This window comes from Delphinapterus leucas, chromosome 11 (genome assembly GCF_059928025.1).
Source record: "Delphinapterus leucas isolate spDelLeu-1000000601 "Yukka" chromosome 11, BTC_Dleu_Yukka2, whole genome shotgun sequence".
Taxonomy (NCBI): Eukaryota; Metazoa; Chordata; class Mammalia; order Artiodactyla; family Monodontidae; genus Delphinapterus; species Delphinapterus leucas.
Genome location: NC_143139.1, coordinates 30,306,591 through 30,408,853, shown reverse-complemented (window position 1 = coordinate 30,408,853; position 102,263 = coordinate 30,306,591). Strand labels below are relative to the sequence as shown.

Genomic DNA, 102,263 nt, shown 5'->3' with positions numbered 1-102,263 from the left:
CTAGGTTGTCATACAGAGTTGAAGAAGAGATTAGAGTTTCCCAGACAAGCAAAACCTAAAAGAGTTCATCGCCACTAAACCAGCCTTACAAGAAATGTTAAAGGGACTTCTCTAAGCTGAAACAAAAGGTTATAACTAGAAATAAAAAAATATATGCAAGAAAAAATCCTCAATAGTAAAGGCAAACAAACTAAAGGTAATGGATCAACAAGTTATAAAGCTAGTATGAAGGTCAAAAAACAAAATTAGTTAAATCAACTTTAACTACAATAATTAGTTAAGAAATGCAAAAAATTAAAGTTGTAAAATAAGACAACAGAAACAAAATGTGGAGGAGAAGAGTAAAAATATAGCGCTTTTGAAATGTGTCCTAACTTGACTGTCAAAATAGACTGCTCTCTCTCTCTCTCATATATATATACACACCTCATATACACATATATATATACACATCTCATGGTAACTATAAACCAAAAACCTATAACAGATACACACAAAAAAATAATAGGTAAGAAATCTAAACAAAGCACTAAAGTAAGTCATCAAACCACAAGGGAAGAGAACAAGAGAAGAAAGAAACACAGAAGAGCTACAAAAATAATCAGAAAACAAGGAATAAAATGGCAATAAGTACATACCTAACAACAGTTATTTTCAATGTAAATTGACTAAATGCTCCAATCAAAAGACAAAGCGTAGCTAAATGGATAAAAAAAAAACAAGACCCATATATATGCTGCCTATAAGAGACTCACTACAGATAAAGACACAGAGACTGCAACGGAAAGGATGGAAAAAGATATTCCATGAAAATGGAAACCAAAAAAAGGCTGGGGTAACAGTACTAGGCAAAATGCTAGGCTTATTGGGCAAAATAGGCCTTAAAACAAAAACTCTAACAATGACAGAGAACAGCATAACATAATGATAAAGAATCAGTCCAACAAGAAGAAATAACATTTGCACATATTTATGCACCCAACATAGGAGCGCCTAAATATATATAAAACAGATATTAACACACATAAAGGGAGAAATTCACAGCAATAATAGGGGACTTTAATACTCCATTTACATCAATGGATAGGTCTTCCAGACAAAAAATCAATAAGAAAACACTAGTCTTAAACAACACATTAAGAGCAGATGAATTTAATAGATATATAGAGAACATTCCATCTGAAAGCATAAAAATACACATTTTTTTTCCATGTGCACATTGAACATTATCCAGGATAGATCACATGTTAGGTCATAAAACAAGTCTCAGTAAATTTAAGAACATTGAAATCATAGCAAGCATCTTTCCAACCTTAGTAATATGAAAGTACAAATCAATTACAAGAAGAAAACTTGTAAAACATAAGGAAAAACACAAACACAAAGAGACTAAACAACATGCTACTGAACAACAAATCAGTAACTGAAGAAATCAAATTGAGAATCAAAAATTACCTGGAGACAAATGAAAATGGAAACACAACATTCCAAAGTCTATGGAATGCACCAAAATCAGTTCTAAGAAGGGAGATTATAGCATTACAAGCCCACCTCAAAAGACAATAAAAAATTCAAACAATCTAATCTTAAAGGAACTAGAAAAAGAAGAAAAAACAAAACCCAAAATTAGTAGAAGGAAGGAAATAATAAAGATCTGAGTGGAAATAAATGAAATAGAGACTAAAAACTTAGAAAATATCAATGAAACTAAGAGCTGTTTTTTAAAACAATAAACAAAACTGACAAACATTTAGCCAGACTCAGCAAGAAAAAAGGGAGATGGGCCAAATAAATAAAATTGGAAATAAAAGAGGAGACATTATAACATATCACAGAAATATAAATGATTATAAGAGACTACTATGAACAATTATACACCAACAAATTGGACAACCAGGAAGAAATGGATAAGTTCCTAGAAATATACAATCTTCCAATTCCATGAATCATGATGAAATAGAAAATCTGAATAGACAAATTACTAGTAATGAGATTGAATCAGTAATCAAAAAATTCTCAACAAACATATCTAGGATTAGACAGCCTCACTGGTGAATTCTACCAAATATTCAAAGGAGATTTAATTCCTATCCTTTTCAAACTATTCAAAAAAACAGTAAGAGAGAATGCTTTCAAATTCATTTTACAAAGCCAGCATCACCCTGATACCAAAACCGAAGACACCACACACATTAAAAAAAATTACAGGCCAATATGCCTGATAAGTACAGATGCAAAAATCCTCAACAAAATGTTAGCAAACTGAATGCAACAATGCATTAAAAGGATCATACACCATGAACAAGTAGGATTTATTCCAGGGCTGCAAGGATGGTTCAACATCTGCAAATCAACCAATGTATACACCACATTAACAAAATAAAGGACAAAAATCATATAATTCTTTCAATAGGTGCATAAAAGCATTTGAAAAAGTTTCATATCCATTTATGATAAAAATTCTCAACATAGTGGTATATGCATCAACATAATAAATGCCATTTATGACAAACACACAGCTATCACACTCAATGGTGAAAAGCTGAAAACTTTTCCTCTAAAATCAGGAAAAAGACAAGATGCCCACTCTCACCACTTTCATTCAACACAGGATTTGAAATTCTAACCACATAATCAGAACCATGGTCTTAAAACAAAGGCCTCCACTCCATCTCCTCCCTCAGTCAGAGGACTGCTCACTTCCCCCTCCTACCCCAACCCCAACCCTAGGCACCAAGAGGATAAAGAAGGATCAGATCTGCAAGAACAAGAAAACTCCAAACCAAACAACTATAACAAGCCTGAGTGCTATCTCCCTGTCTGCACACCCTGGGATCAATGATCTCCATGTAACATTGGATTCCCCCACTCCTCCTATGGAATAATGACAACAGATTTTAAGAAAACGTGGATTGTAGTTTTTAAAAATTAACATTTCCATCTTAATCCTATGCAAAGAAACTTGATTAGTGAGTCTGTGCTTTGATGGAGTTCCCAGGACAACACCATGTAATGACGGGTAGAAAGAATATTTTTTACCCTAAAAGGAAAGAGATAGTAAATTTGCTCAAAATGTCACCCAGATTTTTTGAGCCCAGAGAAAATTGCTCTGGTCAGTGACTGTGCCAGACAATTAAAATCTGTATTGCTGGATTCCCTAGCAAGGCTAAAAATAAGGACAAACAGCACCCCAAAAAAACAAACAAACAAACAAAAAGACATATGCTTGCAGCAAAAACAAAAAAGAAGAAAGAAAGAAAAAAGATTCTAGCCACAGCAATTAGGCAAGAAAAAAATAATAAATGGCACCAATTGGAAAGGAAGAAGTAAAATTGTCACTATTTGCAGATGACATGATACTATACATAAGAAACTCTAAAGACTCCATCAAAAAGCTATTAGAACTAATAAATAAATTCAGTAAAGGTAAAAGACAAAATTAACATGTTATTACTTTTCTATACACTAATAATACACTTTCAGAAAGAAAATCTAAGAAAACAATTCCATTTGCAATCACATCAAAAAGAATAAAATACCTAGGAATAAATTTAACTAAGGAGGTGAAAAATTTGTACTATGAAAACTATAAGACATTGATGAAGAAAATTGAAGAAGACACAAATAAATAAAAACATAAATCATGTTCTTGGTTTGGAAAAGTTAATATTTTCAAATGCCTCTACTACCCAAAGAAATCTATGGATTCAATATAACCCTTATCAAAATACCAATGATATTTTTCACAGAACTAAAGAAAATCCTAAAATATATATAGAAACACCAAAGACCCCAAGTAGCCAAAGCAAATTGAGAAATAAGAACAAATCCAGAGGAATAATATTCCCTGATTTCAAAATATACCACAAATATAGTGATCAAAACAGTATGGTACTGGCACAAAAATAGAGATCAATAGAGCAGAATAGAGAGCTCAGAAATAAACCTATTCTTACATGGTCAACTAATCTATGACAAAGGAAGCAAGAATATACAACAGGAAAAAGAGATTTGTTGTCTCTTCAACAATGATGTTGAGAAAAGTGGACAGCTACATGCAAAAGAATAAAGCTGGACAATTATTTTACACCATATAAAAAATTAACTCAAAATGGATTAAAAACTTGAATGTAAGACCTGAGACCATAAATTTCCTCGAAAACATAGGCAGTAACCTCCTTGACATTGATTTGAGTGATATTTTTTTGAATCTGATTCCACAGGCAAAGGCAAAAGTGAAAATTAAAAATGGGATTGTATCAAACTAAGAAGCTTTTACACAGTGAAGAATAAACATCAACAAAATGAAAAGGCTGCCTACTGAATGGGAGAAGATATTTGCAAATCATATATCTGATAAGGGGTAAACATTCAAAGTATATAAGGAACTTATGCAACTCAACATAAAAAAAAATCCAATTAAAAATGGGCAGAGCACTTGAATAGAACTTTGTCAAAAGAAGACATATAAATGGCCAACAGGCACATGAAAAGATGCTCAGCTTCAGTAGTCATCAGGGAAATGAAACCAAAACCATGATGAAATATCTCCTCACACCTGTCAAAATGGCTATTATCAAAAAGATAGTAAGTGTTGGCAAGGATGTGGAGAAAAGGAAACACTTGCAAACTGTTGGTGGGGATGTAAATTCATGCAGCCACTAAGGAAAACAGTATAAAAATTCCTCAAAAAAATTAAAAATAGGGCTTCTCTGGTGGCACAGTGGTTGAGAGTCCGCCTGCCAATGCAGGGAACACAGGTTCGTGCCCTGGTCCAGGAAGATCCCACATGCCACGGAGTGGCTAGGCCCATGAGCCATGGCTGCTGAGCCTGTGCTTCCAGAGCCTGTGCTCTGCAACAGGAGAGGCCACAACAGTGAGAGGCCTGCATACCGCAAAAAAAAAAAAAATCCCAGCAAACAAAAGTCAAGGACCTGATGGCTTCACAGGTGAATTCTATCAAACATTTAAAGAGGTAACACTTAACCTGCTGAAAGTGTTCCAAAAAATTTCAGAGGAAGGAAAACTTCCAAACTCATTCTATGGGGCCACTGTCATCCTGATAAAGAACCAGAAAAAGATACCACTAAAAGAGAAAATTACAGGTCAATATCACTGATGAACATAGATACAAAAATCCTCAACAAAATAGTAGCAATTCGAATCCAACAATACATTAAAAGGATCATACAACATGATCAAGTGGGATTTATCCCAGGGATGCAAGGATTTTTCAATATTGGTAAATCAATCAGAGTGATACACCACATCAACAAATTGAAGAATAAAAACCATATGAACATCTCAATAGATGCATTCCATTTGCAATCACATCAAAAAGAATAAATTTGCAAATTTTGCAGAAAAAAACTTTTGACAAATTCGACACCTATTTATGATAAAAACTTTCCAGAAAGTGGGCATAGAGTGAACCTACCGCAACATAATAAAGGCCATGTTCAACAAACCAACAGCTAGCATTATACTCAACAGTGAAAAGATGAAAGCATTTCGTCTAAGATCAGGAACAAGACAAGGATGCCCATGCTCACCACTTTTATTCAACAAAGTTTTGGAAGTCCTAGCCATGGCAATCAGAGAAGAAAAATAAAAGGAACCCAAATTGGAAAACAAGAAGTAAAACTGTCACTTTTGCAGGTGACATGATACTATACATAGAAGATCCTAAAGACGCTACCAAGAAAACTACTAGAGCTCATCAATGAATTTGGTAAAATTGAAGGATACAAAATTAATACACAGAAATCTGTTGCATTGCTATACACTGACAATGAAAGATCAGAAAGAGAAGTTCAAGAAACAATCCCATTTACCATGGCATCAAAAAGAATAAAATACCTAGGAATAAACCTGCCTAAGGAGACAAAATACCTGTACTCCAAAAAATACAAGGCACTGATGAAAGAAATTGAAGACACAAACAGATGGAAATATATACATGCTCTTGGATTGGAAGAATAAATATTGTCAAAATGACTATACTACCCAAGGCAATCTATAGATTCAATCCAATCCATGTCAAATTACCAATGGCATTTTTCATAGAACTAGAAGAAAAAATCTTAAAATTTGTATGGGAACACCAAAGACCCTGAGTAGCCAAAGCAATCTTGAGAAAGAAAAATGGAGCTGGAGGAATCAGGCTCCCTGACTGTAGACTATACTACAAAGCTATATTCATCAAAACAGTATGGTACTGGCACAAAAATAGAACTATAGATCAATGGAACAGGATAGAAAGCCCAGAAATAAACCCACACACCTATGGTCAGTTAATCTATGACAAAGGAGACAAGACTATACAATGGTGAAAACACAGTCTCTTCAAAAAATGATGCTGGGAAAACTGGACAGCTACATGCAAAAAATGAAATTAGATCATTCTCTAACACCATACACAAAAGCAAGCTAAAAATGGGTTAAAGACCTAAATGTGAGACCAGACACTATAAAACTCCTAGAGGAAAACATAGACAGAACACTCTCTGACATAAATTGCAGCAATATCTTTTCTGATCTGTCTCCCAGAATAATGGAAATAAAAACAAAAATAAACAAATGGGACCTAATTAAACTCAAAAGCTTTCTCACAGCAAAGAAAACCATAAATAGAATGACAAGACCACCTACAGACTGGGAGAAAATATCTGCAAATGATGTGACTGACAAGGGATTAGACTCCAAAATTTACAAACAGCTCATGTGGTTTTAATATCATCAAAATAAACAACCCAATCAAAAAATGGGCAGAAGACCTAAACAGACATTTTTCCAAGGAAGACATATGGATGGCCAATGAAAATGTGTTCAATATCACTAATGATTAGAGAAATGCAGATCAAAACTGCAATGAGATATCACCTCACACCAGTCAAAATGGCTAACAGCAAAAAATCCTCAAAGAATAAATCCTGGAGAGGGTGTGGAGAGAAGGGAACCCTCCTACACTGTTGGTGGGAATGGAAATTGGTACAGTCACTATGGAGAACAGAGGTTCCTTAAAAAACTAAAAATAGAGCTACAATATGACACTGCAATCCCACTCCTGGGCATATATCTGGAGAAAAACATGGTCCAAAAGGGTAAATGCACCGCATTTTTCATTGCATTCATTGTTTACAATAGCCAAGACATGGAAGCAACCTAAATTTCCATCAACAGAGAAATGGATAAAGATGTGGTACATATATACAATGGAATATTACTCAGCCATAAAAAAGAATGAAATTCTGCCACTTGCAGCAACATGAACGGACCTAGAGATTGTCACTGAATGAAGTAAGTCAGACAGATAAAGAGAAATATTGTATGATATCACATATAAGCAGAATCTAAAAAGAAATGATACAAATGAACATATGTTTACAAAACACAATAAATAAATAGGAAAAAAATAAAAACTAAGAACATTTATTGAAATTCCAGGTCTGGCTATCATCTTCTGTCTTTGAAAGGTTTTCTTATTTACAGTGATACATCATCTTCAGTGTATGGGCTATAGAAATATAATTGCCATAACTCATTATTAATAATTAATATTTAGTTACTTTTAAGGCTCAGTGGAATCTGGTCAACACTAATATAAATAACATGGGCACCTAACTGGCAACAAATAATTAAATCATCAAAAAAAGACATATATTAAAATATATCACCTTCATGGGTATTGAACAAATAAATCATTACTCAGAGATCTTATGAAATAGTTTAGGATATGTCACTTATTTTTTTTGTGGGGGTCACTTTCTGTAAAGTCAGATGAACTTATTTTCAAGTAAAAGCAGCTCAGGAAAATAATAACACTTGGATCTGATCTTATGTAAAATGAAGTATTTCCCTATTATCAATTATTAAAGATAGATTAGAATTGACTAATATGAAATGTAATAAAGTTTCAGTATAATTATGTTATGATAGGAAAAGAATATTTTTGGACTCATTGTACTTTGTTTTTTCAAACGTCACTTCTTTTTTTTTTTTTTTTTGCGGTACGCGGGCCTCTCACTGTTGTGGCCTCTACCGTTGCGGAGCACAGGCTCCAGATGCGCAGGCTCAGCGGCCATGGCTCACGGGCCCAGCCGCTCCGCGGCATGTGGGATCTTCCCGGACCAGGGCACAAACACATGTCCCCTGCATTGGCAGGTGGACTCTCAACCACTGCGCCACCAGGGAAGCCCGTCACTTCTTTTTTGATCTACCTTCTTAAATACTCTCAAATTTTATACATTTACCTTCTCTCTGACTCATAACTAACATAACAATAAAAGTCCTTAAAACAACTGATGAGTGGAAAGTACTGTTCACATACATGTTCAGTGACACCAGAAGTATTATTGAGAACCAAATAATTTGTCTGAGAACCAAATGGCCAATAGCAGGTCAAAGAATTAACTATTATGGCAACATGCAAGAGAAAAGAATAGAGTTTTAATATGAGCAAGTGCTTTCACCTTAATAAAAAAAATTTTAAATAAAAATCATTTACTGGCATATCAACAAGACTTAAAATGTCTTAACTCTAAAACTGTAAAATTTAACATCAGAAAGAATTGCTATAACTCTTCTCTATTCATTCTTTTTTTTAAAATTAATTTTATTGGAGTATAGTTGAGTAAAATATTGTATTAGTTTCTGCTGTACATCAAAGTGAATCAGTTATACATATACATATATCCACTCTTTTTTAGATTCTTTTCCCATATAGGTCATTATAGAGTATTGAGTAGAGTTCCCTGTGCTATACAGTAGGTTCTTATTAGTTATCAATTTAATACATAGTAGTGTGTATATGTCAATTACAATCTCCCAATTTATCCCTTCCCCATTTCCCCCTTGGTAACCATAAGTTTGTTTTCTACATCTCTGACTGTATTTCTGTTTTGTAAATAAATCCATTTGTACCATTTTTTTACATTCCACATTTAAGCAATATCATGTGATATTTGTCTTTCTCTGTCTGACTTACTTCACTCAGTATGACAATCTCTAGATCTATCCATGTCACTGCAAATGGCATTATTTCATTCTTTTCTGATGATTGAGTAATAGTCCATTGAACATGACTGAGTAATATTCCATTGAATATATGTACCATATCTTCTTTATTCCTCTGTCGATGGACATTAGGTTGCTATTGGCTATTGTAAATAGTGTGGCAATAAATATTGGGGTGCATGTATCTTTTTGAATTATGGTTTTCACCAGATATATGCCCAGGAGTGGGATTGCTGGATAATATTGTAGCTCTATTTTTAGTTTTTTTGAGGAACCTCCATACTGTTCTCCATAGTGGCTGTACAAATTTCCATTCCCATCAACAGTATAGGAGGGTTCCCTTTTCTCCACACCCTCTGCAGCATTTATTGTTTGCAGATTTTTTGATGATGGCCATTCTGACCAGTGTGAGGTGATACCTCATTGGAGTTTTGATTTGCATTTCTCTAATAATTAGTGATGTTGAGCATCTTTTCATGTACCTCTTGCCCATCTGTATGTCTTCTTCGGAGAAATGTCTATTTAGTTCTTCTGCCCACTTTTTGATAGGGTTTTTTTTTTTTGGTATTGAGCTGCATGGGCTGTTTGTATACTTTGGAGGTAAATCATTTGTCAGTTGCTTCATTTGCAAATAATTTCAACTTTAAGTTTAATCCCATTATTTTATTTTTGTTTTTTTTTTCATTACTCTCGGAGGTGGATCAAAAAAGATCTTGCTGAGATTTATGTCAGAGAATGTTCTTCTTATGTTTTCCTCTAAGGGTTTTATAGTATCCAGTCTTACAATTAGGTCTTGAAGTCTTTTGCATTCCTATACACTAACAACGAAAGATCAGAAAGAGAAATTAAGGAAACAATCCCATTTACCATCACATCAGAAAGAATAAAATACCTAGGAATAAACCTACCTAAGGAGGTCAAAGACCTGTACTCAGAAAACTATAAGATACTGATGAAAGAAATCAAAGATGTCACAAACAGATGGAGAGATATACCATGTGTTTGGATTGGAAGAATAAATATTGTCAAAATGACTATACTACCCAAAGTAATCTACAGATTCAATGCAGTCCTTATCAAATTACCAATGGCATTTTTCACAGAATTAGAGCAAACAGTTTTACAATTTGCATGGAAGCACAAAAGATCCTAAATAGCAAAAGCAATCTTGAGAAAGAAAAAATGGAGCTGGAGGAATCAGACTCCCTGACTTCAGACTATACTACAAAGCTACGGTCATCAGAACAGTATGGTACTGGCACAAAAGCAGATATATAGATCAAAGGAAAAGGATAGAATGTCCAGAGATAAACCCACCCACCGATGTTCACCTAATCTATGACAAATGAGGAAAGAATACACAATGGAGAAAAGACGGTCTCTGCAAAAAGTGCTGCTGAGAAAATTGGATAGCTACGTGTAAAAGAATCAAATTAGAGGGAACCCTCTTGCACTGTTGGTGGGAATGTAAATTGATACAGCCACTATGGAGAACAGTATGGAGGTTCCTTAAAAAACTAAAAATAGAATTTCCATATGACCCAGCAATCCCACTACTGGGCATATACCCTGAGAAAACCAAAATTCAAAAAGAGTCATATACCACAATGTTCATTGCAGCACTATTTGCAATAGCCAGGACATGGAAGCAACCTAAGCGTCCATCAACAGATGAATGGATAAAGCAGATGTGGCAAACATATACAATGGAATATTACTCTGCTATAAAAAGAAATAACATTGAGTTATTTGTAGTGAGGTGGGTGGACCTAGAGTCTGTCATAGAGCGAAGTAAGTCAGAAAGAGAAAAACAAATACTGAATGCTAACAAATATATATGGAATCTAAAAAAATATATAGTTCTGATGAACCTAGGGGCAGGACAGGAATAAAGATGCAGATGTAGAGAATGGACTTGAGGATACGGGGAAGGGGAAGGGGAAGCTGGAGTGAAGTGAGAGAGTAGCATTGACATACATACACTACCAAATGTAAAATAGATAGCTAGTGGGAAGAAGCTGCACAGCACAGGGAGATCAGCTCGGTGCTTTGTGACCACCTAGAGGGTTGGGATAGGGAGGGTGGGAGGAAGATGCAAGAGGTAGGGGATATGGGGATATATGTATACATATAACTGACTCACTTTGTTATAAAGGAGAAACTAATACAATATTGTAAATCAACTACACTCAAAGATGTTTATTTTTGTTTGTTTTTTGTTTTTTTTGCGGTACTTGGGCCTCTCACTGTTGTGGCCACTCCCGTTGCGGAGCACAGGCTCCGGACGCACAGGCTCTGCGGTCATGACCCACGGGCCCAGCAGCTCTGTGGCATGTGCGATCTTCCCGGACCGGGGCACAAACCCGGGTCCCCTGCATCGGCAGACAGACTCTCAACCACTGCACCACCAGGGAAGCCCTCAAAGATGTTTTAAAAAAAAGAATAAAATTAGAATATTGTGTAACACCATACAAAAAAATAAACTCAAAATTGCTTAAAGTCCATCCATCCTTGTAGGTCTTAATTTTTTCAAGCATGGAAAATGCTCAGTAGCTCCAGCGTATGTTAGATACATTTTACTTGAAGACAACACACCGTTATTCTCTGTATTACTGAAGTAAATCTTTTAAATTCTGAATTGTATGTGTATAGTTACATTTTAAAAGTAGAGTCTTTCCATGGACCCCCAAACAAGTCACAGGATATAATGTAGCAACATAAAAATCAAGGGCAAATAAGACATCAGTTCTGGAAAGTGGTGGCTAAATAGCAAATCAAACAAATGTCATGGGTGAAGTTAATAAATAATGCCAAGGTCAACTACAAGAAACCTATGTAAACAACAAAACAAGGTAAAGCACAGTCATAAAGAACAAAGGCTTTCAAGTCAGATAGATCTTTGATTTGAATTCTGTCTCCACTCTTGACTATAGTACCTTGGAAAAATCACCAGTTTTAACTTAAACTTCCTTATTTATAGAATGAAGACAATAATCCTCATAATGCTGTTGCAAGGATTAAAAGGTAGTGTATATATTATTCTTCAGTATTATTCTTTCACACAGTTAAGGTCAATCAACACATGATTACTGCTTGCTACTATGTGCTAGGCACTTTTCTAAGGGATACAGTGGCTCTTCACCTGTAAAACTTACATATAGCTCAATATATTTTAAGAGTTATTGTCAACATCAGGACATGAGGCAAAAGTTAGGTTAAGGAGTCAAAGTAAGGATGAAGTAAAATAGATATTAGAGTTATGAACTAGAGCCAAAATCAGAAAGTAACTAAGGTAAACAAATAAACAAGAACAAAGACTCAAAAGGGAAACATGAAGTGATACAACTATACTGTTAGAATGAAGCTGCTTTAAAGGAGCCAAGTGCATGATGTCTGGGTTGTGCTCCAATCCATTTAAGAACACCAACTGGATTTACTGAGTGGCCATTGTATGAAGAGAACTATTTTGGGTTATATACACTAACCCTGCCGATGCAGGGGACACAGGTTCGTGCCCCGGTCCGGGAAGAGCCCACATGCTGCAGAGCGGCTGGGCCCATGAGCCATGGCCGCTGAGCCTGTGCGTCCGGAGCCTGTGCTCCGCAACAGGAGAGGCCACGACAGTGAGAGGCCCGCGTACTGCAAAAAAAAAAAAAAAAAAATAGTGCAAAACAGTGTTCTCCCTCTCAATAGTAAATGTAACGAGTGAGAATAATATGATGTAAACATGAACTGCTCCAGTAATGTAATGTTGTGTAACAAATCACCTCAAAACTTTTACTGGCTTAAAACAACACATTTGGATCATAAATATCATAAATATTCAATCTGAGCAGGGCTAGCAAGGACAGCTTATTTCTACACATCTTTGTCTGTGGCTTCTTGAAAGCAGGGGTCTAGCTCATTTACTCACAAAATCTGTTGCCTGGGCTGAGAAGACTGGAAAGGCTGGGGCTGGGAAAACTGGACTCCTCGTGCATTTTACTGTATCTCCATATGGTCGTTCCATGTGGTCTCTCCAGCATGGAGGTTTCATGGTAGCCAGACTTCTTAAATGGCAGCTCAGGGCAACTAAGGCATGTGTCCTGAAAGATGGAAAGAGAGAGCACTAGCTGGAAATATCACTTTTTATGACATAGTCTTGGGAGTCCTGCAACATCACTTATGCCTCATTCTATTTGCTGGATGCAAGTCACTAAGGCTCACACATATCAAGGGAAGGGCAATTAGACTCCACTTTTTGTGAAAGGAGAGTCAAAGAAATTGCAAGCATACCTTTGCCTCAAATTATATTCCTTCTGCGTGCAAAATACACTCTCTACTTCCCAAGACAGCACCACCTGTGCAAAAGTCTCATCTATTATGGCATCATGCATAGGTTCAATGTCCAGAATCCCATCCAAGTGTGTATCAAACTGTTCAGATGTTATTTATCAAGTGCAGCTCCTCAGCTATAGCTATTCTCAATCTGTAGACCTGGTGAACTAAAAGGACGAGTTATAGGTGTTCTGCACACCAACATACCACAGTGAAAGAGGCATGAGATAATCATTGTAGACTATTCCATTGAAAGGGGGGTAAAAAACGGCAAGAAGCAGTCACTAGTTCATACACAATTCTGAATACCAGCCAGGGACATACTGATTCCATGCAACAGGCCTGGGAATGCAGCATAACATCTCTATATGTCTAAGTTCTACTCTCTGAGCTTATGGTTCCACCTTCTTAGTCATCCTTTTCCATAAATAAAAAAAAATTCTGAGTTTGCAGATTACGTAGTTTTATTAACTTGCTTCCTGCCAGTGGAAACTTCAAAAGTCCAAAGGCTTCTTTTCATGTTGTACTATCTCTGTCCCTTTTAGTCAAACCTGGTAGTGTTTCTGCAAGTACACTTCTCTTAAAACTTTGTGGATTTCTTTTAAATAGCAGTGCGGTTCATCCCATCAGACAAGAGTCAAACGCACAAAATTCACCATGATAAGACTTTCTATATCCTTGGCTGCTTTAAGGAAAAGAGCTTGGTATTCTTAAAAGCCCTATTGTTGAACAGAAACAATTTGCAATACATGCCTTTTAAACTCCTTAGAGATATTCATCTGTTTTAGATACCACCTCAAATTTTTCTGAGGTCTTTGCAAAGAGTTGTAGTGTAACAACACCCTTGATATCATATTTGTTCCTTATTTTTCTGACTGTGTCTTGGAATGATTTTTGTCCAAAAGTCTTTTCATAATTTCAGCATCATTTGCCATCTGAAGAAACTGAAACGAAAAACAGCTTTATTTTTGATTCCAGGAAGTCCTGGATCCATTATATATAAGAATCTTTCTTTCACTTAACACTCTCATCTTGCATTTTACTTATAGGCAGCTAGAAGAAGCTGGGTGGCATCTTCAACACTCTCCTTTGAAATCTCAATTTTCCACTTCTACTTCATTCTGTTTCCCACATTACTTCAGGTCATAGGGCCACATAATGTACCCATTCTTCCAATTTTCAGTAACATTATCCTCAATTTCCTTTCAGCTCTCACTGACAAGCCACCAGAAGTTTCTTCAAGGGCCATTAGACTTTAATAATATTCTCAAGGTCCTTCCATCTTCAGACTGCCACTCACTACCAAAGCCACATTTTCAGTTTCTATTATGGCAGTACCTCACTTCCAGGTACTAAAATGTGTTTCATTGATCAATTATTCAAAAACAAACACCCCCAAAATAGTGGCTAAAAACATTTATTTTGTTCATGAAGCTGTGGTCTATGCAAAAGCTTGGTATAAGAAATTAAAGAAAACCTAACTAAATGGAGAGCTATAATATATTCACTGATTGTAAAACTCAATATTATGAAGATGTCAATTCCCCCAAATTACCATATTGATTCAACACTCTCTGTATCAAAATCCACCTACAATTTTTTTCATGAAAATTGACAAGCTCAGGCCAAAATTTATACGGAAATACATATAAAGCCAAATTCATTGTTTAAAAAACAAGTAGTAACACTATCTGAGTTTTTCAAAACTTGCTAGAACACTACATTAATCAAGACAATATTATTTATATAAGAAAAGATACATAGATCAATGGAATTAAATAAAGAGTTCAAACCCACACTTCATGGTCAATTTTTTTAACATCGTTATTGGAGTATAATTGTTTAACAATGGTGTGTTAGTTTCTGCTGTATAACAAAGTGAATCAGCTATACATATACTTACATCCCCATATCTCCTCCCTCTTGCGTCTCCCTCCAACCCTCCGTATCTCACCCCTCTAGGTGGAAACAAAGCACCAAGCTGATCTCCCTGTGCTATGCAGCTGCTTCCCACGAGCTATCTATTTTACATTTGGTAAAGTATATATGTCCATGCCACTCTCTCACTTCGTCCAAGCTGACCCTTCCCTTCCCCGTGTCCTCAAGTCCATTCTCAATGTCTGCATCTTTATTCCTGTCCTGCCCCTAGGTTTCTCAGAACCTTTTTTTTTTTTTTTAGATTCTATATATATGTGTTAGCATACGGTATTTGTCTTTCTCATTCTGACTTACTTCACTCTGTATGACAGTCTCTAGGTCCATCCACCTCGCTACAAAAAACTCAATTTCCTTTCTTTTTATGGCTAATATTCCATTGTATATATGTACCACATCTTCTTAACCATTCATCCATCGATGGACACTTAGGTTGCTTCCATGTCCTGGCTATTGTAAATAGAGCTGCAATGAACATTGTGGTACACGACTCTTTTTGAATGATGGTTTTCTAAGGGTATATACCCAGTAGTGGGATTGCTGGGTCATATGGTAGTTCTATTTGTAGTTTTTTAAGGAAATTCCATACTGTTCTCCAGAGTGACTGTATCAATTTACATTCCCACCAACAGTGCAAGAGGGTTCCCTTTTCTCCACACCCTCTCCAGCATTTATTGTTTGTAGATTTTTTGATGATGGCCATTCTGACTGGTGTGATATCTCATTGTAGTTTTGATTTGCAATTCTCTAATGATTAGTGATGTTGAGCATTCTTTCATGTGTTTGTTGGCAATCTGTATATCTTCTTTGGAGAAATGTCTATTTAGGGCTCTGCCCAATTTTGGAATGGGTTGTTTTTTTGATATTGAGCTGCATGAGCTGCTTGTATATTTTGGAGATTAATCCTTTGTCAGTTGCTTCATTTGCAAGTATTTTCTCCCATTCTGAGGGTTGTCTTTTCATCTTGTATATGGTTTCCTTTGCTATGCAAAAGCTTATAAGTTTCATTAGGTCCCATTTGTTTATTTTTGTTTTTATTTCCATTTCTTTAGGAGGTGGATCAAAAAGGATCTTGCTGTAATTTATGTCATGGAGTGTTCTGCCTATGTTTTCCTCTACGAGTTTTATAGTGTCTGGTCTTACATTTAGGTCTTTAGTCTATTTTGAGTTTATTTTTGTGTATGGTGTTAGGGAGTGTTCTAATTTCATTCTTTTACATGTACCTGTCCAGTTTTCCCAGCACCACTTATTGAAGAGGCTGTCTTTTCTCTATTCTTGCCTCCTTTATCAAAGATAATGTGACCATATGTGCGTGGGTTTATCTCTGGGCTTTATATCCTGTTCCATTGATCTATATTTCTGTTTCTTTGCCAGAAGCATACTGTCTTGATTACTGTAGCTTTATAGTATAATCTGAAGTCAGGGAGCCTGATTCCTCTGGCTCCATTTTTCTTTGTCAAGATTGCTTTGGCTATTCGGGGTTTTTTGGGTTTCCATACAAGTTGTGAATTTTTTTGTTTTAGTTCTGTGAAAAATGCCATTAGTAGTTTCATAGGGATTGTATTGAATCTGTAGTTTGCTTTGGGTAGTATAGTCATTTTCACAATGTTGCTTATTCCAATCCAAGAACATAGTATATCTCTCCATCTGTTTGTATCATCTTTAATTTCTTTCTTCAGTGTCTTATAGTTTTCTGTATACAGGTCTTTTGTCTCCTTAGGTAGGATTATTCCTTGGTATGTTATTCTTTTTGTTGCAATGGTAAATTGGAGTGTTTCCTTAATTTCTCTTTCAGATTTTTCATCATTAGTGTATAGGAATGCAAGAGATTTCTGTGCATTCATTTTGTATCTTGCTACTTTACCAAATTCATTGATTAGCTCTAGTATTTTTCTGGTATCATCTATAGGATTCTCTATGTATAGTATCATGTCATCTGCAAACAGTGACAACTTTACTCTTCTTCATTTCCTATTTGGATTCCTTTTTTTTTTTTTTTGCAGTATGCAGGCCTCTCACTGTTGTGGCCTCTCCAGTTTCGGAGCACAGGCTCCGGATGCGCAGGCTCAGCGGGTATGGATCACAGGCCCAGCTGCTCCGCAGCATGTGGGATCTTCCCAGACCAGGGCACAAACCTGTGTCCCCTGCATCGGCAGGCAGACTCTCAACCACTGCCCCACCAGGGAAGCCCTGGATTACTTTTATTTCTTTTTCATCTTTGATTTCTGTGGCTAAAACTTCCTAAACAATGTTGAGTAATAGTGGTGAGAGTGGGCAAACTTTTCTTGTTCCTGATGTTAGTGGAAATGGTTTCAGTTTTTCACCATTGAGGATGATGTGGGCTGTGGCTTTGTCATATATGTTCTTTATTATGTTGAGGTAAGTTCCCTCTATGCGCTTTCTGGAGGTTGTTATCATAAATGGGTGTTGAACTTTGTCAAAAGCTTTTTCTGCATCTATTGAGATGATCATATGGTTTTTATTCTTCAGTTTGTTAATGTGGTGTATCACATTGATTGATTTGTGTATACTGAAGAATTCTTGCATTCCTGGGATAAACCCCACTTGATTATGTTGTATGATCCTTTTAATGTGCTGTTAGATTCTGTTTGTTAGTATTTTGTTGAGGATTTTTGCATGTATGTTCATCAGTGATATTGTCCTGTAGTTTTCTTTCTTTCTGACGTCTTTGCCTGGTTTTGGTATCAGGGTGATGGTGGTCTCATAGAATGAGTTTGGGAGTGTTCCTCCCTCTGCTATATTTTGGAAGAGTTTGAGAAGGATAGGTGTTAGCTCTTCTCTAAATGTTTGATAGAATTCGCCTGTGATGCCATCTGGTCCTGGGTTTTGGTTTGTTGGAAGATTTTTAATCGCAGTTTCAATTACAGTGCTTGTGATTGGTCTGTTCATATTTTCTGTTTCTTCATGGTTCAGTCTTGGAAGGTTGTGCTTTTCTAAGAATTTGTCCATTTCTTCCAGGTTGTCCATTTTATTGGCATGTAGTTGCTTGCAGTAATCTCTCATTATCCTTTTTATTTCTTCATGGTCAGTTGTTACTTCTCTGTTTCATTTCCAATTCTGTTGATTTGAGTCTTATCCCTCTTTTTCTTGATGAGTCTGGCTAATGGTTTATCAATTTTGTTTATCTTCTCAAAGAACCTGCTTTTAGTTTTATTGATCCTTGCTATCATTTCCTTCATTTCCTCTTCATTTAGTTCTGATCTGATTTTTATGAATTCTTTCTTTCTGCTAACTTCGGAGTTTTTTTTGTTCTTTCTGTAATTGCTTTAGGTGTAATGTTAGGTTGTTTAGTTGAGATGTTTCTTGTGTCTTGAGGTAGGATTGCATTGCTATAAACTTCTGTCTTAGAACTGCTTTTGTTGCATCCCATAGGTTTGGGGTCACTGTGTTTTCATTGTCATTTGTTTCTAGGTTTTTTTTTTATTTCCACTATGATTTCTTCAGTGATCTCTTGGTTATTAAGTATTGTATTGTGTAGCCTCCATGTGTTTATATTTTTTACAGATTTTTTCCTGTAATTGTTATCTAGCTCCATAGAGTTGTGGTTGGAAAATATACTTGATATGATTTCAATATTCTTAAATTTACCAAAGTTTGGTTTGTGACCAAGATATGTTCTATCCTGGAGAGTGTTCCACGGGCACTTGAGAAGAAAGGGTGATCTGCTGGTTTTGGATGGAATGTCCTATAAATATCACTTAAGTCCATCTTGTTTAATGTATCATGTAAAGCTTGTGTTTCCTTATTTATTTTTATTTTGGGTGATCTGTCCATTGGTGAAAGTGGGGTGTTAAAGTCCCCTACTATGATTGTGTTACTGTCGATCTCCCCTTTTATGGCTGTTAGCACTTGCCTTATGTATTGAGGTGCTCCTATGTTGGGTGCATAAATATTTACAATTGTTATAACTTCTTCTGGGCTTGATCTCTTGATCATTATGTAATGTCCTTCTTTGTCTCTTATAATAGTCTTTATTTTAAAGTCTATTTTGTCTGTTATGAGAATTGCTACTCCAGCTTTCTTTTGATTTCCATTTGCATGGAATATCTTTTTCCATCCCCTCCCTTTCAATCTGTAGGTGTCCCTAGGTCTGAAGTGGGTCTCTTGTAGACAGCATATATACAGGTCTTGTTTTTGTATCCATTCAGGCAGTTTATGTCTTTTCTTGGAGCATTTAATCCATTTACATTTAAGGTAGTTACTGATATGTATGTTCCTATTACCATTTTCTGAATTGTTTTGAGTTTGTTATTGTAAGTCTTTTCCTTCACTTATGCTTCCTGCATAGAGAAGTTCCTTTAGGAGTTGTTGTAGAGCTGGTGGTGGTGCGGAATTCTCTTAGCTTTTGCTTATCTGTAAATGTTTTAATTTCTCCATCGAATCTGAATGAGATCCTTGCTGGTTACAGTAATCTTGGTTGTAGGTTTTTCCCTTTCATTACTTTAAATATGTCCTGCCACTCCTTTCTTGCTTGCAGAATTTCTGCTGAAAGATCACCTGTTAACCTTATGGGGACTCCTTTGTATGTTATTTGTTGCTTTTCCCTTGCTGCTTCTTAATTTTTTTTCTTTGTATTTAATTTTTGATAGTTTGATTAATATGTTTCTTGGAGTGTTTCTCCTTGGATTTATCCTGTATGGGACTCATTGCTTTCCTGGACTTATTATTTCCTTACCCATATTAGGGAAGTTTTCAAGTATAATCTCTTCAAATATTTTCTCAGTTCTGGTTTTTTTCCTCTTCTTCTCTGCGACCCCTATAATTTGAATGTTGGTGTGTTTAATGTGGTCCCAGAGGTCTCTGAGACTGTCCTCAATTCTTTTCATTCTTTTTTCTTTATTCTGCTCTGTGGTAGTTATTTCCACTATTTTATCTTCCAGGTCACTTATCTGTTCTTCCATCTCAGTTATTCTGCTATTGATTCCATCTAGAGAATTTTTATTTCATTTATTGTGTTGTTCGTCATTGTTTGCTTGCTCTTTAGTTCTTCTAGGTGCTTGTTAAACGTTTCTTGTATTTTCTTCATTGTATTTCCAAAATTTGTAGCATCTTTTCTATCATTACTTTAAATTCTTTTTCAGGTAGACTGCCTATTTCCTCTTCATTTGTTTGGTCTGCTGGGTTTTTACCTTGCTCCTTTATCTGCTGCATATTTCTTTGTCTTCTCATGTTGCTTAACTTACTGTGTTTGGGGTCTCCATTTTCCTGGCTGCAGGTTTGTAATTCCCATTGTTTTTCGTGTCTGCTCCAGTGGGTAAGGTTGGTTGCGTGGCTTGTGTAGGCTTCCTGGTGGAAGGGACTAGTGCCTGTGTTCTGGTAGATGAGGCTGGATCTTGTCTTTCTGGTGGGCCTGACCACATCCAGTGGTGAGTTTGGGGGTGTCTGTGAACTTACTATGATTTTAGGCAGCCTCTCTGCTAATGGGTGGGTTTGTGTTCCTGTCTTGCTAGTTGTTTGCCATAGGGTATCCAGCACTGTAGCTTGTGGTCATTGAGTGGAGCTGGGTCTTAGTGTTGAGATGGAGATCGCTGGGAGAGCTTTTGCTGTTTGATATTACATGGGGCCAGGAGGTCTCCAGTGGACCAATGTGCTGAACTCTGCTCTCCTACCTCAGCTGCTCAGGCCTGACACCTGGCCAGAGCACCAAGACCCTGTCAGCCAAGCAGCTCAGAAGAAAAGGGAGAAAAAGAAAGAAAAAAAAAATAAAATAAAGTTATTAAAATTGAAAAAAATTACTAAAAATAAAAAAGTAATAAAGAAACAGAAGAATGAAAGAAGAGAGCAACCAAACCAAGAAACAAATCCTCCAATGATAACAAGCACTAAAAACTATAATAAAAAACAAAAACAAAAAACAGACAGTCAGAACCATAGGACAAATGGGAAAGGAAAAGCTATATAGACAAAATCACACAAAGAAGCACACACATACACACTCACAAAAAGAGAAAAAGGAGAAAATAGAAAAAATATATACATATAAAATAAAAAAAGGAAGAGAGCAACCAGATCAATAAACAAATCTACCAATGATAAGAAGCTCTAAATACTATAGTATGATAAACATAAAACCAGAAACAAATTAGATGCAGGAAGCAAACCCCAAGTCTACAGTTGCTCTCAAAGTCCACTGCCTCAATTTTGGGAGGATTCATTGTCTATTCAGGTATTTCAGAGATGCAGCGTACATCAAGTTGATTGTGGAGATTTAATCCACTGCTCCTGAGGCTGCTGGGAGAAATTTCCCTTTCTCTTCTTTGTTCACACAGCTCCTGGGGTTCAGCTTTGGATTTGGCCCTGCCTCTGTGTGTATGTCGCCTGAGGGCGTCTGTTCCACCCCAGACAGGATGGGGTTAATGTAACAGCTTATTAAGGGTCTCTGGGTCACTCAAGCTGGGGGGAGGGAGGGGTACGGAATGCAGGGTGAGGCTACAGGCAGCAAAGGCCGGTGTGATGTTGAAACAGCCTTAGGTGCGCTGTGTGTTCTCCTGGGGAAGTTGTCCCTGGATCACGGGATCCTGGCAGTGGCGGGCTGCACAGGCTCCAGGTAGGGGCGGTGTGGATAATGACCTGTGCTTGTACACAGGCTTCTTCGTGGCTGCAACAGCAGCCTTAGTGTTTCATGCCTGTCTCTGGTGTCTGCGCTGATAGCCGCAGCTCGCGCCTGTCTCTGGAGCTCATTTAGGCAGTGCTCTGAATCCCCTCTCGTCTCACACCCCGAATTATGGTCTGTTGCCTCTTAGGCAGGTCCAGACTTTTTCCTGGACTCCCTCCCAGCTAGCTGTGGTGCACTAGCCCCCTTCAGGCTGTGTTCATGCAGCCAACCCCAGTCCTCGCCCTGAGATCTGACCTCCGAAGCCTGAGCCTCAGTTCCCAGCCCCAACCCACACCGGCAGGTGAGCAGATAAGCGTCTCAGGCTGGTGAGTGCTGGTTGGCACTGATCCTCTGTGCAGGAATCTGTCCACTTTGCCCTCTGCACCCCTGTTGATGTGCTCTCCAACGTGGGTCCAAAGCTTTCCCCCCGCCCACCCCCCATTTCCACTAGTGAAGGGGCTTCCTAGTGTGTGGAAAATTTTCCTCCTTCACAGCTCCCTCCCCGAGGTGCAGTCCCATCCCTATTCTTTTGTCCCTGTTTTTACTTTTTTCTTTTGCCCTACCCAGGTACGTGGGGAGTTTCTTGCCTTTTGAGAAGTCTGAGGTCTTCTGCCAGCATTCAGTAGGTGTTTTGTAGAGTTGTTCCACATGTAGATGTATTTTTGATGTATTTGTGGGGAGGAACGTGATCTCCACGTTTTACTCTTCCACCATATTGAAGGTGCCCCCTCAAGGTGATTTCGGTCAATTAATTTTTGTTTAATTTATTTTAATTTTATTTTAATTTTTGGCTGCATTGGGTCTTTGTTGCTGTATGCGGGCTTTCTCTGGTTGCGGCAAGCTGTGCCTACTCTTTGTTGCAGTGCACAGGCTTCTCATTGCAGTGGCTTCTCTTGTTGTGGAGCACAGGCTCTAGGCATGCAGGCTTACTAGTTGTGGCACACGTGCTCTAGAGCGCAGGCTCAATAGTTGTGGTGCACATGCTCTGTTGCTCCGTGTCATGTGGGATCTTTCCAGGCCAGGGCTCGAACCCACGTCCCCTGCATTTGTAGGAAGATTCTTACACACTGTGCCACCAGGGAAGCCTCTTGGTCAAGTAATTTTTGACAAGGTTGTAAAGTCAATTCAACAGGGGAAAATTGTCTTTTGAAAAAATGCTACTGGAGCAATTGAATGTCTATCTATATACAAACAACAACAAAACTCTTACAACATTACCTTATATCAAAAAATTTAGCTGGCAATGAATTATAAATGTAAATGTAAGAAATTAAAATATAAAACTTCTAGAAATAAACACGGAAGAGAATTTGTGACCATGATTTTTCGAAAAAGATAAATTAGATTTTATTAAAACTTAAAACGTTTGTTTTTCAAAAGACACCATTAAGAAAATAAAAAGACCCTTCTGTCTGGGGGAAAATAGAGTCGGTTTTACTACAATTGTTTTGAGAAGGCAAATTTGTTCCCATATGATATATTAGGGGACAATTTGAGAATGACATAAATTTCTTTTTTTTTTCTTCCGGTTTTATGGAGATATAACTGACATAGAGCACTACATACGTTTAAGGAGTACAGCATATGATATGATTTACAGACCTCATGAAATGATTAACACAATAAGTTTAGTGAACATCCATCATCTCATACAGATACAAAATTAAAGAAATAGAAAAAAATTTCCATGTGATGAAAGGTCTTTGGATTTACTCTCTTAACTTCCATATGTAACATACAACAGTGTTAATTATATTTATCATGTTGTATGTTACATCCCTGGTACGTTTTTTTATCTTATAATTGGAGGTTTGTACCTTTTAACTGCCTTCATCCAAGTCTGCCTCCCCGCAACCCCAGTCTCTGGTAGCCATAAAGCTGATCTCTTTTCTATGAGTTTGTTTCCTGTTACATAACATAATGATTTAATATTTCTATATATTTCAAGATGATCATCATGATAAGTCAAATTACAATAGGTCACCATACAAAGATATTACATACTTATTGAATCTTCCCCATCTGTATATTTCATACATGTGACTCATATTTTGCACCTGGAATTTTCTACCTGTTAATCTCCATCACTTGTTTCTCTCCTCCCTGCACCCACTTCCCTTCTGGCAATCATGTGTTTCTTCTCTGTTGTTTTGTTACATTTGTTTTTTAGATTCCACATACAAATGAAATCATACATTATTTGTCTTTCTCTGTCTGACTTATTTCCCTTAGCATAATATGCTCCAGGTCCATCTATGTTGTCACAAGTGGTGAGATTTCATTCTTTTTTATGGCTGGTAATATTCCATTGTATGTATATATCACGTCTTCTATATAGATCCATCTATAGATGGGCGCTAAGTTTGCTTTCATATTTTGGCTATTGTAAGTAATGCTGCAAAGAACATAGGTGTACATACATCTTTTCTAATTAGTGTTCTCATTTTCTTCAGCTAAATACCCAGGAGTGAAATGACTAGATTGTATGGTAGCTCTATTTTTAATTTTTTTGAGGAATCTCAATACTATTTTCCAGAGTGGCTGCACAATTTACAGTCCCATTTACAGTGTGCAAGTGTTCCATTTTTTCCCCACATTTTCCCAATGCTTGCTGTTTGTTATCTACTTTATAATAGCCATTATGGCATGTTTGAGGAGATAACATGTGGTTTTGATTTGCATTTCCAGGATGATTAGTGATGTCAATCATCTTTTTAAAAAATTTATTTTATTGAAGTATAGTTGATTTACAATGTGTTAATTTCTACTGTGCATCAAAGTGATTCAGTTATATATACATATATGTATATATATATGTATATATATATTCTTTTTCATATTCTTTTCCATTATAATTTATCACAGGATACTGAATTCCCTGTGCTATACAGTAGCACCTTGTTGTTCATCCATTCTTTATATAGTAGCTTGCATCTGTTAATCCCAAACTCCCAATCCACCCCTTCTTCACCCTCCCACCCCTTTGGCAACCAGAAATCTGTTCTCTATGTCTGTGAGCCTGTTTCCTTTTCATAGATAAGTTTATTAGTGTCATATTTTAGGTGCTACATATAAGTGATATCATATGGCATTTGTCTTTCTCTTGACTTACTTCACTTAGTATGATAATCTCTAGGTCCATTTATGTTGCTGCAAATGGCATTATTTCATTCTTTTTTATGACTGAGTAGTATTCCATTGTATATATGTATCACATCTTCTTTATCCATTCATCTCTCTATGGATATTTAGGTTGTTTCCATGTCTTGGCTGTTGTAAATAGTGCTGCAATGAACATTGGGAGGCATGTGTATTTTTGAATTATAGTTTTATAGTTTTCTTGGGGTATATGCTGAGGAGTGGGATTGCTGGATCGTATGGCAACTATATTTTTAGTTTTTTGAGGAACCTCCATACTGTTTTCCATAGTGGCTACACCAATTTACACTCCCAGCATCTGTGTAGGAGGGTTCCCTTTTCTCCACACCCTCTCCAGCATTTATTGTTTGCAGATTTTTTGATGACAGCCATTCTGGATGTCAAGGATCTTTTAATGTGTTGGCCATCTGTATGTTTCCCTTGAAAAAAATGTCTTCAGGTGCTTTGCCCATTTTTAAATTATTTTTTTCAAATAACTGTTAGGCAAATGACAGTTTAAATTTTATTTTTTTAATTGAGGCATAGGTGATTTATAATATTTTGTTAGTTTCAAGAGTATAACATAGTGATTCAAAATTTTTATAGATTACACTCCATTCATAGTTTATATATTATAAAATATTGGCTACATTCCCTGTACTATACAATGTATCCTTGTAGTTTATTTATTAAACTACGTGGTAGTTTATACCTCTTAATCCCCTGTCCCATCTTGCCCTTCCCTCTCCCTACTAGCAACCACTAGTTTGCTCTCTATATCTGAGAGTCTGTTTCTTTTTTGTTATATTCATTAGTTTTATTTTTTAGATTCCACATATAAAATATATACAGTATTTGTCTTTTTCTGACTTATTTCAGTAAGCATAATACCCTCCAGTTCCATCCATGTTGTTGCAAATGGCAAATTTTCATTCTTTCTTATGGCTGAGTAGTATTCCATTGTATTGGGGTGTATATCTATATCTATCTATCTATCTATCTCTATCTATCTATCTGTCTATCTATCTATCTCACATCTTCTTTACCCATTCACCTGTTGATGGATACTTAGGTTGCATCTATTTCTTGGCTGTTGTAAATAATGCTTCTATGAACATTGGGGTGCATATATCTTTTCAAATTAGTGTTTTCATTTTCTTCAGATATATACCCAGGGGTGAAATTGCTGGATCATACGGTAGTTCTAAGTTTTTTGAGGAACTCCCCTACTATTTTTCCACAGTGGCTGCACCAAATTTACATTCCCACCAACAGTGTATAAGGGTTCCCTTTTCTCCACATCCTCTCCAACATTTGTTATTTGTAGACTTTCTGATGATAGCCATTCTGACAGATGTGAGGTGACATCTCATTGTGATTTTGATTTGCAATGTTGAGCATCTCTTCACATGCCTGTTGGATATCTGTATGTCTTCTTTGCAGAAATGTCTATTCAGGTCTCCTTCCCATTTTTTTGATAGTGTTGTTTGTTTTTTCGATATTGAGTTGTATAAGTTATTTTTATATTTTGGATATAATGCCTTGTCAGTCACAACATCTGCAAATATTTACTCCCACTCCATAGGTTGTCTTTTTGTTTTGTTGATAGTTTCCTTTGCTGTTCAAAAGCTTTTAAGTTTGATTAGGTCCCATTTGTTTGTTTTTGCTTTTATTTCTTTTGCCGTGGGAGCCCAATCTAAGAAAATACTGCTACGATTTATGTCAGAGAATATTTTGCCTACGTTCCCTTCTAGAAATTTTATGGTGTCATGTCTCGTATTTAGGTCTTGAAGCCACATTTAGTTTTTTTATGCATATTGTGTGAAGTTTTCTAATTTCATTGATTGACATGTAGCTTTCCAGTTTTCTGAGAACAACTTGTTAAAGAGACTGTCTTATCCATTGTATATTCTTGCCTACTTTGTTGTAGATTAATTTAACTCTGGGCTCTGTATTCTGCTTCATTGATCCATATGTCTGTCTTTGTGCCAATACCATGCTGCTTTGATTACTGAAGCTTTGTAGTATTGTCTGAAGTCTGGGAGGGTTATGCCTCCAGCTTTGTTCTTTTTCTCAGGATTGCTTTGGCAATTCTGGGTCTTTTGTGGTTCCATATAAATTTTAGGATTATTTGTCCTAGTTCTGTGAAAAATTCATAGGGATGACATTAAATCTGTAGGTTGCTTTGGGTAGTATGGCCATTTTAACAATATTCATTCTTCCAATCCAAGAGAACATGATATCTTTCTATTTCTTTTAATTATCTTCAGTTTCCTTTAACAATGTTATATAGTGCTTAGTGTATAGGACTTTCACCTCTGTGGTTAAGTTACTCCTAGGTATTTTATTTTTTTGACGGGATTTTAAATGGAATTATTCTTTACTTTCTCTTTTTAACATTTTATTGTTAGTGAAAATGATGAATTGATTTATTCGTTTTTGTGTGGAGACTTTAGAGTTCTCTATATAGAGTACCATGTCAACTGCAAAGAGTTACAGTTTTACCCCTTCCCTTCCAATTTAGGATATCTTTTATTTCTTTTTCTTGTTAGGCTGCTGTGGATAGGACTTCCAATACTATGTTGAATAGAAATGGTGGATATCTTATTCTTGCTACTGAATTTAGTAGGAAGGCTATCAGCTTTTCATCATTAAGTATTATGTTTGCTGTGGTTTGCTGTAGATGGCTTTTATTATGTTGAGATATGTCCCCTCTATACCCACTTTGGTGAGAATTTTTTATCATAAATGGATGTTGAATTTTGTCAATTTTTTTCTGAGTCTATTGAGATGATCATGTTTTTGTTAATGTGGTGTATCACATTGATTTTTTTTTTATGTAAAACCATTCTTGTGACCCTGGAATGAATCCAAATTAGTCATGGTGTATGATCTTTTTTTAAGTATTCTTGGATTTGGTTTGCTAATATTTTGTTAAGAAGTTTTCATCTATATTCATCAAAGATATTGGCCTATAAGTTTTTTTGGCGGTGTCTTTTTCTGGTTTTAGTATCAGGGTGATGGTGGCTTCATAAAATGAATTTGGGATTGTCCTCTCCTCTTCGATTTTTTGGAATTGTTTGAGCAAAATAGGCATAAGTTATTTGTATGCTTGGTATTCCTCAGCTCTTAGCTTCATTTATCTTTTCTATTTTTTAGTCTCTATTTTATTTATTTCTGCTCTGATATTTATGATTTCTTTCCTTCTACTAACTTTAGGTTTCACTTGTCTTCTTTTCCTAGTTCCTTTGGGTATAAAGTTAGGTTTTCTATTTGAGATTTTTTTGTTTCTTGAGGTAGGCTTTTATCACTATAAATTTCCCCCTTAGAACCACCTTTGCTGTGTCCCATAGATTTTGGACCATTGTGTTTTCATTTTCATATGTCTCCCATATTCTTTTATTTCTTCTTTCATTTCTTCAGTGATCCATTGGTTTAGTAGCTTATTGTTTAGCCTCCACATGTTTGTATTTTTTGCAGATTTTTTTCTTGTAGTTGATTTCTAGTCTCATAGTATTGTGGTTAGAAAAGTTGCTTGATATTGTCTCAGTTTTCTTAAATTTACTGAGACTGATTTTGTGGTCTAGCATGTGATATATCCTGGAGAATTTTCAACGTGGACATGAAAAGAATGTGTAATCTGCTGCTTTTGGATGGAATGTTCTATCTATAATCTACCTATCTATCATCTATTAAATTCATCTGGTCTTAATGGGTCATTTAAGGCAGTGCTTCCTTGTTGATTTTCTGTCTAGATGATCTGTCCGTTGATGTAAGTGGGCTGTTAAAAGTCCCTTACTATTATTGTGTTACTGTCAATTTCTCCCTTTATGTCTGTTAATATTTGCTTTATGTATTTAGGTAGTCCTGTGTTGGGTGCATATATATTTGCAATTGTTATATCTTCTTCTTGGATCGATCCCTTTATCGTTATGCAATGTCCTTCTTTCTCTTGTTACAGTCTTTGTTTTAAAGTCTATTTTGTCGATATAAATACTGATGCACCAGCTTTCTTTTGATTTCCATTTTCCTGGAATATCTTTTTCCATCCTTTCAACTTTTAGTCTGTGTGTAACTTTAGATCTAAAGTCAGTCTCTTATAAGCAGCATATATATGGGTCTTGTTTTTGTATCCATTTGGCCAGTCTATATCTTGGGGTTTGAGCATATTGTTCATATAAATTTATAGTAATTATTGATATGTATGTACTGATTGCCATTTTGTTAATTGCTTTGGGGTTGCTTTTGTAGTTATTTTTTGTTCTTTTGTTCTTTTGCTCTCTTCTTTCATGATTAGATGACAATCTTTAGTGTTATGTTTGGATTCCTTTCTATTTTGTGTGTATTTATCATTATAGATTTTTGGTTTGTAATTGTCATGAGGTATACATTATTTTAAGTTGCTGACCTCTCAAGTTCAAATGAATTTTAACAACACTGTATTTTTATCCTCCCACAACATTTGTTTTGACCTCATATTTTACATCTTTTTCTTTTGTGTATACCTTAACTAGTTATTGTGGATATATATTTGATTTGACTACATTTGTCTTTTAACCTTCTTACTAGCTTGTATGTGGTTGATTTACTGCCTTTACTATACATTGCCTTTACCAATGAGATTTTTTCTTTTGTAATTTTCCTGTTTCTAGTTGTGGCCTTTTGTTTTTCACTTAGAGAAGTCCCTTTAACATTTGTTGTAAAACTGGTTTGGTGGTGCCGAACTCTTTTAGCTTTTGCTTGTCCATGAAACTCTTTATCTATCAAATCTGAATGAAAGCCTTGCTGTGTGTGTATTCTTGGTTGTAGCTTTTTGCCTTTCATCTCATTAAATATATTGTACCAGTCCCTTCTCACCTGAAGAATTTCTGCTTAAAAGTCAGCAGATAGATTTATGAGTTTCCTTTTATGTAACTTGCTGCTTTTTAATACTACCTCTTTAATTTCTAACACTTTAACTGCAATGTGTCTTGGTCTGGTACTCTTTTGCTTGATCCTGTATGGGACACTCTGTGCTTTCTTAACCTGGATGTTTGTTTTCTCTTCCAGCTTAGGGACATTTTCATCTTTTATGTCTTCAAATATGTCCTCTGCCCCTACTCTCTCTCTTCTCCTTCTGAGACTGCCCTATAATGTGAATGGTAGTAAACTGTCCTCATTTCTTTTTATTCTCTTTTCAGTTCAACTTCAGTCATTTCCACTATTCTGTCTTCCAGCTCACTGATCTATTCCTCTGTATCATCTAATCTACTATCCCTTCCAGTGTATTTTGAAATTTCAGTTATTATTTTCTTCACGTCTGTTTGGTTCTTCTTTGTATTTTCTCTTTGTTGAAGATTTCTAACTTCTTATTCTGTTCATCCAATGTTATCCTGAGTTTTTGCACATCTTTAGAGTCATTCCCTTGAACCCTTTATTGGGTAGATTGCTTATCTCCACTTCACTTAGTTTCTCTTCTGGGTTTTACCTTGTTCCTTTTTTTTCTTGGAACTTACTCCTGTCACCTCATTTTGCCTAATTTGCTGTATTTATGTCAGTGTATTTGGTAGGTTGGTTACACTTTCCAATCTTGGAGAAGGGACCTTTTGTAGATGTTCTATGCTTCCCAGCAGTGCACTCCCATCTGGTTACCAGAGCTATATGCTCTGGGGTGCCCCCTATGTAGGCTGCATGTGTCCTTCTGTGGTGGTGGACTGACTACTATGGACTATCTAGCAGTTGTGGTTGGTTTCTGGTCCATTTTGGGGCCAGAACCTGTCTTGTGAAGAGGCTTCTGGCCACTGGTGAGTGGGGCCAGGTCATGAGATGGCTGGCTGTGGAGCCTCAGGGAGTTCCAGGGCTAGTGTTGGCCTATTGGTAGGTGGAGTCAAGTTATGGGGTGGGTGGTTGTGAAGCTGGGGTTCCTGGATTTAGTATCAAACTGCTGGTAGGGGGGACTGGTTCCTGACATGGCTGGCTTCACAGTCCAGGGTATCCTAAAGCTGGTGTCGGCTTACTTGTGATTGGGGCTGGATCCTGGTGTGCAATGCTGAGGGTTCCAAGGTGTCTTGGAGCTGGTGTCAACCTGCTGGTAGGCAGGCCAGGGCCCAGGATGTCCTGGGAGTAGTGCTGGCCCATGGGTGGGTGGACCCAGGACACTAGGTGAATGCACAAAACTGCACCCATTTGAACTGAACCATATAGGTATATACAAAATGAACACACATCCATTAAAAACTTAGCAGTTACCTTAATTCACTGTTATCGTTTAAGTTTTCATATTTGTGGATATCTATATAAACAGATAGATATAGATATCAACATTCAAAACAGATCTAAATATCTTGATTCAAAAAGGCCAAGCAGTGCATGTAAAAGTAAAGCTTTAAGTATTAAAGAGAAGTTTGAAATAATAAAGTAATTTTAAAGGAATGAGAGAACATGTGGTAGCTCCTCAGCAACAGGCATAAAGGAATATATATTGTAGACCATCAGAGAAAACACTGAAAAGATAAATGAAGTCCATCGCTGGAACAACTTCAAGTGTTGCAAAGTCAATAAGAAGAGGGCCTAAAAAAATAGAAGCAGTGGAAAAATTGTGCATATGGGTTAAAAACCAAACAGTAAAAAATTAGAAACTTTTTCCACAAAGAGAAATCAGTACCTGTATTCAAAAAGCTTAAATATAAATTGCTGTAGCCTACAAAATTGGGTCCTTCATGCTAGTATTGGCTAGTATGGTGGTGTCAAATAGTGCTAGATCTGTAGGGCTGGAAACACAATTCTAGAGTGACTTGTTATTTTTCTATCAGGATTTGGATGGTATTTTTACAGTCTTTTGGCATTCATTATTGCTTTTAAAAATAACCTAACAGTGTTGTTGTCCTTCTAGGAAGGTCATTTTCTCTCCAGTTCCTTTCAACATCTTGTCTTTGAGGTTTGCCATTTCACTATGCTGGGTTTAGACATGGATGTCACATTATTTATACTACTTGGAATCTGTTGGCCTCCTTGAATTGTGGATTAATGTGACTGATGAATTCTGGAAAATTCTCAGCCATTATCTCTTCAAAATCCTATTTCTCTCCTCTGCTATTGATACTTCAATTAAACGTATGTTGGAGTTTCTCATTATATCCTTGTTACTGTTTAATTCACTCTCTTTCATATTTTCTATTTCTTTTTCTCTCCTGCATCTGGATAATTTATTATGATGAATATTTCATTTCACTAATTCTCTCTTCACTTGTGTCTATATGCTTCTAGTCCCATTTACTGAGTTTTCAGCAGGTGGCAGAAATAGAAAACTGGTACAAGAGAATTGTAAAACCAGAAAATTATTTATGTTAACATTTGAGTGACACCAATAAAGACAATTCATTCAGCTATTTGTCATGGTCCCTAACTTGTCAGTACGGATTACCTCAGAAGCAAATCATAAGCCAAGAATTTAAGTGCATGTAGTATGTTTGGGGTGTGATCTCAAGAAACACTGGTAAGGAATTGAAGAAGTGAGATAGGAAAAGAAGGAAGCTAACAAAGGGCTTACTATCAAGCAAGTTACCATTGAAAGCAACTGAAGCATAATACTTCTGAGGAACTCTGGAAGAATAGTGTTTCTCCAACTTTAGAATGTATAAACATCACCTATCTAAGCACAGATTCTTTGGCCCCACTCCAAGAGATTTTGATACAGTAATTTTGGAGTGGATTCTAAGAATTTGCATTTCTAACCAACTCTCAAGCAATGGTGATGTTGATGTTACAAGTCAGTGGATCACACTTTAAGCAGTGGTGTAGAACACACTTCTGAGGACATTATCCTGCTCAAAAGGCAAGGGAACTGGGGTGTTTATTCACCATCTACCATCAGTCATTGCTCTAAAAAGACCGCTTTCAGACAGTATTAATACCCTGGTACTACGTTCCTGCCTGCACATAGGCCAAACAGGTATCTGCAGCAAGGAGAAACCCCTCAGGGAATGAGTCAAATGTGCTGGCAGTTAGAAATCAGGTTGGCATGTATTGAAATGGAAAGTGCCAAGGTAATGTGAACAGAGTACTGACATTTGCCATACTGCCATATATGGTGTCATGGGGAAAATAAACATGAAACAAGAAATTACACAAATAACTTACAATTATCATGTGCTGTAAAAGTAAATTACATGAGACTACCCCTAAATATAGCTTCATATTATTTCAGGTGGCAACTTTTCACAAACTGTTAAACACAAACTCCAGATCGATATTATATACAATAGCCATTATTGGATGTACAGTATTTTATTTGAAGTCACTGTGATTGACAGTTTATATTACAAATGTGTGCAGAATCATTAAGTTTTCCATTTTGTTTCATTTGGATAAAACTTAGCTAGGGCTTTGTTCTATAAACCTTAAATTGCAAATATGGAAGAAGGCTATGTTTACCTCAGTTAATTTTTTTCATTAAATTGTTTCACCAAGAGAAACTCTAAACTAGTATTTTGAGAAGTATGTTATAATCTATTCTGTTATATATGTCCTCTTTATTTTGTAAATCTGTACTCACTTTCCTATCCAAATATATTTATTTCCCTAAAGAGTTAGCAACTACAATGTTAGGGAACAGTCCATAAAAATTCAGGGGTTCCAAGAGCACCTTCAGATTTGATAATTTGTTGGAAGGACTCAGAACTCACTGAAAGCTGTTATATTCACAGTTACAGTTTATTACAAGGAAAGGAGACATTAAAATCAGCCCAGGTAAGAGGCACTTCGTACAGAGTCTAAGAAAGTAATACAGAGCTTCCAGTCTTCTACAAGTAACGGACAGTGTTATTTTCCTGGTGTCAATGTGTGCCAACACACAGTACTGCCAACCAGGGAAGCTCACCTGAGCCTTGGTGTCCAGAGCCTTTACTCTGGCTCTATCACAGTGGCATGACTGACAGCCCATATGGCTGATTTCAGTTTCTAGCCCCTTAGGAAGTTGAGCTGATATTGCTTGACTCAGAGTCCCATCCTAAATCACACTGTTAACTATCTGGCTTGGCCCAAGGTCCCAAGGCAAACAAAGACACTTCTATCAGCCATGACACTCCAAGAGCTTAGAGATTACCTCACAAAAGCCAAGGGTAAAAAACCAGATCTCTTTTGGGGCAAATTTAAATTCTTTACTACACTGAACCTTACCCTGCTATCATTGTGTGCAGTCATTACACTAAATAGCCCCTATATTTTTCTTTACCTTACTAATCTTAACTGCCACATTATGATATTGATAAAAATGTAACTAGGTGTGAACTTTTGTAATGAATGTGCTTTTAATAGCTGCTAGACTTTGATTTGTATTTGGGGAAAAAATCAGTTTACATGATATTTGAAACAACCCAAGATTCAAAGCTCAATCTTATTCTAGTATCACCAGTATCGTCTTCTTTTCCATATATAGGTCTTCATTACTACAATACGTCATATTTTACAAAACAATGCTCAGGATAATCAATCCACTATGAAATACTTTTTATTGAATACCAGGATGAAAATCTGGCCTTTTGAAAAACTACCAGTGTACATCAGATAATTATATTACCCTTTCATGAGATTATTACCCTACTTTAAGAAAATTATTTTAGAGTTCATTGTGCTCTCTCTGAGGCAGCAAAGAGAGCTTCCTAAAACTAGCTAAAAACCTAAAGATTGCTACTGTTTAAATATTAGCTATTAGTGTTTCTAAATTGTTACGTTTCAGATCACCTCTGTAAAACAAACTATTGAGTGATACGTGTACATGTAAAAATGCAGCATCTAATCATCCTTTAACAGAAAGTCCTAACAATTTTATTTTTGTTACAGTTAGATATCAGAATGCCCCCTGCTGGTCACTTTGTAATATACCTATACAAATGTCCATTTTCTAAAATGACTAGTGTGAACATTTAAAATCTTGACCAAAAACAAAAATTGTTATGTTGGAAACAAAGCCCATATTTTACAAATGAGAAATTCTGATGCATTATTTATGAAAATCTTATGTAATGTTAAAATTAGTAAACATAAATTATTTTCCAAAGTTGATCAATTCTTTTACAAAAGCATTAAAACATTTTTTTAAACTTGAAGAGAAAAACCATTCCTCTGAATTAATATAAGCAAAAACAAAAAATGTTCTCCAAATTAGAAAAAAATACTTTATCTAAAAATTAATGCCAGAATTTTTAATGATGGTATAGTAGTTAAGAGAAGTAGCTAAGAAAATTCTTATAATTAAGTTATAAAACATATTTAGTATTATTTAGTATTATTTTCTGTCTTAAGCTCTTGGGAGAGAACATTTTTGCCAAAAGATGCAACAGCACTAAATTTTAACATAAATGCAACAAAGAAGGAAGTAATTAAACATATTTTTAATCCATAAACAACAGCATATCATAATGTAATTAATAATTACCATAAGAAAGATAGTAAATTTACATATATATTATTTTCTAAAAAACTTTGACATACTAAAGCTATTAAAAATACCTATGGGAATACTTCCACCTAGTTGCTTAGCTACAAAAATATTCTCATTCTTTATTATGTTAATAAAACTCTAAACGTTAAACCAAATACAAAATCTCAGGCTGAGGTTTTAGAATATTAGTTGTTTTTAAGGATTTCCTGCCCTCCAGTGGTATCTGCCTTAATATTTTCATTGCACCTTTCAACGTTACAAAAAGAAGACACATCTTTTCTACACTTACATTTTGAAATTATATCACATTGTATGGCAGCATCTAATTTTTCTTCAATTACAGTTTCACTCTCCGTTTGTATCCATGCATCACACCTTGCAACCTGTAGAATGCAGTTATTATTGGTTACGTTTTGAAATATATGTGCTGAATTACACTGAGACTGTGGAAACTGATCTATATTACTATTCATTGAGAAATGGTTAAAATCCTCATTTTGTTTATGAAATTTGGCATTGTTTTTAATAATCCTATCACATGGAAGTTTCTCCATGCTTTCTTAATAAAAATTATTAGTTGTTTCTTTGGTTTGATGGATCTCCTATTTGAACCTTCAATTTGATCTTCATCTTCAGATGGCTAAAAGAAATTTAGTAATTTTGCTCTTAATGATGCTTAAATTAAAAAAAAAATCAATCACTTCAAAGTAGACATTCTTTTTTTCGGTACGCGGGCCTCTCACTGTTGTGGCCTCTCCCATTGCGGAGCACAGGCTCCGGATGCACAGGCTCAGCGGCCATGGCTCACGGGCCCAGCCGCTCGGTGGCATGTGGGATCTTCCCGGACCGGGGCACAAATCTGTGTCTCCTGCATCGGCCACTGCGCCACCAGGGAAGCCCGAAAGTAGACATTCTTAAAATTCACATTATAGAAAATTTCAAAAAAAGAAGAGACTTTGGCAGGAGGCAAATCAACCTAGATTTAGAATTTTTTTTTAATCAAGGTTATGGATTTTAAAATAGCATGAAACAATAATAATCCTTATATTAAAGATGCAAAAGCACAAAAAAAGAGAAGATTTTTGTCCATTATTAGTCTTCATACTCATAGGTGACATCACCCTACTACCTTTTCGCAGAGAGGAAATGAAATACAACATATACTCTTCAACTACTTAAGAAGAGTGAAGTAGAAGTATAACTTTGAAAGAAAAAGCTAACACATACAATTTGTTTTAATATTCACTCATTGAGTCATTAAGTCAAAAAATATCTATATTGTATCTTTCACAAGCTCAGTCTCAAAAAAGACTCATTAAGAATGGTATCAGCTAACAGGAAATCAAATAGACAAAAGAAAGGTTAAACAGCAATAAATATCAAAACTGTTATATAAAAAAATCAAATTTTAAGAACTTTTAATAGGTCTAGATTTCAATTTAGTAGCTTGAATTTTTCAACTTCAAGAAAAATTTATCTTTTAATTACTGAACTAACCAAAATACTGTTTTAATAAAAATCTTATATAAAAGTATTGATTATTCTAGCTAAAAATAAAAAGCAAAGTTAACATAAAAAAACCTAAAATGAGATATAGACCTCAGCTGATTGGCACTAAAATAGGAAAAGTAAGCCCAAGAAACAGCACTAAAACTGGCTGGGCATAAATTAGAGAAAATAGGATCAGTACATTTATTTATTCAAGAAATAAATACTCAGCACCTGCAATGTGAGTGGAGCAGACATATTTGCTGCTCTCTACAGCACACACTCTTATGTGTGGAAATGACGTTAATCAAATAATTACACACAAGTATATGTAATTACAAGTTGAAAAAAGCATTATGAAGAGCAAGCATGAAGCACTTCAAGAGCATAACTAAGGAGCCTAATTTAGATTGAAAAGCCAAGGAGGGGCTTTCAAAAGAAGTGACATATTTAAGCTGCGACCTAAAGGATGAATAACAGTAATGTAAGAAACAGAATATATAAATGTGCTGAAGCAGAAAAGTGACTTAATAAGCTAAGGAAGTGGAATGTCAGTATGCGTAAAGTGTGGTGAGAGAGGAATACTAGAAGTTGGAGATGTAGCCAGGGGCTAGATCACACATGGCCTGTCACTAATGAAAGCAGTTTAGATTCTAAAGTAAAACAGGAATCCATTGAATAAACACAGAAGTAACATCATTCAGTTTAAGTTTTCAAAAGACCATGATGACTGTTAACTAGAGGAAAAGTGGGGCAAGAGTGGAAGTAGAGAGATCTCTTGGGCAACAACCATAACAGTTCAAGAACAAGATGATGGTACCTTAGATTAGGGATTAGTACCCTAGGTGAGAAGTAGATAAATATGCAATTTATTTTGGAGGTAGAATTGATTGGATCAAGTGATGAAATGAATATGGTTAAGGAAGGCAGATGAGACAGAAATGCCAAACTAAAGTTTCTGGCATGAACAACTGAGTGGATAGAAAAGGGATCCACTAATATGGGAACTATCAGAAAAACTGATATGGGGAGATCAGAAGTGTTCAGTTTTTTGTGAAATATCCAAGAAGATATCCAATAAGAAATTGGACACCTAATTAAGGATCTAAGCTAAAGTCATAAAGTTGAGAATTGTCATCAACCAGGTAATAGTATAAAAAATCAATGGAGTATGTAACATCATCTAGAGTTTGGAGTGTAGGTTAAAAGAAGAATAGGCTCCTGAAGCAAACCCTAAACATTACAACATTTATATACAGGGAAAGGTGGAAGAGAAGTGGGCAAAGGCATAAAGTAGCATTCAGAGAGGTATGCAGGGAACTAAGATAGTGTGTATCACAAAAGCAAAGAGAAAAAAATGTTTCAAGAAAAGAAAATAATAATTTCTATTAATATTGTTAGAAATTCTTATAAAATAACTGAAAATTGTCCAATGAATTTGGCATCGTTAGAGGTCATTGGTGTCCTTCCTCAGCAAGAGCAGTTTGGACAGCAAGCTAGAGACAAAAGGTAGGTGAAACGAAGATGGAAGAATTAATGGAGAATTCCATTTAAACATGTGATTTGTGAGAAGCTCACTCAGAATATAATGCCATTCCAATTATTCAGATTACAGTTCCCACTCAGCATTAAACATGTCACTCCAATTATTCAGATTATAGTATTTTATAGTTTTCTTCACATAAGTCTTGAGACTTTCTTTTTGTGTGTATTATTGGTTGTTTTACGTTTTCAATTATTGTGACTGGGTTCTTTTAAAAACGCTTTTAAAAGAAGAATGCATTTATCATATACACACACAGACATCTCAGTAAGAGTGGGTTTTGTAAATAACAATGAACACATTCATCATCTCATAAGCATGAATGAATGATGCTCAACTACATTTTAATTTACATTCTTCTTACATTTTTAATATTTTCACATTTTTGTTTACATTTATTTTCACTATTATCTCAACTGTTTTTTTCAGAATGAAAAAGTAAACGATGAGAAATACAAATCACTCTAAATTAGTATAGCATATATTAACAAGCAAAAAAAAAAAAGAGCATAACTTACCATCTCTGAACTAGAACTGAAACAACTATCTGCTGGCCTTGGGGAGCAACTGGTAGACTGACTACTCCGTGAAGAATCAAGATCTGAAAATAAAAATTTAATTTGTGAAGAATGGTACCTATTAATATGTACATAGGCAGAAGATAGCTGCTGGTAAATAAGTTTAGCTAACATACTATAGAGCATTTTAAAAGTTAAAATTTTGGATATGTGGCAGGTTGCATTTTTGACAGGGTATTATGGATTTATTCTACATGTAAAAGATGTGTATCTACAAGTAAAATGAGGGTACCTAACGTAAGGGAAGAAAGGAGAACAGAGGAAATTGAATTGATTTTTTCCAATACAATGAACCATTTTTTATGAGCAAATAATTTAAAGTGTCAATCTGTAGGAAGGAGAAATAAGCCAAGTTAAGGTACCAGATATTTGCTAATTGAGTAAATGAAGTTTTATCACACAATCAAAACTTCATTTAACCTTTAATATGATTTCATAACTATAGAATTTTAAAGCCATTTATGAATTCAAAATAATATAAAAAGATATATAATCTATTGAAATTTGATGGTGACTGTGACACTGTTAAATTTATTTTTTAAAAAGCTGTACGTAAAAAAACTCAAAGCATCCAGTATGTTATTCTTTCATTATCTGTCTAATGTGTTCTCTTATGATTACAAGTGAAGTTTAAAAATGGGCTTGAAAAGTAGGTCATGACTCCCTAGCATGCATAAATACTATAGATCAACAGTAGCTTCAACCATTCCTCTTCTTGTTTGTGAAAATGAATTTGCTATCCAAAAAGAAAAAGGTAATGGAATGTGGTGCAACAACACATGTTAAATCACATGTCCTCCCATACACAACAGACCATGACTACTATTCATACCTCAGATCAGATCTGATACCTTCTGTAACAGAATCTAACCGTCAGTCAGCTGAGAGGTAGAGAGAACTTAGGTAAATTCAGTTACCCTTAGTTCATCATACTAGAAGGAATTTATACCCTCCCAAAGCAGGTTCTCCTCAACAGTGGAAAGCAGAGAAAAGAAAAGTAGGATTTTACTAACAACATGATCTAAGGGCATTCCCCCACAACAAGGTTCATTCAGTTCATAAGTAGAGTAAACCCATAGTTATTAGTAGAGAAGACAAATGTCCGTTAAATGAATGTCTTACCTCTAACAGTGTAAGAAAGGATATGTAGATTAAAATGTAAATTATACACTTATTGAGTAATTACCTTAAGTAAGTCACTTAGTAGTTTTTAGGAATATGTGGCCATAATGCTCAAAGTATTCAGACTCTTGAGATGGAGAAAAAGACATACATTTATTTTTTTTAAATAGTCACAAAATTAGACCCAACAATAGAAGTCATAGAAGGTACAAAAGTGGTAGAGACCTAAGTGTGATGAGCTCTAGGGAAAAAAGGTTTAGTGAAGAGTAATAGAGAAAGCACAAGATAAAGAATGGGCTTTGGAAGATGAATAAACAATTTCCCAAAAGACAAGATGAAAAATAGCATATGGGATGGGGGAAAAGAAAGTATAGAGGTGCACTTTAATACAAAATTAATTTTAGACTGTCTACCAAAGCATCTAATTGGGGATTAATTAAAGAAGGGTTAAACTATATGAAAGCAGACTGTTAGGAGATTAACTCAATAATCAAGTTATGAAGTGATGAGGATCTGCAATAAAACAGTGGGACTGCATTGAAGAGGCAAGTGATTCAAATTTCAAGAAAGCTTTCAAATAGCCTCAATTAAAAAAAAAATTTTTGTCAATCTGACATAACACTAATTCCAAAATCTGAGAAAGATTACACATGCACATACACACACACATACATATTATACATAGGCCAATCTCACTTATAGGATCAATGCAAAAATTGTATATAAATATTAAAACTTTTAAATTTAAAATTAAAGAAAAAAATTTAAAAATTAAATAGAATAGCAAACTTAATCATAATTCATCATGATTTGGTGGGATTTATTTTAGGAATGCTAGAATGGTCCATATCACAAAATCCATTAGCAAAATTCAGCACTTTAAAAGATCTACACCACAGTGAGATATCACCTCACACCCATTAAGATGGTTACTTATTGAGAAAAAAAAAACAGAAAATAATGTGTTGGCACTGATTTGGAGGAGTTGGAACCCTGGTGCACTATTCGTGGGAATGTAGAATGGTGTAGCTGATATGGAAAACAGTATGAATTATTCTTCAAAAATTTAAAAACAGAACTTCCATATGATCCAGTAATCCCATTTCTAGGGATATATCCAAAAGAATTGAAAACAGAATCTTGAAGAGATATTTGCACACCCATGTTCATTGCAGAATTATAATAGCCGAGAGGTGGAAGCAACCTAAATGTCTATTGACAAAAGAATGGATACAGAAAATGTGGTTTACACATAATATGGAATATTATTCAGCATTATAAAAGAAGGAAATCCTGTTGTATGCTACAACATGGATGAACCTTGAAGACATTATGCTAAGTGAAATGTCACAAAAAGATAAATATTGTATGATTACATACAATATTTGTATATTGTATGATTACACTTATATTCAAACTCATAGAAACAGAATAGTGGTTGTCAGAGGCTGGGGGGAAGGAGAGGTATACTGTACCCTTTGAAATTGTTGGAAGGGTGAATTTTATGTGTTTTGGGGTACAAAAAAAGATATATGAGGGAAAGATAATAATCATTTCTACAGATGCCAATAATCACTCTTCCCCAAATTACTGATAGCCTCAAAATCACCTCTAAAAAAACTCTCAATAAAACAGTCAACACACACGTGCCTAAGTCCAAAATCCAGACTCTTACTTAATGTAGAAACATGGGGTGTACATTCACACTAAAGTAGCAACAAAAACAATGAAAAGTACCTACAGCTAAATCTAATAAAGGACATGCAGAATCTGCTTGAGGAAAACGTTAAAGTGCATAAAGGCATTTTAAACAACTATTAAAGATATAAAATTAGACTGAATAAAAAGGCATCCTTATTCTTATATAGGGCTACTCAACATCATTAGGATGACAATTCACACTTAATTAATGTATACATTTAGTACTTTCCCAATAAAAATTGAAACATTTCCTTGGCGGGACTTCCCCAGTGGTCCAGTGGTTAAGACTCTGTGTTTCCATTGCAGGGGGCACAGGTTTGATCCCTGGTCGGGGAACTAAGATCCCACATGCCAAGCAGTGTGCCCCCCCCCCACCAAAAGAAACATTTCCTTGAAGTTACACAAGTTGAAATTAAAGTTTACATGTAAAATTAATCAAAAATAGCCAGAAAAATTCTTTAAAAAGTGCAAAGGGAGGTGTAACTCTTAGAAATTAAACATAGTATAAAGTAATCATAATAAAAATAATGTGATATTAGCACATGAAGATTAGGAAAGATCAATGGAATGGTAAAGAAAGCCCCAGAACAGATTGAAGTATATATGGAAAGTTGATACATAAAAAGGTAGTATTACAAATACCTAGGGAAAAGATGCATTTTTAAAAACTTGAATCAGGATAAACTCCTAAAACAAGATGAACTCTAAGTGCAAAAATATAAAATCATACTAATACTAGAAGAAAATATAAGTGAATTCATTTGCAACCAGGGAGTGTAAACAGTCTTCCTAGTTAAATCCAAAGGTATAAAAGAAAAGGTTGATAATATTAGCTACATAAAAAATGTTAAGCCTTTTGCAAAGCAGGAGACACCATAAACAAAGTAAAAACAGATAAAACAAATCAAAAATTAATAAACTAGCAGAAAATATTTGTGACACATTACAAAGACCTAAACCTCTTTAATATTAATATATAAAGAGCTCTTAAATATCAAGAAAAAGATGTAAAACCTCAATGGGCCTAAGGACATGAATGGAGAGTTCACAGAAAAAAAATCACAGATAGCCATTACACATTTTTAAACGATGCTCGACTGCACTCATATAAAAAGAAGTGCAAACTGAAACTTCTGTCTATATATCTTTATAAGATTCACAAAAATTCCTAAGTTTGACCACAATCCCTGTTGGTGAGGCTGTGGAATCAAAAGCACATTTCTGGTAGGATTACAAAATGATGCAATGGGGAATTTGGAAATTTCTATCAAAATCAAATTTTGGCAATAACTATCAAAAAAAAACCCCCACAGTGTATCTCCTCTTTGATTCAGCAATCCCACTTCTAGAAATTACCCTGAAAATGTACCTCCACAATTAAGAAATATGTGCTCAAAGTTGTTCACTGCACATTGTTTGTAAGAAAGATACTTGAAACAACCTAAATATCCACCAACAGGGCACTGACTAAGTAAACTATAGATCATCCACATAATGGATTACTAAATGGGCATAAATAAAGGATGAATAAATGTCCAGTACTAATACGAGGAAATCTACAGAAAATTTATTAAATAAATCCATTTAATTCATCTATAAAATATATTGTATTAAATAAAATATCCTATTTAGAGTGCAAAGAACAGGGAACTAAGACACACAAATATGTGCATTTATACACATCAGGCTTTATTTAGAAAAAAGTCCACTGGAATGATAAACAGTAAGCCAACAAAAAATAGCTACTCATATGAGGCAGAAGGAAATAGGGCAGACAGGAGAGGGATAGAAACCAAATTAATGTTTTACATATTAAAAAAATTAAATTAAGTAAAAAAGGAAAAAGTCCATAAAGATTTCTAGGTATCCCAACAGACTAGATATGCTGAAGAATCATTCAACCGCAAAATGTCTAAAAAGTGCCAGAAAGTGTTGTCAACAAAAAGACAATATAGAATAAAAAGACCACTCAAATATGAAATATCTGCTACTCAAATATGAAATATCTGCTACACAGGGGTCTACAAGCAATCTGAATCTAGGATATATAAAAGGTATAAAGGACATAGATATACAAAAGACACATCCCATAAAGAAAGCCAAACTTCCTAAAAGAAACATGGACAATAGACATGAAAGACATTTCACAGATGAAATATGGGTGGCCAATGAGCCTAATCAACAATGGGAAATATAAATTGAAATTGCAGTGAGATATCACATTGCCAACAATGATAAAAAGCTGATCCAGTGTTAGTGAGAATAAGTAACAGCTAAGATTCTTTACCTATTGCTAGTGTTTAAACCAGGAGTTTAAACCAGGAGTTTAAACAGGCACATCTACTTTGGAGAACAATTTTGCATTACCTAGAAGAGTGCATATCATATGAACTAGCCAATTCTACTTCTAGAATTATATCCTAGAAGAAACATTTATACATGTGTGCCAGGAGAAATGTCAAAATTTGTCAAAGTAGCATTGTTTATCATAGCAAAATATTAAAAACAACTCAAATAATCTTTGTCAGAAGATGCATACATAGATTGTGCTACATTCACACAATAGAAGGCTATATAGGAGAAAACAAATGATGAACTGTATTAGAGTCACAAGTGTCAGGGTGATTGAACCTCAAAACATATTACTGGGTGAACAAAAAGTAAGTTTCAGAAAAATGTATAGAGTTTGCCTCAATTTGCTGCAGAAAGCTCAAAAGCAAGCAATTGGAAAAGTCTATATGTGCTATCACAAAAAACAAATTCAGGAAAAGAGTTACCACTAGGGGGCAGGATAGGAAATGCAATTGAGAAGATATTCAAAAGTACTGATTATGTATTATTTCTTAAACTACTATACAAACTAAGTACAAAGGTATCTGTTTATTATTCAGTAAGTTGTACATATATATTATATATCCTCATCATGTATAACATTTTATAGAAGACAAAATTAATTTTAAAGACCCAATTGCACTATTAATATATTCTAAGATACTTATAAAATATATTTGCTGGCAAAACTCTAAAAAAACCTTAAAATTTAACTAATTTCTGTTAAAATGTTGTTTTTTTAAAGAATAAAATTCATTTATAGTTATACTGACAGGTTTTCTTAGTAGATGTTATCCCGCCTTTTAAAGAACACATTCCTCCTTCGTCCATCAGAATCTAGAAGAAAAACAAAATTTTAACAACTCCAAAGAATATAAAATAATACCTACTTATAGTTCCTTTTAACCACACCAACTCATCTTATAGCATTCTTCTTTCATATTACTTTAATTCAACTCAGATGATTTTAAAATCACAAAGAAAAATTTGCCTGTGATGAACAATAAAATGAAATATAAATTGGTTTAGAAACAGCAAGCAACAGAATAGACATTTACCAAGAAATAAATTATTGACAAAAAGGAAAGGCTTCAGGTAACCTTAGCAAATGTAGTTGAAAAAAGACAAAGATATTAAAGCAATTTGAAGATCTATTCTGTTATTCCCTTTCTAATTTCTTAAGTTGGATATCAGTTCATTTACTTTCAGATTTTCTAAATAATAAAAGCTCTTAGAGGTAAAAATTTTCTGTATAACACACCACTGGCTTTGATTTTCATCAATTTCTATGTAATTTGCATTTTCTTTTGATTTTTTTCTTTTTTTTCTTTTTCATTGTTAAACCCACAGTGTTTCTTAATTTCCAAGAAGGTAAGGGAGGTTAAACACCTTTTGTTGTTGCTGTTGATTACTACTTTAATGATTTTTTACTAGAGAATGTGGCTATGAATCTCTCCATAGATAAATATCTTAGAGTTTCTTTATGGCTTATTATTATATATGAATTATGTTTATAAATGTACCATGGATTCATAGAAACTAAATATTCTCTGTTGGTGGGATACAGTTTTTTAGATAGATAGGTAGTATAAAAGAGAAACTGTCTGGCTGCTCAATCAAACCTGTTTCCCCTTCCTCTTAGGCATACAGCTAAACTACATTTCCTAGCATCCCTTGCAGTTGGTTTGAACAAGTGATTTAAGTTCTGATCATTGGCAAATATGGTGCAGAACACTACCAGTCTTGGTCTATAAAAATTTTCTCCATAATCTTCCACTTCCTTTTCCCTCTGATACCAACATACAGTGCAAACAAGGAAAACTACCAGTTAAAAGACAGCAGAGTCCCTAGCAGCCAGGGGTCCTAAATAATTTTATAGAGCAGAACCTCTTCTCTAACCCCATTATTCAACCATTTAAAAAGTATTGTATGTTCAGAGGGCAGACAGCAGAAGCAAGAAGAACTACAGTCCTGCAGCCTGTGGAACAAAAACCACATTCACAGAAAGATAGACAAGATGAAAAGGCAGAGGGCTATGTACCAGATGAAGGAACAAGATAAAACCCCAGAAAAACAACTAAATGAAGTGGAGATAGGCAACCTTACAGAAAAAGAATTCAGAATAATGATAGTGAAGATGATCCATGAGCTCGGAAAAAGAATGAAGGCAAAGATCGAGAAGATGCAAGAAATGTTTAACAAAGATCTAGAAGAATTAAAGAACAAACAGAGATGAACAATACAATAACTGAAATGAAAAATACACTAGAAGGAATCAATAGCAGAATAACTGAGGCAGAAGAAAAGATAAGTGACTTGGAAGATAGAATGGTGGAATTCACTGCTGAGGAACAGAATAAAGAAAAAAGAATGAAAAGAAATGAAGACAGCCTAAGAGAACTCTGGGACAACATTAAACTCAACAACATTCACATTATAGGGGTCCCAGAAGGAGAAGAGAGAGAGAAAGGACCCGAGAAAATATTTGAAGAGATTATAGTCAAAAACTTCCCTAACATGGGAAAGGAAATAGCCAGTCAAGTCCAGGAAGTGCAGAGAGTCCCATACAGGAAAAACCCAAGGAGAAACACACCAAGACACATAGTAATCAAATTGGCAAAAATTAAAGACAATGAAAAAGTACTGAAAGCAGCAAGGGAAAAAGGACAAATAATATACAAGGGAGCTCCCATAAGGTTAACAGCTGATTTCTCAACAGAAACTCTACAAGCCAGAAGGGAGTGGCATCATATACTTAAAGTGATGAAAGGAAAGAACCTACAACCAAGATTACTCTAACCAGCAAGGACCTCATTCAGATTCGATGGAGAAATCAAAAGCTTTACAGACAAGCAAAAGCTAAGAGAATTCAGCAACATGAAACCAGCTCTACAACAAATGCTAAAGGAACTTCTCTAAGTGGAAAACACAAGAGAAGAAAAGGACCTACAAAAAGAAATCCAAAACAATTAAGAAAATGGTCATAGGAACATACATATTGATAATTACCTTAAACGTGAATGGATTAAATGCTCCAACCAAAAAACACAGGCTCACTGAATGGATACAAATACAAGAACCTCAAAACAGGTTTTGAGGTTTAGATATGCGGTCTAAAAGAGACCCACTTCAGACCTAGGGACACATTCAGACTGAAACTGAGAGGATGGAAAAAGGTATTCCTTGCAAATGGAAATCAAAAGAAAGCGGGAGTAGCAATACTCATATCAGACAAAATAGACTTTAAAGAATATTACAAGAGACAAGGAAGTCACTACATAAAGATCAAGGGATCCATCCAAGAAGAAGACATAACAATTATAAATATATAGGCACCCATCATGGGACCACCTCAATACATAAGGCAACTGCTAACAGCTATGAAAGATGAAATTGACAGTAACACAGTAATAGTGGGGGACTTTAACACCACACTTACACCAATGGACAGATCATCCAAAGAGAGAATTAAAAAGGAAACACAAGCTTTACATGAACAATAGACCAGATGGATTTAATTGATATTTCTAGGACATTCCATCCCCAAACAGCAGATTACACTTTCTTCTCAAGTGTGCACAGAACATTCTCCAGGATAGATCACATCTTGGGTCACAAATCAAGCCTCAGTAAATTTAAGAAAATTGAAAGCATATCAAGTATCTTTTCTGACCACAATGCTATGAGATTAGAAATCAATTACAGGGAAAAAACCATAAAAAACACAAACACATGGAGGCTAAACAACACATTACTAAATAACCAAGAGATCACTGAAGAAGTCAAAGAGGAAATCAAAAAATACCTAGAGACAAATGACAATGAAAACACAACGACCCAAAACCCATGGGATGCAGTAAAAGCAGTTCTAAGGGGGAAGTTTATAGCTATACAAGCCTACCTCAAGAAACAACTCAAATAAACAATCTAACCTTACACCTAAAGGAACTAGAGAAAGAACAATCAAAACCCAAAGTTAGCAGAAGGAAAGAAGTCATAAAGATCAGAGCAGAAATAAATAAAATAGAAACAAAGAAAACAATAGCAAAGATCAATAAAACTAAAATGTGGTTCTTTGAGAAGATAAATTTGATAAACCATTAGCCAGACTCATCAAGAAAAAGGGGGAGAGGACTCAAATCAATAAAATTAGAAATGAAAAAGGAGAAGTTAGAACAGACACTGCAGAAATACAAAACATCCTAAGAGACTACTAGAAGCAACCCTACACCAATAAAATGGACAACCTGGAAGAAATGGACAAATTCTTAGAAAGGTATAACCTTCCAAGACTGAACCAAGAAATAGAAAATATGAACAGACCAATCACAAGTAATGAAATTGAAATGGTGATTAAAAATCTTCCAATAAACAAAAGCCCAGGAGTAGATGGCTTCACAGGTGAATTCTATCAAACATTTAGAGAAGAGCTAACACACAGCCATCTCAAACTCTTCCAAAAAATTGCAGAGGAAGGAACAGTCCCGAACTCATTCTATGAGGCCACCATCACCCTGATACCAAAACCAGAGAAAGATACTACAAAAAAAGAAAATTACAGACCAATATCATTGGTGAATATAGACGCAAAAATCTTCAAAAAATACAAGCAAACAGAATCCAACAACACATTAAAAGGATCATGCACCATGATCAAGTGGGATTTATCCCAGGGCTGCAAGAATTCTTCAATATATGCAAATCAATCAATGTGATATACCATATTAACAAATTGAAGAATAAAAACCATATGATCATCTCAGTAGATGCAGAAAAAGCTTTTGACAAAATTCAATACCCATTTATGATAAAAACTCTCCAGAAAGTGGGCCTAGAGGGAACTTACCTCAACATAATAAAGGCCATATATGACAAACTCACAGCCAACATTGTTCTCAATGGTGAAAAACTGAAACCATTTCTTCTAAGATCAGGAAAAAGACAAGGTTGCCCAATCTCACCACTATTATTCAACATAGTTTTGGAAGTTTTAGCCACAGCAATCAGAGAAGAAAAGGAATCCAAATCAGAAAACAAACCCACAGCAAACATCATTCTCAACTGTGAAAAACTGAAAGCATTTCCTCTAAGATCAGGAACAAGACAAGGATGTCCACTCTCACCACTATTCAATATAGTTTTGGAAGTCCTAGGCACGGCAATCAGAGAAGAAAAAGAAATTAAAAGGAATACAAATTGGAAAAGAAGTAAAGCTGCCACTGTTTGCAGATGACATGATTCTATACATAAAGAATCCAAAAGATGCCACCAGAAAACTCCTAGAGCTAATCAATGAATTTGGTAAAGTTGCAGGATACAAAATTAATGCACAGAAATCTCCTGCATTCCTATACACTAATGATGAAAAACCTGAAAGAGAAATTAAGGAAGCACTCCCATTTACCATTGCAACAAAAAGAATAAAATACCTAGGAATAAACCTACCTAGGGAGACAAAAGACCTGTATGCAGAATACTATAAGACATTGTTGAAAGAAATTAAAGAAATTAAAGATAATACCAATAGATGGAGAGATATACCATGTTCTTGGATTGGAAGAATCAATACCCAAAGCAATCTACAGATTCAATGCAATCCTTATCAAATTACCAATGGCATTTTTTACAGAACTAGAACAAAAAATCTTAAAATTTGTATGGAGACATAAAAGACCCCGAAGAGCCAAAGAGGTCTTGAGGGAAAAAAAAGGAGCTGGAAGAATCAGACTCCCTGACTTCAGACTATACTACAAACCTACAGTAATCAAGACAACATGGTACTGACACAAAAACAGAAATACAGATCAATGGAACAGGATAGAAAGCCCAGAGATAAACCCACCCACCTATGGTCAATTAATCTATGACAAAGGAGGCAAGGATATACAATGAAGAAAAGACAGTCTCTTCAATAAGTGGTGCTGGGAAAACTGGACAGCTACATGTAAAAGAATGAAATTAGAACACTCCCTAACACCATACACAAAAATAAACTCAAAATGGATGAGACCTAAATGTAAGACCCGACAGTATAAAACTCTTAGAGGAAAACAGGAAGAACACTCTTTGACATAAATCACAGCAAGATCTTGATCCACCTCCTAGAGTAATAGAAATAAAAACAAAAATAAACAAATGGGACCTAATGAAACTTCAAAGCTTTTGCAATGCAAAGGAAACTAAAAACAAGACGAAAAGACAACCATCAGAATGGGAGAAAATATTTGCAAATGAATCAACGGACAAAGGATTAATCTCCAAAATATACAAACAGCTCATGCAGCTCAATATTAAAAAAACACACAACCCAATCCAAAAATGGGCAGAAGACATAAATAGACATTTATCCAAAGAAGACATACAGATGGCCAAGAAGCACATGAAAAGCTGCTCAACATCACTAATTATTAGAGAAATGCAAATCAAAGCTACAGTGAGGTATCACCTCACACCAGTTAGAATGGGCATCATCAGAAAATCTACAAACAACAAATTCTGGAGAGGGTGTGGAGAAAAGGGAACCATCTTGCACTGTTGTTGGGAATGTAAATTGATATAGCCACTATGGAGGACAGTATGGAGGTTCCTTATGAAACTAAAAAGAGAACTACCATATCACCCAGCAATCTTACTACTGGGCATATACCCTGAGAAAACCATCACTCAAAAAGACACATGCACCCCAGTGTTCACTGCAGCACTATTTACAATAGCCAGGTCATGGAAGCAACCTAAATGCCCATCAACAGACGAATGGATAAAGAAGTAGTGGTACATATATAAAATGGAATATTACTCAGTCATAAAAAGTAATGAAATTGGGTCATTTGTAGAGATGTGGATGAATCTAGAGACTGTCATACAGAGTGAAGTAAGTCAGAAAGAGAAAAACAAATATTGTATATTAATGTGGAACCTAGAAAAATGGTACAGGTGAACCGGTTTGCAGGACAGAAATTTAGACACAGATGTAGAGAACAAACGTATGGACACCAAGAGGGGAAAGTGGGGGTGGTGGTGGTGGTGGTGTGATGAATTGGGAGATTGGAATTGACATGTATACAATGATGTGTATAAAATAGATGACTAATAAGAACCTGCTGTACAAAAAAAAAAGTATTGTAGGCTCAATCCTTAAAACATTCAAGTCTCAAACTTGTACCAGGAACCCACAAGCTGAGAAAGCTACATAGACCCCAAGGTAGACATATACTGCAATGCCAACTTCGTATCTTTTGATAGAGAAAAACAGAAAAAGAGCAGCCCAAATAGAAAAAAATAAAACTGAATTATTCAAGGAATTTCCCCCATTCTCTAGGTTCAGCAAGCCTTCACAATGCCTGCTCAGCAGGATTTCATAATTGGTATGGATCAATAACTTTTATATCCTCTTCTTCTCTTCTCTAATGGGCATTTATTGCATTTATACTGTCCCTAATACTATATATTTTCTTTATATACATATCTTTTGCTATCTTTTTATTTTCAACCTTTATTATTATGTTCTCCATGTTTCTTGAAAAATATGTAGAGATATTAGTCTCCTCAATTTGATATTCCTCTAATCTTGATAAGAAACACCAGCCCTCTAATAAAATTTAATATATTGCTAAGCAGGATTCATTCCTTACATTTTACATTTATTGTTTACGTAGAAGTGTTCTCATTTTTTCCCACCTTGATCAGGTTTCCTAGTGTGACATCCCCACCGTTTTGCATTCTGAAGCCTCCATTTTTCTAGTGATTTTCCTCCCATTTTAAACAATATTTAAACTGTATTCCTCTACTATTTTAAAATTAAATAAGTTGCAGTTAAAGATGGCAATGTAGAGGGATCCTAAATTCACCTTCTCCCATGGACACACTGAATCTACAGCTACACACAGAACAATTTCTTCTAAAAGAACCTCCCCTCCCCCCAAAAAACCCCAACTAGCCAAGAGCCTCCCACACATTGGCCAAATTAGAAAAAACCTACATTGAAGCAGGTAGGACAGGCTGAGACTCAATCTCAGATTACGCTGAGACACCATAAACCCCACTCCAGGTGCAGCAACCCACAATCAGGAAGGAACTTACTACAAGTTTCTCCATGAAGAACTAATGGTTGGAACCTTATATTTGATTCCTGAACTTCTAAGACCTGCAACTGAGAGATGAGCCTCCCAAACATCAAGATTTGAAAGCCAGTGAAGCCTTTGTCTATGAGATCCGCAAGACTATAGCAAACTGAGAAACAGTTCTCAAAGTGTTTGCACAAGCTCCACAAGACTACTACCCAGGGCCTAGAGCAGAGGTAGCCCACTGACATACCCAATCTTTCTGTGAAAGAAGCCTATTAGTTTATCTTCATAGATGTGACCTGAACAGAAGGCTTCTAATTAAACTCATATCTAAGAGCAGACTGTAATCCTCTCCAGAGACCTCAGAGTCTAGGCACTATCTTCATGCGCTCCCTCTGCCTTGCTCCCAGAGATGAGCCTGTACACACATCTGTGCCCCAGTTTTTGCGGTTTCCACCCCTTGTCTGCCTTGCTCTGGCAGCCAATGGGTCTTAATTCATAGGTCCTATAGCACTATAACAAATGGAGAAAGAATTCTTAACCAGTTATTCCCCCTGGGCACAGCACAGATCCAGATCCAAGAAGACAATAAAGTTCCAAATAAGATGAATCCAAATAGACTCTCACCAGGACACATTATAATTAACTTATCAAAAGTTAAAAACAAGGAGACAGTCTTAAAAGCAACAAGAGAAAAACAACTTGTTAAGTATAAGGGAACCCTCATAAGACTATCAGCAGGTTTTTCAGCATAAGCTTTGCAGTCCAGAAAGGAGTGGCACAATATATTCAAATTGCAGGAAGCAAAAAAAAACTACCAACCAACAATACTCTACCTGGCAAATTTGTTCTTCAGATTAGAAGAAGAGATAAAGAGTTTTCCAGAAAGGCAAAAACTAAAGGAGTTTTTCACCACTAGACTGGCCTTAAAAGAAATGTTAAAAGAACTTCTTTAAGACAAAACAAAATAACAGTAATTAGCAACAGGAAAATATGTGAAGGTATAAATCTCACTGGTAAAGGTAAATATGTAAAATTTAGAATAATCTAATGTTGTAAGGGTGGTTAATCACTTATAAAACTAGTATGAAAGTTAAAGGATAAAAGTAGTAAAAATAACAACTACAGTAACTTGTTGATAGATACACAAGATAAGAAGAAGTAAGATGTGACATCAAAAACAAAATGGGGGAGGGAAATAAAAACGTAGAGCTTTTATCTTGGGCTCAAGATGGTGAAGTAGAAGAATGTGGACTCATCCTTTCTTACAGAAACACCAAAATCACAACTAATTGCTGAACAACCATGGACAGAAAAACGCTAGAACCTACCAAAAAAGATACCCTACAGCCTAAGACAAAGAAGAAGCCACAATGAGATGTTAGGAGGGGCACAATCACGATAAGATCAAACACCATACCAGCCAGGTGGGTGACCCATGGACTGGAGAGCAATTGTGCCACAGAGGCCCTCTTGCAGGAGTGAAAGTCCTGAGCTCCATGTCCATCTTCCCAGCCTGGGGGTCCAGCAATGGGAGGAGGAGCCCCCAGGGAATCTGGGGGGTTTGATCACAGAAAATCCATGGGACTGGAGGAAACAGAGACTCCACTCTTGAAGGGGGAACAGAAGGTTTTGTGTGGAACAGAACCCAGGGGAAAAAAAGCAGTGACCTCATAAAAGACAGGGCCAGACCTACCTGCTAATATTGGAGGGTATCCTGCAGAGGTGGGGAGTGGCTGTGGCTCACTGTGGGGACAAAGACACTGGCAGTGGCAGTTCTAGGGAGTATTCATTTAGTGTAAGCCCTCCCAGAGGCTGCCATTAGCCCCACCCAAAAGTTTTGGGTGCCCCAGGCCAAACAACAAACAGGGCAGGAACACAGCCCCACCCATCAGCAGACAGGCTGCTTAAAGTTTTCTTGAGCATGGCCCTGCCCACCAGAGGGGCAAGACCAAGCTCCACTCACCAGTGGAGTCCCTTTATCAGGAAACTTGCACAACCTCTTACACACCCTTAACCACCAGAGGACAGACAGAAGCAAGAACTACAATCCTGCAGCCTGTGGAACAGAAACCACAATCACAGAAAGTTAGACAAAATGAGAAGGCAGAGGAATACCTCCCAGATGAAGGAACAAGATAAAACCCCAGAAGAACAACTAAGAGAAGTGGAGATAGGCAATCTGCTGGAAAAAGAATTCAGAATACTGATAGTGAAGATGATCCAAGATGCTGGAAAAAGGATGGAGGCAAGGATTGAGAAGGTTCAAGAAATGTTTAACAAAGACTTGGAAGAATTAAGAACAAACAAACAGAGATGAACAATACAATAACTGAAGTGAAAAATAGACTAGAAGGAATCAATAGCAGAATAACTGAGGCAGAAGAACGTATAAGTGACTTGGAAGACAGAATGGTGGAAATCACTGCTGCAGAACAGAATAAAGAAAAAAGAATGAGAAGAAATGAAGACTGCCAAAGAGATCTCTGGGACAACATTAAATGCACCAACATTTGCATTACAGGGGTCCCAGAAGGAGAAGAGAGAGAGAAAGGACCCGAGAAAATATTTGAAGAGATTATAGTTGAAAACTTCATTAACGTGGGAAAGGAAATAGCCACCCAAGTCCAGGAAGCACAGAGAGTCCTGGGCAGGATAAACCCAAGGAGAAACACGCCGAGACACACAGTAATCAAATTGACAAAAATTAAAGATAAAGAAAAAATACTAAAGGCAACAAGGGAAAAGCAACACATAGAAGGGAACTCCCATAAGGTTAACAGCTGATTTCTCAGCAGAAATTCTGCAGGCGAGAAGGGAGTGGCACAATATATTAAAGTGATGAAAGGGAAAAACCTACAACCAAGAATACTCTACTGAGCAAGGCTTTAATTCAGATTCAATGGAGAAATCAAAAGCTTTACAGAGAAGCAAAAGCTAAGAGAATTCAGCACCACCAGATGAGCTTTGCAACAAATGCTAAAGGAACTTCTCTAAGCAGAAAAGAAAAAGCCACAACTAAAAATGGGAAAATTACTAATGGAAAAGCTCACTGGTAAAGGCAAACAAACAGTAAATGTAGGAAATCATCCGTACAAAATATGGTATCAAAACCAGCAATTGTGAGAAGAGGAGAGCACAAATGCAGGATATTGGAAAGGCATTTGAAATGAAAAGACAAGCAACTTAAAACAATCTTGCTTATATATAGACTGCTATATCAAAACCCCATGGTAACTGCAAACTGAAAATCTACAATAGATACACACATAAAGCAGAATAAGCAATGCAAACACAACACTAAAGTTAGCCATCAAATCACAAGAGAAGAGAATGAAAGAGGAAGGGAAGAAAAAAGACCAATAAAAACAAACACAAAACAATTAACAAAATGGCAATACATATATATCAATAATTACTTTAAATGTAAACAGATTAATTGCTCCATCCAAAAGACAGAGACTGGCTGAACGGATACGAAAACAAGACCCATATATCTTCTGTCTACAAGAGACCCATTTCAGATCTAGGGACACATACAGACTGAAAATTAGGGGATGGAAAAAGTGTTCCATGCAAATGAAAATCGAAAGAAAGCTGGAGTCACAATACTCATATCAGACAAAATACACTTTAAAATAAAGACTTTACAAGAGACAAAGAAAGACATTACATAATGATCAAGGGAACAATCCAAGAAGAAGATATAACAATTATAAATATATATGCACCCAAATAAAAGCACCTCAATATATAAGACAAATATTAACAGTCATAAAGGGAGAAATCAACAGGAACACAATATTAGTGGGGGACTTTAACACCCCAATTTCATCAGTGAACAGATCATTCAGACAGAAAATCAATAAGGAAACACAGGCCTTAAATGACACATTAGACCAGGTGGACTTAAGTGATATTTACAGAGCATCCCATCCAAAAGCAGAAGAATACACATTCCTCTCAAGTGCACATGAAACATTCTCCAGAACTGATCACTGGGCCACAAAGTGAGTCTCAGGAAATTTAAGAAAATTGAAATCATATCAAGCATCTTTTCTGACCACAGCACTATGAGATTAGAAATCAACTAAAAGAAAAAAAACTGTAAAAAAACACAAACACATAGAGGCTAAACAATATCCTACTAAACAACCAATGGAAAGAGGAAATCAGAAAAATACCTAGAGGCAGTTTAAAGGGTCTGGAGGAAAAAGAAGTTTGGCGGTCACAGAGAGGGGGTCTGGAAAGCTCCTGGCAAGTGGTTCTCCAGATTAAAGAACTTGACTGAAGTTAAGGAACTTCTGGACAGAGAGGCTTAAAATTTGGATGCATATCATTCCTCTAAAAGGATCTTGGTTCACTAGTCAGGGGTTGGGCTGAAGCTCCTGTGATGGGAGCTCTGAGTCCAAACCACTGGACTAACAGAGAACCTCAGACCCCAGGGAATATTCATTGGAGTGAGGTCTCCCAGAGGTCCTCATCTCTGCACCAAGACTTAGCTCTACTCAACAGCCTACACACTCCACTGTTGGAAGCCTCAGGCCAAACAACCACTAAGATAGGAACACAATCCCACCCATAAAGAAAAAAAAAAATGAGATGGCAAAAAAATATGTCACAGATGAAGGAGCAAGGTAAAACTTACAGGACCAATAAATGAAGAGAAAATAGGGAATCTACCTGACAAATAATTCAAAGTAATGATAGTAAAGATGATCCAGAATCTCAGAAATAGAATGGAGGCACGGATTGAGAAAACACAAAAAATGTTTAACAAAGATCTAGAAGAACTAAAGAACAAACAAAAAGAGATGAACAAACACAATAATTGAAATGAAAAATACACTGGAAGAAATGAATAACCAAGGCAGAAGAAGAAATAAGTGAGCTGGAAGACAAAATGGTGGAAATAACTGCCAAGGAGCAGAATAACGAAAAAAGAATGAAAAGAATTGAAGACAATCTCAGAGACCTCTGGGGCAACACTAAACACACCAACATTTGAATTATAGGGGTCCCAGAAGAAGAAGAGAAAAACAAAGGGTCTGAGAAAATATTTGAAGAGCTTATGGTGGAAAACTTCCCTAATATGGGAAAGGAATTAGTCACCCAAGTCCAGGAAGCACAGAGAGTTACATAAAGGATACACCCTAGGGCAAACACACTAAGACACATATTAATCAATCTAACAAAAATTAAATTCAAGGAAAAAAAATATTAAAAGCAGCAAGGGAAAAACAAAAAATAACAAAGTAGTCCCCATAAGGTTATCAGCTGATTTTTTAGCAGAAACTCTGCAGCCCAGGGGGAGTGGCAGGATATACTTAAAGTGATGAAAAAGAATAACCTACAACCAATATTAATCTACCCAGCAAGGATCTCATTCAGATTCAATGGAGAAGTCAAAAGCTTTTAGGACAAGAAAAAGCTAATAGAATTCAGCACCACCAAACCATTTAACAACAAATGTTAAAGAAACTTCTCTAGGTGGGAAACACAAGAGAAGAAAAAGACCCACAAAAACAAACCCAAAACAATTAAGAAAATGGTAATAGGAACATACATATCGATAATAACCTTGAATGTAAATGGATTAAATGTCCCAACCAAAAGATACAGACTGGCTGAATGGATACAAAAACAAGACCCATATATATACTGTCTGCACTTCAGAACGAGGGACACATACTGACTGAAAATGAAGGGATGGAAATAGATATTCCATGCAAATGGAAATCAAAAGAAAACTGGAGTAGCAATACTCATATCAGATAAAATAGACTTTAAAATAAAGAATGTTACAAGAGATAAGGAAGGACATTACCTAATGATCAAGAGATCAATCCAAGAAAAAGATAAAACAATTATAAATGTTTATGTACCCAACAAAGGAGCACCACAATACAGAAGGCAAATGCTAACGACCATGAAAGGGGAAATCGACAGTAATACAATAATAGTAGGGGACTTTAACACCCCACTTACACCAATAGACAGATCATCCAAAGAGAAAATAAATACGGAAACACAAGGTTTAAATGACACAATAAACCAGATAGGTTTAATTATTATTTATAGAACATTCCACCCAAAAGTGGTAGAATACACTTTCTTCCCAAGTGAAAACAGAACATTCTCCAGAATAGATCATATCTTGGGTCACAAATCAAGCCTCAGAAAATTTAAGAAAATTGAAATTGTATCAAGCATCTTTTCTGACCACAATGCTATGAGACTGGAAATCAATTACAGGAAAAAGACTATAAAAAACACAAATACATGGAGGCTAAACAGTGCAGTATGAAATAACCAAGATATCACTGAAAAATCAAAGAAGAAATTTAAAAATACACAGAAACAAATGAAAAGAAAATATACCCCCTAAAACCTCTGAAATGCAGCAAAAGAAGTTCTGAGAGGGAAGTTTATAGCAATTCAATTTCACCTCAAGAAACAAGAAAAATCTCAAATAAACAATCTACCCTACACCTAAAGCAACTAGAGAAAGAAGAACAAAGAAAACCCAAGACAGTATAAGGAAAGAAATCATAAAGATCAGAGCAGAAATAAATGAAATAGAAACGAAGAAAACATCAGCAAAGATCAATAAAACTAAAGCTGGTTCTTTGAGAAGATAAACAAAATTGAACCCTTGGCCAGACTCATCAAGAGAAAAAGGGAGAGGTTGCAAATCAATAAAATTAGAAATGAAAAAGGAGAAATCACAACCAACACCACAAAACTACAAAGGATTATAAGAGACTACTACAAACAACTATATGCCAATAAAATGGACAGTCACAAAGAAATGGACAAATTCTTGGAAAGCTACAATTTTCCAAGACTGAACATGGAAGAATTAGAAAGTATAAACAGAAAGTATCACAAGTAATGAAATTTAAACTGTAATTAAAAATCTTCCAACAAACAGAAGTCCAGGACCAGATGGCTTCACAGGCAAATTCTATCAAACATTTAGAGAAAACGTAACACCTATCCTTCTCAAACTCTTCCAAAATATTGCAGAGGGAGGAACACCCCCAAATTCATTCTACAAAGCCACCATCACCCTGATACCAAAATCAGAAAAAGATATCACAGGGCTTCCCTGGTGGCACAGTGGTTGAGAGTCTGCCTGCTAATGCAGGGGACACTTTGTGCCCCAGTCCGGGAAGATCCCACATGCCACAGAGCAGCTAGGCCCGTGAGCCATGGCCACTGAGCCTGCGTGTCTGGAGCCTGTGTTCCATAACGGGAGAGGCCACAACAGTGAGAGGCCCGCGTACCGCAAAAAAAAAAAAAAAAAAAGATATCACACACAAAATATTATAGACCAATATGACTGATGAACATAGATGCAAAAATCCTGAACAAAATACTAGCAAACAGAATCCAACAACATATTAAAAGGATCATATACCACATCAAGTGGGATTTATCCCAGGGATTCTTCAATATATGCAAATCAACAAATTTGATACACCATATTAACAAATTAAAAAAAAACATATGATCATCTCAATAGATGCATAAAAATCTTTTGACAAAATTCAACACCAAGTTATGATAAAAGCTCTCCAAAAAGTGGGCATAGACAGAACCTATCTCAACATAATACAGGCCATACATGACAAACCCACAGCAAACATCATACTCAATGGTAAACAACTGAAAGTGTTTCCACTAAGATCAGGAACAAGACAAGGATGTCCAATATCACCATTCTTATTCAACATAGTTTTGGAAGTCCTAGCCACGGCAATCAGAGAAGAAAAAGAAATTAAAGGAATACAAATTGGAAAAGAAGAAGTAAAACTTTCACTGTTTGCAAATGATAAGATACTATACATAGAAAATCCTAAAGTTGCCACCGGAAAACTACTAGAACTAATCAATGAATTTGGTAAGGTTGCAGGATACAAAATAAATGCACAGAAATCTCTTGCTTTTCTATACACTAGCAATGAAAAATCAGAAAGAGAAATTAAGGGAACAATCCCACTTAACATTGCAACAAAAAGAATCAAATACCTAGGAATAAACCTACCTAAGGGAGACTTCCCTGGTGGTACACTGGTTAAGAATCCACCTGCCAATGCAGGGGACATAGGTTCGAGCCCCGCTCCAGGAAGATCCTACATGCTGCAGAGCAACAAAGCCTGTGAGCCACAACTACTGAGCCCATGTGCCACAACTACTGAAGCCTGTGCACCTATAGCCCATGCTCCACAACAAGAGAATCCACCATAATGAGAAGCCTGCGCACCTCAAGGAAGAGTAGCCCCCACTCTCTGCAACTAGAGAAAGCTCACGCACGGCAACGAAGACCCAATGCATCCAAAAATCAATCAATCAATCAATTTATTAAAAAAAGAAAAACATAAAACCCTACATCAGGAGGTGAAAGACTTAGAAAACTATAAAAACTACACTCAGAAAACCATAAAACACTGATGAAAGAAATCAAAGATGACATAAACAGATGGAGAAATATACCATGTTCTTGGATTGGAAGACTCAATATTGTGAAAATGACTATACTACCCAAAGCAACCTACAGATTCAATGCAATCCCTATCAAATTATCATTGGCATTCTTCACAGAATTAGACCAAAAAATTTTACAATTCATGTGGAAACACAAAAGACCCTGAATATCCAAAGCAATCTTGAGAAAGAAAAACGAAGCTGGAGGAATTTGGCTCCCTGACTTCAAACTATATTACAAAGCTACAGTAATCAAGACAATATGGTACTGGCACAAAAACAGAAATATAGATCAATGGCAAAGGATAGAAAGACCAGAGATAAGCCCATGCACATATAGTCACCTAATTTATGACAAAGGAGGCAAGAACACACAATGGAGAAAAGACAGCCTCTTCAGTTAGTTGTGTTGGGAAAACTGGACAGCTACATGTAAAAGAATGAAATTAGAACACTCCCTAACACCATACACAAAAATAAACTCAAAACAGATTAAAGACCTAAATATAAGACCAGGCACTATAAAACTCTTAGAGGAAAGCATAGGAAAAACGCTCTTTGACATAAATCACAGCAAGATCTTTTTTGAACCACCTCCTAGGGCAATGAAAATAAAAATAAAAAAAAACAAATGGGACCTAATTAAACGTAAAAGCTTTTGCACGGCAAAGGAAACCATAAACAAGACAAAATGACAACCCTCAGAATGGGAGTAAATATTTGCAAATGAAACAACAGACAAATGATTAATCTCCAAAATATACAAACAGCTCATGGAGCTCAATATCAAAAAACAAACAAGTCTCAAATTCTTTTTAAAGACTGAAATAATATCAAGCATGTTTTCCAACTACAATGGTATTAAACTACAAATCAATTACAAGAGGAAAACTGGAAAATTCAAACATGTGGAGATTAAACAAAATGCTCCTGAACAACCATGGGTTAAAGAAGAAATCAAAAGAGAAGAAAATATCTTGAGACAAATGAAAATGGAAATAACAACATAACAAGACTTAAGAGATGTAGCAAAAACAGTTCTAAAAGGGAAATTCATGGTGATAAATGCCTACATCAATAAACAAAAGATCTCAAATAAACAAAGTAACTTTACACCTCAAGGAACTAGAATTAGAATGAACTGAGCCTACACATAGTAGATGAAATAAAATAACAAATTTCAGAGCAGAAATAAATAAAATAGAAAATAAAAAGATAATAGAAAAGATAAATAAAAACTAAGAACTGCTTTCTTGAAAAGATAAAACAAAATTAACAAACTTATTTAGACACAACAACAAAAAAAGAGAGAACTCAAATAATAAAATCATAAATGAAAGAGGAGACACTACAACTGATACCACAGAAATACAAGTGATCATAAGACAGTACTCTGAACACCAACAAAGTGGACAACCTAGAATTTATGGAAAATTCCTAGAAACTACAACCTACAAGACTAATCCATGAAGAAATAGAAAATATGAACAGACTGATAATTAGTAAGAAGAACAAATCAGTAATCAAATACTTCCCAACAAACAAGTCTAGGACCAATGACTTCACTGATGAATTCTACCAAATATTTAAAGAAAGTTAATATAAATCCTTCTCAAACTCTTCCAAAAAACAGAAGATGAGGAAACACTTCAAAACTCCTTTTATAAAACCAGCATTACCTTGACACAAAAACCAGACAAGAACACAAGAAAAGAAAATTACAGGCCAATAACCCTGATGAACATAGATTCAAAAATCCTCAACAAAATATTAACAAACTGAATTCAACAATACATTAAAAGAATCATACAGCATGATCAAGTAGGATTTATTCCAAGGATAAGGATGGTTCAACATAACACAAATCAGTCAATGAGATATACCATATTAACAAAATGAAGGGTAGAAATCATACAATCATTGATATGAATGCAGAAAAAGCACTTGCAAAAATTCACATCCATCTATGTCTAAAAATTTGTAACAAAAGGGTATAAAGAGAATGTACCTCAACATAATAAAGGCCATGTATGACAAGCTTACAGCTAATATCACATTCAATGATGAAAAGCTGAAAGCTTTTTCTCCAAGATCAGGAACAAGAGAAAGATGCCCACTCTCACCACTTTTATTCAACATAATATTGGTAATATTTGCTAGAGTCAATGGACAAGAAAAAGAAAGAAAAAGTATTCTAAACTGAAAGGAACAATTAAAATTGTCTGTACCTGCTTATAACACTATATTATATATAGAAAACGCTAAAGATTCCACTGTTGCCAAAAAACTGTACAATAAATAAATTCGGGTAAAGGATACATAACCATATACAAAAATAAGTTGCATTTCTATACACTAATAATGAACTATCAGAATAAGAAATTAAGGAGACAATCTTATTTACAATTGTATCAAAAAGAATAAAATACCTAGAAATAAGTTTAACCAAAGAGGTGAAATACCTGTACGCTGAAAACTATAGGACGTTAATAAAAGAAATTGAAGACACAAATAAATGGAAAGATAGTCCATGGTAATGAATTGGAATAATATTGTTAAAATGCCCATTCTAGTCAGAGTCATCTGCATATTCAATGCAATCCCTGTGAAAATTCCAATGATATTTTTCACAGAAATAGAAAAAAAAATCATAAAATTGGTAAGGAACCACAACAAAACCCAAATGGCGAAGACAATGTTGAGAAAAAAGAACAGAGCTGGAGGCATCATATTTCATAATCTCAAACAATATTAAAGATATAGTAATCAAAACAGTATGATATTGACATAAAAACAGTATGATATTGACATAAAAACAGACACATAGACCAATGGAACAGAAAAGAAAGCCCAGAAATAAACCCATACATATTTGGTCAATCAGTTTATGACAAAGGAGCCAGGAATATACAATGGAGAAAGGACAGTCCTTTCAATAAACGGTGCTGGGAAAACTGACCAGCTACACACAAAAGAATGAAAAATGGACCCCTATCTTATATCATACATAAAAGTTAACTCAAAATGGATTAAAGACTTGAATATAAGACCTGAAACCAAAAAACTACTAGAAAAATACACAAGTGGCAAAATCTTTGACAACCATCTTGGCAATGATTTTCTGATTTTGACACCAAAAGCAAAGGCAACTAAAGCAAATATAAACAAGTGGGACTACATCAAACTGAAAAGCTTTTCACAGAAGAGGAAGCCATCAAAAAATTGAAAAGCTAACCTACTGAATGGAAGAAAATACTTGTAAATCATATATCTGATATATATATATCATATATCTGAAAATATTTGTAAATCATATATCTGATAAGCCAAAATATATAAATAACTCATATAACTCAAAGTGAAAAAACAACAATCCCACTAAAAAATGGGCAGACAACCTGAACATTTTTCCAAAGAAGATCTACAGGCAGCCAACAGGTACAGAAAAAGATGCTTAACAAAATGAATCATCAAGGAAATTCAAATCAAAACCACATCTGTGAGAGTAGCTAGCATCAATATAAGCAAAAACAAGCCTTGGCAAGGATGTGGAGAAAAGGGAACCCAGGTGCACTATTGGTGGCAATGTAAATTGTTCAGCTGCTACCGAAAAACAGAATGGGGTTTCCTCAAAAAAATTAAAAATAGGGTAAATCCTGAGTTCTCATCACAAGGAATTTTTTTCTACTTCTTTAATTTTGTATCTGTATGAGATGATGGATGTTCACTGTACTTATTGTGCTAATAATTTCATATGCATGTAAGTCAAATCATTATGATGTATACCTTAAACTCATACATGCTGTATGTCAATTATATCTCAATAAAACTGAAGAAAAAGTTAAAAATAGAACTACCATATGATCCAGCAATTCCACTTCTGGTATTTTTCCGAGGAAAAGAAGACACTAACTCAAAAATATTATCCTCACCACCATGTCCACTGAAACATTATTTACAATAGCCAAGACATGGAAACAACCTACGTGTCCATCAATGGATGAATAAAGAAGATGTGGTATATATATCTATATATACACACACGATGGAATACTATTCAGCCATAAAAAGTAAGGAAATCCTGCCAACTGCAACAACATGGATGGACCTTGAGGGCACCATGCTAAATGAAATAAGTCAGGCAGAGAAAGAAAAATACCATATGACCTCACTTATACATGTAATCTGAAAAAAAATCATAAATAGAATAGATTAGTGGTTGCTAGAGTCGGGGGGTGGGGTATGGGCAAAATTAGTGAAGGTGGTAAAAATGTAGAAACTTACAATTATAAAATAAATAAGTCCTGGTGATGTAACATACAGGATGGCGACTATAGCTAATAATACTGTATTTTATATTTGAAAGCTTCTAGAGAGTATATCTTAAAATTTCTCATCCAAAGAAAAAGAATTTGTAACTGTGTGGTGATCCATGTTAACTAGACTTATTGTGGCGATCTTTTCACAGTGGGTACACATATCAAATCACTATGTTGTACACTTTAAGTAACTGTTATATGTCAGTTATACCTCCATAAAAGTAATAAAGTAGTTTCCTTTTCGAGGGTGGCAGCAAGCACGTATAGAACACCATGAAGGCCTTGGGCACACTTCCAGAGTACAAGGTGGTGGGGCACTGCCTGCTGACCCCCAAATGCGGCATGTCTCCCCTCTACTGCATGTGCATCTTTGCACCTAATCATGTTGCCAAGTCCTGTTTCTGGTACTTTGTGTCTCAGCTGAAGAAGATGAGAGTATTCAGGGGAAATTGTCTACTGCAGACAGGTGTTGGAGAAATCTCCCCTGCGGGTGAAGAACTTTGGCTTCTGGCTGCGCTATGACTTCCACAGCACTGAGAGTACCGGGACCTGACCACAGCCAGTGCGGTCACCCAGTGCTACCAAGACATGGGCACCTGGCACCGCGCCTGGGCCCACTCGATCCAGATCACAAAAACAGAAGAGATTGCAGCCAGCAAGTGCTGTCGACCAGCAGTCAAGCAGTTCCACGACTCCAAGATCAAGTTCCCACTGCCCTACAGGGTTCTCTGTTGCCAGCACAAGCCACACCTCACCACTAAGAGGCCCAACACCTTCTTTTAGACGCAGGCCCTCCCTGTCCCCAGGTCTGCCCAAATAAAACTCATTGGGAAAACCGGAAAAAAAAATTATTATATCCTCCAAGATGTTCTTCTTTCCTATTCCATTCCACATCCAACAAAAGGATCTTGGAACACCCCTAATTACCCATACCCTACTATCTGCCATCCAAGAGGAGTTTTTGTTTGGTTTGATTTTTGGGTTTGGTTTGCTTGCTTGCTATCTCTTCATTAATTCTGCCTCAGTAGGAATTACCTGTCCCAAAGTTTCCCAACCAGTAGGCAGGTATAGCTCAGCTCCTCTACTGCTCCAATCCTTTTCTTCCTCTCTTATTGTGACTCCTGCCTTGGTCTCTCTTGTAAAATTTAAGATTTTAGCCAGGGTTCCACTATGCCTTTAGCCCTGTCTAGGCATCACAAATTAAAAGCTGATGCCTGCTCTACCTAAAGAACTCATAGCACCTGATACCCCTCAGGTTCTACCAGTGAGCTTATTTTCTTTTCTGACTTGCTCTAGACACATTCAACTTGCCATAGATGTAGAGATTGTTTTTTAAGGATTCTAACCTGCTCATGATTCGTTCTTTAAGAGGATATATCTATATTATTCTTATTTAGGAAATATGAGTTATTTAAAGGACTAACAGGATAGCATCTAATATTACTGACCACATTCCCTTCCTTAAAAATCTCTCCCATTTTTCTTTCCTATGACACCTTTCTTTGAGTACTCCCAAATCTCTCTAGCAGCTCATTCTCTCTTTTTTGATGGTAAACAATATTTATTTTCACTGATTATCAAACAAAAGGAAAATTAATACATAATTCAGTTTTGTTTATTCCGATTTTATTTACTGTATTAATTACTGAAATCTAACAGAATCTTGGAAAGCAATTTTTAATGGAAATATAGTTGATTTACAATATTATTTAGATTAGGTGTACAGCATAGTAATTCAGTATTTTTGCAGATTATACTCCATTATAAGTTATTACAAGATAATTGTGCTAATTACCTGTGCTATACAATACATCCTTGTTGCTTATCTATTTTATACTTAGTCGTTTGTATCTCTTAACCCCACACCCCTAATTTGTTCCTCCCTGCTTTCCTATCCCCACTGGTAACCACAAGTTTGTTTGCTATATCTGTGAGTCTATTTCTGTTTTGCATATGCATTCATATGTATTATGTTTTAGATTCTACACATAAATGATATCATACACTATTTTTCTTTCTCTGCCTGACTTATTTCAGTAAGCATAATATCTTCTAGGGCCATAGGGTCATCAACATTGCTGCAAATGGCTAAGTAATATTCCATTTTGTGTGTGTGTGTGTGTCTGTGTGCTTATCTCCCACATCTTCTTTATTCATTACTTTGTTGATGGGCACTAGGGTTGCTTCAATGTCTTGGCTAGTATAAATAGTGCTGCTATAAATTTTGGGGCACATGTAACTGCAAATTAGTGTTTTCTTTTTCTCCTGATATATATACTAAAGTGGGATTGCTGGATCATATGTTAACTCTATTCTTAGTTTTTTAAAGAACTTCCATACTGTTTTCCATAGTGGCTGCACCAATTTACATTCTCACCAACTGCGTACAAGTGTCCCCTTTTCTCCACATCCTCTCCAACACTTGTTATTTGTAGACTTTTTGATGATAGCCATTCTGACAGTTGTGAGTTGATATCTCATTGCTGCTTTGATTTGCATTTCTCTAATAATTAGTGATGTTGAGCATCTTTTCATGGGCCTGTTGGCCATCTGTATGTCTTCTTTGAAGAAAAAGTCTGTTCAGGTCTTTGATCATTTTTTGATTGGTTATTTGGTTTTTTTGATATTGAGTTGTATGAGCTGTTTATGTATTTTTTGATATTAATCCCTTGTTGATTGCATCATTTCTAAATATTTTCTCCCATTCTGCTGGTTGGCTTTTCACTTTGCCGATGGTTTTATTTGCTGTGGAAAAGCTTTTAAATTTAATTAGGTCCCATTTATTTATTGTTGATTTTATTTCTTTTGCCTTAGGAGACAAACCCCCCAAAATATTGCTACAATTTATGTCAAAGGGTATTCTGCCTATGTTCTCTTCTAGGAGTTTTATTGTTTCATGTCTTATATTTAGGTCTTAAACCATTTTGAGTTTATTTTTGAATATGGTGTGAGGAAATGTTCTAATCTCATTATTTTATGTGTAGCTGTCTAGTTTGGCCAGCACCACTTGTTGAAGAGACTTTCTTTTCTCCATTGTATATTCTTGCCTCTTCTGTCATAGATTAATTTACCACAGTTCTGTGGGTTTCTTTCTGGGCTCTCTATTCTGTTCCACTTATCTATGTGTCTGTTTTTGTGCCAGTACCATGCTGTTTTGAATACTTCAGTTTTGTTTTATTCTCTGAAGTCTGAGAGAGTAATTCCTCTGGCTTTGTTCTTTTTCTCAAGAGTGCTTTGGCAACTCAGGGTCTTCTGTGGTTCCATATAAATTTTAGGATTATTTGGTCTAGTCCTGTGAAAAATGTCATGAGTGTTTGATAGAGATTACATGAAATCTATAGATTGCTTTGGGTGGTATGGCCATTTTAACAATATTAATTCTTCAAAGCCACAAATGTGATACCTTTCCATTTCTTTGTATCATGTTCAATTTCCTTCATCAATGTTTTACAGCTTTCAGAGTATAGGTTTCTCATCTTCTTAAGTTTATTCCTAGGTATTTTATTCTTTTTGGTGTGATTTTTAAATGGGATTTTAAAAAACTTTCTCTTGTATCCTGCTACCTTGCTGCATTCATTTATTAGTTCTAGTAGTTTTTGTGTGAGACTTTAGGGTTCTCTATATAAAGTATCATGTCATCTGCAACTAATGACCATTTTACCTCTTTCCTTCCAATTTGGATAACTTTCATTTCTTTTTCTTGTCTGATTTCTGTGGCTCGGGCTTCCAGTACTATGGTAAATCAAAGCAGCAAGAGTGAACATCCCTAACTTGTTCCTGAATTTAGTGAGATGGCTTTCAATTTTTCACCATTGAGTATGACATTGGCCATACGTTTGTCACAAATAGACTTTATTATGTTGAAATATTTTCCCTCTATACCCACTTTGATGAGAGTTTTTACCATGAATGGATGTTGAATTTTATCAAATGCTTTTTCTGCATATATTGAGATCATGTGATTTTTATCTTTCCTTTTGCTAATGTGATATACCACACTGGTTGATTTGCAAATGTTGAACCATCCTTTTGACCCTGGAATGAATCCAACTTGATTATGGTGTATGATCCTGTTTATATATTGTTGGATTTGGCTTGCTAATATTGTGTTGAGGATTCTGCCGTCTATATTCATCAAAAATATTTGGCCTGGGCTTCCCTGGTGGCACAGTGGTTGAGAGTCCGCCTGCCGATGCAGGGGACACGGGTTTGTGCCCTGGTCCGGGAAGATCCCACATGCTGCGGAGCGGCTAGGCCCATGATCCATGGCCGCTGAGCCTGTGCATCCAGAGCCTGTGCTCCACAATGGGAGAGGCCACAACAGTGAGAGGCCCGCGTACCGCAAAAAAAAAAAAAAAATATATATATATATATATATATATATATATATATATATATATATGGCCTGTAATTTTCTTTTTCGTACTGTCTTTGGTTTTGGCATCAGTGTAATGGTGGCCTTGTAGGATGAATTGGGGAGTGTTACCTACTCTTCCATTTTTTGGAATAGTTTGAGAAGGATAAGTATTAGTTCTTCTTCATATGTTTGGTAAAATTCCCCTGTGAAGCCATCTTGCCCTGGACTTTTATTTGTAGGGAGTTTTTCAAGTTAAAGATTTTATTTCACTACTAGTGATTGATCTGTTAAAGTTGTTTCTTCTGGACTCAGTCTTGGTAGGCTGTATGTTTCTAGAAATTTGTCCTTTCTTCGAGGTTGTCCAATTTGTTGGCATATAACTGTTCAGAGAATTCTCTTATAATTTCTTTATATCTCTGTGGTATCAGTTTTTATTTCTCCTGTTTCATTTCTTATTTTGTTTATTTCAGTCTTCTCTCTTTTCTTCTTGGTGAACCCAGCTAAATGTTTATCAATTTTGTTTATCTTTTCAGAAAAATAGCTCTTAGTTTAATTGATCTTTTCCATGGTTTTTGTTTTTGTTTTTGCGGTACGCGGGCCTCTCACTGTTGTGGCCTCTCCCGTTGCGGAGCACAGGCTCCGGACGCGCAGGCTCAGCGGCCATGGCTCACGGGCCCAGCTGCTCCGCGGCATGTGGGATCTTCCCAGACCGGGGCACGAACCCGTACCCCCTGCATCGGCAGGCGGACTCTCAACCACTGCGCCACCAGGGAAGCCCTCCATTGTTTTTTATCTCTATTTCCTCTCTGATCTTTATTATTTCTTTCCTTCTGCTGACTTTGATCTCTGTTTTTCTTTTTCTAATTCTTTTAGGTGGTAGGCTGTTTGAGATTTTTCTTGTTTCCTGAAGAAGTCCTATATCGCTATAAACTTCCTTCTTAGAACTGACTTTGCAATATCCCATGTATTTTGAAAAGTTTTGTTTCCATTTTTATTTGTCTCAAGGTACTTTCTGATTTCCTTTTTGATTTCATTGTTGATCCATTTGCTTTTCAGTAGCATGTCATTTAGTCTTCACGTGTTTGTTCTTTTCCCATTTTTCTTTCTGTAGTTGATTTCTAGTTTCATACAGTTGTGTTCTGAAAAAAATGCTTGATGCAATTTCTATCCTCTTAAATTTGCTGAGGCTTGTTTTGTGGTCTAGTATGTGATCTATCCTGGAGAATGTTCTGTGTTCAATTGAAAGGAATGTGTATTCTGTTGTTTTTGGATGTACTGTCCCATAGATATCTACTAAGTTTAACTGGTCTAGTGTGTCCTTAAGATCACTCTTCCTTTATTGATTTTCTGTATGGATAATCTGTCCATTGATGTCAGTTAGGTGTTAAAGTCCCCTACTATTATTATATTATTGTCCCTTTCTTCCTTTAAGTGTTAGTATTTGATTTATATATTTAGGTGCTCCTGTTTTGGGTACAAATATGTTAACAAGTATAATATCCTCTTCTTGTTTGATCCCTTTATCATTATATAATACCCTTCTTTGTCTTTTGTTATATCCTTTGTTGTGAAGTCTCTTTTGTCTGATATGAGTATTGCTATTCCCACTTTCTTGTTGTTTCCATTTGCATGAAGTATCATTTTCCATCCCCTCACTTTTATTCTGTACGTGTCTTTTGCCCTAAAGTCTCCTGTAAGCAGCATATTGAGGGTCTTGGTTTTTACCCAATCAGCCACCCTATGTCTTTTGATCAAACACTGACATTTAAAGTAATTATTGATAGGTATGTACTTATGGCCACTTTATCACTTGTTTTCCAGTTGTTTCTGTAGTTCTTCTCTGTTCATTTTTTCTTTTTGTTTCTAACATTGTGGTTTCATGAGTTTCTTTAGTAATTCCTTGGTTTCCTTGCTATTTGCTTTTTGTGTAGCTATTATAGGCTTTTGACTTGTGGTTTCCACGAGGATCACATATGTTGACCGATAATTATATCTACAGTAAGTCCCCTACAGACGAATGAGTTCTGTTCTGAGAGCACGTTCATAAGTCCAATTTGTTTGTAAGTTCAACAAAGTTAGCCTGGGTACCCAACTAACACAATGAGCTATATAGTACTGTACTGTAATAGGCTTATAAAACTTTTCACACAAATAATACATAAAAAGCAAACAAACACAAAAGTAAAGAAAATATTTTTAATCTTACAGTACAGTACCTTAAAAAGTACAGTAGTACAGTACAACAGCTGGCATACAGGGGCTGGTATCAAGTGAACAGGCAAGAATAATTACTGGCTGGAGGAGGGAGAGGAGGTGGGAGATGGTAGAGCTGAAGGATCATCAGCAATGAGAGATGGAGGGCAAGCTGCAATTTTACACATGCCTGACATTGATGACAAAAGTTCTGGTTCCTTGCTGGATTCAATTCTATCTACCCTCTTGAACAAAAGACCCAGTGATTTCTGGGGGGTAGTAGCTCTTTTTTTCTCATCATAGATGACACAGTAGCACTGGATTGCATTCTGAACGGCTGCTGCAACTTTCATGTACTAAGTTTGGGTCCTGTGCCTCAAAAACTAATAGTGCCTCCTCAAATAAAGAAAATCCCTTACCAAATTTCCTGCATTGTGAATCTCTTTGGTTCTTCAGTTACTTCTTCTTCCTCTTTTCTCTCTTCATCCTTTCTCTGGGCTTTCAATTCTATTGTTATCAATTGGTGCTTCTTAGCAGTACCTGCTACATCACCACTGCTTTTATGCTTGCTTCCAGACAGCCTGGGCTTGAAATAAAGACACTGTACTACTATACTCTATACCGTACTGTAAAGTACACAAAAGCACAACCACTTTTAGAAGACGCATACATGTAACAATGTATGCCAGACACATGAATTAATTTATGTGATTGGACATGTGAATGCATATTTGCATCTTTGAATGTTCTCAACTTGAAGGTTCATATGTAGGGGACTTACTGTACTTGTTTTAAACTGATAGTCATTTAATTTCAAACACATTTTAAAATATCTACATTTTTTACTCCCTTCTCTTACATTTTGTGGGTTTTTTATGCTATATTTTACATCTTTGTGCTTGTTCCTTAACTGTTTATTGTTTCGTGTCCTAGTATGTGACCTATCCTAGAGAATGTCCCATGCGCTCTTGAAAAGAATGTGTATTGTTTTTTGAATGACTGAATCATACACCCTTATTATGAGCAGGAATTACAACTTAGGTAACCAGTGTTTATATATGTTTTAGTATTCTTAAATATATAACTATTTTCACCTGTAACACAATTAAACCTAAAGAAATTTCATCTTGGAATAAATTTTATAGGACTTAGAGAGAGAACGTTAAATGCATTTATATTGGTTTGACTAAAATAAGGCACATTACAGTTTCTGAAATGTTGTTAATTTAATTTCTCAATCTAAGCTATAATTTCCCCAGAGTAAAAAAATATATTAAAAAAAGTTACCCTAAAAAGAAAATTTTCAGAAAGAGCTAACCTTAAATCAAAGTAAATTTTAAATACTAAAATAAGACATGATAATACAACTTACTTAATTGGAAAGATAATGTAAGATGTACTTTACCTCACCAATTCCGAAGTCCCATGATTGCTTAGAACACAATTCTTCCAAAGGAATATTACCCCTAAGGGTTTTAATAAGACAGTATTAGAGTGTGTTTTATTCCCTCTGAAAATTATTGTTCTAAATTATGATTCCCAAAGTTGGTTAAAGATCAGAATTATAAGAGAAGTTTTTTAAAAGATAAGGATTCATAAGCTCTATCTTAAGGAGCCTATTTATTTTGTGTAGGTCAAACTTGATATTTTGTATTTTAAAATCACCCCTTGGGTTTCCCTGGTGGCGCAGTGTTTAAGAATCCACCTGCCAATGCAGGGGACATGGGTTCGATCCCTGGTCTAGGAAGATCCCACATGCCACAGAGCAGCTAAACCCATGTGCCACAACTACTAAGCTTGCGCTTTAGAGCCCACAAGCCACAACTACTGAAGCCCTCATGCCTAGAGCCCATGCTCTGCAACAAGAGAAGCCACCACAGTGAGAAGCCTGCGCACTGCAACGAAGAGAAGCCCCTGCTCACCGCAACTAGAGAAAGCCCACGTGCAGCAATGAAGACCCAATGCAGCCAAAAATAAATAAATTTATTAGGAAAAAAAAAAACCTCAAGTGATGAGGATCTTCACACAGGTTTGGAAGCCATGTTCTAAATCACTTTCATAAAATATGTTTTAAAATTCAAGTTTTAACATCCTGTTTTTCATTCATAAGTTTCTGAATATTTGGAGGTTTGACAACAAAAACCTAAGTTGTTGATTTTATTAAATAAGTGGTGAATCTATTTTTTAATTAATTTGTTGTGCCAATGCCATAAAAATGGCATCTAATAATTCTTTGTATTATAGATATTTTACATATTTCCATAAGAAAGTACTTCCAAAATAAAAATCTATTCTAATTCATGATTTTCAATTACGAAGATTTGATTAAATCATAATTATTACTGAGAAAGGTATATTCTGAAACAAGTTTTCTTTAATTTCCTATAATGTCAGTCCCATACATTGTTGATATGCTTGTTTATGCCATTAACATTTGAATTCTATTACTCCCTTGTTCTGATTCTATATTAACCAAGCAACCTTCCCATGGCAAGCTGTCAAAAGGTAGAAAATATTCAGTAAGAAAATTATGCCAGTAAGCATTCCTATATATGTCACCTTTCTATTTCTTATTGTAAATTAATAAATTGACATTCTGGTGGGTAAATAAATTTCCTGAACACATAAGTCAGTTTTCTCAAATCTAATTAACACTATGATTCAGATAAGAAGATATTTTTGCACTGGTGAATATGAGGACCAAACTCTCAACTAGGGTGATATTACCAAGGTCTGACAATTGATTTTTGAGGCCAGTCTGCCCACCCTCAGACAGCATTATGCCTACCTCACTTTGTATCAGTTTAATCCTTAAACATGCATTATATTAGATCCCAATTTGCATTCCCCAAATTTACCTAAAAACTTACATATGGTTCACTGAATATTTCTGATTTTTTTTCTGGGATGTCTTCTCTTGGTAATCACTTTCAAATTTTCCTTTAAAAATAAAAGTATGCATTGAAATAAAACTTTAGCATAGACGATTTCTATTTTTTAATTTGAAGCTTATTAGCATGACCCATATAGAGGGATGCCACTGGTCCACAATGTCATATAATAGAATGTCATTCTATTTTTAATTTCATGTTCCTCCAAACACACACACACACACACACACACACACACACACACGGATATTCATTAAAACTGAAAACAAACAAACAAAAAGCCCCAATAGATTATTACACTTTCCATCTATAACACCAACCTTTTTTATCAGAGTTGGCTGGGTAACAATCCTTCTCAAAAGATGTACTAAAATTATTTCTTTCATTATTGTTGTACTCTTTCTGACAATTCTTGTTTGGTCGACACTTTTCTGGAAAACTTGATTTATTAAAAGTAGAATTACTAGAAGTCAACTCTGGATCTGTAAAAATACTTCTAATGCATCTATCAGTGAAATGGTTTTTATCAGAACTAATGACTGCACTGTCATAACGACACTTGTCAAAGGTTTTCTTTATCTTCTGTTGATCTATGTTTAATAAGTTGATCATATTTTCACTAATAAAAGAGTCACAGTTATCTGATAGAAGGCTTGGGGTTGGCTGGTTCATATCTTCATTAGAAAACTTTTTTCTATTTTCTCCCCAAATATGTTGTAATGAATTTTTTTCAGTAATGAAATCTGACTGTCTTTCATCCATGCTTCCACAATATTCACCTACAACTATAGCAGGTCTCCTAGTAAGGAAATTTCTATTTTCTGGACTTTAGGATAAATAAAAACATATTTAGCAAGAAAAGCATAGAGCACCCTCATTTAGAAACACGTGAAGTTAAATCTTACAGAACATATTGAGTAGCTGCTAACATTTAAGTGGACCATGTTTACATTTTTTAAATTTAAATAAATAATACTGCTTTGGGTGGAAATGTGTTAATATCCTCTTCTAATATCTTAGTGAGTATAAAAATAATCTACACTTAGTTTAGTACTGCAACATGAAAAACTAGTATGTGGTTCAATTTACTGTTTTATTAACAAAACAAAATATGACCAATCTATAGTGTCTTCCATAATAACGTCTAGAGAATTACCTAGGCAAACACTGTACATAAATGCCACTCCATTTAACCAGAGAAAGACACCTTGAAGACTGTTCAGAGAAAATAATTACCCTTAGTGTTAAAATGTCAAATAAAATTGTTATGAGAACATTAAATCAGATATTTCTCAACCTAACAAGGAACTCAAACTAACAAACTATCTCTGAAGTTCCCAAGGAAGAGCAATATAACTACAAATGCATACGTAAGTAATAAAGCCAAGAGATAAGATGGATTAGATGAAAATGTTAGACCAGATAGCTTGCAAATTCCCTTCTAATGCATAATTATTATAAATTATTATAAATCATAATTCTAAGTTATGTCCAATTTGTATTAAAGAATCAAAGTTATCATGGAAAGTAATTAGAAATCAAGGTATTATGAATTTTGTTGCCTTTGACTATCTACAAATTTACTTGGGGTTGGTTTTGTTCCAGAGATTGGAGGTACCAAAGAAATTTAGAAAAAACACAGACTGCTGAAACTCTGATTGAGTTCCAATTTTATTTGTAATTAATTTATTAAATATTTAATGAGCAAGTACACCTACTCTGTTCTAGGCAGTGCGCCATGTGTTGGGGACAGAGAGATAAAATATTTCAGTTTGGTATTAAGGAGAGAGAGATGTTTTGTCCATGAATGCACACAGATCATGATCCTACATTATTTCTCAATATGGGTCTTATTGGTATTTTGGGCAGAAAAATGCTACTCTGTTATTACCAAAAGGCATAACCTATAGTATGCAATAATATACACCATTAACACCAGAGAAATTTCTATTACTCTAAATGAGAAAATAAATTTAAAAGCACTTAGTAAGTTAGAAAGCATACTACAAAATGTAAATCATCATTTTAATAGGGTATCTTAAGCATTCAGACTCAGGATAATCACTAACTCAAAAGATGTGGGCAATACAGAAGTGTAGAGTGCACAGTCATTGCTCACAAGAAATAGCCTAGAAGAGGCAAGAAAAAATTAGACAGTGAAAAGTGCTATCCTACAGTAAATTGTCACTATAGTACATAGAAATTCTTTTGATTGAGAAAAACCAGGCAGGTGGCATTTGAGTTGGGGACCAAATGTTGGGAAGAATTGTTACTTGTACAAATGAGAGACATGATGCTAAAAATTTTTAAGTCTTATTAAGATAAATCCATCCAGTTTCTTTAACAATTTAATTTTTCTTATAGATAAATATAAAATTCATGAAAATTATGTATAAAAATAGGAATAAATTTATTATCTAAATAAAGAGTATTCAACAGAAATTTAATGTATGCCTACTATGTGGTAAGGAGACAATACAGCTTATATTCTAGTGAACAAATATATTAAACAAATAAGATAATTAGCCATTAATAAGTACAATGAATAAAAGAAATAAATAATTAAACAAATAAAGATAATTATAGTGCCTTTACAAGTGCTACAAAATCACGTGATGGAATAACATGTTGGAGGTCATGTTTCAGATAGTTTGGTCAGGAAAGTCCCTAATAAGGAAGTGATAAATAAGCTAAAAGTACAGAATGATTAGACATGTGAAGAAAGGAGTAAGCACACCCTGGGGAATGGAATAATAACAAATGCAAGGTCTGCAGCATGTTTGGGAAATGAAAAGAGGAGGAATAAAGCTAGATTAGAATCAGTAAAAGAAAACTTATGACTTAAGGCTTAAAAGGTACAAAAGGGCCAAAAATCATGCAGAGCTTTATTTCTGAAAAGACCAATAAAAAACATTGAAAGGTTCCAAGTAGAAAAGTAAAATCGACTGCCTTCTGCCTTGGAAAATATCAGTCTGATTGCTGGGTGCTTATGAATTTCAGGTCTTCTGACTACCCAAGTGAAGTAAAAAGAACCAGATTTATCCTCCCAACTGACCAAATTAAAAAACTAGACAAAATACATGAGACAATAATTTTCAGACATGGGCCATCAGGTAGAACAGGATAATGATCCCTGAAAGAGAGAAAACAAATCAAATGAACCCTATAACTGCTCCTAGCTTACTACCTTGAGAGTGTATCCAAGCCACAGAATACTTGAATACTTGGAGGGGAAACCTAGTCAGAGCCCACAGATTACCCTTCTTGAGGAAATAGGGCTGGGGGTTCAGGGAGACTATAGAAAATAGAGTTCACAGGGCAGAGTACCATGAAGGAGTGTGTTTCAAAAAAAGGAAGCTCCAGAGATCTACAGAGAGTTCTCAAATCTTTAACCAAGTACTGACCAGCACATACATATGAAGCAATTAGTCAAGGCTGGGAAAAGAACCACCCAACATGAGAAGATGGAACAATTCCAGGAACTCACACAAAGATGGGAAAATTTTGTGTTCTCATCAACCAGAGTGGAAAACCTTGTAATTCAAAGGAAATTGGAGAGGACTCAGAAGAGTATGGCCTCAGCAGAGGGCAAATTAACCACAGACTGAAGGTGTATTTGGTCCTGCTTAACAAAGTTTAAAGCAACCCTCAATAAAATCATACTACTTCCAAGTAACTGAACTGTATCCCAGAACTAAGCTTAAGACGATCTATAGGATTACAAGATTTCCAGAAACCAAAAAGATAATTCACAATGTATAGAATCTAAACAAAATGCGCAAGAATGCAAAGAAGCAGAAAGTTACAATCTGTAATGAGGAGGAAAATCAGTTATTAGAAATAGACTAAGAAATGACACAAAATGATATAATTTATAGACAAGGACATTAAGAGAGTTATCCTGTGTTCCCTATATTCAAGAAGCTAAAGGAAAGATTGAGTATATTGAATAGATACAAGGAAAATAAAGAGTTAAATCAAATTTCTAGAGATGAAAAATACACTGAATAAATTTACCAGTATTAGATACCAAAGAAGATACAATTAGTGAATTTGAAGATCTAACAATATATATAAAATGAAAGGAGAGGAAAAAAATGGAAAATGAATAGAGCATCAGCAAACTGTTACAGAACTTCAGTTGGACTACTTTACATATTATTTGGGATCCCAAAGAAGAGAGGAGAGGAATCAGAAAAAATATTTGAAAAATTAATGACTGAATTTTTTCCAAACTTTGTAAAAACAATAAGTCCACAGATCCAAGAAGCTCAACACAGCCCAAACACAAGAAATAGGAAACAAACATCCTAATCCTAATGGAGAGAAATCCACAGTAGAAAATCTGTGGTAGAGAATCCACCATGAAAAATCTTAAAAACAGAGAAAATTGTATATTATATATACACAGATTATTAAGATAAGAATGACAGCAAACTTCTAGTTGGAAACAATGGTACTCAAAGACATTTTTCAAAAAGAAGAGAACAATAAAGACTTAAAAATATATGAGATGAATTAATCACCAGCAGACCCACACTATAAAAAATGTTAAAGAAAGTCTTTTAAACAGAAGGAAGATGTCACCAGATGTAAATCTAGAGCTGCACAAAATAATGAAGACCACCAAAAAAGATAAATTTGAACTGAATATAAAAATTGTTTTCTTATTTTTTAACTCTCTCTAAAACAAAAAGAATAATGGATTTATAACATATATATAAGTAAAATGTATGAATACAACAACACAAAGGCTAAAGGAAAGAAACAGAAGCATACCATTATAAGTCTCATATTATATTTGAAGACAGTCCATGATAAATTAAATATATACTATAAAATCTAAAGCAATCACTGAAAAACAAAAAACAGAGTTATATCTAATAAGCCAACAAAAGGGATAAATTAAGTCATAGAAAATACTCAAAAGGCAGAAAAAGAGGGAAGGGGAACAAAATTATATGGGACAAATAAAAAACAACTAGCAAGAGAACAGACTTAAACCCAACCATATCAATTGTCACATTAAATGTAAATGATATTCTTAACAGTAATACATCTCAATAAATTTGAAAGGATTCAAATCACATAAAGCATCTTCCTTGTCCACAATATAATTAATTTAGAAAGATAACAGAAAAGCCTTGAGGTTTCTAGGAACCAAACAACAAACTTCTAAATAATTAATGGATTGTAAATGAAATCAAAAGGAAAATTATAATTTTTTTAACTGAATGAAAATTAAAACAAAACATATCAAACCTGTAGGATATAGCAAAAGCAGTGGTTAATGGGAAACTGATAGCACTAAACACACACACACACACACACAAACACACACACAGAAAAGAAAAAATGGTCTCAAATCAATGACCTCAGCTTTCACCTTAAGAAACCAGAAAAAAAAAGAGCAAATTAAATCCAAATTAAAGACAAAGGGAAATAAAAGCAGAATTCAATGAAATGAATACTAGAAAAATAAGAAATATGTGAAATTGAAAGTTAATTCGTTTAGAAGATAAGTAAACTTGGCCAGTCCCTAATCAGAATAATCAGGAGAAAAAAAGGAGAGGATTATCAATGAGAGAAAAGATATCACTACAGATGTTAAAGATGTTAAATGCATTGTAAGGGGATATTATGAATAACTTGAAGTCAATAAATTCTACAACAGATTAAATGAATACTTTTTTTATTCAATACAAATTATCAAATCTCACTAAAAATAATCTGACTAGCCTGTATCTAGTAAGAAATGAAATTTAGAGTAAAAAATAAACATTCCCACAAAAAGAACTCCTCAGTGATGAACTCTGCCAGACATTTAAGGAGTAAATTATACCAAAGCTACACAAACTTTCAGAAAATTACATAGGAGGGGTTACTTCCCAACTCATTCTATGACATTGGCATTAGGCTGATATCAAAATCAGACCAAGATATTAAAATAAAAAGAAACCTAGAAAACAATATCTTTCAAAAATTCCTAACAAAATATTAGCAAATCAAATCCAAGAATGCATAACCAGGATAGCATGCTGTGACCAAGTGGGGTTTATCTCAGGAACACAAGACTGATTTAACATTAAAAAAATTAATCGATGAGGAGCAGGACCTCTGGAATTGATAGAGAAACTTGGCAAATTCTTCCCCACTCTAAGCAACAACAGAACCAAATAACATTTGCAAAAAAAACTATTTCAGAATCTGGGGAGTGACCAAAGGTATACAATAAACTGAGAAGGAGGTAAAACTACTAAACCTTAGTAGGAAAAGTGGTAGTCTGTGGAGTTTTAGCCTTGGGCTGCTTCCCTCCATCCCCCGCTCCATGGCTGGTAGCACTACCAAGGCTAGGCAGTTTGGAGGTGGGTATGGGGGAGCCCCATGAACAGGGAATTTGTCAAAATCGATCATTATCTTGGTGGCAGACCATCAGGATAGGCTAACATTGCAGCTGCCTAAGGCTATAATACTTGGAGAAAGCAAAAAACGATCAAGAAATTTCATGGAGAGATCTAGAAAACAAATACGCTTTCATAAACTCTCAGCCATCACTGGAGGTCTGGAAAGCTGCAAACATGTATAAGGCTGTGAACACACACAGGAGAGAGCAATCAGAAAAAATATGTAAAAAATATTTGAAAAATTAATGACTGAATTTTTTCCAAATTTTGTAAAAACAATAAGAAGTCCACAGATCCAAGACGCTCAACACAGTCCAAATACAAGAAATAGAAAACAAACATCCTAATCCTAATGGAGAGAAATCCACTGCAAAAAATCCGTGGTAGAGAATCCACGATAAAAGAATCTTAAAAACAGAGAAAATTATATATTATATATACACAGATATTAAGATAAGAACGACAGCAAACTTCTAGTTGGAAACAATGTCACTCAAAGACATTTTTCAAAATGTCTTTGAAAAATAACACTCATCCTGGCTGAATGTGAGGTATCCACTCATACCTGGCTGAATGTAAGGTCTTATGCCCAGGAGGAAGTCTTATTAGCTCAAGGTGTTTAAACACAACCTTCAACTAATCATTGGTTGACCTCTAAGCACTGCTTTACAGATTTAAATGTCTATATTAGAAGAGAAGAAAAATATCAAATCAATAAGTTAAGCTTACACCTTAAGAAACTAGAAAAAAAAGGAGGCCAAACTAAATCCAAAGTAAGTAGAAAAAGAAAATGATAAACATTAGGGCAGAAATGGAATAGAAAAAAAAATAGAGAAAACTGATGAAACTCAAAACTTAGCAAATAAAATTAGCAAATCTTTAGTTATACTGACCAAGAAAAAAAGTAGAAAAGACACAGATCTGGAATTAAACAGGTTAAACAAGGATATCAACACTTACCTTATAGAAATTAAAAGGACTTCAAGGGACTACTATGAACAACTTTATGCAAACAAATTATACAACTTAGATGAAATGGATGAATTCCTATAAAAACACACATTAACACAAAGTACTCAAGAAGAAATTTTAAAATCTGATTAGACCTATAACAACTAAAAATAAAAAGAATTATTAGTTAAATGTCTTCCCACTAAGAAAAGGCCAGGTGCAAAAATACTTAAAGAAGAAATAACCAGTCCTCCACAAATTCTTCCATTAAATAGAGGAGGAAAGGCTTTCCAACTTGTTCTATGAAGCCAGAAGTATTACTCTGTTACCAAAGCCAGACAAAGACATCACAAGAAAATAAAAATTCAGACCAATATTTCTCATGAATGTAGATGTAAAAATCATTAAAAAATTAGCAAAATAAATCCAGCATTTTACAAAATGGGTTCTGTAACATAATTAAGCAGCCTTTATCGCAGGAAGGAAAGGTGGTTTAACATTTGAAAATAAGGTAATATATATATTAATAAAGGGAAAAAAAACTACATGATAATCTCAAGGGACACAGAATGAGCATTTGGCAAAAATCCATGATAAAAAGTTTCAATAAACTAGGAATAGAGGGCAACCTGACAAAGGGCACCTACAAAAAACCTAAAGCTAATATCATTCTTAATAGTGAAAGGCTAAATGCTTTTCCCTAAGACTCGGAACAATGTAAACATGCTCACTCTTGCCACTGCTATTCAGCACTGTATTAGAGGTTCAAGTCACTGCAGTCAGGCAACAAAAAGAAGCAAAAGGCATTCAGATTGAAAGGGGAAAGGTAAAAATATCTATATTTATAGACAGCATAATCCAATACGGCGAAAATCCTAAAGAACTCATAAAACTACTAGTAGAACTAATAATACAGCAAGGTCAAAGGATACAATTTCAATATACAAAATTGTATAACTATATACTAGCAATGAATAATCCAAAAATAATATTAACAAAATAATTGCAAAGATATTGGCCTGTAATTTTCTTTTCTGGTAGTGTCTTTGTCTGGTTTTGGTATCAGAGTGATGGTGATGGCTTCATAGAATGTCTTTGGGAGTGTTCCTTCCTCTTCAATCTTTTGGAAGAGTTTGAGAAGGATCAGTACAAGTTCTTCTTTGTATGTTTGGTAGAATTCACCTGTGAAGCCATCTGGCCCTGGACTTATGTTTGTAGGGAGTTGTTTCTTGTTTTTGTATTTTTAATTACAGATTTTATTTCATTTCTAGTGATTGGTCTGTTCAAGTTATCATTTTCTTCTTGACTCAGTCTTGACAAGCTGTATGTTTCTAGAAAGTTGTCCATTTCTTCTAGGTTGTCAAATTTGTTGGCATATAATTGTTCATAGTAATCTCTTATGGATTTTTGTATTTCTGTGGTATCGGTTATGATTTCTCCTTTCATTTCTTATTTTCATTATTTGGGTTTTCTCTCTTTTCTTCGTGAGCCTGGCCAGAGGTTTGTCAATTTTGTTTACCCTTTCAAAGAAGCAATTCTTGGTTATACTGATTTTTTTCTATTGTTTTTAATCTCCATTTTATTTATTTCCTCTCTGATTTTTATTATCTGCTTTCTTCTGCTAACTTTAGGTTTTATTTGTTCTTCTTTTTCTAATTCTTTTAGGTGGTGGGTTAGGTTGTTTATTTGACATTTGTCTTGTTTCTTAAAGAAGACCTGTACTGCTACGAACTTTCCTTTAAGAACTGCTTTTACTGCATCTCATAGATTTTGTTCGGTTGTGTTTTCATTGTCATTTGCCTCAAGGCATTTTTAAATTTCTTCCTTGATTTCATCATTGATCCATTGGTTTTTTAGTAAAAAGAAAATTACAGGCCAATATCTTTGATGACTATAGATGCAAAAATTTTCAACAAAATATTAGCAAACCAAATCCAACAACACATAAAAAAGATCATACACCATGACCTAGTTGGATTCATCCCAGGGTCACAAGGATGGTTCAACATATGCAAATTAATCAATGTGATACACCACATCAACCAAAGAAAAGATAAAAACCACATGATCATCTCAATAGATTCAGAAAAAGCATCTGATAAAATTCAACATCCATTAATGATAAAAACCCTTATGAAAGTGGGTATAGAGGGAACATATCTCAACATAATAAAAGCTTTTTATGACAAACCCACAGCCAATATAATACTCAATGGTGAAAAGCTGAAAGCCTTCCCGCTAAAATGTGGACCAAGACAAGGATGCCCACGCTCATCACTTCTCTTCAACATAGTATTGGAAGTCCTAGCCACAGCAATCAGAAAAGAAAAAGAAATAAAAGGTATTCACATTGGTAGGGAAGAGGTAAAATTGTCATTATATGCAGATGGCATGATATTATATATAGAAAACCCTAAAGACTCCATACAAAAACTACTAGAATTGATAAATTCAGCAAGGTAGCAGGATACAAGATTAACACACAGAAATCAGTTGAATTTCTTTATACTAACAATGAAATATCAAAAAGGGAATGTAAAAAAATCAATACCTTTTAAAATCACATAAAAAAAAACACAAAACTTAGGAATCAACCTCACCAAGGAGGTGAAAGACATATGTTGAGAACTACAAAACATTAATAAAGGAAATCTTAAAAATAATGCAAAGAAATGGAAAGATATCCCATGTTCTTGGAATGGAAGAATTAATACTGTTAAAATGGCCACACTACTCAAAGCAATCTACAAATTTAAGGTTATCTCTATCAAATTACCCATGACACTTCTCACAGAACTAGAACAAATAATCCTAAAATTTATATGGAACCATGGGAGACCCAGAATTGCCAAAACAATCCTGAGGAAAAAGAACAGAGCAGGAGACATGACCCTCCCAGACTCCAGACAATACTACAAAGCTACAGTAATCAAAACAGTGTGGTATTGGCACAAAAACAGACATATGGATCAATGGAACAGAATAGAGAGCCCAGAAATAAACCCACACGCTTATGGACAATTAATCTTTGACAAAGGAGGCAAGAATATACAATAAAAGACAAGTCTCTTCAGCAAGTAGTATTGGGAAATTTGGACAGCCACATGTAAATAAATGAAGTTAGAACACACCCTCACACCATACACAAAAATAAACTCAAAATGGCTTAAAGACTTAAATATAAGACAAGACACAATAAAACTCCTAGCAGAGAACATAGTTATAACATTCTCTGACATAAATTGTACCAGCATTTTCTTAGGTCAGTCTCCCAAGGCAATAGAAATAAAAGCAAAAATAAACAAATGGGACCTAATCAAACTTGTAAGCTTTTGCACAGCAAAGGAAACCATAAGCAAAATGAAAAGACAAACTATGGATTAGGAGAAAATATTTGCAAATAATACAACTGACAAGGGCTTAATTTCCAAAATATACATGCAGCTCCTACAATTCAGTAACAACAAAAAAATAACCCAATCAAAAAATGGGCAGAAGACCTAAATAGACAACTCTCCAAAGAAGACATACATATGGCCAATAGGCACACGAAAATATGCTCAACATTGCTAATTCTTAGTGAAATGCAAATCAACACTACAATGAAGTATAACCTCACACCATTCAGAATGGCCATCATTAAAAAGGCTACAAATAAATGCTGGAGAGGTTGTGGAGAAAAGGGAACCCTCCTACGCTATTGGTAGGAATGTAATTTGGTACAGCCACTCTGGAAAACAGTATGGAGGTTCCTCAAAAAACCTAAAAATAGAGTTTCCATATGATCTAGCAATCCCACTTCCTGGCATATACCCAGAAAAAAATATAATTCAAAAAGATACCTGCACCCCTATATTCATAGCAGCACTATTTACAATAGCCAAGACATGGAAACAACCTAAATGTCCACTGATGGATGAATGGATTAAGATATATATGTAATGGAATATCAGTCAGCCATTAAAAAAGAATAAAATAATGCCACTTGCAACAACATGGATGGACCTAGAGATTATCACACTAAGTGAAGTAAGTCAGAAAGAGAGAGACATACCATATGATATCACTTATATGTGGAATCTAAAATATGACACAAATTTACATATATATGAAACGGAAACAGGCTCACAGACATAGAGAACAGACCTGTGGTTGCCAAGGGGCTGCTGGGGGGAGGGAAGGATTGGGAGTTTGGGATTAGTAGAGGCAAACTATTATATAGAGGATGGATAAACAACAAGGTCCTACTGTACAGAACAGGGAACTATATTCAGTATCCTGTGATAAACCATAATGGAAAAGAATATGGAAAAGAATATATATATATGTGTATGTATATATATATACATATATATGTATGTGTGTATAACTGAGTCACTTTGCTGTACAGTAGAAATTAACACAGTATAAACCAACTATACTTCAATAAAACTTAAAAAAAAGAAAATAATTCCAATCACAACATAAAATGAATTAAATATGTAGGAATAAATTTAACAATATAACCATGAGGCTTATACATTGAAAACTACTGTAAATTACTGAGAAAAATTAAAGAAGATTAAATAAAATAGAATATTATTCAGCCATAAAAAGAAAATCCTGGGCCTCCCTGGTGGCGCAGTGGTGGAGAGTCCACCTGCTCATGCAGGGGACACAGGTTTGTGCCCCGGTCCGGGAAGATCCCATATGCCATGGAGCGGCTGGGCCCGTGAGCCATGGCCACTGAGCCTGCGCGTCCGGAGCCTGTGCTCCGCAACAGGAGAGGCCACAACGGTGAGAGGCCCGCATACCGCAAAATAAAAAAAAAAAAAAAGAAAATCCTTCTATTTGTGACAACATGAAAGAACATGGAGGATATTTTGCTAAGTGAAAAGTCAGACACAGAAAGACAAATATTGTATATCTTACTTATATGTAGAATCTAAAAAGCCAAACTCAAATATGCAGAGTAGAATGGTGGTTGCCAGGGGCTGGGAAGTGGGAGAAATGGGAAATATTGGTCAAAGGGTACAAAATTCTAGTTATAAGATGAATAAGTTCTGGGGATCTAGTGTACAGCATGGTGACTATAGTTCTTAATACTGTATTTACACTGGAAATTTGTTAACAGAGTAGATCTTAAGTGGTCTTACCACACATACAATAATGATAACTATGTGAGGTGATGGATGTGTTAATTAGCTTGATTGTGGTAATCATTTCAAAATGTGTATGTATATTAAATCATCACAGTGAACACTTTAAATATATATAATTTTTATTTGTCAGTTATGTCATTAAAGCTGGAGAGAAAGAAAATCACACTTCAAACACACTGGAAGGCTCTCTCATGTCCCTCCAAGTCCATACCTCTCAAAAGTAACCACCATTCTGATTACTGTTGCTATACATTATTTTAGCCTGTCTTTGAGCTTCATTTAAATTGAATTATACAATGGTTCTCTTTTTGTGTTGAGATTTATTCATGTTCTTGCTTGCTATTACATATATTAGCAGTCCATTCTTTTTCTTTTCCATGTACTATTCCATTACATGAATATTATATAATATTTTATTCTTAATGGACTTCTGGGTTAGTTGAAGTTTGGGGCTATTAAGAATAAAGCTCCTATGACATACAGAAAAATCGATTAGGAGAAACATTTCATGCTCATGGATTGGAAGAATCACTTTGTTAAAATTGTTTAATTTTATTGTTAAAATGTTAAAATTTCTCCCAAATTGATCTATAGATTCAACATAATCCCTATAAAAATCCAATTAAACTCTTTTTTTCCCCAGAAACTGACCGGGTGATCCTAAAACTTATATGAAAATGCAAAGGGCTAAGACAACCTAAGACACTTTTGAAAAAGAACAAATTGGAGGACTAATACAAGTCCCAATTTCAAAAATTATACTAAAGCTTTAGTATACAGTGTGACAAAGATAGACATGATTGATAAATAAAACAGAATTGAGATTACAGGGAAAACAAAACATATTTTTGGTCAATTAATTTTCAATAAAAGTCTCAAAGCACTCAGTGGGGAAAAGTTACTCTTCTCTTTCCACAAATGCAAATGGTGAAATTAAATCCTTACCTCACACCATACATAAAAATTAACTCAAAAATATTAGATTGAGGGGCTTCCCTGGTGGCACACTGGTTGAGAGTCCGCCTGCCAATGCAGGGGACGTGGGTTCATGTCCCGGTCTGGGAGGATTCCACATGCCGCGGAGCGGCTGGGCCCGTGAGCCATGGCCGCTGAGCCTGCGCGTCCGGAGCCTGTGCTCCGCAACGGGAGAGGCCTGCGTACCGCAAAAAAAAAAAAAAAAAAAAAAAAATTAGATTGAGGACTTACCTGGTGGCGCAGTGGTTAAGAATCCGCCTGCCAATGCAGGGGACATGGGTTCAAGCCCTGGTCCAGGAAGATCCCCATATGCCACGGAGCAACTAAGCCCATGCGCCACAACTACTGAGCCTGTGCTCTAGAGCTCACAAGTCACAACTACTGAACCCATGTGCCACAGCTACTGAAGCCTGTGCACCTAGAGCCTGTGCTCCACAACAAGAGAAGCCACCACAATGAGAAGCCTGTGCACCTCAACAAAGAGTAGCCCCCGCTCGCCGCAACTAGAGAAAGCCTGCACACAGCAATGAAGAACCAACACAGCCAAAAATAAATAAATAAATAAAATAAATTTAAAAATAAAATAAAATAAAAAATATTAGATTGAAAACTACAAGACAGAAGAAAACATAAGAGACAATCTTCCTGGCCTTGTCTTAGGCAAAGATTTGTTAACTTTGACACCATATGCATGATTCATAAATTAAAAAAATTAATAAATGTGATTTCATCAAAATTAAAACCTTTGTAAAAAAGTTTGGTGTCAAAAAGACACCATTAAGAAAACGAAAAGGGTAAGCATTTCACCAAAGATACATAAATGGCTAGGAAGCACATGAAAAGATGCTAACATCATTAGTCACTAGGGAAATGCAAAATTAACACCCCAATGAGACACCATTACAGGTTGACTAGAATGGTGTAAATTTAAAAAAACTGATTGTACCAAGTGTTGTCAAGTATGTGTTGCAAATGGAACTCTCAATCATTGCTCATGGGAATGTAAAAATGACACAAATCACTTGGGAGAACAGTTTGTCAGTTTCTTGAAAAGTTAAACATACACCTACCATATGACCCAGCTATTCCACTTGTAGATATTTACCCAAAATAAATGAAAGCGTATGTCCAAACGAAGATTTCAGCATCAATGTTCATAGTAGCTTTATTTGGAATAGCCAAAACTGGGAGAAAAACATCCAAATGTCCATCAACAGATGAATAAATTGTGCTATGTCCATACAATGGAATACTACTCAGCAATAAAAAGAAACAGACATTGATATATATAATAAACAATATAGATGAATCTCAATTATGCTGAATGAAAAAAGCTAAACAAAAAAAAGGGAGAACATATTGTATGATGCCACTTAAAGACTAATCAATAGTGACAGAAAGCAGATCAGCAGTTGTCTTGGGACGGGAGTAAGGGATGTGAAGTGACCAGAAGAAGCGATTAAAAAGGTGCCCAAGAAACTACTGGAGATGATAAATAAGTTCATTATTTTTAACACAGGTCAAAACTTACTGAAGTGCACATTTCAGAAAAGTTCACTTTGTTGTACGTTGATTATACATTAATAAAGTTGTAAAAAAAATTTATCTCAGGACAAAGAGAAAACAAAAAGAACTGTTTTGTGGCTATTACAATTCTCCAGGCAAGAAGCAGTGGTTGCTTAGACTGGGATGGAACCCTTTGAGATGAAAATGTAAGTAAATAATTTTAAAGTTTATCAGAATACAGAAATGACAATACTTTGTTGGTGAAATGTATATTGGAAGATGAAGAAAAGGAAGGAATCGAGGACAACTTTTATTTTGGCTTAAGCAGCTGAGTGAATAGTGTTGCCTTTTACTAACATGAAGACGACTGGGGTTAGGATTACAGAGTCAAGGTTTCTCACCACAATTACCAAGAGTAATTCAAACTGGTTTGACAAGTTCAATGGATTTAAAACAAATAACTAGAGTTTATATACAGACATCTAGAAAATAAAAATAAGACACTGATCAACTATCATAAATATGAAAAAGAAATTAATATGATACGACACAGCAAAAGAAACAAGTAATTCATGGAGATTATAAAACAGGTACAAAACACCTTGGTCCCAAATATGTTTTAAAATAAATAAATGAAAGGTAAATGTGCACATTAGAAAATAATTACTTATAAGTGTTTTAGTGAAATGCTACATTTTACTGATAGTGTTTTTTTCTAGAAGTAATATTTAGGTCTGCTTACATTTCTAACAAAAAATATTTGTATCTATTAAAAGTCAAATTAATAATTCAAGGAAAGAATGCTACAGGTTCTTTATTATGTTCAACATCTTTGCTTACCTGTTTAATCTTTCAAGTAATGGTCCAAATTGTGCTGTTTCATATGATGGACTGAAAGTATCTTGACTTTCATTTAATTTAGAAACCAAGGAATTAGAATAATTAACACTACTGAGCTGCAAAAAGAAAGGAAGAGCCTGCCAAAGTGGTAAATGTACATATATACAAGTTAAATTATTTATCACAAATGTCATTTAAGTGAACATATATATACAAAAATGTATTATTTTAGTCTAAAATAAAGTAATTGTGTCCTAATTGAAAACAAAATAAATACTGTTATAACAATGAAAGCAATATCAGTATTTGAGTAATTATTGAAATAACAGGGTTGATACTATGGTCAGCTAAACATTTTCTCAGAGATTTAAAAACAAAAATTAAAAAAATACCCAGTACACCAGGATCTTGAGTAAATAAAAGTTAAATTTCTCTGACAAAAAATACATTATCTCTCCCAAGAAAACAGCTATACTTATCTCAGTTTTTCCATTTACTGAGTAATTTTATACTGCTACTTTAATATTTCCAAATATCAATATCATTGAATACAAAATGGAGAAAGTGTTGGAAGACTATTGTGAAAAGCAGTTGAGATAATCCATTTATTAATGTGGAAAGTACCATATAAATATATTATATTGGCCCAGCACTAATCTATCCAGCAACAATAGTTTATATCTGTAGTATATATTTATCTACAAGTCATCAAACATAGAAATGACAAGTCCAAAGACAATCAGTGACAGAAATAGGAAAAAAAGAGGGGGAGACAAAAAGAGATACTGAAAGTCTTAAAAAAAAAAGGTCTGAAGTGAGGGAGAGCTGAAAATAAAGTATGATAATACATCTCACATCTCAGCCTCAGAGAGACAGTGACAGAGGTGCAGAGACAAAGGTGCATCCCTTGAAGTGAGAAACAATCAAAAGAGAAGGGAATATTATATATGGGCTCAAATACTACTTTTCTAGGGAAGTGAGAAGTGAGCCCCAGACCACTTTTTCTTCTAAAATGTTTTTTCAACTCAATTTCTTTTTTATCATATAATTTCATTTTAATTCTTCTCACTTTTCTTGAAATCCCTCCAAATGAACTATTAAATACTTCATTAAAAGGTCACAATGTGACAATATGCCTTGGACAGGGACATTAAACTCTCTTTTTCTCTTCTGTCATATTAAGAATAACATTATTTACCCCTCTGGAGATAATCACTAACCTGCAGTCTATAAGTAGGAGATTACAGAGTATTTCATTCTCTAGCCTATAAACTATTTAACAGAATAAGGATGAGTTATAAGCTGATCTAGGATGCAAGTTTTAGTCTTATAAAATACAAACTGAATGGGTACTTGGATGTTTTTCACTGCATCTTTCAAAAATTATTGGGTGCTCAAATTAATAAGGCTAACACATATCACTGAAACATAATACTTCATTTTCTCTCTTCTGAAAAACAGAAAACATACTTTAATAATATTGAATCATGTTATATATTATATATAACTATAATATAGCATGATATATAACTATAATTTATAAATTTATAATTATAAATTAATTTAAAAATAATAACTACATAAATATGGCATAAAACTACTGCATGCTAAAAATGGGAGAAATTCAAACTAAATATTCCTATTAATAAGACAGTGTTTATACAACCATTTTCCTATCATTATACATTAGTAATCTTTAATAATTTTATTTTTAAACTCTATATAAATTTAATAAAAAATCATTCCTTGGTATGTTCTATGGCAGACATATTTCAGAATTTTAAATTTTGGACATTTTCATATTTTTACTTTAGAGCACACAATGATTGAACAATATTTTAGCACTACACATCTCTATAGAAATATATTTGTATAATTATAATTGAAGTGCATATAACGTTGTTATCTGACAAATCATAAAAAGAATCAAGCCATCACAACTCATACTTTAACAGGCTACTATGATATCACTGAGATTATGTACTGCTATTCACAAGAGCCTTTCCATAACATGTCTACCGGGCCACCATTACATCACCAACTAGATATTTACTGTGATTACAATCATACTACTATATAACACACTGAACGATTTTCAATTTCACTATCAATTTTATAAAAAATGATTTTTTTCAAAGATTTTTAAAGAACACTCCAGTTTTTGGATTCATAATCTTCTACAGTGCAGAGAATTAAGTTTTTGACCTTTGAGGAACTATTACACTTAATTTATATCTTATTTTAGCTATATCTATAGCAATTCGCAACTAATATTTTTAAATCTATAAAAAGAGAAAGGAATATATCATAAAAATATAATAATATCAAAATGCTAAGAACTCGTGATCCAAAGATATCTGTTCATTCTGCTTCTCTTCATATGCAACTTTCTGAAGACTAGGTGCTATTCTGGGAATGAAATTTAGTTTTGTAATATTTCTATTGGAAGATAATTCAGCTGAAAAAGATGGTGGAGTGAAACTGCAGTTTTCTGTTCTGTTGAATTGAGGTTCAAACATTCTATATGAGTCCATGACTTGTGATGACTATATGAAAGAAGATACAATAATTTGGTTTGCCAAAATGTAAAAACCAGAGAAGATGAAAGTGAAAATAGAAGTGCAAAAAGATCATGGGTTGCAGAAAAAGTCCCAAGGAAAGGCAAGCCCATCAGTAATGGACAAGACTTATTAAGACAAGAGAGGTTATCAACTAAGATTATACTTAAGAGCTCCTTTTCATTTGCCTTTATCACACTTGGTCCCCTCCATCCTCAAGCCCCATTCTCTTACATGCCATCTCCTAAAGACGGGAAACCTGAGTTTCATTAACCCACATTACAGGTGAAAAGATTTCCAAGAGATTTTAGTATCACTGTTATCCTTCTCTAGTATAACTTTAGCAATTCAAAGGAAAGAAAGGGTAATGAATAATATAGCCTTAGACCTTAATATTTCAAGCTTTAATCACAATCTGTGCATTTTCTAATTGATTAAAATTTTATTTGCTAAAAGTAGTTCTAAGAGGGAAGTTTATAGTGATACAAGTTTACCTCAGGAAACAAGAAAAACCTCAAACAACCTAACCTTACACCTGAAGCAACTACAGAGAGAAGAACAAACAAAACCCAAAGTTAGTAGAAGGGAAAAAAATCATAAAGATCAGAGCAGAAATAAATGGGATAGAGACCAAGAAACAATAGAAAAGATCAATGAAATTAAAAGCTGGTCCTTTGAAAAGATAAACAAAATTGATAAACCTTTAGCCAGACTCATAAAGAAAAAGGGGAGGGAACCCAAAGCAATAAAATTAGCAATGAAAAAGAAGTTACAACCAACACCACAGAAATACAAAGGACCATAAGACACTGCTACAAACAACTATATGCCAAGAAAATGGACAACCTAGAAGGAATGTACAAATTCTTAGACAGGTACAATCTTCCAAGACTGAACCAAGAAGAAATAGAAAATATGACAGACCAATCATAAGTACTGAAATTGAATCTGTGATTTTAAAACTCCCAACAAACAAAAGTCCAGGACCAGATGACTTAACAGGAGAATTCTGCCAAATATTTAGAGAAGAGTTAACATCTACCCTTCCGAAACTATTCCAAAAAATTGCAGAGAAAGGAACACTTCGAACTCATTCTATGAGGCCACCATCACCCTGATACAGAAACCAGACAAAGATACCTTCAAAAAAGAAAATTACAGGCCAATATCACTGATGAACTTAGATACAAAAATCCTCAACAAAATATTGGCAAATCGAAACCAATAATACATTAAAAGGATCATACACCATGATCAAGCGGGATTTATACCAGGGATGCAAGGATTTTTCAATATCCACAAATTAATCAGCGTGATACACCACATTAACAAACTGAAGAATAAAAACCATATGATCATCTCAATAAATACAGAAAAAGCTTTTGATAAAATTCAACATCCCTTGATGATAAAAACTCTCCAGAAAGTGGTCATAGAGGGAACATACCTCAACATAATAATGGCCATATATGACAAACCCACAGATAACATCATACTCAACAGTGAAAAGCTGAAAGCATTTCCTCTAAGATCAGGAACAAGACAAGAATGTCCACTCTATGGACACAGTTTCTGTCTTTTTTTAAAAGTTCCAAACATAAGCTATATCATATGATATTTATTCAACACAGTTTTAGAAGTCCTAGCCATGGCAATCAGAGAAGAAAAAGAAATAAAAGGAATCTAAACTGGAAAACAGAAAGTAAAACTGTCACTGCACATGACATGATACTATACATAGAAAATCCTAAAGATGCTACCCAAAAACTACTAGAGCTCATCAGTGAATTCGGTAAAGTTGCAGGATACAAAATTAATATATAGAAATCTGTTCCATTTCTATATGCTAACAATGAAAGATCAGAAAGAGAAATTAAGGAAACAATCCCATGTACCATTGCATCACAAAGATTAAAATATCTAGGAATAAACCTACCTAAGAAGGCAAAAGACCTGTACTCTGAAAACTATAAGACACTGATGAAAGAAACTGAAGGTGACACAAACAGTTGGAAAGATTACACTGTGTTCCTGGATTGGAAGAATTAATGTTGTTAAAATGACTGCACTGTCCAAGGCAATCTACAGATTCAATGGCAGCCCTACCAAATTACCAATGGAATTTTTCACAGAATTAGAACAAAATTTTTAAAAATTTGTATGGAAACACAAAAGACCCCAAATAGCCAAAGCAATCTTGAGAAAGAAAAACAGAGCTGGAGTAATCAGTCTCCCTGACTTCAGACTACAAAGCTACAGTATTCAAAACATATGGTACTGGTACAAAAACAGACATATCGATCAATGGAACAGGATAGAAAGCCCAGGCACCTATGGCTAATTAATCTATGATAAAGGAGGCAAGAATATACAATGGAGAAAAGACAGTTTCTTCAGTAAGTGGTGCTGGGGAACCTGGACAGCTACATGTAAAAGAATGAAATTACAACATTCTCTAATACAATGTAAAAAATAAACTCAAAATGGATTAAAGACCTAAATGTAAGATTGGATACTATAAAACTCCTAGAGGAAAACATAGGCAGAACACTCTTTGACATAAATCACAGCGATATCTTTTTGGATCCATCTCTTGGAATAATGGAAATAAAAACAAAAATAAACAAATGGGATCTAATTAAACTTAAACGCTTTTGCAGCAAAGGAAACCATAAAAAAATCAAAAGACAACCTACCGAATGGGAGAAAATATTTGCAAGCGATGAGACTGATAAGGGATTAATTTCCAAAATATACAAACAGCTTATACAGCTCAACAGCAAAAAAACAAATAACCTATCAAAAATTGGGTAGTATATCTAAATAGACATTTCTCCAAAGAAGACATACAGGTAGACAAAAGACACGTGAAAAGATGCTCAACATTGTTAATTATTTGAGAAATGAAAATCAAAACTACAATGAGGCATCACCCCAACACCGGTCAGAATGGCCATTAAAAAGTCTACAAAAAAAAAAAAAAAAAGTCTACAAACAATAAATGCTGGAGAGGGTGTGGAGAAAAGGGAACCCTCCTACACACTGTTGGTTGGAATGTAAACTGATACAGCCACTTTGGAGAACAGTATGAAGGTTCCTTAAAAACTAAAAATAGAGCTACCATATGATCCTGCAATCCTACTCCTGGGCATATATCTGGGGAAAACCATAATCCGAAAAGATAAATACACCCAAATGTTCTTTGCAGCACTATTTACAATAGCTGAGATGTGGAAGCAAACCTAAATGTCTACAAATAGATAAATGGATAAAGAAGATGTGGTTTATAGTTACAATGGAATATTACTCATCCATAAAAAAGAATGAAATAATGTCTTTTGCAGCAACATGGATAGACCTAGAGACTACCAGACTAAGTGAAGTCAGGCAGAGAGAGATAAATATCATATGATATAGCTTATATGTGGAATAAAAAAAAAGATACAAATGAACTTATCTACAAAACAGAAATAGACCCACAGACATAGAAAACAAACTTACAGTTACCAAAGTGGAAAGGGAGGGGGGAATAAATTAAGAAGCTGGAATTAATGTATACACACTAGTATATACAGAATGGATAATCAACAAGTCCTACTGTATAGCACAGAAAAATACACTCAATATTTTGTAATAACCTATAAAGGAAAAGAATCTGAAAGAGAATATATATATATATATATATATACACATACATACATATATATACATAACTGAATCACTGTGTTGTACACCTGAAACTAACATGACATGCAAATCAACTATACTTCAATTTAAAAAAAAAATGTTTAAATTAAAAATTATTTGCTAAAAAATAATCATTTGCAATACTTTAAAAAATAATCTTAGAAACAATGTGAATATTGAAAATCACAATTTGATGTAAAATAAAATAATCTGATCACTATGTTTGAAGAGATGAATTGCTCAATGATCACATGAACCCAAAGTAGGAATCTCCTAATGAATTATCCTTTGCAGTTGGTCAGTAACAAGCAGAATCAAATGTTATGCACAGGTAGGCCTAGTCTACTTTACCAAAACTCCAAATTGTTTCTCATAAGCAATCAGTTAAAATATTTTAATGTATAGGTTCCTTACATTAAAAACTTTTAAAAGAATAATTTTAAGGACTATAATTTTCTCCAGTATTTGAAAAATTTATATCATTTGGTGGCATGTCACAATTGTCAAAAAAAAGAAAAAAACAACTCACCTGAACTGGATCAAATTCTTCCTTGCTGCTTAGTCTTTGATAGTATATACTAACGAAAATAAAATTTTAAGGTTAAAAATAGAGCTGGCAATAAAATTGACCATCTTTTTATATCTATTTAAAATTCATACTGTTCTACACAAATACTTGAAAACATATGGAACTCTAAGTAACTCTCTTCATTCCAGGGTTATAATATTACTGAGTTTTCTAAAAATTATATTATTACAAGAGAGACATTTTTATGATAAAGAAAGTGAAACTGTGTACAAAAACTTAGTGTGGACATTTGGTCATTTGATAAAGGTCTTAATAGTTTAATAATATTATAACAGCCGAACAAATAAAAACTGAAGCTTAGAAGGATAAATCCTTTGTACATTTTACAATGAATAAATGAGTGTTAATAATGACCCATTTTAAATACCTAATAATATACAACTTAGCTAAAACCTACTTGTTTTCTACATCATCAATGCAGAGGTTAGATGGTACACGGGGAGGCGACATTGGAAGCTCTATATCATGCTTTCTTAGGGGCATTTTTATGTCTCTATTCATATTCACGTGGATTGGTTTTCTCACAGTTTCTATAATGAAAAAAATTACAATTTATAAAAATCTATAAGAATAATAAAATCTTTTAAAAGCGTTGTTTGATATACTATGTTCATTAAATAAATGTACATTTTAGAAATTTACTGAAAACCACCTATATTCTATTGATATATATGCTAGAAGTCATTACAATACTATCACAGTAAGTCAAATCATCTCTTTTTCTTCATCATCTTATATATTCCTCGTGAAAGGGGCTCTACTCACTTCTACTTTTTACTTCCTCCAAGACTTCCCTGACGCCCAGACTATATCAGATGTTGTCTGATACATTCCCATAAAGCTATATAAGTTCTCTATTATAGCACTTGCCATAGTTTGCAGTACTTGATTAACTCTATTTCCCTCACTAGATTTTTAAACTTTATAGAGCAGAATCCTTGTCTCTCTTTATAGAAGAAGTCTCTATTTTGTCTGTTCAGTACTTTTGACAACTCTTCTGTGAAATGCTTTTACACATGCACCAACTATGTAGTTCTAGTGGAGACTTTCTATGTTATAAAACCCTGCCTTTCTGGAAAAAATAATGGGTACCCATCTGACCCAAGAAGAATTAATAATTGTTCCCTCTGGTTATAAGTAATTGTTCCATGGCAGCGTGGATGGGACGGGAGCCTGGGGGAGAATGGATACATATATATGTAGGTTTGAATCGCTTTGCTGTGCACCTGAAACTGTCACAACATTGTTAATCAGCTATACTCCAGTATAAAATAAAAAGTTAAAAAAATAAGTAATTGTTCCAGTGCTGGGCCCTGGCACCAGTAGGGCAAGGCAACATCCCTCCAGTGGAATTTTTTTTTTTTTTTTTTTTTTTTTTGCTGTACGCGGGCCTCTCACTGTTGTGGCCTCTCCCGTTGCGGAGCACAGGCTCCGGACACGCAGGCCCGGAGGCCGTGGCTCACGGGCCCAGCCACTCCGCGGCATGTGGGATCTTCCCGGACCGGGGCATGAACCCGTGTCCCCTGCATCGGCAGGCGGACTCCCAACCACCTGCGCCACCAGGGAAGCCCCGTTCCAGTGGAATTTTTTAAAGTTCAGAATCAGAGAAATAGATCTCAGTATTGCCCTGGTAGCAAAACTAGGAGAGATGAGCAATATTAGTTTTTTAAGGTAATGTGTTTTTTTTGTTTGTTTGTTTGTTTTTGCGGTACACGGGCCTCTCACTGCTGTGGCCTCTCCCGTTGCGGAGCACAGGCTGGCTCACGGGCCCAGCCGCTCTGCAGCATGTGGGATCCTCCCAGACCGGGGCACGAACCCGGGTCCCCTGCATCAGCAGGCGGACTCTCAACCACTGCGCCACCAGGGAAGCCCCTAAGGTAATGTTTTAAGCCTCAATGATGAAGACAGTCTGAGAGAATGAAGCTAGTATCTGAAGTGAGAAAGAATCTTGGCTGTATTCAAGTCCCTGATTCAAGCAGTCTCTGAGGCCTGGCTGCACCACAGCCCTTCCTTTTAGTTAAGTGCCTTGGTCCCTTCAAGGATGCTGTAACAGAATACCATAGTCTGGGTGGATTATAAACAACAGAAATTTAGTTCTCAGTCTGGAGGCTGCGAAGTCCAAGATCAAGGCGCTGGCAGATGTGGTGTCCGGTGAGGGCCTGCTTCCTGTTTCACAGACAGCCATCTTCTCACTGTGCCTTCAGATGGTAGAAAGGGAAAGAGAGCTCTCTGGGGTCTCTTTAATAAGGGTACAATGCTATCCATGAGGGCTCCACCCTCATGACATTATCACTTCCTAAATGTCCCTCCTGAACATTAGGGATTAAGATTTCAACATATGAGTTTGGGGGGGGGGGGACACAAACATTCAGTTCACAACATTAAATAAGTATATATTTTTAAATGTCTGTTGTTTGCAGCCATGAGTCCTCACTAATAAAGTCTTGCTTTTGTAGGAGAGTAGAAATATCTCTATCCTCTACCTTTCTAAACTCCCAGCTGGGGCCCCTGTAACAAAACAGGGATTAACAAGAGGAAAACATTCAAATTTACTTAATATAGGTTTTACATAGAAAACTTCAAAAAGAAAATGAAGACCCAAAGAAGTGTTTAAACCTGAGCATTTCAATGCTAGGTTTGACGAACAATGGAAAGTCATAAAGAATGTGACAGGACAAAAAAAGGGTATGAGCAAAGTGTAGTAAACTGGGGGAAACAGCAGTCCCGTTCATTTAGATTCCTCTCACTGCCCCTCTGTCTTGGAGATAAAGATGTTCCTTTCCTCCAGGTATAGGGTACCTCTCACATGAGAATCCTTCCTGCACATGCTGCTTCTCAAATTCCTTCAGTTTAAAATATTCAAAATGCCAAGGTGCCATATTTTGGGGTATCGTGTCCCGACCTTGTCACTTCCTATTCTATTCCCAGCATCCAACACAATACTTATGGTAGGTATTCAGTAAACATATGTTGAATGCATAAGTGAAAAGAAAGTAAGGGAGAAAGAAAATACATAAAGATAAATTCATCATCGGACAGCACATGCAAGAGAACAAAACTGGAACCTTATCTTACACCATACACAAAAATCAACTCAAAATGGATTAAAGCCTTAATTATAAGACCCGAGGGACTTCCCTGGCGTTCCAGTGGTTAAGACTCCACACTCCCAGTGCAGGGGGCAAGGGTTTGATCCCTGGTCTGGGAACTAAGATCCCGCATGCCACATAGCGTGGCCAAAAAAAAAAAAAAGTGAAAATTATAAGACTCGAAACCATAAAACTCCTAGAAGAAAACATAAAGGTTAAGCTCCTTGACATCCATCTTGGCATGATTTTTTGGATTTGACAGCAAAACAAAGGCAACTAAAGCAAATATAAACAAGTGAGACTACATTAAACTAAAAAGCTACTGCACAGCAAAAGAAACCATCAACAAAATGAAAAGGCAACCTATGGAATGGGAGAAAATATTTGCAAATCATGTATCTAATAAGGGGTTAATATCCACCATATATAAAGAACTCACATAAGTCATTAGCAAAAAAATAAACAATCTAATTTAAAAATGGGCAGAGGACCTGAATAGACATTTTTCCAAAGACATACAAATGGCCAACAGGTGCTCAACATCACTAATCATCAGGGAAATGCAAATCAAAACCACAATAAGACATCTTCTCATACCTGTCAGAAGGACTATTATCAAAAAGAGAAGAGATAACAAGTGTTGACAAGAATGTGGAGAAAAGGGAACCCTTGTGCACTGTAGAATCTTAAAAAAAAAATGTAGAATCACTTACATGTAGAGTATTAAAAAAAAAATGTCAAACTCATAGAAACACAGAGTAGAAAAGTGGTTTCCAGGGGCTGGGGATTGGAGAGTAGGGGAAATAGGGAGAGGCTGGTAAAAGGGTACAAACTTTGAGCTGTATGATGATTAAGGTCTGAAGATCTAGTGTAAAATATGGTGACTATAGTTGATAACACTGTATTATATAAGTGAAGAAAATAAAAGGTAAATTCAACAGACAGATTTACAACAAAAGCTTTTATTCCCAAAGTCCATGAATAATGTATTTACTTTTACTACAGTAAAAGTTTTTTACTTGTGTAAAATGCCATCTGTGGAGGGAGAAACAAAAATGGCAGAGAAAGGAAAAGAGAGGATACTAAGAACAGTATGATCAATTTCTATCCATCATTTATGAACTCTCTTCTTTAAGCTCTCATTTTAGCATTTATTTTAAAAATTAAATATCAGACACAAGTTCCCTTTAGAGAGAAAAAAAATACTCTGATTAAACTTTTTATTTACTTAAAGAATCAAAGTGCATGCCAAAAGGAACTTTATTTTGAAGTATTAGACTACCATAGTTAATACCCCAGGAATGCCTATGAAATTATTCAGATTGCGAGATAGGAAACTGACAAAAATCCTTTCAGCTCTTCCTTTCAAACAAATTCTCTAAATAGTATAAGATAGTAAATACATTTATTTCCTTCTCTTTAGCTAAACTTTGATAACTATCTGCCTAGACAGAATAATGTAATAACTGAAACAGCTGCACTGTAATAAGTCTAACCATACCTTATAAAATTAATTTTATATAACACTTAACCTAAAAATAAAAGTAAATGGATTAAACAAAAGATTTTAAGCAAAAATTAACAAACCTTATTTAACCAGGCAACCAAGTTTTAAAATTAGTTTACTTTCCACATCCTTTGAGTTCTAAAATTACACTTATTAGAGAACTAAGTCTTATAATCACATCAGAATCAAAACAAAATGGTATTAGAAAAACTTACTTACCAGGTGTTTTCTTCTGGCAAGATATCTGATTTACCATATACAGGTTAAGGAGGTCTAAACTGACAGCAGAATTTTTGACAGGGGATGAAACTCCCAGTAATTCCATTTTTGATTTTAACCTTTTCTTTTCAAAATATTCCTAAAGTAATTATAAATAAAAAGTTATTGCAGCAACTATATGGTTTCAGGCAGAATCATAAATAATAAAAAGCAATAATACAATCAAATAATTGACTTGATTTTTTTTTTTTTTTTTTTTTGCAGTATGCGGGCCTCTCAC

General features: G+C 35.0%; 1 protein-coding gene and 1 pseudogene across 1 annotated transcript; one reads left to right on the top strand and one right to left on the bottom strand.

The window, feature by feature from the left end:
- Nucleotides 1-31,641: 31,641 nt before the first annotated feature.
- Nucleotides 31,642-92,880, bottom strand: REDIC1 (regulator of DNA class I crossover intermediates 1). Its single transcript, XM_089920535.1, is given in 9 exon segments — nt 31,642-36,033; nt 36,036-36,081; nt 38,991-39,073; nt 44,978-45,041; nt 73,032-73,092; nt 74,497-74,566; nt 74,838-75,343; nt 90,335-90,442; nt 92,675-92,880. Coding segments are annotated over 9 exon segments (1,539 nt in total). The 5' UTR covers nt 92,869-92,880; the 3' UTR covers nt 31,642-35,626.
- LOC111173689 (large ribosomal subunit protein eL20 pseudogene) lies at nt 64,949-65,949 on the top strand (annotated as a pseudogene).
- Nucleotides 92,881-102,263: the final 9,383 nt, after the last annotated feature.